This window comes from Lachnellula hyalina (assembly GCF_007821495.1).
Source record: "Lachnellula hyalina strain CBS 185.66 chromosome Unknown contig00003, whole genome shotgun sequence".
In the NCBI taxonomy this organism is placed as follows: domain Eukaryota; kingdom Fungi; phylum Ascomycota; class Leotiomycetes; order Helotiales; family Lachnaceae; genus Lachnellula; species Lachnellula hyalina.
Window position 1 is genome coordinate 229,121 of NW_022157117.1, and position 138,231 is coordinate 367,351.

Here is a 138,231-nt window from a genome sequence, read left to right on the forward strand (position 1 = left end):
ACCCCATTAACATTCCTCCTTCACACACCCATCAGCTCTAGCTCGGCTCATAGCCAATCTCTCCCGCACGCCATAATGTCGCTCCTTGAACTCCCGTATCCTCTCCCACCATTGAACATTGATAAACTTATGAACATCATAGCTCCATCTCCTCTGAGGCGCAAACCAGGTCTTTAGCGATAGGAACAACATTCCCTCGCATCTCTCGCCTGCTGGACGGACCATTAAGCAAGGGGGTATGCAGTGGCATTTAGCGTCGATATTCACCTTGCCGTGACAGGACCAGTGCAGGGGGTAGAAGGTTTTGCAGGTGAGACCCAGACAGGTTGAAGTGATTTTGTCGCGTGCGAGATGGTCGAGGATCAGGAGGTGGATTTCGGGGGGGAGGGAGTGAGGCGTAGAGGGGTGGAGGGAGCTGGGTGTTGTTAATGGCTTTTTGGCACGGATATGGAGAAGGAAGGAGGGTACGCACTTGGTTGGGAGGGTTCCATGGCTTCTGTGTTTGCGAAGACAGTGCTCGATTGCTTCGCGGCTTCAGGAAAGTTGTTGATTGCAAAGTTGGTATCGGAGTTCTCGAGCTGATGTGGGGGCTTCGAGTGTTGTTGTTTTGTGGGACATAATATCTAGGTAAGTTCTTGATTTATATACATGATATTAAGAAGATGCTCCCAGATGGCGGTCAACGTGAATGACTTTTATCAAGTGAATTGTGGTGAGCTCAATACAGCATTGAGCAAGCTCTGTCTACAGCAAGGTGAACAGACTAGATGCGCCTTCCTCTTTCAACGTCTCAAACTCTTGCCCTAAGGTCATTTCCCACTTGCGATGAGTCTCTCCGTCTGCAATCATCACATCAAGGTGCTCAAATATTCTCACATCACATTGTTACCGTTTAATCCAATTCAATTTCAATTCAGCTCCAACAATTATCTTTCCCGCCGACCAAAAATATCACAACCTTCCCAACCGACGGAACATACAAGCCGGATACGGATTCCAGCGACAACGCATCCATTCACGCAACCAACCATCCGCAAAGTCGATTGGTGGTGTAGATCCATATATAAGGAGACTCGGACGATCCATATTGTTTATCCATTCCTCAACAACAATCCGCATCAATAAGGCCAACCAACCTTGGGTCAGACTGCAACTCAACAACAGATAAACAGAACACTATCCGCAATGTCCATCCATAACAGAATTTGGTATCGGGAGCCCAAGATGGAGGTAGTCCACAACTGGCGCTGCTGCATGGAATCAGTGAGCGCCTCGACCCCAACGTGAGGACATAAAAGAAGCCGAATTAATGCGTTGTATTTAGTGCCAGAGGAGGCAATCGATAGACGAAAAGAAATGTGTCTGTGGACATGAACCTTGCAGACTATGTCCACACTTTTTCAGCCCACGTCTGAGCACTGTGGTAGAGGAGCCCTATCAAAGTCCATGGGAGGCGTTTCGCCAGAGCTGGATATGCGATCTCCTAGTCCGTACTTTCTATCCTGCACAACAAGATGCCGAGAAGCGCGACGTCACGCAGAGTGAGAAGGAACATGATTTGATGGAGAAGAAATGTTCTTGTGGGAATGAGAATTGCAGTGGCTGCGAGAAGATTGCTACGATGTTGGAGAACGAGAATGAGAAGGTGGCTTCAAAGAGAAAGACCGAATAGGGTCTTGTAAAGGACGGTCCTGTCGCCTGCAGCTCTGCGTTGGGGTTTCTGTGCTTATGATAAGGGTTATGAGTATTAGTTATGGACCTCTAGCGATTATTGTTTTATTCCAGTCTAGAACTAGCGTAGCATAATTATCTTCCCAAGAAAATAAACAGTCCCAAGGCCTCGAACATTCATAGAATGAATTAAGCAACCCAGGGAGGCTCTGCAAAGAGTGAGTGATTATTCCTGTAAATACAGCTACAAGTATGAATGATAAATGTATGAAGCATATTTTGCATTATTATATGAGGAAAAGAATTCTCTGGCAAATGCTTCTACCTGGATCATCACATGGATGTCTCCAGTTCAGGGGCTCGCTTAGGCGTTTGGACTGAAAGGCATCTGTTTTTAGGCTTATAGGTCTTAAATAGATATCGTGAAGCTAGAACTCGTGGCTGATCCCTTATATGTCTTCTCCAGAACCTACGCTTTAAATTCAAAAATCACAAAAAGGGACGTCTTGCCAAAAGTGTATCACATGATGTACCTCGTCCCAGCCAGTGGGACTGTAGGATCTACATTGCATGAATTGGTTCTTGGCAAAAAAATATTTTTTGCAATGTTTGCTTCTTTGATCTCACACCGAGGGGAAACAATAGTTGTTTCCCACAATCCATCTTATATACTTTCTACGGTTTGAGGCAACAGAGAAGTTCCGGGCATAAATTGTGGCTCTTATTGCCCAGCCTTCTGCTTTCAGCAAGCATCAATATCAAGCCTTGTCGGGGCTTATGCCTCTTCGGCTGGCCCCCACCTTCGCATTGGCCATCTGCTGCCTCACCAGAGCCGCAAGGCTCTGGTGAATTATGTCAAATACGGATAAGGCCCGAACAGCCGTTGTCAACCCCATTTTCCACGTTGCGAGTTGTCTTTCATTGCGGCGTTGTTACAGTGTGACCTGTAGTACAAGAATCATGGCAGCTCGACTTAGCACTGAGGAGCTCCTCAAGAGGCTCGATGAGCAACACCAGGCTTACTTACAAACATTCAAATTAGCGCACGAGGCTTTGTCACAGACCGCTGCCGCTACAACGGCGTCCCCCGCTGCCCTACCGCCTCTTCAATCGCCAGTAACTTCAGTTTCTGCCGCGAAACGAAGGAGACGGTCGACCGCCGAGCCTGAAATCGATCGACCTGGAGGTCTTCAGAAGCCATCCACGTATCACAGCTCTGTTCTGACGGGCGAGAGCGACGAGAGCGACGAGGATGATGAATTATATGTTCAGACTCCACTGGCGCGGTCTAAATACGAAGATGAGGATCTTCGGAAGCACTTGCAAACTCACAAATTCAATGAAGAAGGGCAATTGCTGCTAGATTCGATAGTTGATAGCGGCGTGCTTCTGCGTCCTACTCTTTTCCCAAAATACGACCCAGATGAAAAGTTCCACAATTCCCATTACACGATTTTTGACGTTGGCAAAGACGGTGCCCCGCTATCGAGATCTTTCGTGGTAAAACCGGGATCGTCAATTGATTCTTCTATTTGGCAAGCTATTAAAGTACGGAATTGCAGCCTCGTTTTCGATTTTGAGAATTGACGTTTAATGTAGGAGTTAAATGCCGACCCCGCAGCGCTCCGACCCGCAGTGGGTAGAATCAGCATCGTCCGGGAACCGTCCCCGATTATTTTTGGCGCGCTTCACCTGACTATGAACAGAGATTTCGATATGGATGAGATATTTGAACATCTTGTAGAACAAGACAATTCGGCTGTAAGAATCTTTCAACCGAGCCTGAGCGGTAAACTAACAAGAGTTCCAGGCTCACATGATCAACCGTGGCTTCAACGATGATCAACGGCAGCAACGGTCATTGATCTTCAAGTTTGATTACTTTACGGTCGTTGGAGAAGAAGTTGAGCCCATGCCATGGCAGACATCCGATGGTGCTGGAAAAGTACTGGACCCTCCTGAAGGCCATATCCCGATCTCGAGATGCAGCTCCGTAGTCGCTTTGTCCCACTCAGGGAATCACATAAAGAAATTGAAAAATGCTTCTCGAAGGGCTCAAACGCGGTATGAATATGTTTATGATCTATGGGCTCCGGTGAGACTGGCATGAGACACGTTCAATATCGACTGCTAATATATCCTAAATAGTGGCATGTGCTCAATATTCAGTGCTATCCGGATCATAAGCATAGTATGGATAGTCATGACTCGACGAAGCATTATGTCAATGGTCCTGAAGCATTCTTGCATACACTTTTGGCTGAGTTCAAAGATGCAGAGAAACGTTTCGAAGAGATATACAACAGAATCACCAAGCTCATCACTCCTCCGGTAGGTCAACACCTCTTCGCGACTGAATATTCTCTACATAAGCATGTATTGGATGTTGATAGAAACTGACAAGCCTAGGCCGACTTCATGTTCAACGGCCAACTGCGAGATAGACTTTTGTTTGAAGACGAAGAGTTCACTTATTCCCGACGCTACTTTTGGGCGTTTCAAACCCTCGGAATAATGAACAATGGTATAAAAGCCATAATAGACGCCTACGAAGACACCTTTACGGACGAAGTTTGGGAAGGAAAGCACAAGACACTCTGGCCCATGCTTGAACACGATTCCGGCCGCAACGTGTATTGGAAAAAGAAGATGGCTGGCTTACGAAAGGAGTTCCAGAGAGAGATTAGACATTTGGAAAAGCTGTACGAGGAGAATGATGATCGGAGGAAGGAGATCCGGACATTGCGCGACCAGCTTTTCTCGGGGACGAGTGTTTTGGAGAGCAGAAAGAGTGTGGAGCTGTCTACCGTGACGATTCTGCAGGGGCATAATATTAAACTTTTGACATTGGTAAGACATCTACATTATTTACCGACTACCTGCATTACTCACAAGAATTCTAGGTCTCGATTTTCTTCCTTCCTCTGACATTCGTCACCTCTGTCTTTGGCATGACCAACATGCCCACCGAGCACCAATTCAAATGGTTCGGGATTGTCATGGCCACAGTGTGCATTCCATTCTTTCTATTAATCGGCTCCCTGAACACGACGTCCGGGATGGAATTCTGGCGCTCAAAATGGCAGTATCTGCTCTCATACATCTCGCACGCCCTCTCGTCTTCCCCTACCAAGGAAACTGTTAGCCAAAGAGTGCAGCAGTACCAAAAAACCCAACAGCGTAAGCTTATTATCAAGAGGAAGAGGGAAGGGAAGGGGAGGGACAAATAACTAATAATGGTTGACGTTGAGCAGGAATCGATAAGATAAAAAAGCGCTCATTGTCCGCTGCTCAGGCAATGCAGATCCGCAACGCTCAAATCATACCCCTCGCAACCCAACCCACGTTATCCACATCCGTGAGCGTGAGTAAAGACACGCCTTCGAATTCAAACGGCGAAGAGGAACAGAAGGAGGAGAGGGATAGGGAAAGAGAAAGACCGCCTGCCATGTCTGCCAGCGAGTCGATGGGCAGCAAGAGCATAACGATTGCGGCGGCGAGTCTGCCTCGGCATGGCAGGAAGAGGGAAGCGTCGTCGTGGTGGGAGAAAGTGTGGGGGAGGAAGAGGCGGGCTAGGGGGTATGAAGTCTGAATGGAAGCTAAGAGGGTGATGTCTTAAGCCATTCACTCCACATACAGTATCAAGCTCTATATAAGCAGATTCGTGCATGTGCGTCTTCGGACCGCAGCTCTTGCTACCTTAGGTATGTTAGCCAGGCTGGACAAGTGAGCCTAACCGGGCTACGGATAACCTGAAGTGCTCAGAAAGCACTAATTGTTTGACGGTGCTCTCTGAAAGCCGACGAAGACCCACGTGACTATGCGACGAATAAATTACTTACATGGTGGAGGACAAATTTATACTTCAAAATAATCAACACCAATGGTAAAACGTTTTGATTATTTGGATCTCAAGATGATCAACCTTCCGCCAACTCTTTTGCCTATATTTTTGAACTTGAACTAATCTAGTGATGTTGTCAATTGAACTGCTGAACCGAAGCCTCGCTTAAACGAGAGCGCCTGCCCCTTTTGAGTAGACGCGGAACTCATTCCAGAGACTAGACAGGTACCAGTCCTAAGGAAACTTGCAGCGAGCCGTTTACTTGAGTACTGATCACGCGGGTAGACTTACGCGTAGCGTCGTACATAGACTCGTAGGATATGTATGCATCAAGCGGGTGGACTAAACACTACAGTACGCCAAGTGAACCCCATCCCATCCCATCCCATTTCCTTCCGCTAGCAGAGTAAAGAAAGACGACATTAAAAAACAAGAGAAAGCTAGTGTCTATTTCAGTAAAGATAATAGGAAAGATGTATGTATGTGATGCAACTTCTCCCCCAAAACAATGCTTGCTGCTTCCTTCCTCACCAACGTATTCACAGCCTTCAATCCTCCGTACCCCTCCTCTGATCCACCTCCCAACTTCCAAACACCCCTTATAAGTAAAGACCCCCTCCTTACTTACGCACAAATAAACAAATGGACATTTACTGGAACAGCCACAGCGCTTTCACCCACTCCAAAACACCCCAAAAGACATTCCCCTGCACAACCCCACTATCCGCGACAAAAATATGCTGGGGAATGGTTGCGGGTACAAAATTGCATGAGCCGCAGCGGAGGTGGATTGTGCCCGTGGTTAGGAGGGTGAGTTTTCCGTTGGGTTGTTTGGAGGCGGATGTGGATGTGGGGGGATTGATGCCGAAGCACTAGGTGGGTGTTAGTGAGGTTGGAACTTGGAGGGTAGATAGGGGAGGAGGGAGAGAACAGACTTTTGTGCAGAGTGAGGGAGGTGGTAAGGGGGGTATGGAGGTGGTTGAGGTCGGTGAGATAGGATGGGTTAGGGGGCGAGGGTTGGCATTTTGGTTGTTGTGGGGTATGATGGGGGATCTGGTGGATGGGGTGGAGTGGTAGCAGTCGAAGAGAAGACGAGGGCAAGGGAATTTATGTGATAATGAATATGGGTAAATAGATAATGCGATGAGTCGAAACGGTGAATGAATGAATGTTCTAGGGTTGGGAATCCCTCTAGAAAAGGAGGTTATTCATGACTGCTCTGCTGTTGGGAAGGTGCATATATATCTCTCCGTGATCCCACTCCCTTTGTCTTCCCAGGTCCATGGTAAATCTAAAATATACTAAAAAAATATAATGGAAACTCATCACCGCAAGAGCAATACACGAACCCGAACCATTCAACTACAGCGGCGACTGGACTTGTTGTCGCTGTCGCAAAGTAAATGGACCGCGGCAAGATCTGTGCGGGCATTGCAAGGAACACTTCCGCTGCGATACCTGTTACCTCAGGGAATTAGGCTATGGCAGGTTAGGCCATCGAGAGGCAAGCCTATGGATAGGAGGGAATGCAGAGAAGGAAGGATCTTGGAACCGTATCTTGACCGTGTTGGGTTTGCGGAAGAGCTGAGCTGAAGTAGGGATTGGATATTTGTATATCAACGTTGATGTCCTATGCTGTAAGGCTTGACTCCATCTAAGAGAAATCCATCGAAGAAGTTATATCGAAATTTGTATGGGTGTCGCCAGTGCTTCGTGCACACTCTCCGTGTTGACCTCGTAATCAGTTCGGCCTATGACAGATCAATGTTTTGCATTACAGTTCCCCATCCCCATCCCGTTTCCGGTTGCAGCTCTTTGTTCGCCTACTTGCTTTCTTAAGCTTCTTTTCTGTCCGAACCAGAATCCTGCAATGGTTGGTGCCCACGATAGCAATGACACCTCGACCAACACCAACTCTGACGCCGATTTTCGTTACTTTGGAGGAGTCCAGGCGTTGGGTGATAAAATGTAAGAAGTTGTAGAGCCAGTTGGGCCTCCTGAGGAGCTAGATTGGTAGTAGCATCAGCATGATCGAGCATAGTGACCAGTTTCTACTTGAGTGAAGCTATGCCCCCTTGGGCGCATATATGGTTATGGGCACCGCAGCACCGCTTGTTTTCTCCGCAGGACATCAATTAGGGCTGGGGCAGGGTTTTTCGTTTCCTCCTCATCCTGCAGCTTTCTGTACCAGTCGTCAGTCGAGGTTACGGAGAGATGCAAGACACGTACTCGTATCGTATGTATTCGGCAGGCAACTGGGGGTGAACCATGCTGACCGATACAGAAACCTCGATAATAACTCTCATCGTTGCTTCCACATAGTCCGTTGGGTAGACATTGATCTTGGATCTCTGCTGTGCGGTCTAGAGCACATGATTTATTGTCGATGCCGTCGTTCGCGATGCGTGGTGCACATTCTGTAGCTAGTGCAGCCTGGTATGAACTATCTGGATTCTAGCAAGTTTTGTCCACTACTTTAACGAACGTGAGTACGACCGCGAGCGCAAGATCCAGATACCTTTCATTGGACATTAAGGAAAAGATGAGCTCTCAAATAAGTATATAAGCAAGTAGAAGCCGAGAAACTTCTCAATTCAATCTGCCAAATTCAGATCTCTTCCATTGAAGCCATAACAGTCCTAGGTTTCACTACCTTGAGCAAAGCAGGGAGCATAAGCAATGATCATCTATTCTTATATTCATGTTCTCTCCTGCGTATAGTGTTATCGAAAAAACTCCATGCCAATAATAAATCTAGACAAAGTGTGTAATCACGGGGTATTCGTAAATCAATGAGCCATGACTGCATCAGCCACTGGGTGCTGGTGCTCAGCGGCGCCATTTGAACCATTAGGCTTCTCAACGCCATCCATATCCATATCCTCATTAGCGTCACCCTCAGCCTCTTCTTCCTCCTCAAGTTCTTCGTCCTCGCTGCCACTGCTCTCGGCCTCAAGATCTTCACTGCCAGCATCCTCATCCTCTTCTTCTGCAGCAGCGGGGTCGACTTCTGCTCCGGCCATCTCGGAGTCTTGGACCATGGCGTCGGGATCGGCTGCAGCTTCGGCACCTTCTGCGATCTCTTCCTCTTCATCCTCGACTTCCTCGGCACCATATTCTTCTCCATCGGCATTCAAGTCTGCCTCAGGCTGATCAGGTGGGAATTCAGCGGGACCGGAATCATCAGAGTCCCTAGGCAGCATTAGCAATTAGTCATATGTGACTTGCTCCGCATATGAACTCACCATTTGATAGCAAATCTGGTCACTCGTGGCTTCTCAGCAAGTATGTTCCTACGGACCTTGTCCAGGACCGGTTTTGCTGGGGGATCAGCATTGAGCTCGTCTGAATCGTATTCATTATTGACATAATATCCAACTCGCACAAACTCCCTGCTGTCGTAGGCACATGTAAGGAGAATGACGGTGACTCCGAGGATTTCAGCGTCAGGAATTTTCTTGGTATTGGGTGGATCCGCTTCGAAGATAAATTTGTTTACACCAACTGGAATTGGGCCAACAAGGAGGGAATCGAGCTCTTGGTCATGTTGGTCGCTGGAGACAATAAGCTTAGTTTTGCGATCTGGGCAAGGGGCACTTACGAAGTAGCAGATCCGACGTAGGTCAACTTCCATTCGAGATCTAGGAAGGAGTCAGCATATGCAATGCAATGTGTACGTGCAGCATAATCCACCTTTTTGTAGAGACTCCAAACACTCAAAGGTGATTTCGAATTGATAGGAATCACCGAACTTGGCTGGGTTGTTGAGGACGTTGACGCCCAAGAGAGATACAACAGACATCGTGAGGGTTATTGAGCGGATTCGAAGTTTTGATTTGGTGGACGAAAATGTACGTGTAAAGGCGTATATGTAAATTCCGTTTGAGCGGGAGCTGTTGTTTAATACGCGTAGAGGGGTTGAAGGTGAAGAGGAGGTCTTTAAGAGGACGCGCGAGGGTTCACCTCACCGCCAAGGAAGCGCGACTTTGCTGCAAGACAAACGCGCCCCGCGGTGAATTCTTGGCAAGATCTTGCTTACCTAATCAATCATTTTACCTTTCTTTGAAGGGACAAGAACTCATTCACAACACCACGGCATTATTGCGCATATCAACAACTCCACCCTATTTTGCACTGCGCTTTCCACCAGCGCATGTTGTGAGCTGCGCATGTACCCATCCTTTTAACAGACAGGTTTACACTCCTCTGACAACTTCCCTTCAGAGCTCCGCTGACAAACATAGATTCACTTCCATTTTTCGAACCATCCCCCTTATTCACGAAGACCTTCTTTGATACAACCTTTACAATGGCGGAGGAAGATGCTGAGATAGCTCTCTTGCATCAGATGCAGGCGGGGCAAGATAGTGTGGCGTGGGAGAATGATGGTACAAATGGGGACGCAGAGGGCGAACTACCTTCAAATACTGAGCATAACAACCATCAAGTCAAAAAAGAAGCTGTTGCAGATGATCAAGTTCTTCGTGCTTTATCTCCTTCAGACGTTGGTGTTGTTCTCGATGATGGCGAATATGACCCATCTTCTGTTACTTCACTTCCAGCAGTTGCGATTCCAGGAGAAGACGGTTCAAGATCCAGTTCGCGCGCATCAAACCGCAAGCGGAAAACAGTTGGGGGCTTCATTGCGGATGATTCTGATGAGGAGACCGACAGCTCTACAGGTTCAAACAGTCTCCTACAGCCACCGCCATCTAATACTAAACGCGCCCCTTCCCCATTGCAAACCTCTGTCAGCCAACAAGATTTGCAAGGTACTCCGGAGAATCGAGGTGATTCAACGGCCATCTCCCAATCTTCGCATGCTCTCTCTGTGAATCCAAGCCCTGCAGGTTTGCCTTCTGTGCAAGCTTCAGCAACTCAGGTACTCACTTCCGCAGGTACATCAGCGCAAGGGGTCTCTGTCCCGAAAGCCCGCCTCCCAAATGACCGAACAGGTATTCTCGAAGACAAGATCAAGGAGGACCCTCGAGGGGCTCTGGATTCATGGCTGGCACTCATCAGCGAATTCAAGAATCGGAACAAACTTGACGAGGCTCGGGCAGTATATGAGAGATTTTTCAAAGTCTTTCCTCAAGCAGTAAGTAACCCAGTCCTCTGAAGATAACATAGCTCTAATGCACTCTAGGCCGAAATATGGGTCGATTACGCTGATATGGAACTTGAGAACGACAACCGAAGTGCAGCTGAGCAGATATTCGGCAAGTCTTTGCTGACCGTACCCAATGTCCAGCTCTGGTCCGTTTACTTGAACTACATTCGACGAGTGAACGACCTCACAAATGATGTTACTGGAAGTGCTCGACAAACGATTTCCCAGTCATATGACTTCGTTCTCGCTAACATCGGCTCTGACCGGGATTCTGGCAAGATTTGGGCTGAGTACATACAATTCATCCGTAGTGCACCTGGTCAAATTGGAGGCAGCAGCTGGCAAGATCAACAGAAAATGGATCAACTTCGAAAGGCATATCAACGTGCCATTTGTGTCCCCATGTCAACCGTGAACAATTTATGGAAGGAGTATGATCAGTTCGAGATGAGTTTGAACAAGATGACTGTAAGTATTGTTCCCGGGTCTTTTTGCAGCAAGGCTAATGGATGGGTAGGGTCGGAAATTCCTTCAAGAAAAGTCGCCTGGATACATGTCGGCCAGAAGTGCCAATACAGCAATGGACAACATTACTCGAGGTTTGGTTAGAACTACTCTACCGGTGTTGCCACCTACACATGGTTTTGATGGCGACGTAGAATATACCCAGCAGGTTGAGTTGTGGAAAAAATGGTTGTCGTGGGAGCAGGATGATCCATTAGTCTTGAAGACAGATGAGCCCGAAGCCTATAAACAGCGAGTACTATACTTATACAAGCAGGCAGTGATGGCTTTGAGATTTTGGCCCGAAATATGGGTCGATGCTGCAGAGTGGTGCTTCAGCAATGGTCTCGACAAAGATGGGGACACCTTTCTGAATGACGGTATCACCGCTAATCCTGAAAGCTGTTTGCTTGCTTTCAAGAGAGCCGATCGCCTTGAAACTACCTTGACAACGGATGCGGCTAGTAAAGGCCCAGCTGAACAAGGTGCAGTTGTTCGAGCGCCTTTCGACAAGCTTCTCGATACCTTGTATGACTTTATCAAGCAGCTGAAGGTCCGAGAGGCTGCAGACCTCGTCAAGCTGGATGAGTCTATAGCTTTGGATGCGTCAATCAGTGCTATCGTTAGCAAAGCCGAGGATGACGATGAAGAGGATGAGACGGAGAAGAAGGCCCGGGAAGCCGATAAAGCAAAGAAGACAAAGGTCATTCAACTAGGCTATTCGAGCCAAGCTCAACTCATCTCTCGAACCATCTCATTTGCTTGGATTGCATTGATGCGAGCTATGCGTCGTGTCCAAGGCAAGGGTGCGGTTAAGGACACAATTGGCGGGTCCAGACAAATCTTTGCTGATGCACGTGCTCGCGGCAAGATCACTAGTGATGTCTATGTCGCCAGCGCTTTGATAGAACATCATGTCTACAAGGACCCTGCAGGTACCAAAATCTTCGAACGTGGTGCAAAGCTGTTTCCAGAGGATGAGGTATTCATTTTGGAGTATTTGAAGCACTTGCTATCAATTGGTGATACAACAAGTAAGTCAACTCACTATGCTAGTGCAGTTACACAGCTGACCTTTCGCAGATGCCCGTGTTGCTTTTGAGACAGCTGTTACTAAACTTACGAAGAAGCCGGAATCGGTGGTAAAGGCAAAGCCACTTTACTCTTACTTTCATAAATACGAATCGCAGTATGGAGAATTATCGCAGATTCGGAAACTAGAACAGCGGATGGCGGAGCTGTATCCCGAAGATCGAAAGCTGTTCCACTTCGCATCAAGATTTAGTGGGGAAGGCTTTGATCCCACTGCAGTTCGGCCGATTGTCTCGCCAACGACTCAGATGCGCCAAAAATCTACTACCGTCATGCCGTCAATTGAGCCATACGAAGCCCAGAACAGTCCACGCCCAAATTTCGTTCAAGAAGCTAGCCCAAGACCACAATACGTACAAACAACCAACACGACAAACTCTCCAAAGCGTCCCTTCCCCGTCGAGGACATGGATGACTTCAATCGCCCCCGAAAGCTTGCAAGAGGCGAGTCCCCGCTAAAGGGAGCTGCAGGTAGACGTTTAGATCAGCAGAAGCGATTACATGGTACTCCGAACTGGCAGTCTAGTGCACCTCCATTCGTAGTACCACGAGACATCACATTCCTTCTCAGCATCATTCCCCGAGCCGATCTATACCAATCAACAAAATTCAACGCTGATGCCTTGGTTCGCCTGTTGGGTGAGACACATGTGCCAGATCACAGCTCATGGAAAGCTTCGCAGAATCAGCCGCAGCGTTATGATGGTAGGACTGCCAGTCATACTCAACGTCCCCAGTCGCGGGATCAGAGTACCTCTTATACCTCGTATACCGGTCAAGATGACAGGCATACATACAATCCGCCTCCTGCGAACCCTCCTAGCAATGTTCCAGCTCCAGTTGCAACTTACTCTGGTTATGGTGGTGCTCCAGGCTATGCTGCGCCTCCTGCTGCAAGCTATGCTCCAGGTTACAATCCTCCTCAATCTCCCTGGCCAAACCAGGTTCCTCCGAATATGTATCAGCAACAGCCAGACTCCAGTAGATCATCTGGCTATTATGGTACAAGTGGTGGTGGTGGTGCTCCTGGTACGGAAAATCGAGACTGGCAGCCTTCCCAAGCCCCTTCTTTGTCGGGTGCGGCGAGCTGGTATTGGAATCCGAACGCTAATCAAACTGCGCCAGGCTACCCTCCTTACGGACGATAAATTATCTGCGAAGATAATTTTCCGCTTCATATTATGCCGAATCAGATCTAGATGTTCTTCAAGCCCTGGGTGGATTTGTTTTTGGGCGGCGATTGGACTTGCGATTTCTTGACGAGTGCGAATGGATTTTCCCGAATGTGATGTGGTAAAGGTTTGGATGCATGCATACGTGGATTACTGGATTACTGGACAGGGACTGGGCAGTGGAATGGTACGATATGGCTACGTTTTAAGAGATGCGCCCCTCATCACGTGTGGAATTCGCGGCTCGAGTCTTCATAGCATGGCGTTTCTGGCTGGTCGGTTTCGACCAAATTGGGATGGATGTATCATAAGCAAAAATGGAGGATGGATAATGCATGCAACTTTTGATGACTTCCTTGACAGTAATTGTTTGTTTTTGATTAAGTAAAGTTTGATTTGCTATTCCCTGCTTCGGTCTATATACGTGTCTTGCTGTTATTTTGCTCCATTGCCAACGAGCCCTTAGTTTTTGCTGCAATCGTACTTCCCTGTTTCGGGGAGGGATGATGTGGTGTGATGGGGTGTAATGGGCGTTAGGGATAGTTCCTAAAGATATGGCTTGCTCATGGATGTTAAGAGCGTTCGTTTCTTTCTAACTGATAAATGTCCTGCCTTGTATCTTCCTCGTTCAGCTCCCACGTATTGTATTCGCCCAATTGGCAGACCGAGTCTGGCTTTCTTCCTACTCTTGCAGATGCCGAGAACGTTTGTGGTTCGATTTAGATCTTCGATTTGAAAGGGTGTGCTGCCGTAGTGTTCTCTCTATTGGGTTGGTAGGCTGCTTTGCATGTGTAGTTTAGGATGTCGAGTCGAGCGTGGTTTGCTTGAGCCTAGGTATCTATCATTGCGAGTTCTTGTAGCTTTTTTCGATGAAGAAAGCTGCGTATATGTCTGTTGCTCTGATAGATGTTACTTATTTGCTTTGCTACCAAAACGGGGGATGGCTAGGGTACTGTACGTGCATCGCTGTTTCTTCTGCCCGCTGTCGCTATCGTAGGTTGAAACAGAGCACGGAAACATGTAAATCACGGCTCAAACAGACTCTCTAAAGGTACCTACCTAGACACAGTCACTGACATTCTCTGTGACTCGGCTTGGGTAATTCTACACATTTTCACCGCCTACCCCTTTCGGCACAATCACCTCTCTCTGCCTCGCCTGGCCTCCGCAAACGGCAAACTTCCAAAGCAAAAGTCCAACACTGTGAGAGACCGGCATCGGAGTCCCCTTCAGCCTTGCGACCGACCTGCCAACAGATTTGGACTTGTTTTAGCGCAAACTCTATTTGGAGGAGACATCAAACCTCCTGTCGCAAGGGAATTCAATTGAACTTCTCTTTTTACATCGATCCTGCTTCGATAACCTCTCTGTACCACAACCTCTCTGTACCATAACCTCTCGAAAATCCCTGTACAACATCGAGAACGCTTTCGTGAGTACTGTATTCCCATAATTGAGCTCCCAAGCGACTTTGTGCGCTTTTGCCGGGTGCGGGAGATGTTTGTTTACCTGTTCCTGTGGGAGGGAGAACCACAGATCAAGGGCCACCTCGAGCTTCAAGATACTACTGGGGCAAGATCGCTGACTGCTTGGATAGGCTTGTGCTCGTCGTCTGCTCCTGAAACAGTTCTCAAGTGTAAGCTTCTCCCTTCTCCCTTCTCCTTTCCCTGACTCCTATTGCGCCTTCCACTGCCAGCGTCGAGCGTCCCGTTTGCTGCCCCAGCTCTTTCCCACTTAATTCACCCCTTTCGGAGACCTCCCCAGTACAAACAGCTGCTAACAACACTATCCCATACAGCCATCATGCCGTCCAGATTTGGCCTCGAAAATGCCCGTGACCAGGTGCGCGGTGGCTACGACGGAAATGGTCCTGCTCCATACAGCCCGCAGCTACAGCATGACCAATCTGGTTACAATCGAACAGGCTTCAATGGATACCCCCAACAGCCTTCCCAGTACAATCAGGGTGGCCAGTCTCGACCACCGGCTGGAAAGTTCGATGGCCCTGCCGACAACCAGAATCGTGGTCCCGGTGGCCCTTCTGGTGCTAGACCTGGCGGCTTTGGCCCGAGTTTAGGGTATGATCCGGCACGTGGAGAAGATAGACCGAGAGTCATTACCAATACTCGGATGGAGCTCCCTGCTGATGCATATCGCTTGGAGGGTCAGACTGTGAGTACCTTGTTTTTTGTTTTGTTTTCTTCGTGAGCTGTTCGTTGGAAATGATGGTGTTATTGCTATGTTGTTTACGACTCCCCTTGCTCAAGCAAGCAGTCCTTGCTGTTCTTTCAGTCTCTCGGTCACTTCATCTTCGAGTCTCAATCACTCTTCAAGTGAATTGGAGTTACAATAGCCTTTCAGTCGTTCGTTCACTGCCCCACGTATAAGGTATCAAGGCAGCTTCTCCCCCTCGTTCCTTCTCTTTTTGGCACAAAACACCACGGAATGTCGGCGAATACACTCCGCGCCAAATCCTCATTTTCCTATAAGAGATGCCTCTTCTTCCCTCTCTCTCCAACCTTTCTTCCTCACACAACATCTCCAGACCTCAAGTCAACAACAATATCTTACCCATACACGCAATCAAACATCATCATCATCATCATCATCACTTGCACAAACCAAACAACTCAGGCCGATCAAGAGTGTCGATTCGTCAGCTCTCAGATTTGCTTGAGGTTCAAAACCATCTCACCTCCCACATCTTCTCTCAGTTTCTCTTTCAACTTCCAATATCTCATATTCTATCTCTCACTTCATCACTTCATCCTCAACATCTCGTCACTTATTCACCTCCTGAGCATTCATCATGGACGCCGGCGACTTCAGACTCGTCATTGAAAAGGCTGACACGTCGCACAAGTTTGAGAGTCCCCTTCCCGACCGTCCTGGTTTCAATACCGTCGGAAAGGCCATCCAAATCCGCGTCAATCAATTCAAAGTCACTGAATACCCGACTCGAAGTATCTACCAATATGACGTAAGTTCTCCCCCTCCCCCAAGTGAATTTAGGAATATGCCTTGACGCATGGAACAGATCCAGTTTGGCAATGGTTTGGAAGCCAAAGGCAAGGTCATGGCCGCTTGGAGATCCAAAGCTGTTCAGGGCGAATTGAAGAAAGTTCACGTTGGACCCTGGCTCTGGGATGGAAATAAGATTGCTTGGTAATATTTCAACTTCACATTTTCAGTTTGCACGATTTTGACTGCTGCAGGTCTTGTGCCAATGTTCAGGAGCTTCGCATCACGGTTGATTTCGACAAGGAGAAAGAACCCCCTCGCGCTCCACGTCCAATTCCTGACACATGTCGGGTTGTCATCAAACAAACTAAGCTTCTTAATCTGGCCGTCATTTCTGCGTATCTCGCGAAGAGGATGCCTTTTGACACTTCCGTCTTGGAGGGAATTAGTAAGTTGTCTTCGTCATGCCACCCGTAGTACATGACTGACGCTTCCCAGACTTCTTTGATCATCTTATTCGTGCTATGCCGTCTGAGCACTATCATACCCAGAAGCGCAGCTTTTTCAGCAAGGGTACCGCTCAAGTCCTCCTTGACAATGTCATCGTTGCCCAGAAGGGTGTGTACTCGTCCATTCGTCTTTGCAGTGTAAGTTGTCTCCTGCTTTAGTTTTGTGATTCCATGCTAATCATCTCTAGCCTGTCCCATCAAATGGAGGCGCTGGTACCGGTCTTGCTGTTAACGTTGATGTTGCCAATGGAACATTCTGGACCGTCCAGGATCTTCATCAAGCCGCCCGAAACTACTGCAAGTCCAAGAATCGCAGCCTTGACTGGCAAGTTTTCAGCAATCTTGTGAAGCCCGTCAATTCAGGAAATGGTCTCACCATGTCAGAGGAGTTCAAGGAGCTTCGCAAGATGTGCAAGCTGAAGTTCACCGTTAAGCACCGTACCAAGAATACTGGTAAGTGATTACAGTCGTTGTCTCTGGCAGCTTGACTAATATGACATAATAGCTCTTCAGAAGAAGGCTTACAGCATTAAGAGATTTGTCTTCAATGCAAGTTATGGTGCTGCTGGTGGCAATGCCAAGGCAGTCTCGTTTCCCTTGAAGCAAAAGAATGCGGCCGGTGTCGTTACAAATACCGTTGACATCTCAGTCTATGACTTCTTTAAGCAGCATTACGGGATCCACCTCCAGTACTGGTATCTCCCTCTCATTGAGACCGAGAGAGACGGCTACTTCCCTATGGAGGTCTGCACTCTTGTTGCCAATCAAAAATACGTGTATAAGCTTAGCCCTGACCAGGTACGTTCCTTCTCCATCCCACCTGACTTTCTTGACGCTGACTCTTGCATTAGACTGCTGCGATGATCAAGTTTGCAGTCACTCGACCAAAGCAGCGGATTGAGTCTATTCAGCATGGTGTTGGGATGCTCAAGTGGCACCAAGATCCATATCTCCAATACTTTGGCATGAAGGTCGATCCAAACATGACAGTTGTAAGTATTTGCCTTTGAACTAACTCTTCTGAGCAACCACTGATATACCTAAAGACCAATGCTCGCCTCCTCCAGAATCCCGAGATTGCATACCAAGGCGCCAAAGTCAACCCTGGCACTTCAGGCCGTTGGGATCTTCGTGGAAAGAAGTTCTTATTTGCCAACCCTCAACCTCTTGTATCTTGGGGCGTTATGATCGTAGGACATGATACTGTTGATGAGCCAACTGTCCGCAATTTCCTCAGCGTCTTTATGCAGACTTACACAGGCCATGGCGGTAAGATCCAGAACCGAAACCCTGCCATCTTCACCCAACCGCGCAATTCAGATATTGGTGAGGCAGTTGCGCAGGGCCGACAATTCATTGGAAATGCAGCTGGTGGTATGCCCCAAATCATGCTTTTCATCCTCCCTGGCCGCGACTCTTTTATGTACGAGCGCCTAAAGAGGAGTATGGAGTGTCGCTTTGCTATGGTCTCACAGATGATGAATATCGCTCATGTCAGAAAGGCTCAGCCTCAATACTGCTCCAACGTCTGCATGAAGCTCAACTCTAAGCTTGGAGGAACTACTTGCAAGATTATCAGTGGCCCTAGCCCAACTACACCAGCTTTCACTCGTCCAACCATGATTATTGGTAAGTTTCTCAGTCTGGAGTTCTTAAATTCAACTAACATATTTCAGGTGCCGATGTCTCTCACCCCTCCCCAGGCAGTCTGCAAGCTTCCATGGCTGCTATGACGATGTCTTTTGACAGTATTGCTTGTCGCTATGCTGCTGCTGTTGAGACTAATGGACATCGTGTGGAGATGATCAGTGAGACTAATATTAACAATTTCTTTGGCTTCTTATTCCCTGAATGGGTCAAGCAAGTTGGCAATGGTCGACTCCCCCAACACATCTACTACTTCCGTGATGGTGTTTCAGAGGGTCAGTATGCTCATGTCCTTGACCAGGAAGTCGCTATGATGAAGGCATTCATTGAGAAGAAATATCCTGGCTCAATGCAAAACGTAAGTATTTCCCCTAACATCCCTCAACAGTGATTAACATGCTATGTTGCAGATCCGCTTCACCATCACTGTTTGTTCGAAGCGCCACCATATCCGTTTCTTCCCTCGGGATGGCGATCGAAATGCTGCTGATAATAATGCCAACTCTCTTCCGGGTACATTAGTTGAGCGCGATGTCACCCATCCATTTGAGTACGACTTCTGTAAGTTTTCCCTCTTATGGAGCTCTGTTCAACACTAATTACCTTCAGATCTGTCCTCTCACTCTGCTATCCAGGGCACTGCCCGTCCAACCCATTACCACGTGCTCAAGGATGAGGCCAAGATGCCACCAAATGAGTTCCGGGCCATGATCTACAAGCACTGTTACCAGTACCAGAGATCTACTACCCCTGTCTCGCTTTGTAAGTCTCGAATTTGATTCTTATGAGCCGAGCTAACCATGAATAGTCCCTGCCGTCTACTATGCTCATTTGGCTAGCAACCGCGCTCGTGCTCATGAGGGTAAACCAGCCTCCGAGGGCCCTCGTGGTGGTCAAAAGTTCGAGGAGCTGCAACAAGATGATGCCGTACGTCGTGCTAAAGGCCAATCAACTATTGGTGGAAGCTCTCGTAGCGGCGACAAAGGATCTGAGGCTCGTCCTCTTCTTCCTATGGGAGAGCTTGAGGGTGCAGACCGTGATCGTGTCACTCGTCTCCGCACTGGCATGTGGTATATTTAAGTAGTCTCCACCGTTCCGATCTCTGGTACTTGCCTCTTTTCGATGATATATCTTCACTTCTCGGCTGTTTTACTATTACCACTTCCCCTGGATTGCCCCCAATCTTCCCCTTGCTCTGCGAATTCACATTCGATTATGGCGGGATGGACTTGGCGTGCTGGGCTCTTCTTGTACTTGCTTTCACTTCTTCAAAAAAAGGGGTTCAGGAAGTTGTATGGACTTGACGGAGGAAGATACTTATGACCTATGAATTATGACTTGCGTGGATTTCCAATAATGGATGGAGCGGGGTTAAGCGTTTACTTTCTTCTGGTTCTGGTTCTGATGCTGATGCGATGATGGCAATGGCAATGCTGGAGCTCAGGTAGATAGGAATGAGCGAAAATCACGAAATGCAATACATTACATACAGATAACCAACTTCTTTTGTGATGCTTAATATGCTGTGAGTAGTCTTGGGTTCTAGTGTTTGCGAGGTATTTTTCAATTTTGCAGAATTTCGGAATCAGCGAGAAGTTTCGGGTGTGAACAAAACTTGATTCTTACTTCTTGGTCTTGAATAGAATATGGAAGGAGTAATAAGCTACTGCTACTGCGTACTCTGGAACAATCAATTGATTAGTTTTTGAGTGAGGGAGGTGGCTGGCTGGATTCTTCTCTTGCGCTGTTCTTTATTTCTGCATTTTTGTGTTTTTGTGTTTTGGCACAGAGTTGTAAGGGAGAAAGTTAGAGGAGGGAATGTGGGGTGGTTGAGAAGGGTATGGAAGAGAAAAAGTATTGTTTTGAGACGGAGGGGTACTATAGGTAATAAGTGAGTTTAGGTGGAGAGAATTGGGCGATGAGGATGAGGATAGGAGGGGAGGGGAGGTTTGGGCGATAGATCGGAGGATGTAGGATGGGAGAAGAGAAGGCGTGATGAGATTTGTTGGGATGCTAGGGGTGAGGAAGAGGAATGAATACAAAGCGCAATTAAGGTCAAGAGCTTAGGTATTGTAGGTGTCGAGCTACGTCTTTCTTGAATCTACACGAGTAGGTAAGTTACTATAACTTTGGAAAAGAAATCTCGGACAGCGAGCGGAATGAGAATGGGTGGTACGGAAATATGGAGTATCATAATAATCTAACTCAAGCACCGATCTTCTCTACCTGGTTCGCACCTGTCCCGTATCCTTTCCCCTTGCCTGCTTTCGCCGCACCCGCACTACTACCACCAAGCTTAGTCGCAGCGAATTTCTCCCTCGCAAGCTGGATCGCACTCTTGCCCTGTGTCTTCTCGTCGCCCTTGCTGAACCTCCCTCCTTTCTTCCCCTTCCCCCTCTGTTTTCCACCCCCCTCTTCTTCAGCTTGTTCCTGGGGCACAGGTGATTCTTTAGGCAGGGATTCTAAGCCCAGAGCTTTAACCTTGTTGACCCATTCGCCACGCTTCCGCTTGAACAAGTCGAGCATCCAGTTCCGCCACACGATGCGGCCGGTCCAGGATTCGCGGAGCAAGTGCTCGTGGGTTGTGAGGGCGAGCGCGATGCGTTCGGTTTGGTTGAAGAGCGGGTTGCTGGAGGCTGTGCTTTTGAGGATGCTGTCGAGGGTGTGGGAGCCTGTTGGGGAGAGGGCGAGGGTTTGTATTGGATCTGTGGAGGGGCCTTGGTCTTGGGTTTCGGGTGGAGGGGGGAAGAGTAGGTTGAGGAATTTTCGACGGAATGTTACGTTGGCGGCTGAGGGGAGGAGGGCGGATTGGATTATGTGCGAGGTGGGGGGGGTAGAGGGATAGTGCTAGTAGGGCGGCTGGAGATTGCGCTAGGAGTGAGTTTTGGAGGATGGTTGTAGGCCGACCGGGGGGTGGAGAGGAGGGTTTGGGCGAGGAGAGAGCCGTGGGTTTGTTGGGGTGTTGGTTTGGGGGGCTGGCTTGTAGGTGTTGGTTTCTTTGGCTCGGCCTCTTCCTCGTTATGTTCATCTGAATGAAGCGGGACGGTGGTGAATTTGATAAGGGCTTCGACGTCGTCGATACAAGCCATCTTCAGTACCAATGTAGCAGGATCACAATCATAAGCCGCAGAAATGGCTTCCGTAAGCGCCTCTAACGACTTCATAGCCCCCCGTGCGTGACATCTTTCAATAAGTGTCTTGATGATCACGGTTCTCGATCTCTGCACAAGGCCTAGAATTTGGGGACTGATCTGTGCAACTGCTTCCTCGAGATCCTCTTTGCTGAGTCGTTGAAGGACGCGGATTACGACGTAGCTGGAAATCTCGTTTCTAGCGAGTCCTGCAATTCGGTCTTTGAATGTGCTGCGGTAGATTTGCTTGAATAGCTTGCCGGGAGCATATGTGCAGATTGTTTCAAGTAAACGAGAACCGATGGGGTCGTACAGGATGCCATTCATGAAGACGGAGGAGTCGCTGCCTTCTGTCGTGATGTCGTCTGGAAGGAGGGCAGAGATAATAGTTTTCTCGGTGCCTTTCTTAGATGTGGGGTTGGTGAGTTCGAGTTCGAGGAGAAGTTGTAGGGTAGGGTTTCCTGTGGGATGTGTAGCTAGGATGCGGATGAAGGATGTGTCCATTGTTGCTACAGTGTCTGAGATTATCTTCTCGACAGCGAATTGGAAGGATTCAGGAACAGAGCGCTTGTTGAGAGAGAGTTCGGTAGGTGTCAAGTCCATGTTTCCAACTGAAGTCTTTTCCTTTCTCTTGCTTTGGAGCAGAGATCTAGTCGATTCTTTCTCTAAGGGCCGACCCGAAAGGATAACCATCAGAACTCGTAGGGTATGGGAAGCAAATCTGTCTGTCAGAAGGAATGTCATATTCCCCTCCAACTCGTCGAGGGTTTGAAGAAACAAACTTTCCATGGAAACATCCTTCTTCTCATCCCCGTCCTCAACCTCTGGGTGCGAATCCGCAGTGAGCTCCTGTGTCACAACGGGCGCAGACTGAATAAACAACATCTCACAGCAGTGGCTTGCAAACCGATGCTGCACCAAATGCGAGAAGTTGTCCGCAAAGTTACCGAATAGTTTCTTCTTTTGCGCCGGCGAACTCAGCAATATTAACCGTTCCATCAGCCGTGAACACGATTGACTGCAAGCAATTTTGAGCTCTTTCCCTTCAGCTTCTCGATATACATTCGCTAGAAACATTGATTGTTCTTCCTCCGAGGGGAAATCGTTCAGTTCGAGAAGTTCGTCTGCACGGCGGAAATACTCCTGCTCTTCGTCCTCGAGCATGCCGTAGAATGGGCGCTCAGTAGCTGTTGTTTCTTCGGCATTCTGGATGGGCTCGCTGTTGTCTAGGCCTGTGAGTTTGAGGGGTTAGCATTCTGAGTCTCGAAATCATGAGAGATATAAAAGGCACCCAATCTCCTTGCATACCTGTGAACTCGACGTCCTCTGGCGCGGGGTCGGCATCTTGAGATTTCCTTCTTTTCGAGGGCTCGTCCTCCCCATTATCTCTCTTGCGTTTCTTCTCTTTCTTCTCGTCTCGGCGACCACGGCTATGTTTATTTTCTTTAGGCATCTTGCTGGATTGGGTGATTGTTGTGATTAATCTACTTGTTCTGGCAGATTCTTGTGGTGGTTGGAACTTTTTTCCATGCGGGTGGCAGAAAACATTTTGATGCCGGGCGGTGAGATGACTTGGCGCCAAGACTGAATAGGGGAGGGGAATAGGGGAGGGGTTTTGCAACGCTGCAATGCTTCTAATGTATTACAGTAATCATTCACGAATGCATTCTCAGCGCAAATCATTTAGGTTGATCTACAGATTTAGTTGTCCTCAAGGCCGATCATTTCTTCACTCGGCGTAAAATAAAATGCCGAATTTATCTCACCTCCAGCGATTCTTTGACACAGTCTCGCTAAAGGCTTTCTCAATAGCCTGAAACTATATCCTATATTTTATTTTTATATTAGTTTCTAATATTATGTAAAGAATCTGAGAAACTTCCATTTACAGCTATTGTAAACTTATGGTTCAGGGATTGCAAGTGCTGATCATTTAGGCAGGAAACCCATCCCGTCTAGGTAACCAAATGCGATGCTCTAGCATATGTCGGTTGCGGGGAGTGACAGGGTATGAAGTTCTCATTTAACTCTAGTCTAGCTATATGAACTAATCAGAATGCTCCCTCAGCGACTCTATAAGCAAAAATCTATTAAAAAATCATTCTGTTTGTAAATTCTTACATGAATTCCAAGAGTATCATTGCATATTATATCCTTGAGTTTCGCTAACTCACTCACCTCTTCTACCAATTTCGTTGTGCGGACTCCAAGATGCCAAATCCACTGGTCGTGACAGCCTTAGGAGGCATCGCTGTCACCTATGTCTTCCTTTGGGCGCTCTTATATCTCACCCAAGACGGCAAGGAGCCTCCAGTGGTTTCCAGCTCCATTCCCTTTATCAGTCCCATACTAGGCATGGTACGATGGAGCATGGATTTCTACCCACACATGAGGTAAGCATTCCCCCCCTGGGCCTTTCCATACAAGATTTTGATAACACCACAACTCAGAGAGCGACATCGAGACTTGCCTATATACACTCTCAGGATCCCCGGTGCCCGCCTGTACGTTATCAATTCATTGGATCTCATTCCCGTGGTTCAGCGTCAATGGCGGACGTTGTTGTTCCCACCCATCCAAGCCAAGGCAGCACAGGCAGCCATGGGCGCAAGCAAAGAAGCCCTTGCTATTTTGAAACACGACATGATCACGGAACATGGTTTTGTCCACGGCATGGTTAAGACTACTCTGCCTACCATGAGCGGTCCATCACTGAACGTCTTGAACGCGAAGACGTCTGAAGTCTTCGAGGAAGCCTTGAGACAGTTCGCTGCCCCAACAACAGTCAACCTTTTTGAGTGGATTGGCAAACAGATCATGTATGCTACTACGGATGCCATATATGGACCGTTTAATCCTATGCGAGATAATCAAAATATCGAGGCTTGGAAGTGAGTCCTCAACTATATCTCGATTCTACAAGACGCTATGCGCTGATATTTCCGTTAGCAAATATCACCCAGCGCTCATGTTCATCATGTTGGACATTCTACCCCAAAATATCTTCTTCGGAGCAGCTGTACAGGGCCGCGAACAACTCATCAAGAGCTTTGCAAAGTACTACGCCGATGGCAGCTACAAGCAAGGATCTGCTTACATCCAACAACTCATAGCGCACTGCATTGATCATAAAATCCCTGGAGATGACATCCCAAAATTCCTTGTCGGCACTGTTTTTAACAACGTTGCTAATACTGTCCCCACTGCCTTCTGGCTGGTATACCACATCTTCAGCGATGCGGTCGTCCGGGAGGAGTGCCGGAAAGAAGTAAGCCAAGCGGTCCAGAACCAAGACGGGACCTCGACCATCGATCTCAACTTCCTTCTCACCTCATGTCCCACCCTGCTCTCCACCTACCAAGAGGTATTCCGCTACCACGGCATGGCCAACTCAGTCCGCGTCGTCTCGGAAAACCACATGCTGGACAACAGATACCTACTCAAGAAAGGCGGCCTGGTCATGATATCCGCGCGCGCCCAGCACAGTAACCCGGCCATCTGGGGCGAGGACGTGCACCAATTCCAGCACAAGCGTTTCGTCAAGCAAGAAAGCAGTGAAGAACAGCGCCTAAACCCTGTGGCGTTCCGCGGCTTTGGAGGAGGCACAACGTTGTGTCCCGGTCGCCACTTCGCCACTGCTGAAATCTTGATGCTGGCCACTATGATACTATTGCGTTTCCATGTGCGGCCAGCGAAAGACGCCTCTTGGGCGCGACCGTCAACGGCCAAGTCTTCGCAGGCCGAGGCTATGGAGCAGCCTGATGTTGATATCGAGGTTGAATTCGTGCCCCGGTCTGAGGCAAGCGGCAAGACGTGGCAGAAGCAGAAGCTAGGTAGTATATAGCTTAGTAACTATCCTCTTATTCATATCTATATGAAGACTTTGCGGCGACAGATGTGGATATATAACTCAATAATGGGATGGCCATTCTTCACTAGCAGCTTCGTGAACCGCCCTCTCGCGTGTCTGACAGTAAGAGTAAGATGAGGAGGATAAGGACAAACACAAGCATCCATTATACCTACCAAGGTCGCTAATACCAAAGGACGAGGAGGCGAGGCTACCTTATGGCCCCGTACGGAGGTATAGAACGACCCTATTTCTAGTCGGCGTGCCCAAGGTGCCTTACCATATTGATATCTAGTAACGTGGCGTTTCAGCTAGCGTGCGTTGTTAAAATGCAGGGCTCCACCACATCTCCTATATATATAGCTTGGGGGAAAAAACGAGTAAAAGTACCCAAGGTAAGATGGAGATTCTTTTAAAGTACTACTGTATAAGAGAAAAATTTTCAGGAATGCATGCAAAACTTTTACCCGCATCACGTGAATGGGCTCCTAAGCACGTCATGGATGGACTACATCGCATTGTTTATTTTGGATTTCTAGAGTGAGATACAACCTTTTGATTTGGCTCTTTTTTTTTCTAGTAGAATAATTCTCATTCGGTTTATATATCTCTTTGGTGTTACGTTATTGTTAGAATATAATATGGCATCAAAAGCAACCGAGTTGCCACTTCGGAATGGCTCGGAGCCGGAGGAGAATGTAACGAAACCGTTAAACCGCGCTGATGAGGTTGATGATGTGAGTCCCTATCTAGTATTTCCGAATCAAGATTTTGGAAAATGTTTAGACATATATATATATACATTTCAGTAGATATCTCGATTACGATTACGTTACTGACAAAAATAAACATAGCTACTCAAAGCCGTGCAATCACTCATCATCCCATTCATCAGATCCGCTGATGAAGATGCGGCATCTAAACCCAGCGGTCACAGTGGTGGTCCCCGAACTGCTTTGGTGGAACAGCACAAGCCGGAACAACTCGTCAGGCTCATGGACCTCGATCTACCGGGCGATGGGAAGGGGAAGGAGGGGCTCTTGGAGACGGTGCAGCAGGTGCTGAAGTATAGTGTTAATACGTGGGATCAGGGCTTTTTGGATAAGCTGTATGCGTCGACGAATGCTGTAAGGGAATTCTGGATTTGAGAGCAAGAGAGGGAGAGAGAGAGAACAACTTACTGAGTGCATCACTTACAGGTTGGAGTGATATCCGAACTCCTCCTCTCAGTCCTAAACACCAACGTTCGTCCCCCTCCTCTCCTCTCCTTCCCCTTCCCCCCAACTAACACCACGCACCCTCAAGCTCCACGTCTACCAAGTATCCCCCGCCCTAACCGTAATCGAGAAAACCACCACCCGCGCCCTCGCCACCCTCTACGGCTTCACCGGCCCCCACGCCGGCGGCATCAGCACCCAAGGCGGCAGCGCCTCCAACACCACCTCGATAATCCTCGCGCGCAACACGCTCTACCCCAGCACCAAACGCAGCGGAAACGGCTCCCACAGATTCGTGCTCTTCACGTCAGCGCACGGTCACTACTCGCTGGAGAAAGCAGCGCAGATGTGCGGGCTCGGCAGCGATAACGTCTGCGCAGTCCCGGTGGACGCCCGCGGACGTATGGTGCCGAGTAAGTTGGAGGAGCTGGTGATGCAGGCGAAAGAGGAGGGCCAGACGCCCTTCTATGTCAATGCGACGGCGGGGACCACGGTGCTAGGCTCGTTTGATCCGTTTGTGGCTATTAGCGAAGTGTGCAAGAAACACGGGCTCTGGATGCACGTCGATGGCTCCTGGGGCGGGCCAGTGGTCTTCTCAGCGCGGCAGCGCGCCAAGTTGCTCGGTGTCGAGAGGGCGGATTCCGTGGCGGTCAATCCGCATAAGATGATGGGCGTCCCGCTTACATGTTCGTTCTTGCTGGGTCCTGACATGCGGATTTTCCACGCGGCGAATACGTTACCTGCAGGCTATCTTTTCCACGAGAGCGAGGGTGAGGGCAAGAGCGAAGAGGTGTGGGATCTGGCGGATCTGACGCTGCAGTGTGGGCGGCGAGGCGACTCCCTAAAACTCGCGCTCGCATGGATATATTACGGACACTCAGGCTTCTCTGCACTCATCGACCACGCCTTCTCCATCGCAGCTTATTTCGCGCACCAAGTAACCTCGAAGCCGAACTTCGTCCTGGTATCGGAGAACCCGCCGCCGTGTCTGCAAGTCTGCTTCTACTATGCTCGAGACGGGGTTCTGGCGCACGAGGAGCAGGAGAATACGAGGATCACGAGCACGATTGTACAGGCGCTCATCCCGAGGGGGTTCATGGTTGATTATGCGCCTGGGGAGCGGGGGGCTCTGTTTAGAGTGGTGGTTAATCAGCAGACGCTGGAGGGGACGGTTGATGGGCTGATTAGGGCGATTGAGGAGGTGGGGAGGGATGTTTGATCTTGCATAGAATAGACAGACAGATGAATGAAATAGACCGAGTCTCCTTTCCTCTCCTTTCCTCTCCTCTTCAAGTCTTTCAATCCACCAAGAAGTACTAGAAAATTGCAACAAGGCTTCCCGCAGTGTTTCTATATACGCACCATTCATTCAAACTCATCAATCGATTTCCATGCCCCAGCACTTCCAAGTCAGAGACTAGAAAATACACAAGCAACTGCAACTCGCCATCAGAAATCGCAATTGAAGCAAAGGAAATGAACGAATGAAAGTATACTTTTTACCGTTGAAGTGAAGTGAAGTGAAATGAGATGAGATGAGGTCACAGCATGTATGCGACGTGCATCAGAAAAGCAGGCGAGACAGGTAGTGAAACCCACCCCTGACGCTGATTAATCAGATCTCCCTCCCTCTCTTCTCGTTCCCCCGCCATCTCTGCACTCCTTTTTCACTCACAGGCAAGGGAATGGAGAATTAGAATTAAATGGGAAGATAGATGTATTTATATCCATTCCCATTTCTTAATCATCTTTCTCAATATATAGGACGATGCATTCATTTTATGGCCTCGTTCCAAGCTCCCCGTCCCAAACTACTGCGCAATCTGTAAACTCCATGTCCCGGTCATCAATTCTGTAATTACATATTTCCTTCGCTTCCCATGCTATTCCATTCTATGTTCTCGCTTGATGTGTGTGTGGGAAGCATTTATTGACCATTGGCGGTGGCGGCTATTGTTATGTTAGGAGGTGTTTCTTCCAAGGGACAGATGGTATGAGAGTTGAATAGGAAGAGGAAGGGGAGAATGATGGAAAGGAAGGAAAGTACCTTGGTAAACAGCAGTAGAATCAAAAGAAATCACGTCGCCGTTGGCGTCGGACATGGCAGCTGCTTCGGTTTCGACTTGTGGGGAGCGGGCAGTGATGTCTGTGGATGAATCAGCTTTGTTATTTTAGGTGTATTGTTTTGGGGTCTAAGGTGGGTCTGTTTGTCAAGTGGACAAGAAAACATCGTGGAGTCTTGTGGATATGGGGAAGACCCATATCCATTGCAATCCACAGTCTAGACCTTACAACAGACCGAGATGCAGGTGCATATAGGGTACAAGGACAGAGAATCGGGGGAATGAAGAACGTACCATCCAACCGATCAGGAAGAGCAATTGGGCTTGCAAAGGTAACAGCCACAAGGGACAGAAGAGCGACGAGTGTGAATTGCATGATTGCGGGTATGGATTTTCCTGACAACGTTCGTAAAGAGGGTATTGTATATGTAAATGGTCGTCCGGCGACAAACTGAGAAGCAAGAGAACTAAGAATGGAAATGGAAATATGGAGAAGAGAAACGAAAGTAACGTCTACTGGTATAAGTCGAATGATGAATGAAGAGATGAGAATATGGAAGGGGAGGAATATATGGGACAGCTGGTGTATTTGTATCTGCCAAGCTAAGGGAGGCTGATGCACAACCACGCCCTCCCCTGCCTCTTGTACATGTTTTCGCCGCACGGAACGAGGACGGAAAGGCTAAAAAGTGGTCAGTCTAGATCTAGATCAGGGAACAAGACTGTCATCTCAAAGAGGGGGATGGAGATGGAGCTGTGGGTGTAGCAGAGTGGAACGCTGCTTCTTGGGTGGTGACAGCACTGCGCTGGGGTACTGTGCTGCACTGCACCGTACAGTACAAACGCTGTGGCGGATGATCACGGGGTAGTGCGACTGGGCGTGTTCCATAGCCAGCCAGTTAAGCTCATGCAGCACGACCGCAAATAATGGCAATGGTAACCTGGGGCGATGCTCATTGGTACGGTACAGGAGTAGAGTCTATTGCTGGGCCTGGGGCGTCAAATGCTTATTTGCCTGCACATTCGGGATGATGGGTCTGAGACGAGGCTGAGACAGGGTGAGAGCTGTTGGGAGCGGGATATGGGTCTTTTGCGACGGAGACGGAAACCATGGAAAGGCAGGCTTCCGGTAAATCATTCATGCGTTCTCGCCTTGAAGCTGTGTTGATACTTCTTTTTAGATGAAAAAATGGAAAGTTCTGTATTGGATCCGATTCCGATGTCCGCATGATGGATGCTTGGCTTGGCTGGAGATGACAAGCTTTCCAGGGTCATGCATGGCAAAGCTTGATGGATGGAGTAATAGTGGGGCTACATATCCCATTTTGCGCGTAGTTTTAAGTCTGCGCTATAAAGTACGCATGTATTTTTAGTCCCGGGGTGTTCCAAACCTCATTATTGTTCCTCCGTAGATGATGCTTTGAAGCAATGCAATGCCTCGTATAAGGGACTTTGATCTGTTTAACATACAGTACACGTACAGTATATTATCTCGTCAAACTGACACACCCTTTTTTACATATACAAAAGGCAGTCCCTGTTTTACAACCGCAATCTCATCTCTTAGCAAATACAAAATCAATCTTCGAAAAGGCTTGGGGTAAAAGGGGAAATTGATTGCATTATGCTTCCAACTAACTCTTCAAAACGTTCTTCAAAGCCTTCCGTTCTAGGGAATTTGAACGTTGGATGCGGACTGCAGGCTATTTGCTTTGGTAAATGCACTCGATTCCTTGCAAGTTGAAGACATCAGAGCAGGCAGGTACTGTGCATCTTTCCCGAGCATTCATATGCACATATCAGCGTCGAGCTTAAGGCTTACCTTGAAAGTACCTAGGTAGGATGGGCTCTTTGCTGTTATATACCTTATACTCAGTACTGCACTGGAAATCAACAAATTCACAGAGAGCCTGGCAAGACTACATGGAGATTCCGTCTGGCCGACTGGCAAATTCGGATTGCATGTGACAACATACAATGGGAACATTCCTCAAGACGCCCGATAGACATACATCTGGGAAGAATGCTTTGCACATGGAACGAGACAGGATGTTGACACCGAGGCACAGGCTCGCGGCAAGTGTGACGAGTTGGAGACCCTCAGGATCCCTTTATCGTCCCCGATTATGTGGTCCTACCGAAGGAGATTGCTGGTTGCTGAGACTTTGGAGGGGTACTTTGTATCCTGAGAGCAACACTCGAAGCATCTATCCGGACAACCACAGCTACAGCTACATAGGAAACCTTCAACATTTCTGCTTCCAATTCTTCAATCCATCCTCCAAGCTGGCAACAAGACTCCTGCTTACGGCCAATTCTTCAAAACTCACTCTGCCAGTCCACCACTCCAACCAACTCTCCACCCTAGCTCCCTCTTCAGGATCAAGCAAGCCAACACTGATATCCATCAACCCCGGCCTCTCTGTACTATGCCAGAAGACCGTAGCTCCACAAACTGCGCAGAATTCCCGAAAGATGTTCTTGGAGCTGTCATACCTTTTCAAAGTCCCCATGTGGAAATCGAAAGGCTTGCCGTCCTCTTGGAAGATATTGCAGTCTGGCACAAACGCCCAAGGCTGAATCTCAAATCCAGAGGCAAGACGACAAGACGTGCAAGTGCAAGTCCCAGCAAGGTATTTCGTATCATTACTCCGTAGCCACCACGTCTTATTCTCCGGATTTGCAGGCGAATGGCTATGACGCGCAGCCATCAAATCCGGAAACGGAGCGCGAACGGCCTTGGAACCTTCATTTGGACGAGTGATGTAGAACTTGACACCACCGCAATGACACTGTGCCTTCAACTTATCCGAATTCCTCTTTTTGTTCGGTGGGAGAGTTTCCAATGTGCCATCAGGGACAAGTTCCCCATGCCCGCTTTCATCTTCATCAACCAATATCCACTTCTTCAAAGCCCTCTTCGTTCCATCCACCCCTCCAATTGCCCTGAGCCAAACACTCACCCCACCATCCAACGTACCTTGCACCCATTTACAGCCAGTCCACTCCACAACACCCTCCGTACGATCCCATGTACCTGTCGTAAGGAGCCAAGTCTTACTCTCAACGCGATAAACGAGCACATGCGCACCGCATGTTGAGCAGAAATAGTACGTAAGACGGTCGGATGTGTTGTAGGATGTGAGGTTGTAGTTTGCGGGGTCGATGGAGTGGGTTGCGGGGATGGTGATGTAGGAGGTGCCGCAGGAGCCAGTGAGACGGCGACAGCTGTTGCAGAGGCAGAGAGCGTGGGGGTATGGTAATGAGGAAGGAGGGAAGGTGGTGTCGTAGGTAAAGGCCTTGCAGGCGCAGGTTGCGGTGATTGTTGCTGCAGTCATTTTGGGATGAAGCAGTTGGGGAGGGGAGGGGAGGGGAGGGGAAGATGAGATGCGATGTTTGTTTCCTACCGTTCGTTATTCAGCTATGCGCATGCGCATGCGTCCATGCTCGTGATAAGAGTCATTGGTGTTCATGGAGAAGCGCATGTAGACCTGACATGCACAGGTATGCATGAGTACTGTACAAGGATACGAACGTCTGATTATCAGCTGAGGATTGCGAGTCTGACAAGGCTGCTGATTCCCTGGCGACATGTATTAGTATCACGTGCCACACATGACTTTCGGAAGATTCTCGCCTTCTTCTATCCTTTGATTTTTCTTCTCTGGAGCGAGAGCTTCCTCTCTTCTACTTTGAATCAAGATGCATCGATAATGTGCAGTAACCCATAGTATCCTAGCTGCAGCACAATGCCGTCATCCGGTACCATCTACCTTTGACCCGATCGTTGCCGAAGAGGCTCTCCGAACCGGCGGCATCGCTCTTCACCCAGACTCAGAAAGTTCCAAGGTTGCTACTACCTCGGAAGCGTCTTGGTGCATGAACCACTGCGGTACCGGATTCTTTTGTCTGCAATCGGCAATCGGCAATCGGCACCCTGTCCTGCAACCTGCACTGCAACCCTGCATTGCATCCCGATTGAAGCAGTCGAGTTGTTCTTCACCCTTTCCTACTCCGTAGGTACCTAGATAGGCATCTTTCTGTCTCTCACATGCCTTCATATCCATATTCTCTTCCACACAATTCTTCTGTAGTCTCTACTCTACTCTACTCTACTCTCCTCATTCACTCATTGGCGACTCATGACGAGTCGTAAAGAGCGTGCATGTCATGTCACGTCATACCGAATTATCTCCATATCCATGTATATCTTCTTTCATTGGCCTATCCTCCTTGAGCCTCAAGCCGTCTAACCGTGTGACCGTGGGGTGCTGTCAGAGGCGCGAGTCTAGACGCGCTTTTGCGTGCCTCTTATCTTAATTTTCGAGTTTTCTACTATATCTGCCCAACAGCGAGAAATCTCCGCCACGTGCCAAGACCTCAAAATACCTTCTGTATGGGCTGATCGCTCCGGTCCTCATTCGTTTGACGCTTTTGGCTCCCGTTTGGAAAGGAAGGATCTGTGCATGGGTCGGGAATGAGTACCGGGGTCTCTCTTCTTTTTCATATATATACATACCTTCGCCCCGTCTAATATGTATTCTGCTGTATCACATACCTTCATCTGTCTGTCTATTTACTTACTTGGCTATTTGCCTCCCAGATTAACTATCAATCAGATTTAGACATTTGAGATCATCAATCAATATGTCCGACTTACCTCAACAACCACCAGAAAGTCGAGGCAGAGACTTCGCACCCATCAGCAGTCCTGCAGTCACTAGAACACACACCAATGGCTCTAGAAGGATTCATCATACAGACACCCACCTCTCACATAAAGAGACCCGGGATCCAAACCTCGATGTCAACCTCCCCTATCGGACCCTGAGTAATGGTGCAAATTTGGACGAATACACATCCGAGAGACCTACAGGAGAGATTGATGGGAAGCTCGAACCAGATGGACAGCACCACTACAAGCTTGTCACCTTCACACCCAACGATCCCGAGAACCCCAAGAACTGGTCAAAAGCGTTTAAATGGTACTGCACAATGGTTGTCGCCACAACCTGCTTCGTAGTAGCCTTCTCGTCCTCAGTCGTTACAGCCGATATGGCTGGAGTAGAAAAGGAATTCGACGTGGTGGAAGAAATCGCCCTCATCAGCATATCCATCTTCGTTGTCGGATTTGGTCTTGGTATGTCTTCAATGAGAATATATAAGAGAACATGGCTAACAAGTACCCATTAGGCCCCATGGTCTTCGCCCCCCTTTCTGAAGTCCTCGGTCGCCGCATAATATACGCCACCACCCTCCTCCTTGCGGTAATCTTCATCATACCCTGCGCCGTAGCCCCCAACATCCAAACCCTCCTCGTCTGCCGTGCCATCGACGGCATTGCCTTCAGCGCCCCCATGACCCTCGTCGGCGGCACACTCGCCGATCTCTGGAAGACCGAAGAACGCGGCGTTCCCATGGCCGCCTTCTCAGCTGCGCCTTTTATCGGCCCTGCAATCGGTCCCTTGATCGGTGGGTTTTTGTCTGATGCTGCCGGCTGGCGCTGGTTGTACTGGATCCAGCTTATCTTCGCCGGCGTCGTGTATATCCTCATCACATTCACAGTTCCCGAGACCTACGCCCCGACCATCCTGGCGAAGCGTGCAAAGAAGCTCCGCGAAACAACCGGCGAGAGCGACCACGTTACAGAGCAGGATCTCGATATGCGGCCTTTCAGCGAGCGCCTGCGCATTTTCTTAATTAGACCGTTCCAGCTTCTGTTTGGGGAACCTATCGTGTTCTTGGTTTCGGTGTACATGAGTGTTCTATACGGACTGCTTTATATGTTCTTCGTTGCATTCCCCATTGTCTATCAAGGCGGTAAAGGCTATTCCGCCGGAATCACGGGCTTGATGTTCATTCCTCTCGCTCTGGGAGTTCTCGCATCGGCAGCCTGTGCTCCGATGGTCAACAAACATTACATGTCGCTAGTTAAGAAACACAACGGATCCCCGCCTGCCGAGGTTAGGTTGATTCCCATGATGATCAGCTGCTGGTGCATCCCCATTGGCCTCTTTATCTTCGCCTGGTCCTCGTACCCAGATCTCAACTGGGCCGGCCCTGCAATCGGCGGCTTCCCCGTCGGCTTCGGATTCATCTTCCTCTACAACAGCGCCAACAACTACCTCGTCGACTCGTACCAGCACCTGGCAGCTTCAGCGCTCGCGGCCAAGACATTCCTGCGGAGTTTCTGGGGTGCTGCTGTCGTGCTTTTTACGGCGCAGATGTACAAGAGACTGGGCTACCAATGGGCAAGTTCGTTGCTGGGCTTTATCAGTCTGGCGTGTTGTGGTATCCCGTACATCTTTTACTTCTACGGAGCGCGCATCAGACAACGCTCGAAATTTGCCTTCAGCGAACCTACCAAAGATATCGAGACGGGCGGGAGTAGTGGGGAGGGGAGGGCTAGCGAGTCGGAACTTGAGAGGGCGAGAAGTTACGTCAGTGTGCCCTGAGCGAGAGAGAAATCGACAAACGTCGACATACTCACCCATTTGGCGACGGAGGAGATGTTCCTTACATTTCAGTCAGTCAGTCTATATTTAGATTGTACGATATAGCAAGAGAGCTGGCGGTTGGATAGACGGGGTCGGGAGTTTGGCGTATGGGATTTTAGGATTGAAGTTGTTAAGACTGTATACCATATTAGATGCGTAGATAATTAGACCTTAATACCCAATAAAGCCATCAGATAGAAATTTATACTCATACCATACCGTGTCTACACATACCCGGAGTACTCTAAACCACTGTCCGGTAGAAAAGCATCATTGTAGTAATGTAGTGTAAATAATTACTTCTACGCCTCCTATAGATACATATAACTGGAACATTGTGTCGATTAATAGAGAAGGGTTTTATGAACTGAGATATAGTAAGATAACTATAAATAGACAATCTACTCCGTACCGTATGGAGGTACAAGGAAGAATGACCTTGGAGGCACGGACCAAGACTAAGTCCCTAAGCGAATGCTTGATCCATACCATAACTCCGTACCTTAGCAAGTCATGACACTCTACTCCTTTTCCTTGCATTCTCACTTACTAAGCCGCAGGTGAAAGGTATAGATAGGTTTGTGATGGGATAAGAGTCGTAAGTACTCTATATCGCAGCTGCTAGCCCAGTCTCCCTATTGCCGTCGTTCTGAAATTAGATATCTTTACCTCTCTGTACGGAGGGAGTACTTGTAATTCCCTTTCGTTGATCCCTGTTGGGATAATGGGGCTGTATCCCGACCTTTCTAGTCATGTGATCTAGCGTAGCTTAGTCAGCAAAGAAACATAACCTCTTTTCACGTCAACAACATGAATGCTAAGCAACATCAACCAGAATCAAGTCTATATATACTACGTAGTAGAGAAGTGATCACGATAACAACACCTGTGATACCAACAATCCCTCTAATAATACCTACTTTGTTAAATAAAAGCTTAGGTAAGGATTACTGTACGCAGGCAGTGTCCACACACCCATATTTCGGTAATTTAATCTACTTCTACTTCGTACAGTATGGAGCAAAGCACAAAGCGATGTCACGATTGTACGAAATATCAAAAAACAAAACAAAACAAAAACACAGCCCCCTATCTGCAAGTGCAGGCAAGTGTACTCGCTTACCCGGCCCGCGCTGCACGGCGCCACTACGGATCTAGTGATCCACACTAGGATCAAAGTGGGTTTGGGTCTCCACTCAATCTCTTGGAAGGAATCAAGCATTTGTACCGTACGCCGAGGAAGGATAGGATGCATCTGCCAAGAGAAGGGAAGGGTTATTTATATATTTTGATGTTTTATACCGGTATATATCTACCGCTCATAAGGTAAGGTAAGGTAAGGTAAGGTATACCTTGAGGATGAATACTGCACGGTATACGAGGTCAAGATAGCTACGCTCCTGTCTGTGATTACTGTGATCAGTTTGGAATCAAAATCCCAAGGTGGATACCAGTACACGACACGATGACGAACCAAGAGGCTCAGAATTTCAGAAACACGTAAGCTCCACCTTTCCTCGTAAACCTCACCGTAACGCTAAGCAGGTACCCTACGCGTCTCCCTCATCTCTGAAATTTGGTCCTCTTTTTGGAGGGTTTTGCTGGCCCGTTTTTTCATATGGGTCAGCCCGACAATGCGCCCGCCCATTAATTATTCCCACTCAACAGTCAAGACCCATTATTCTTTCCTAATGCCATCGACTGGAACGCATTTAGGATGGGCATGTGTTGCCGTATCCGTTACGGAATCGTTGCACTAGTTAGTGTATTACGGTACGGTACTGTACTGCACGCCTTATGTGAGATGGAATGGCTGTCATGTCTTTCTTTCTCTTGGAAAAAGCTTCTTTCATTATCATAATCACTCGTTACCTTACCTTATCGTTGGATGTGCTGCTGGGTTGTTTCTTGGCTGTTTCTTTTGTCAAAACCACCCTTCCACTCGTTTCTTCTTCTTCTTCTTAACACATTACACCACCGATCGTTTGTTTGCACATAGGGAAGAAAGATGAGGGTTGGTTCAATATTGGGATATGGGGCGGCGATATGGCAGGTCGCAGAGGCCATTGATATAGATATCACTTCGGACGGTAAGTTTCCATCTACATGGCTTCGAGATGGTTGCAAGTACGTATGTATGGTTGCTAATCTGATACAACAGCATCCATCAAAAAAGCAGCCAGCACCGCCGCCTACGGCATGATGAAATACTACACCGGCAACAACACAGGCGACAACCCTGGAAACCTCCCCGCCCCCTACTACTGGTGGGAAGCTGGCGCCATGTTTGGCATTATGGTTGACTACTGGTACCTGACAGGCGACACCACCTACAACACGGTGGTGCAACAAGGCCTGCTCTCGCAAATCGGCGACGATGACAATTACATGCCGCAGAACCAGACCAAGACCGAAGGAAATGACGACCAGGCCTTTTGGGGCATGGCCGCCATGACAGCCGCAGAGGAGAAGTTTATGGACCCCCCGAGCCCGCAGCCGGGGTGGGTGGCGCTGGCGCAGGCAGTCTTCAACACCATGGTTGCGCGCTGGGACACGACAACATGTGGCGGGGGCTTGAGGTGGCAGATCTTCACGTTCAATAACGGCTATGACTACAAGAACAGTATTGCGAATGGGGGCCTATTCAATATCGGCGCGCGGCTAGCGCGGTATACGGGAAATTCGACATATGCGGATTGGGCAGAGAAGGTGTTTGAGTGGGAGATGAGCGTAGGACTTATCACTGATGATTTCCGGGTTCTGGATGGGTCGAGTGATACGACGAATTGCTCGACAGTCGATCAGGTGCGGTATTCGTATAATCAGGGGATTTATCTTTTCGGTGCTGCTATTATGTATAACCATGTATGTTCTCCCCTCCCAGAACCCTTAATTCCCATTCAACACCCCATGCTTCGGCTATGCATCCCTCATAATTTGGATCATACACATTCTGACGTTCCCAGACAAACGGCTCTGCAGTCTGGGCAAACCGCGTGAGCGGTCTCTTAAACGGAACCGCCATCTTCTTCAAAGACGACGTCATGACCGAATCCGCCTGCGAAGACAACGTATCAACAGCCAACCCGCACGGAACCTGCGACAACGACCAGCTGTCCTTCAAAGCCCATCTCTCGCGCTGGATGGCCGCTACCGCACAATTAGTACCTAGTACACATTCAACTATCATGTCGTTGCTGAAAACCAGTGCTGTAGCAGCTGGTAAGTCTCCGATTCTCACTCACATCAGCCTGCCTTCCCTTCCCTTCCCTCCCCTCAAATACCCACCCCTTCTTCCTAAAACAAACCCAGCTAACCCCCACCCCCAGCCGCCCAATGCGACGGCGGCACCGACGGCGTAACGTGCGGGCAACACTGGACCGCCAACAGCACCTGGGACTCAACGTACGGCGTGGGCCAGCAAATGTCCGCCGTGTCCGTCATCCAGAACCTGCTCATCGACAGCGCGCCCGGGCTCGTCACGAACACCACGGGCGGCACCAGTGCAGGGAACGCGGCGGCCGGGACGGAGAGCAGCAGTGCGGATGGCTCGGATCTGGTGATCACGCCGGCGACGGGCGCGGACAAGGCGGGGGCGGGCATCTTGACGGCTGTTGTGCTTTGTGGGGTTGTGGCGGGGATTGGGTTTATGGTCACGGGGTGATTGATGACTGAGTGGAGGGGGGCTGTATAGTTCGCAGGGTGTGTATGAGAGGGGATTCTTCGACTTCTGGCTTTTCTATGTTGCGGTTTGGGTGTATATTGACAACTTGAGTTTAGCGGGCGTTTCATTGGGACATTTACCTACATAGGGGTTCATCAACAGCATAGCATACCTAGGGAAACTCTAGATGACAAAAATCTAGACGGAAAGAAAGAAACTTGACAACAAATAAATAAATAAATTACATATTCTAATTCTGCAGTATGTGTGTTTCTTTCTTTCTTTCTTTCTTTTGTTTGTAAGATTACGCACCTCAGCTTTGTCTCTCGTTATATCTCTCTACCCAGTATCACACACACACATATCCCGGAAGCACTTCATTCATACCGTTGCTGTCAATATAGTCTATGCATTTTCAATGCGTATAGGTAGGTAATGCAAGAGACGTGTGGGCCTGAGGTGCAGGCAGTCTATGTAGAGAATTGGAACACTCTCTGTCTGCTCGCTCTTCACTTTGTCCCTACCTCTGTCTCTACCTCTACCTCTACCTCTACCTCTACCTCTACCGCACCATGTAAGATTATGCCCTTGCAACAATCCGCGGCGTGGTTTACTTGCGCCTGTGCCTGCGTTGTATAGTAGGGGTAGCTACTAGGTAGGTAGGTGGGTAGGTATCGGTCTTCTGTCGAGGATTGTACATGTACGGGATAGGTTAAGACCGGCGCTCTGACTTTACGCTGCCATGCCATGCCATGGTGTGGTAATTATGGTATGATTACGAGAGCATTGCTGGAAGGGAGAGGAAGGTGACAGAGGCTTGCCCATGGTAGGTGAGATTACATACTTAGCCATGTATGTATGTATGTATGTGAGATACTGTAGTTGGCAAAGCCAGGGGATGGACTACTGGTAAGATACGCATGACTAGTTAAGCGCTTATATCAAGACCAGCCATTTTAACAACCGGAATTGAATTAATGGGAAAACATAAGATATAGCGTAAGTCACGCGATATCAACACAAGATACGCTGGTAAGTAGCACGTATGAAAGAAGCTATGTAATTTCATTCAGAGCAGAAAGAAAGAAAGAAAGAAAGCTTCGTCCAGGAATACCTATCTATCAAACCTTAACAAACTCCCACACCACACCATCAGACCTCCCCTCCCAACCTTAGCCAGAACCTCCACTCCACGCACCATCTTCATTCCTACATGCCAGAGCCTATCCCAGTGCGTCACCAACAAAACATAGCCGCCGTCCGGCCTCAACCTGACGCAGAAATTCTCCCAATCGCCCTGTCGACCCGCAGCGCATCTGAGGTCCCCACCGATCCCGTAGCCCAGGAACTTGCCAGAGCTGTAGTTGTGGAAGCCCAGCCATCCTTTGGTTTCGACGCACGTCCAGTGGATGGACGCATGGCCGCTGCCAGGAGGCGCAAGCAGGACCTTGCCGTCGAGTAGTGTGAGGACGTGGCTAGATGAGAGGCTGCGGATTATGAAGGTGCGGTTGGGCCAGGGGACGGAGGAGTTGGACGGTGCGAAGTCGTCGCGGGCATCGAGAGGGTCGTAGGCGACGCTCGAGGGAGGCGTGTTGGCTGTGGAGCTGTCGGTTTCGGAGAAGGGTGCAGCGTTATCGAGGCCCATGGCGGCCATGACTGATGAAGGGCATGTGCCTTTTTAGTCTCGGTCGAGATGGTTGCTGCAGGTACAGTACAGTAGCGCTAGGTAGATCTAGATTTACCTCAATGCGAAGCGGAGGATCCTAAGAGAAGATCTAGAAAGAGGTTGTAGAAGTTTGAGATCAAAGATGGGTGGTTAGTAGAAAGCCAAAAGAGCCTGTACTCAAATAGATTGGTGATTGCTATCTACAGCACTCTTCTTTTAGGACTGAGAGTTGCAATGGAAGTGGTTTAATTATTTGTTTGCCTTGGATGAGGTACATGGGACCTTTGGATTAGTTGGCTCGCGAGGTTACATATTGATGTTGGGTGAATATAGGCTTGATTAAGAGGGCGTCGGCGTCTTGTGGATTAAGGTGTGGCTGCATTATAAGGTGTGGCTGCATTGTAAGAGGCTGTGGAAAGAGCCAACTACCTAGGGACTTATATACCCATGCAAGCCTCTAGTTGCCAGTCAGCTGTGGTGGGCAGTGAGCACGGTTCTGAAAATAGTAAAAAGGCGCGCAAAGCATCATCAGGAACATCGTGTTATGGGTTCAATCAAGTTCTAGCTAATACATCATGTCATAAGCTCATAAAATTTGTAGCAAAAATGCCCTCCCTTACTCTTTCAAGTCCGTATATGATAGTTATACTCATAATGGGTGGCCCCTTTTCTCTTCCAACCCGAAGTAATCACAGTTATAGCCTCTCGGGCATTTCATAGCCCCTCATAATTGTAGGAGTTTCGGGCTGGCCAGGTATGAAGCATCTGGCTTATCAATACATGTTAATTGCACAACGCTCAAATCTACCTCAGCGGCGAATATCCATGCTGGAACTCCTAACAGAATCAATACTTGGTCGAACGGAACTACTAGAACTTCGTCGTCTTCGGTCTCGCTGATCACTGGGACTCAATGGGTTCAATCCGGATTGGCGTCCAAAGAGATTCAGGATGTCTGTTAGAGAAACAACGCCAGTTAGTCGGCCGGAGATCCTAGCCCCTGGCAAAGCGGCTGCGGAAACAGGGAAAGATCCTGAAAGCGATGGAGAGGTTGGGGTAGATGAGTTCGGTGAATGTAGACTGGCAAAGCCCATGGAAGGCGTTGCACCGGGAGATGGGGAAGGGGAGGATGATTCAACGACCCACATTCGGTGGGATCTTGTTGCTAGCATTTTGGCAATCGTGTGGCCGAGTGTGGAATAGGGGCTAACATGGAAAACTATCTTTTGTAAGCACATGTTCTACAATTTGCTTCCAGCTGCTTACCTGGAAACGAATCCTTTCCGTCGATCATCCCTCGCTCAGAGAGTATCACCGATACAAAATGAATGCAAGATCTCTTCAACAGAGGAAGATTGGTTGAGTTGGTAAGAAGCTTAACGTCTGCGCTGGAGATATTTCCAACTACATTGAAGCCGTTGTCGACGACGGGGATACTCGTGAGGCCTTGACTGTGCATCAATCGAAGAGCATCTTTCAAAGGCTCGTCACCACTGGAGACTGTCAGTTTCTTTCTGTGATCATAATGGTAATAATAGGGTGTTAGAATCGGAGGTAGATCCGAGAAGTCAGGGAATAGTAAACCTCCTCAGTCACCCAATTTTGGAATAATTTAGAGTATGTCACAAGATGTCAAATGGTGGGTATTCACTTACTTGATTCCGATCGTGGAAGGTGTCCCGATACCCAAATCCTTCAAAAGCATTGGATTGAGCGCATCGATGGCCGCAAAGCTAGTAGCATTTTCCGACATGAATCTGACCAGTCTCAACTGACTCAGAACACCCACGACCTCGGTTGTGCCATCTTTACAGACGAGTATTCGATGAACGCCACTCCCAAAGTGTTCCATAGCCTTTGCAAGATCATCGGAAGCGGATAAGGTTATGAGAGATTCTGGCTTTCCTAGTGTAGAAGTCTCTCGAACGGGGATAAATTTGCCTTCACTGGCTCTCTTCGCGATCGAGTCGTAGCTTTCCATTTGGATTTCCTCGGGGCTTTATAAACTTTTAGTACATATGAAGATTTTGAGGGACGTTCACTCACCTTCCCAGCCCAACCACGGCAAGAAGATAGGCATTGAGATCACTGTAATCAAACGTTCCAACAGCAGTTGTGTCATCTGGCTTCTCCCGCAAAAGGATTACATTCGGCGGTCCGGCTTCAATCAACATCTGCAAAGGTTAGCATACCCAATGTCCTAAAGTTTCTCTGCGGAACACCTACCGTGGTAGCATCCTGTATACTGGTATCGATTTCGGCCCACTTAACATCACTGCTGTTCACCAATTCCCCAACGTGTATAGTCCTCCAGTCCCTTCCAACGAATTTCGGATCTGCGGTCTTATTAACTGGATGGTTGAGTAGTTCCTGTACCGCCGCTTGTGTGAATGAAGGATGTCGTTGAGACCTTGGAGAGTGCCGTAAGTTCTCTGCGAAACTGGATCTGTGGCTGATGGTGCCTCCGATCTTAGGACTGCCGGTGCTATTTCGCGCGGGCGCGTCGATTGGCAAAGCCGGATGATCTGCCATGTTCTGGTATGGCGGGGGACTAGGCGGATGATTGCTCATATGTTTGTTCGAATGTCTCGGAGGGTTGAGCAGGTTGAGTAGTTCTCATAAAGCTATGCGGCATAAACAGTGGCGATGAGAAGTTGTCTGCGGACGGGATGGGATGGGAAGGGATGGAATGGAATGGGGTGGGAGGCAATAGAATACTTCAACACAAGACAAGAATCCGAATCGCGTTTGCTCTTGCTTGTTGCGGGGTTACATGACACGTGATCAATATATATATGTCATAATGGGTTATTGGCCGTAAAGTAGGTCGGATATGATTTTATTCGGGAAATGTTGTAGGTAAATATGAATTACCTTATGATGGCTAATAGATTATAGAGGAGCTTTCTTCTCTTGTGTCCTCCGCAATGACTCGGAATGATGTGCGGCAAGGAAGGGGTACCATCTACCGGTATACCTAGCTAGCTATGCCTATGTACAGTACAGAGTAAACAAAGTCGGTGTTTGCGTTTCCCCACTTAATACGCATTGTTTATACTATTTTTCAAGAGGTCAGGTACTAATGCCACCCTAAATAATACACAATATCAAGTTAAAAATGGTGTGAGTAGGTAGGTGATTACCTAGGTAGGTAGAGTAAGAGTAGTGGTACTTGACCTCGACCTTGTATAGATCGACTTCAACTTGAACTCGAGTATATTTACGGAGACCCACTTGACCACAACCACGGGATTTTATCCATTTAGCGAGAATAAAAATTATTAGAACAAGTGCTGGCAAAACAACATCGCACGCTCCGGACACACGCGTGTGGAAACAACTCTTTCAAACCATACAAGCAATCGCCTTCCCTTCCTTACCCTGCGTAAAAACAACACTCGTCTTTCTCTCTTCGTCTCCGTTCCGTCCACCTACACCGCGGCCTCACTCTGAACAAAGGGCAAAACATTTCCGCAAGGGGCGCTTCGCGCTACAACAACTACCCCTCCATCCCAGACAACTTCCAAGCAGAACACTTTTCCCAAGCAAACACCACTTAAACCACCGGAACGATGTCGGTCCTGCCACCAGATGTGCATGCAGCGCTCGCACAGCTGCTGGATGCGCTGCAGTCTTCCGACAATAGCGTGCGAACACAGGCGGAGGCACATCTCCAAGACAGCTGGACCGTGCAAAAGCCCGATGTGCTGTTGATGGGCTTGGTAGAGCAGATTCAAGGCTCCAACGATCCTACGGTAGGCGCTTCCCCTATTTTGGAACCCACCAAGAAGACTATGGTCTGACGTCCTATTGCAATAGACACGAGCGTATGCTGCGGTGATCTTCCGTCGAATTGCCTCCAAGGCGCGCAAATTACCAAATGGCGAGAGCCTGGAGCTCTTCCTGTCATTACCTCAGGAACAGGCCTATGTCATTAGACAAAAACTCATTGAAGCGCTTGGAGCCGAAGCGACGAACAGCGTGAGGAATAAGATTGGTGATGCGGTTGCTGAGATAGCAAGAGAATACTCTGATGGAAGTGTGTGCTCCAGAGTCGATCCCAACCTTACATCCATTTTCTCGTCAAGATCCCGAAACTGACAATATATAGAGCAACAATGGCCGGAGATCCTCGGTGTTTTGTTCACTCTTAGCACGTCGAAGGAGGTTGGACAACGAGAAATTGCCTATAGAATATTCTCAACCACCCCTGGGATTATCGAAAAGCAACACGAGGATACAGTTTTGTCAGCTTTTACCAAGGGTTTCAAGGATGAAGACGTTGGCGTAGGTGCTCGTCTGCAAGAAGCAAGGCTACGGTGCTAATGGTTGATAGGTTCGCCTCTCAGCAATGGAAGCATTTGCTTCATTCTTTCGCAGCATCCCTAAGAAATCCCAAACAAAATATTACGCCCTCATACCCGAAGTTCTGAACATCTTACCTCCAATCAAGCAATCACAAGATTCAGAAGAGCTCACAAGGGGATTAGTCTCCCTGATTGACCTTGCTGAAGTTGCACCAAAAATGTTCAAGCCTCTCTTTCACAACTTGGTCGAATTTAGCATCTCTGTCATTCAAGACAAGGAGCTTACAGACCAAGCTCGTCAAAATGCCTTGGAACTCATGGCGACATTTGCAGACTATGCGCCAGCTATGTGCAAGAAGGATTCCTCATATACAAACGATATGATTACTCAATGCTTGAGTCTCATGACTGATATTGGTGTTGATGACGATGATGCTGCTGAGTGGAACTCCTCTGATGATGTACGTTACTGCTCGAAGGATTTCCTGCTATCTTATCTACCGTTTAAAAACTTGTACTGACCATGCACAGATGGATCCTGATGAAAGCGATCTTAACCATGTTGCAGGCGAGCAGTGCATGGACAGATTGGCAAACAAGCTTGGAGGTCAGGCTATTCTAGCACCTACTTTCAACTGGCTTCCTAGAATGATGAATTCCGACGCCTGGAGAGACCGACACGCAGCACTCATGGCTATTTCCGCCATTTCCGAGGGCTGCAGAGACTTGATGGAAGGCGAACTTAACCAGGTCTTGGATTTGGTGGTTCCGGCACTTCGAGACCCACATTCCCGTGTTCGATGGGCTGGCTGTAACGCGCTTGGTCAAATGAGCACAGATTTCGCAGGCGTTATGCAACCGAAATACCACCAAATTGTGGTCCCCGCCATAATCCCGGTTCTCGACTCCCCTGAACCGCGGGTTCAGGCTCACGCAGCTGCGGCACTCGTCAATTTCTGTGAAGAGGCCGAGAAAGACGTTCTTGAGCCATATCTTGACGACCTTCTAACCCATCTCTTCCATCTTCTCCAGAGCCCGAAACGATATGTCCAAGAGCAAGCGCTCTCAACTATTGCTACTATCGCCGATTCCGCCGAAGCTGCGTTTTCCAAGTACTATGATACTCTCATGCCTATTCTCTTCCAAGTCTTGCAACAGGAGAGCACGAAAGAACTTCGACTTCTTAGAGCAAAGGCTATGGAGTGCGCTACACTTATTGCCTTGGCTGTTGGAAAAGACAGACTAGGCAATGATGCGTTGAACTTAGTCCAGGTCTTGGGTAGCATTCAGTCAGGTATCACAGATGCAGACGACCCTCAAGCGCAGTATCTCATGCACTGCTGGGGCCGGATGTGTAGAGTCCTCGGTCAAGACTTCTTGCCATATTTACCTAGCGTGATGCCTCCGCTTATAGAGCTTGCTAGCGCAAAAGCTGATATTCAACTTTTGGAAGACGAGGATCAGGTTGACCAGGTTCAGGCAGATGAAGGATGGGAGCTTGTGCCTCTGAAGGGAAAAGTTATCGGCATTAAGACAAGTACTCTTGATGACAAGCATATGGCAATTGAGCTTCTAGTCGTCTATGCGCAGGTTCTTGAGGCTGCTTTCGCACCTTTTGTCGCTGAAATTATGGAGAAGATCGCACTTCCTGGTTTGGCATTTTTCTTTCACGACCCAGTTCGAGTCGTATCGGCAAAGTGCGTTCCGCAGCTCCTAAACTCCTACAAGAAAGCGTTTGGCAGCCCTTCGAACGAACTGCAGGCTCTTTGGAATGGAACAATTGAAAAATTATTGGAGGTTTTAAGTGCCGAGCCAGCCGTCGATACCCTCGCGGAGATGTACCAATGCTTCTACGAGTCCGTTGAGGTCATGGGTAAGGGCTGCCTCACCCCTCAGAACATGGAGACTTTCATCGATTCGGCACACTCTGCATTAGAGGACTACAAGGATCGCGTTGCCGCAAGACAGGAAGAGAAGGATGAGGTCAGCCGCGAAGAAGGCGAGGAGGAGTCTGAGGACACCTTATTTGCCATCGAAGATGACCAGACTCTTCTTTCCGACATGAACAAAGCTTATCACTGCATTTTTAAGAACCATGGTACTGCTTTCCTTCCTGCGTGGGAACGCCTCCACGCCACCTACGAGGCATTCCTCAAGAGCCCAGATGCCACACAACGCCAATGGGGCCTTTGCATCATGGACGATGTTTTGGAATTCTGTGGTGAACAGAGCTGGAAGTACAACGAGTCTATAATCACTCCCCTTGTGGCAGGCTGCCAGGACCCAGCTCCTGCAAACCGACAAGCAGCTGCGTATGGTATTGGTGTTGCCGCACACAAGGGAGGGCCTCAGTGGTCCCAATTCTTCGTCCCCGCGATAGATTTGCTCTTCTCCGTAACCAGAATCCCACGTGCCCGAGGGGACGATGATGTATTTGCAACCGAGAACGCATGTGCAGCCATCGCTAAGATCTTGCAATTTAATGCTTCCTCTATTCCAAATGTCCAGGAAGTCATTGTTCAATGGATTGAGACTTTGCCAATTACCAACGATGAAGAGGCTGCGCCATATGCATATGCTTTCCTCGCCCAACTAATCGATCAGTAAGTTTCATGAATTAAAACAGTGTCGACTTTTCTAACACCTCTACAGACAAAATCCAGCAGTAATGTCGCAGCCCACAAAAGTGTTCGAGTTTATCGTACAGGCACTAGAGGCGGAGACACTGCAAAATCAAATCGCAAGCAGGATAGTTGATGCGTCAAAGCTATTGCTCGGCAACTCTGGCCTGGATCTCGCCCAACTCATACAACAACTCGCACCCGAGAGACAGCAAGCACTGCGTCCTTACTTTGCATAAGAAACAGAAAAACCATTGGGTCGGAATCATTGGACAACAAGGATGGGTTGGCAGGGCTGGGTTGGGATGGAATGCGGTTGATGACAGAATGATTGATACCACATTGAGCACCTTTGATTTTTCTTTTGTCGTTTTGGGGACGCCTTGGGGGGGTATGGGGCCTGATTTAGCATAGCGAGAGATTGACAAATGAGGTCGTCAGAGTCCTCGGAGGGCGTTCTGCAGTTTCAGACTATAGCAATGGAGCTCTACTTGACATAGACTAATAGTCTTTTCTTAACGCCTATTGCACTATTGTTGAATTCACCGGCTTATGGGTGTTACGAAGGAGAGATATATTATCAACCTGGAAAGTATAAATAGGGCTAAGAGATGAGAATGAGATGAAATGCAACGAAGCCAATTTTCTGCAATCTCGGGAATAATCAACGCAGAACGCCACTAAAGACCATGCGCCGTGGACCCTTAAAACCACCAGTCATCGTTGGTCTAGGATTTTCAGGGTCCAAAACAATGCAATGTCCACCTATAACCTCACCTCGACCTTTCCCTTCCGCGTTTACAGCCCTTTTCATCCTTTCTTTGATATTGTAAATCTAGACTTACGGTCATATGGTATGGTATGATTTTATGGGGCGAATGATGGGATTCTACAATTCGATACCTACTCCGTATGTACCTCTGGAATAAGAGTGGGTGGGCCTTGACTAGGTATATAGCGTTACGGAATACACCGTCCGTACCGAGCAACTAAACCCACCCGTCCATGCCTGCAGCTGCTCCGTGCTCCAACGTCCGTCCCGCCATTAATTCCGTGCGTGTCTGTACGATTAAAAAACAATCAATATTCAAGTTGATATCCTATCCTGTTCTTGAGGAACACATACACCTACACATACACATACACATACACATAGTCGTACACAGAGCTACCTATATACCTTACTTGACCAGCTGTGGCACGTACCGTACTGTAATACGCAGCGCATCTTCTCTCCCCCTCTCCTCCCCCTCCCTCCTCTTCCATTGTCGCGCCGTGTTCGGAGACCATCTGATGAACTGCAACTACAACGATACCCATTCCAGAAACCTCAATACCTCCCTCACCTTGCGACCAGAGAAACCTTAGGGCAAGCACAGTGGACGAAGCGTAGGAGATATTTACAATTGTGTGACACGGATAGAGCTATCCGCAAACTCCCCAGCGAGCTTTTTGCTTAAGCAGCACCTCGCTACTGAGGCGCAGATACTACCTAGGTACACATCTGCACGCAGCTTTTACTACTACGGTGGACAGATATCCTATCAGGCATATAAGTTCGACCGAGATTCTACGCGGTCCGTAGCAGCAAACCAGGCCCGCCACCCTCAAAATATCAATTCCAATACACACTACCGAGTCGATGGATATACGCCCATGATTGGTCGTTTGCGATCATCCTCTACCTCTACCTCTACCGACAATCGACGACGTAGGACAAGGCAGATGCGGTCACCATGAATGAGTTCTTTGGGACTAATATTTCCCAGCAGGACCTACAAGGTCGGCTTGCGGAGCGTCGACAGCGAAATGCATCTGATCGAGCTATGAGCTTGTCCATGGCTCCTCCCATGCCGCCGCAGGGCAATGAGGATAATATGAATATGACGGGCATGGTTGGCGATTCGCTGGACGATATAATATTGCAGAACAACAAGGAGATACAACGGCGGCATAGCCTATCGCGGGGTTATTCAAACCAGTCGCTTGATCGCAGATCTTCAATGCTTGAGTTTGGTTCGAGTGATAGCAATCTCAATGGCTTTCAATTCGGTTCACCAGCGCCAGGATCAGGAGATCCGCATCTTCGACGACAATCAGCCGGCGAGGTAGAGATGAATGGGGGGTTTGAAGATATGTCTTCAAACATGACTATGTCAGCCCAGCAGATGGGGTATACTGCCTCCATGCACCCGCCAGATCTAAACATTGATACGAGTGGAGGCTATCCAGGAATGCCTCACGATATGGTACAGGGAATGATGGGGTATGGACCTATGACTACGGAGGGAATGATGGACGAGGATTCTGGTCTGATATTTGCGTCCCCATCATTCTCACAGACGTTTGGTAATGGGGGTATCGAAGCTATGTCAAACAATGATTTCATGATGCCGACAGGATTACAGGAGACCCTGTCGTCACAGAGCCGCGATGAAAACGACAATATGCTACCATCGATACCCGGGCTCGGAATCGCCGATAGTCCTGGAATTGCTTCACCAAGAGGGATGAGCGCTTATCATTCCCCACTGACGCCTAAAATGCCGTCCCTCCCACACCATGATTCCTCTTACGATGAACCAACACCAAAGGCAACCACCCCAGTGCCTCCTGCAAAGTCGGAGTCTGTGGTGAAGTCCGAAAAGAAACCAAATTATGCAGGAATCTATTCATCCAGTGGATTCGACATGCTGGGCGCGTTAATGAAAGTGGCCACGAGAGCGAATCCTGAGGTCGATATTGGAAAGGTTGATCTGTCATGTGCATTTGTGGTTTGCGATATCACACTTGCCGATTGTCCCATCATCTACATATCTGAAGTTTTCGAGCGATTGACGGGATATAATAAGCACGAGGTTCTTGGCCAGAACTGCCGCTTTCTGCAATCACCAGAAGGAAAAGTCCAGGAGGGGGTTCATAGAGACTTTACGGATAACAATTCGGTGTACTATCTTAAGAATCAGATTTTGGCAAAGAAGGAGGCTCAGCGCAGTTTGATCAATTACCGAAAAGGGGGCCAGCCATTTATGAATCTGCTTACCATGGTACCCATTAGTGGTGACACGGGCGATGAGATCAGATATATTGTTGGATTCCAAGTTGACTTGGTGGAAAAACCATCATCTTTGGAGAACAAAAACGCCAGTGGGATGTACACAGTTGACTACTCGCAAGGCCAGTTACCAAAATATGTCTGGAACCCTCCCCAGAATGTACAGCCACAGCTGGATGGACAGACGATTAGTCGGGACGATGTGTCCACTGTTTTGGGTTCTATCAACAATCACACCGAGTCCGAATTGACGAAGCGAATGTGGGACAAGGTACTGCTTGAAAACACTGATGATGTGGTTCATGTTTTGTCTCTGAAAGGTCTCTTTCTCTACTTATCGCCATCTTGTCGGAAGGTCTTGGAATACGATTCTTCGGAGCTTGTCGGTACGGCTTTATCCTCCGTTTGCCATCCCAGTGATATTGTACCTGTCACCCGGGAGTTGAAGGACACATCTACCGGAGTAGCTGTCAATGTTGTATTCAGAATACGACGGAAGAAGAGCGGCTATACATGGTTTGAAAGCCACGGCTCGCTATGCGTGGAACAAGGCAAGGGCAGAAAGTGCATCATCTTGGTTGGTCGAGAAAGACCGGTATATGCACTATCTCGCCATGATATTGAAGAAGCAGGAGGAATTGGCGAGAACGAAATGTGGACCAAGATCTCGACTTCTGGCATGTTCTTGTTCGTTCCATCTAATGTGCGAACATTACTGGACCGGGCACCAGAGGACTTAGTTGGGACAAGTATTCAGGTTCTCATGCGGCCCGAATCCAAGGTTGAATTCGGTCGCTCTCTTGAGAAAGCGAGGAGGGGAAGGAGAGTCACGCACAAGCATGAGGTTTTGAACAAGCGAGGTGTGGTCTTGCAAGCCCAGACAACATTATATCCCGGAGATGCGTCTGAAGGCCAAAAACCAACGTTCCTTGTCGCCCAAACACGTCTGCTCAAAACATCTTCGAGGTCAGCCACTCCAGCTTCCCAAGGTGGCGGTACAAAATCTATGAACTCCATACAGCATGGTCTGAATGATTCGGCTCTTAGTCACCCCTCCGGCTTCGTTTCGCAAGCTAGTTCGGATAGGTCCAGTACATCCCCCAACACTGTTGTACCTGGTCCCATCACACAAGCAGGAGGCGGCGGTCTTGCTATTGGAAGTCAAGATCTTGCGCTGGCATCAGAAGCCAACATATTTGAAGAACTAAAGACGACACGCTGCACAAGTTGGCAGTTTGAGCTGCGACAAATGGAGAAGAGTAACCGATTACTAGCCGAGGAGTTGAGTATTCTACTAGCAAATAAGAAGAAGCGAAAGCGGCGCAAAGGGGCCGGTCATCTGCAACGAGATTGCGCAAATTGCCACACACGACAAACACCCGAATGGCGACGAGGACCTAGCGGACAGAGAGACTTATGCAACAGTTGTGGATTGCGGTGGGCTAAACAGGTGAGTCGCAGTAATTCTGGCTCCCAAAGCACCGTCCGACAAACTGCAAAGGGCTGGTCCCAGTCAGACTCGTCCACATCTCGAAGTTAATATATCGACGATACCCCTACGCCTTCGCGGTTGCTTTAAGATATATACTTCGCATGTTGTGTTTGTCTTGGACCATATCGTTCTTCGACGCGCAAGTTCTTCTTCACGAAAGATAATATGGGCAAGATGCCGTATTTCGCTCACTACATTTAAGGGCTACGCCCTGTCACTGCTATCCATAACATCTTATTCTGTCTATGTCGATATATATTACCGCAAAACTTACATCACCCAGTAACCTGTCTTCCCACCCAATGTTCTGTCCGTTGTATCGCCTCGTCCTGCTTTGATGTTAGCCTACCCTCTCAGCTGTCCCTATCAATCTGGCATTACCATCTTTCTTGCTTCCGATCTTCCTGTCGCCTAACGACCTTTCTCCCATCGCTTTACTGACGCCAATCCCTAGACCGGTCGCGTATCTCCCCGCACCTCGACCCGCGGTGACGGCTCGAGATCCCAACATAGCACGTCTCCTGTGAGCTCGTCCCCCTTACAACAAGAAGTACCGCAATCATCACTATCCAACACGCCAAACCTCAACCCGAACCCGAATTCCTCGGCTGCTCCCCAGAGCCTAGGAGGCAGAAGCACGGCGGATAGTCAGCCGGTACGCGATCAGAGTAAGGGCTTTCGGGAAGGTGGAGATAGGGGCATTACGAGGATTGAGGAGGAGAGTGGGAAAAGATGATATGATATGATATGGATTTCGTGGTGTGTGTGTGTGTGTGTATTGCACATTTGAAATCAATGTATAAATGGATGGATAGGATGACATGGCGTTTCATTATCTTTTCATTATTATTATCCCCCTGAAATTGGGTAGCTCGGCGTCGGGGACGCTGGGAATATTAGATGCATATTTGTCTGTTTGTATGTATGGCGTATCTGGATTGGAATGGGATGGGATGGGATGGATTTAAGCGCGTTAACAGGCAAATTTACCTATCTATCTATGAAGGAATGAAAGGGTTCACTTCAAACGGACCTTTCTTTCCCGTGCTTAGCTTTTAACTTGAGATATTGTGCACGTGCCTTCGTCATCATATCATATAGGCACTGTTCCTAGGTACTCGTATTTATTTATTTAGGAAGGGGAGGTGGAAGAGGGAAGGGGGAAGGTGGAAGAGGTGGTTGGAGGTGAGAGCAAGGAGTGCGCTATGAGATGCATACTGTAGTGAGTGAGTGAATAAGTGTATGCTATCATCTTAACTAATACCGGATGATAACGACTCAAGAAGATGCAAGAAAGAAGGCCCTTAGGTTAGAGCTATGTAAGTATGTACCATGCAGCTAGCTAGCGACACGGGCCAAGATAGGAGCTTGGAAGTTACCTAGGTAGGTACAAGATGATTGTCACCTACTAGTGGAATGAAGTGCGACGATTTATCTTGCTTCAAGCCGCCAAAGCGCCGTTTATAGAGCTCCAAATACATACCCAAGAATCCACTCTTAGAACTCGTCGCTAGAATAAATACAGAGTTTCAAGTTGACGTAAAGATAGCAAAGCAATGGCGGGTTCTAGGAACGGAAGGACGACTAAATAACTGCAAGTAAGGAATCGGTATAGCATCTGCAATAACGACCCAACGCCTTAGACGTGCATATTGTTCCTGTACCGAGTAAGCTGCGCATGAAGCTCTACGCTTTGTTGTCGTGATATCGCTCGCATTCCATCGCGTGCAGGATGCAAGATGGAGGGGGAGAGATACAGCACGGTACGGTACTGTAGCGAAGTGTTAGGAGGATGCGAGACGGGAATGAATGCGCAGCCAACCAAACCACCACTGTCTTCCTCGCCTCACTTCACGTCACCTCACCTCACCTTGGCTCTAATGCAAAACATTAACTAGAGATCACAAAAGCAACGAGGCTCGAGCGAGCCTCCTACAGTAAAGCCTTACCTGCACTTTGAAGTTCTGCTAAAACATCTCGCTATATATATAGAGGCCGACCGAGGAACGCTTGCTGTCAGCTGGCCGTTATTAATTAGCTTAAACGTTAGAATCTTCTCGATCGTGATCTTAATTTGAGAGAATGTGTCAGGTATAGGACATGTTAGTATTACAAGTGATCACTTTACTATAATTATAGGTCCGTAGGTTATAGTCTTAGTAGTTATATCTTTACTATCTATAGCTATATATGCAGATCTAGATGCTGGATCTGCAACGAAGAGGTTATCAGATAGCGCCAAGTCATATGACTAGAAAGACTCGGTCATAAATCCCCTATACAGAATATAATAGAAATGCTGTATCTAAAGGGAGCGAATAACCTCACATATGACCCCGATTCGGCACAAACGAAGCCCCTTTTCTAAGCGGGAGGGAGGAAAAATCTGACGAGGTTGAGGTGCATACAGTATCTGTAGCCAAGTACAAGTGCCGGTTCTCAAGACGAGCCGTGCCTTTGACACTAATGCAGGAGCTTCGTCGTGGTCGACACACCGTAACTCAGACTTGACAGGAAACCAGACTGGATGAGGGAATAGATGGGCGAGAGTATACCGCAAAACTGTACGAAGGTGTACTTGCCGAGTGTCTAGTTCTCTGTAAGGCTACCTAGGCTAGGTAGATGAGGCTGCAACGGTTCTAGATCTGCGGAGTTTGAGGCTTTTGGCGTTGTAGCTTCCTTACCTACTTTACTTCACCCTCACTTATATTTTGTAATAGTATTGTGCTACCGTACCGATATATCTATATCACCGCCAACACACCGCGGCATATAATAAAGCAGCACATCTCACCTAAATCAGACTTCACTGCATCCATCAACGCCAATTGGATGTTCCTCGCCTCGCTCCTTCCTTCCATATCCCTGCCCTGCCCCTCTGAACGCATTACTCTGTAGTATCGTACTGTACCGTGCCCGAAAAAGCGCGAACAGCTCACGGACCTCCAAATCCAAGGACGTGCATATCAACATTATCAGATCCACCACCTCACCCCAACCTCAATTCCCTCGCCCTTCCCCTCCTCTCGTATACACACACAAACGATCATTGTGGAATTGATAATATAAAATTACTACGAGCCTTTTTCCTCAAAGGCAGGAACGAATTGCATCCAGGTAGATCATACGAGCAAGAGGTGTACTGGCGAGGAGGGGTCAATCAAGGGTTACAGAAAACCACACGGACGCCAGCAGGACGCCAGAGGTTGCGCGCGACACAACGAAGAGCGTACACGGTCGTACGCACAAAAGACGACATCAACTTCACATCAATCAAGAAGACACCTATCCCCTCCATATCCTCCTTCTTTTTCCCCTCCACAACTACAGACGCGACGGCTTCACCTCTCACAACACTACCCACTCCTTCTCCCTTGCTTTACGGGGAGAGAATTCCTAGAGGAAGATAAACACAATGGATTCGCCCCAAAAAATAACCATCACCATCTGCGGCGACGGCGGCTGCGGGAAATCCAGCATAACCCTGCGCCTAGTGCGCTCGCAATGGACACACGAATACGACCCCACCATCGAAGACTCCTACACCCTAACACGGCGCATAGATGGGCAAACCTACCACCTATCTTTGACCGACACAGCCGGGCAGGAAGAGTACCGCGGCATGTGGGCATCGTCGAACCTGCGCTCTGACGCCTTCCTGCTGGTCTACGACATCACAAATGGGAACAGTCTAGGCGTGCTGGAGGAGTTTAACGGGCTGATTGATATCGAGGCCGAGACGCGCGCTGATGCGTGGGATGGGCGCGGCGGCGGGATTGGAGGGAACGGCAAGGGCAGGGAGAAGGAGAAGGGCCCTGTCAAGCCGGTTAAGATTGTCGCGGGCAATAAATGCGATTTGCAGGAGTCGAGGCAGGTGTCGGCGCAGGTGGGCTTGGAGTGGGCTAGGAGGCGGGGGTGTGGGTTTATGGAGACGAGTGCCAGGAATACGGTTAATATCGAAGAGACGTTTGCGTTGATTGTTAGGAGGGTGGTGGAGGCGAGACGGCTGGCTAATGGGGGTGCGAGTGCGAGTGCGGAGATGGCTGAGAGGGGTATGGGGAGGGGGGGATTGCCACGCTTGGGGTTGGCGGGGAAGAGTCCTGGGACTGAGCGCTTGGGGAGTAGTAGGGCTGTCACGGCGCCGTTGAGTCCCTTGCCTGGAGGGCCGGAGAAGAATCCAAGTACGGGGCGTGAGTACGAGACACAGCACTCGAGCAGCAGCAAGAACTTGGGAACGTGGTTCAGGTCGACATGGAAGAAACTGAGATGTTGGCAATGACGTTCATTTACTCTTGGTATAGGGGCTCGGTATTGATTGGCTTAGTTCGTTTATGAGGTGGATTGGGTTGGATGGATGGATGGGAGCGGAGGAGTTTCGGATTCGGAAATATAGGTTTTGTGGTCAAGTGGGTTGGTTGGTTCATGCCTGCGTGCCTTGTATAATCATCCCATCCTGGCAGGTATGATGGGTTTTGGGATTGATTTGGTTTGGTTCGGATCAAGGTTTTATGAGTATGAGTATGAGTATGAGATGAGGGCATCCGGTTCGGTTCAAGGGGAATACCATACCTATCCATCTATCTGTGTAGGGTATCGACTTGATATATCACTACCTACTCTAGAGTAACGCATGCATGCATTGCTAGCTAGCAGGTAGATAGACGCTTCACGAGATGAGATGAAATATACGGCCGTGGAAGGCAGGCGGGATGGCATATCTTGATAGAAAAGTTTTTTTATGCATTCATGCGTGCATGCCATGCATTTATTTGATATGCATGAGTGAATGAGTGATAGTTGTCTATCTAGTAGGTACGTTGTAGATGGTAAGAGTAGATGAGATGGAAAACTTGATGTGGAGATGTGGAATGTGGATGGAAGAGAGGTAGGTGGGTGAATAGGAATAGGTGGATAGGGGTATATTATAGTATAGTACGGAAATGTTACTGATTTCCTTTAAAATCTCAGACGACATATTTGGACAACCAAAGTCCACTTTTGTCTTTGGACTTGAGCAGTTGAGCCCTGAGTCCTGAGCCCGCTAATGAGTCAGCTGGATTTTGCTTAGGGGGGCCCTCAAGAATCGTTTACGTTCCATGTTGTGTATACATAGAATTCTCACTTCCTATTATCTGTAACACAAGCTACCTCTTTGATCCTATCAAGATATCGTAACAGTGGCCGTTCTTGCTCCCCTATCATGTCCATTATTAAGGAGCCGAGTCCGGAGCAGAGTTGGGTTGGGTTGGGTACCCTTTTAAGCCGTGGCTTGAAGACGCCTTGTTTGAATCAATCGCCCTTCAGACCTCCTCGACTCTCCCTCAATAACCCAATTTGTATACTTAAAAAATAAAACACGGTACTAAAATCCTGGCATCTGTCAACGTCTAGGCTCCCGGCTCCAACTACTACATGCAAGACAAGGCAGAGCGAAATTGTATTCGTAATATGGTTTATACTAAGTTTTGGCGCCCGAGATTCTAAGGTTGTCGAGGGAAGGCAAGGCAAACTTCTACTGTGCTTGTGCTTGTGCTTGCTAACTGTCGTGAGTCTAGTAGCTTCGAGAGATTCATGCAAATCTCAACAAGGCATAACTGTATTGGTGTTGATACTGAAAATATAACAGTGAAAGAGAAGGGAAAGATCAGCTGAGTATGGGAGATATGTAACGGCGATACTGCATTAATAAGGAGCCACGGCCCAGTGGCTTTGGGAGATTTAAGCAGCTCTTAGCAAGGCAGTTGTATCGGTATTGAATAGCACCTACTGCTAAACTCGTCCGATCCTAGAAAGCACGGGAAGGCGTAGCTTCTCTGCTGCAGGTGTGCAAGTGACACGTGATAAATAACCCCTGTTTTCAATTCGTATTTCGTTGTGGTCACTTACACTTAACAAAGCCTTGCAGGCATCCTTGCAGGAGGCGCATTCAGCTTCGGTCTGGTGAGGAACGTCCTTCTGTCAATGAGGCTGTCAATATTTGTCTACTTAGCTGTATTCAATGAAATAATTATCGGCGTTCTCCTTCAACAACTGCCTTCCGACCTCACAGCAATGATTGACCCCGTTACCGCGATCGGTCTCGTCTCCGGGATTCTCACATTTGTCGGCGCTGCGGAGAAGATTCTGAAACTATCGTGGACTCTCTACAACTCGGCTGAAGGGTATTCAGAAGAGACACAGATACGATTGGAGTTGGCTGATAGTCTGAACTCTATATCGAACCGCATAGTTCTCGCCCATCAGCCTCCGCAGAGTGAAGAGGACAGAGCTCTTCTCACCTTGGCTCAACAGTGCGATAAGCTAACAAACGATATCAAAAATGTGCTGCAGACCCTTAAGCCCAAACGGCGTAAATCCAAGGCCCAGAGCAGCCTTGCAGCATTGAAAACATTGGTGCTTGAACCGAAGATTAAAGACCTGGAGAAGCAACTTCAACGCTGCCGCGATCAGCTCCACTTCCACATTGCTGCCTTGTCCCGGTAAGCGTGAGACTGGCGGATCGGAAAACGTGGAAAGATTGAGATCTCAACAACAGAATGACTAACACATTGGTAGAGAAAATCTCAAAGCCCTACTAGCGCTTTCCAAAGAGGACGGGGGTAAGATGACTCAACTTGAGCTCTCTATCACTCAATTAAGGCAGACTATGAAGGATATGACGACTATGAAGGTTAACTACATCAGCGACCAAGCCCTAACTCAGTTAAGAAATCTGTTACGTGACGGACAGGACACTTTAAATGAGTTTGCACAAGACAGGATCCTGAGAGGAATCAAGGCAGGATTCGAAGATATGTCATACCGTTATCAGGACATCCATAGTCCCTTTCAGGATACATTCGAATGGGTTTTGGACCTTAATGGGGAATATGTAGAGGCCACCAAGTTCACTCAGTGGCTATCATCTGGAGACGGCACCTTCCACATATGTGGCAAACTTGGCTCGGGCAAGTCTACGCTAAGTGACAACGTTTCCTTTTCCCCGGCATGCTTTTTGTTTCTCAGAGCCTTTTTCGGTTTCTCTATTCCTGCCAAGGAGACACGGGAAATGACTGGGAAAGACTATCGATACTGGAGACTAACGTGTACTAGTGAAGAAGCTGTGTAGATATGAGAAGACCAGAGCTGAGCTGATCAAGTGGATGCGTAGGTCAAATTCACCTAAGAAGCTTCTCGTGGTCTTTTTCTTTTCTTTAGCTAACGGCCAATTAGAGGTCAAAGGAGGGCGAAAGCTCATTATAGCCGATTTTTTCTTCTATGCCCTTGGCTCAGATTCTCGACAGAAGTCTTTGATGGGCCTGTATAGAACCTTCCTGCATCAGATCCTGACAGCAAGCCCAGATCTTATGCAAAATCTCCTCCCAGACCAATGGACCAAGGCCCTTTCACAGCCAAATCTCCATGCAGCCCTGGAAATTCTTGACGATGACATCAAGCAGGCCTTCAAACGCCTGTCAACGCAGCACGAGGACAGTTCCTTTGATGGGTGCTGCTTTAGCTTCTTCATCGACGGCCTTGACGAGTACCAGGCCACCATTGCAGTTGATCGGCGCGAGATGGTTGAGGCCTTGATGGATTTAGCCAACAGCACCTCAGGCCGCTTCAAAATATGTGTCTCGAGTCGCATGGAGAATCCGTTCATGGACATGTTCTCTGAGGATACCAGGTTCTATCTTCACGAGTTGACCAAGTCAGACATGAAGAAATACGTCCAGGGAAGTCTGCAGTCCGTAGGAACCCAGTTAGAACGCCGGCAGCTCGCCTTATCCATCACCCAAAAGGCTGAAGGCGTATTCCTCTGGGTTGTCTTAGTTGTTCAGAAGATCCGCAAGCTATCAGATGATGGGGTTAAATTTTCCGGATTGATTGGCGAGGTTGAGTCACTCCCGATTGAACTGGACCAACTATTTCAGAGAATTCTGGATACTCTCGGATCGGAAGATCGCCGACTAGTGGGCCATACGGCGTCTCTTCTCCAATATTTGGGCATGACTCCCGCGGCCAAATCTATGCAATTATGGCTCAACTTGGGTGATTTCTACTTCCTTGAGGACTACGTGGCCGATCCACGGTTTGCCGAGGATGTACAGTTCCCACATCCGGAAACTGAGACGGTCAGAGAGAGTGAGGCTCATGCCAGGCGGCGACTGAGGGGGGCCTGCAGAGGGCTTTTGGAACCGGACAGGGCAAAAGACATTATTTTCATCCATCGCTCCGTAGGAGACTTTCTCAAACAGGACAAGGTTCGTGCTGAACTGTGCGAGAAGTCCTTTAACAACGTGGTGGCGCTGTCCCAACTAAAACTCGCGAGTATGAAACATTATTGGTGGGATGTGGAACGACCAAGTGGCAGCAAAGATGATAAAGGAAGGGAAATAGAAGGAAAAACTCTACGCCGTCACTCGCTATTGGCAGCATTCCTGGTTGAACAACGACGGAAACAGCAGCTCGATGCACCACCTTTTGTTTTTCTTACACGTCTTGATACTATTCCGCAGCTATCAGTGAGCACCATGATGGACCGTGCCTTGACATACAACAAAACCGCATTTCACATCCACCTCTCCCAGCCAGACCACGCGGAAAGCGAGTCATGCGGTAATTATGAAATCTGTCACACCTCGCGAATCCGACACCAGTCGACGTATGTCAAACCTGGGGGCATATACTGGAACGAGTTTAAGGATGAAAAATTTGATCGCAGCGACTCTTCGGTGCAATGGAGGTGGACTGGCGAGGTTGTCGATGCAATAGAGAATTACTCAATACCTGTGATTTCGCCCATGTTCAGTGAGCTATGTTTGGGGCGATTGGAGTATCCCCTTTGGAGAATCGCTCACAACCCCGAGATGCCCCTGGAATCGGATAAGCTTATCATGCTCGTGTACTGTGCCATAGGAACTAGTATCGGCAGAATTATCTGGAAACAATGGTCTACAGGTGCCGATGATGAAGGTAATTCTGAGGTGGCTTTGCAGACTGCTGGACTTTTTTTTCTTCAACATCTTTTCGAACAGAAGATCGCGTCTCCAAACTTATTGACGAATCTAGCGTTCGGTGGCGAATTCGGCTTCATTCGTATTGCTGCCAGAAGCCAGCAATTGTCTATCTGGCAGCATTTTCTATGTTGGTGGGTAACCGCGGCCGCAGCATCCGGCGATTTTATATCAGAGAAGGAAACCAGTTTTGATGGTATACCCTTGAATAACTCCAGTAAGCCAGCCGGTGTTTTTGAATCAGAAACAGATTCTGCTACAGAGAACGAGCCTTTCAACAGCACCGATGAACAAAACGCCACAAGGTTCCTACTGGAAGTCTTTATAAGAAACGGCGCAGATCTGCAGCTAGCTCTCAAAATCGAAGATTCAGGAAGGGTTCGACACGATGCGGAGGATATATTGTATTCATATGACTTGAAGATAGTCCCGGATGGTGGGGAAGCATTGGTGCTGGACGTGGTATTAGATACCCTTCATAGAGTAAACATTGGTAACTATCCGTACAGAGTACCAAGGCTAAGAAATCAAGGAGGATGGCACAAAAGAGCGTCGGAGGCATTACCGAATTCACCCATTTCTGTGAGTGATTGGATCGCTCGCTCTCGGCTACCGAATAAAGATGCCTTGTTGAAGTTGATAGATGAGAAGTTGGAGGTCGCTGAACGGGATGGTTCTGGTTCTAACCTAATCCAAGACCGTTACGGCAAACTGCCTGAGGACGCCTAGGTCAGTTGGGCACAAAGCTAGGATTTCAGGTATGGGCGTTGGGCACATATCTTCCTACACGTGGAAAAGTTAAAACTCGGAGGATCTTGGAAACTATATATAGGGAGATCACAAGATGAGGATTCGACTGTAAACGTGAGATTTTACATATTGGAATGGCCTGGGCAACCTGAGGAGAGGGTGATGCGAGGATGAGTACCGCCTGAGCAGAGCGGCGACGCTGACTAACCGTGTTGGAAGTGAATGTGAAGAAACGTCGTCTGAGACTTCAAGAAGGAAACGAGGAGAAGAGAGGGGAAGGAGAAGTAGAAAGAGATACTAGAGTAAGTGAGAACGGATTCCGACTTGCTGTGACTAGGAGATGGGTAGGTAGATAGACAGGCTATCGAGTCAAGAAAAGAGAAAGGGGAACGAACCATTTACATATATATATACCTAGATACATACATACCCATACCCATAAGATGAATGAAAGAAGTTCCTTCGCTTCGCTTAGCAGTTAATTTAGCAATTCTTTCTCTATTCTATTAGTGATTGAAAAAGAAAAAGAAAAAGGGGGAGGAGAACATCTCTTCTATATTATAACATCTCTCTATCTCAACCAATACAGTGAACTCGAAATACGCCTCCGTAAAAATCCCTCCCTGGAAAACTCCAGCCTAACTCCAATCCCGATGCCCATTCAAATACCCAACTCCCACCTATCCATCCATCTATCCATACGTGTATCTGAGACATAGCTGCATCATACCATATTCTCACTTCTTCCCAACCCAAGTCTTCCACGCCTTGAACTCCTCCCACCCCACGCTTTCTGCCGCGCCCTGGAAACGCGTCACGGTCATATCCCCCACCTCGGCCCACTTCTCCTTCTTCCCTCCCCAGCCCGCTTTGCGCATCAAGCTGACCATCGTCTCTTCTTTATCCCAGCCCTGTTCGACGGCTACGTCGGGGAGGTAACAAGCTCCGAAGCTAAATGAAAAATCCTTCATCAGTATAATAAAACATTCCTAAACCTCTTGAAAAGGTTTCTTTTGGAATCGTTTGCGCTGAACGGATCGCAAAAAAAAAAAAAAGGAACAAACAAACCGTCGATTCTTAGCATAAAAGCTAATCCTAATTCCATGCACCCCCAACTCCCAATCTAGAGCCCCCTTGCACGTCTCGAAATCCGTCAACAACGTAACACTAACCTCCAAACTCGGCAACTCCCCCTTTGTAATCGGCGAGAAGCGATGATCCTGTAGCGCAGAATGCAGGGCGTACGAAGAGAGCCCCGTAGATAGAGGTTGTGTCTCGAAAGTGCCGATGCAGCCGCGGAGATGTCTGGAATGCGAGGTGGGCGAGACGGTGTTCCACGTTACCTGTGCAAAAAAGACAAAATTGATATGTTAGAATTGAGATTGGTAAAACATATATTGGGATAGCGGAAGAGGGGAGAGACATACGAATAAAGGCGATTCCGTAATAGTACTCCTCTGCTTACTCCCGCGGGTCTGCATTCCCACCGGCACGAAACTCGGCGTACTACCGTTACTACTCGGCGTTGTAACATCACTCTCCTGACGCAACGAACTCGCTCCGCTTCCACTACCACCACTACTGCTACTCCCCGGCGTCGAGCGTCCGCTCTCAGATACTCGCTGTAGGGTCGGATTGCGGGGCGCAGCGTGTATAGATGTAGAAGGCTCTTCGGATTCCGAGGCAATAGATACGCTATCCTCTTCGAGGCCCTTGGGGTATTCGGCCCAGGAGGTTTGGACTTGGGAGAGGGTCATTGGGGTGCGCTTTTCGAGTGAGGCGGAGAGGACTTCGAAGCAGTAGAGGCAGTGTTCTACGGTTGCCATGTTTGCGGATGGTGGGGGGTTTGTTTAGGAACGGGGAGCTTTTTTTGTCTGGCGTGGAGTGTAGATGTTTAGGTAGACGAATCCGGTTTGTTGAGGAGGTAAGGAGAAGTGAGGTGAGGTGAGGTGAGAGCACGTTGTTGTAGGTGCGGGGTGTTATTCAGCTGGGCGATAAGCAAGTGGGGTCGGGGTCTATCTTGCTTACATAATCACCCTGTTGTACAACCGTTTCTCACGAATTACTTACTTACTTCACCTAGGCTACATCCATTCTCTTCCTGTGTATTTTCCATGTTTCATCAATCGTTCTCTCTGTCTCAATCACGTTTTCAATCCCCTCAACTCTCCCGTCCGAGGTCGTGCACATTACATTACATTGTATCGTCTGTCATATAGCGAAAGCAAGATCACCGTCGTTGTTTCTGCTGTTTGTTCTCTTAGCCTTGTTTGTGATTCCTGGAAATATTTCATGGCTTCTTATTATTCACTTTCTTTCCTATAGTACGTACATCTATATTCTCTTCGCACCTATTACAAACCCATACCCCGCTCTGTCACCTTCCTCTCCTTAGGCACTCGAAGAATGGAGCTGAAAGACTGCACGCAATGTAAGAACATATTTTCAATGCGCTTCGTGTATTCTCTCGCAGTCGTCGTTGGATTTGCGGCACTGCTCAATGAGCCGTTTGAAGCTGGGGAGGGAGGGGGGTGGGGTGGGGTTGGTATATGGTTCCTTGCTGTTTTCTACCTCATTTCTAAGCATCCCTCACATAACCGCCTACTTCAGCGTCTACTTCCTCCCCCCCGCCACCATCTCGTACGCAAATATGAATCCCGCTCAACCTTCATGCTCAGCTAGGTCCTGACCATCGGCTGTCTGCTCGCATGCCCAACAGTGCACAATTAACCCTCGTTCGACGCTTTCTACGATAGATGGTATGTAACACTTCGTCGTTGGTACCAGGCCCGGCTGTCGACGCTGTGAACTACTACCGATCCATCCTTTCCTATCTACACCCCGCCGCGCGCGGTACACCGCGGTACGCTTGATTGAATTTCGCACAGGTGTTTCAGGCGATTAGGTCGCTGTTAGCTCGTACAGGTTTGCGCAGACGTTGGGTACGGATGGCGTAAGGGTATGGGTTGAAGAATGTGCATGCAGTTCCACTCACTTACTTATCTGGGTATCGCGTGCGGGGTTCGTGTGTCGCGTCTGTAAACTTGGAAAGATTGGATAAATCTACTGCTTGTACTATACCGAGTAGGTCTCCTTCCCCTACCTGTGTCCCATCTATACGCATCGCATCACAGCAGCCGTTCTCCGTACAGTAGTAAAGCTGTACTGTACTGTATAGTAAGGGCAATACAATATTCGCCGATTCTGGTTGGTGGGATTAAAGTTGCCGCGCCGCCGGCGTGGCCGATCAAGAAAGAGGGAAGAGGTACGGTAGGATGGCCGAATAATGAAGCTTGTATAAAGAGGAAGGAAACAACTGAGCGGAGCAAGCGGGGTAAAGGGGGAGATAGTGAATGGACTTCTCGTGCTTTGTTGGAAAGGATAGGTGATAGGAAAGGAGCAAGCGAGCAAGCGATGGAGTCGCGAGATCTTGGAGGAACGTTTGCGGTATAGTAATTTGAGGTACGCGTGTAAAGTTTTATGGTATTTATCAATACGTACGATCTCTATTCCACCATCCTTTTCTCGCCTAAGTTTCCAGATACATGCAGGAAGGCTTGCCGTCGAGTTATTAACTCGTATAGATTAGGAGACGTCTATTACTTGAACCATTCAATACCCGATTATCACATACTATGTCTAGTATGAGAAACGCAGACGCGCTTCGGTAAGGCCATAACGCTACTGTGAATTATGAACTTAGCGTGCGTATATTTTTGGTTCAAGAGATGCATATGATCCTTCGTGGGGTTTAGCTCGAATACTTAAATATAGATATGGGGTATTATCGAGTACGGAGTAACGATAAGTTGGGTCTCACATTTTAGTTATATTGATCACGGTTATCCTATCACGTCGATATTACTTTACAGGTATCTTCTTACTTGGTCTATGCATTATGGCGACTTTGCCTATCCCTGTCCTTGATGCTTCTCTATTTACTCAGGGCACTGAGGCCCAAAAACTTCACTTTGCTAATGACTTGATGGCTGGTTTTAAACGATATGGCTTTGTCAAGTTGATCAATCATGAAATCCCTGAAGAAACGGTTGCGGAGGTTTTCAATTGGGTCTGTAGTTTTTTGTCCTGGTCAAAAAGTCATTGCTAACCCCACAAACATATAGAGCAAGAAGTTTTTCAAGCTGTCTGCAGAATCCAAAAAAGCAATTCTCCATCCTCCTGGTCCAGACCCTCAGCGTGGTTACAGTGCGCTAGGTACCGAAAAATCAGCCCCAAGACCAGATTTCAAAGATTCAAGGGTAAGTTTATATTCCGGACCATGACACACGTTTATAGCCCTACATTTAACGTCCTCATATTCTATCCGATCTGTGTTCTAATTTCATGGACAGGAAAACTTTGACCAAGGACCCGCCAGCGACCTACAATATCCGAACCGATGGCCATCCGAAGAAGAACTACCCGGATTTCGAACCTTCATGGAATCGTATTTCACCACCTGTGAAAGCATCGCGCTCTACATCATGTCCGCACTCGAGCTCGCCATGGGTCTCCCCGCAGGCTGTTTCCACGACCGCATGCTAGCTGTTCATGGGAGTGAGCTTCGCCTCAACAGATATCCCGAGATCGATATCGCGGACCTGAATAGCGGCACCGTCAGCCGCATCTGGCCTCATACCGATATAGGCATCATCACGCTGCTGTTCCAAGACGGCGTGGGCGGATTGGAAATCGAGGACCCTGATAACCTTGGGCATTTTGAACCGGTTGTTCGCCAGGGCCCGACGGAGATGGTGGTGAATATCTCTGCGACGCTGCAGCGTTGGTCCAATGATACGTTGCATGCTGGTGTGCATCAAGTTACCATCCCGCAGGGCTGGAAAGGAAAGTCTGAGGGGGTGGTGGCGGAGAGGTATTCGGTGGCTTATTTGGCGAAAGCTGATCGTAAAGTGTCGGTTGGTACTTTGCCTGAATTTGTCACGGCGGATGGGATTGCTAAATATAAACCCATTTCGGCATTGGAGTTTCAGCAAGAGCGATTGAGTACTGCATACTAGAAGTAGAAGGTTTATGAAGGTTCTATCACTCTTTGAATACAAACTTTTGATTCGAAATCTTTTGCACTAATTAGGCTAGAATGCCACTTGCCTCCAAAGACACCACAGGATCCTGCCGTGCATCTATACCCTTCATTCTCCTAATCATAATATCTTAACATCGTTTTATTAACAGCAAGCGCGACCTTTGTGTGTCCAAGTATTTCTATTTCATCTACGACAAAACTTATTCCCGGTCGAACATCTCTGCCGCCATTTCCTTTGCATTGGCACAAGGAATACAGGATCATTCTAGTATTCTTTGCTGTAAACCTGGAAGGCTAATTCCAGGCGCTTCAAAGGCCAGCCTAGATGATACTTTCCATCCGATTTCTCAAAACCAATCTTCATTGCCATGCTGACTGATCAATCTCCCACTCACCCCCAACGTCAACCCCTTAATCGTCTCTAATTGATCCCTCACACTCTCCTCCATTGTAGTGCGTCCATTAACCTTAGGATCATACTTGTGGAACAAGCGAGCCATTTCTTCAACCCCAGCTCTCTTTTCAGGAGTTACTATATATTCCCACAGAATTAGCTTTCTCCTTCCCAAATTCTTCTTTCATTTCACAGCGAGTGATTAACAAGTAAAGAGACTTACCTTCACCATCATCAGTATCCACCCACCTAGAAGTTCATAGAGTCAGTATTGCTCAATGAAAGAGGATTTTGGAGATCGGGGACCTTTCAACGTCTCAGAAATTCCGAGATATTAACTCCCGAACATGTCCAAAGAAAGAAACAAAATGCCCAGAGAAGTTGCATACCCCGGACTTAACGCCACAACAAGAACCTCTTGCTCCGCCAACTCAACCGCATACTTCGCCACCATAAGATTCAGCATCGCCTTGCTTGCACTATAACTTAACGTATCCACCACCCTCGCCTCGCGCACAAACCTAGGTTCACCCATCACGCTGCTTACATGGACGATCTTCTTCTGCCCGCCTTTGCGGATAAGAGGGAGGAAGGTATTAGTTACATTAATGGCGCCTAGGACATTAGTATCAACGCTGTTTCGAAACGACGCCGTTATCATTTCCACATTCTCTGGATCCGAGAGCGTGGTGGGGAGGAAGCCTTTAGTTTTGGATGCAAGATAGGCCCCGTTATTGATCAAGATATCTAATCCTGCTCCTCCCGCCACGGCTTCTATTCTCTTCGCGGCTTCTTGTAGTTGGGAGAGAGATGTTAGGTCGCCTTGAATGATATGTACATTATGGTTTGAGGCGGCGATAGCTGTGAGTTTGGGCGATGATGTGGTGTTACGGACGAGTGCGAAGATGATGTTGGATGGTGTTTGGGAGAGTTGATTGATAAGTTCAAGCTGGGGTTATTAGCAATTTGCAAGTGAGAAAAGAAAGAATGGAGATGTACCCCGAGACCTCGGGAGGCGCCCGTTACTGCGTAGGAGACCATTTTGGTTCGTTTTCTATTCTTTCGAAGTTTCAAAGAATAATATTTGATACGATTTGGTGTTTTCAAGATGGGTAATTTGAAGCTGATTCTGTGAATAGATAAATTTGAGATTTGATGAGCTGGGTGCGTCTGCGCCTTAGTCCCTGTCGAAGGATTGAACTTTAATAGTAGGACTTGATATTGCTCCTAAAGTGGCCCTTCCCGCCCCGAAAGGATCTTGCCATCCTTAGATCCGGGATCACCGAGATGAAGATATATATTTATAACCATGTGGTCAGAAATGAGATAAGATGCTAGATAGTCTAATAATAATAAAAATTCATATCTCTAGCTGAAACAAGTTGGAGAGTTTCGAAGGTAGATGGAGAAGCAAGGAAGTATACATATAATTTGGTATATCTGCGGCACGCGAAAAGATAAATAAATACTGAAATAAAATATCGTCTAGCGAGGACGTGTTATTGTTTGCCTCGACGGCACTAAAATAATAGCCTCTTTCTAGAGTTCCCTTTCAACTCCCTTTTCTTAGCTGCAGGAAACGTGCATATAGCAACGGTGACATCGCGCTTGCCGACCGGCTACACTGACCCTCACTTTGATCTTTAGACGCCGTTGCCTTGAGGATCTTGATTACCTACTTGTACTAGATAAGTATATACAAGCCGTAATAAAAGACAACGAATGCCTTTGCCCTTGACCAAGTTCTGAATGGCACTGAAAACCGCGATGATAGATCCTTCAATACTGCTATTCCAGAAAACCAAAGCCTGTTGGACAAGCGATGGTACCAAGTTCTCACAAAATCAGTAGACAATTATCGAGAATTCAAGGGCTGGAATCACTGCTAATAAGAAACCGAGTGACGACAGTACCTCAGAAGGTTTATATGTTTCGTGCGAGGCCCAAACAACATTACTTCAAGTGACAGGAGCTCACTAGCTAAGATACCAAGCTCTAGATATAAACTTCATCGCAGCCCCTTTTCACTGGAGAAGAAGAACAATGGATCAATGAAAAGACGCCGATGGTAGGGTAATATGAAAGGGAAAGGAAGCCAAGTCGCGCGAAAGGAAACACGACCGCCACAATCGAGCTTGAAGATAGCAGGTTGAACAAAAACCGACAGGTGAGGTGAGGTGTGGTGTTCGATACACTTTACGCCGCTCGACGCATGAAATATAAATATGAGTTGATGCATACTCGTTTCGGGTGCAAGTTTTGTCCGTGAATAACCATCGTATATTATGCTACAACAATTGTAAATGGGTAGGAGCCTAGGAGGGCATTGCGGACAAGATAGAGACTCACCACGTCATGGTTTGGATTTCCTTGACGCCGCTAGTCAGATGCGAATATTGCTGTACTCCTTTGAGGGTGTGAAACTGGAACCTAAAAATGTTGCGACATTACAAATGCCTCAGCATAGTACGAAACCGAATGCTCGGAGGAAACAGACAAAGTGGAACCTAGTAAATGAAGAATATTCGGGAAGGGAAAAGCACATGTCATATTGAAAAGATTTTATTTGTAAAGTAACACGCAGGCTCTCGCTGATTTCAAGTTTTGTCCTGAGATTTCCTCATTTATGACTTGAGTTTATTATATGTATTCTTCGAGACTCCCGAATAACCATTACTTAGATTATGTACGGCACGCTAAAGTTACAGCTCATGCCGGGTCCGCAGCGTCTCTATAAAATCTAACCTTAGTGTAGACTTATGTCGAGTTGACCCAAATATAAGCTAGTATTTTTTACCCCCTTTTTACTTTTGCTCTTACTCCACCTCTCATTTTCCTCCCCCCTAGTCTACTCTATCGGCCTCTGACGTGAGACTTAATCCAAGTTAAACATATACCCAGACTAAACTTGACTTAATTCATTTCACACGCTGCGCTGGGGGCAGTAAGCTAATACGGGTCGGGTCATCAGCTTGTAAGCTAATATCTGTATGATATTCAGTTATATGATACTCTCTAACCATTTGCCAAACTTCTAGCTCCCCGGAACTATAGCTAACACTAGCTAGTATGTACTTCGTAACTTGAAACCCCACGTCCCCGAGTATCATGCGTTGGTGATCGCAATCAATGATTATTCATCCCTTATTATTACAAGGTGGTGTCACCAGATTTGCAACTTTCCACATAAAATCAATATATGACCATAGTAATATAGGGAGGGTATCTACTAGCTAAGAAAGACCCCTAGATAGATTATTCATGCCTTAGATATGGATTAAACAATTAAAATCTCTATTTTATAGCGAAATAAGGATATTTCCAGCTACTAAAATCCATATAAGCCTGTTATAGCATATAATCTTTCAATTGCAGATTTGGTGATAACACCCTATAACTAATAGCTAACTTGCATATATTATTTTCTGCGTATAACACTTTCGTACCTCTTCGATAGTTGGGGTCAATCTCTCAGATCGCGTAAGTCAAGCGGTGTCAACACTTGCTGACTTTAAGGGAGTTAGCCGATCAGAATATCGTGATTAGTGCTAGATGGGCTAAAGATATGCATTAGTTAGGGGAAGGACATTACGAGAGCCCTTAGATAAATACACTAATAGCGGGCAAGACCGTTGACATGTCCTAGCGTATTTCTGACATGAGTGACTAGTCTGGGATGGCATTGTTGCGGGTAACTATCGAACTCTAGCAGTATTCTCTAGCCCTGGAAGCTCAGCTGTATTGCGCTCTTTCACTTACAATGTGGAGACTAAGACATCTGGTGATTTCGGGGACAATAATACTCATACGACTCGCGTCGGCAGAGCTTATCGAAACGCATACCTGTATTGGGTTAATAGATATGTACAACTGACAACTGCCGCGTCCACGTCCGCGGGATTCGAATTTTATTGACATCGGACCATGGCTCATGGGTATCCTTGGCAGGTTTATTTCTGCTTGTAAAAAGTTAAAATCCCAGCCTGATCGGACTTTAAGAACCCCACCTCTGCGAAGTTGCTAGCGTCTTGAGAATGGATGCTCTCTACGGTAGTTAAGGGGTATCTTCAATCTACAGTTAGGCTGATGAGTATTCTTCGGCACATGCCGCACATCCTTCTAGAAGGTCTGAGCGTACGAAACTGACTGAGATCATAATATGTTGGAGATCCCGAGGCTCGAGCCCGGCTGCCCGGAAAAGAATCACTTTCATACGAAGTATTTGGTCGATAATCTTGGCAATTGGTGGGCAGCGTACTCGCATTCTTTTAAGTCTGAATGTCTCACTATTTCTACTCATTTTTCTATGCTCTGCGCCATTTAATGAGCTCAGATCTGATAACTATAAGGCTCCTAAGAGGCTTGAGCTTAGAATTCTCACTCTTGAAACCTACAAATTTCGAGACCTATGCTAGGGTAAAGAGCTAGTTAGATTTATAGGATTCTATATATCTACGCTAAGTAGTGGATTTAGAGTAGGATAGTCAGACTTAAAAAATCCCAGTGGACAAATTTTAGGTTACCTGCAGTACCAGGCTAGGATTACTCGCGGACGTAGACGACTTGGAAAGGTTATTTGGTGTTACAGATTTCCTAAAGTAATTTAGAAAATGTGAATCTAGGCTAATAGGAAAGAACAATGATTGGGTTATCACATACTCATTTTTGGAGAGAATGGAGAATCGTCTTGAGCTTTCAAACCGTGCCAAGCTTCATTGTATATTCTATAGTAGTTCTAAACCTCTAGGCTTTGTTTCCCGCGCCTTGCCTTCACCGTTCTCTACCCATATGTAAAATACACTATTATACAGTCCTGGTCGTTGCCTAGGTGAAATTCTTCTCGGTCTTTTGGTCTACTTCATACTCTTGATCGATATGAGTCGTCACCATGATATTGTCACCCTTGCTACCCTTGGAGGCTCCTTGGTTCTTTAGAGGTTGCATCTCCAAACTGACTGAATCCACACTGCGCCCAAGACGTTCGAACTGCCCGTGGGTAACCAGGGTATTGGTTCCGTAGATCTCTGGGCGGAGGCTGGGCATGGCCTTCCCCTGTGTCCGTTTCCCCGTGCCTTTTCCCATGTTGCTCTGACTCTGAGGGTCAGAGTTGGTCGACTGGTGGCGGGAGAATATTTTGTTGTAAATGGGTCGCAAAACGGGGAGATTTCCACAGACAAGGGCAATAGCTAACTCGATTCCTGACCAGAGTGATCCTTGTACATCAGACCCTGTGAAGTTTAGCTGCAATACTATGTTCCAAGGCTGCTTTGAACGCATCTGGGAGGGGAGACATACATGAGGGATCTGAGTAGTTGACTTGTAATACAAGTACATTTCGATATACCGACACAAAACAAACGCTGGTATAATGTTAGCACAGGAAAAATAAAACGGAAGGAGATTCTCACAATCCACCACACAAGAATATCACTATCAATTGGAGCCTTCGAGTTAAAGAAATTTGTAGCTTCCAGAGAAATGGTACTGGCAGAGAGATAATAACGAAATCCGTAACGGTATTGATGATACCGCATGTGAACACAGCAGCGGCGAGATCGATACATTTTCCCCCTTTAATTGTTTTGTCCCAGCTGTAGGCAAAGGGCACACACTCGAAGATTTCGGCGATCATAAGCGCCATGCTGTAACAGAACACAATGACCCAGAGTACCCAGGAAAATATCTTCAGTTTGCGACTCGCGAAAAGTCGATTATAGAGGATCAAAATCGATGCTTTGATGCAAATGATGGGTGGATTATAGAAGATCTCGAGTACAATTAAACTCTTCGGTAGTGATTAGTCTTTTAATACTATAGTATAACAATGAACGAATTAAAAACTTACTTTAGTAAAGCCTTCGAGATCTTTGACAAAAACGGTATGTTTCCCATATCCGAATCTAAGGCAATTGAGTTGTAGAGCTTCGTAAACGAGAAAAAGACCCTATTAGACAATAAGCCAACAACTTATTTATGCGTCATGCAAGTACTTACCCATCCTGCCAACATGAGGTAATCTTCCCAATCGAAACTCAAAGACCTCATCTTCCTCGCTATGAGTCTCAGGCCCATCGTAACCGTCCCAACTGGCGACGTTTGGTGGTTAGCCAAGGGACATTCACAGAACGGTGGGGGAAAAGAAAGTTCCTATCCAATGACCTACTAATAATCATGACAATGGTCACCCATTTGATCATCGGCCCCCTATCATCGTGCGGGCGCGCGAGCTGCTCTTCTGTACTTGACATCTTGAAAGTTGAAACGGCGTTGTTGAAAAAAAGAGGGGCTCAGAAAGATTGTGAAGTGGAAAATAAGCAACGAATGGACGATAACAATGACTGACAACCGACAAGTCAACAACTCCGGTCGTGAGGGGATCCCGAACTTTTATCCAGCAACTCTAACTCGATGGCCAACCTTCGCCATAGATATACAAAGCAACGCTCAGGGACTGAAGGTCGGAAGAGGTATACTGCAAGAAATTAAGAAAATCTGTAAGAAAAGGTCACAGATCTACATCGTGGAACCGGGTTAAAAGCCGCCCACAGGGTAGAAATTGGCTCAATGGTACGCTGGGTTTGGGGTCCGTAACCTAGCACGTTCTATGCGTCCACTCGCTTATGGAAGGCTGTAACCTAGCATGGTAAGGTACGAGACGTCTTCCCGTTTGGTCACGTAACGGCCCTTGGTCTATAGCTGCTTTAAGTCTGGAGCTAGTGAAGTGTTAGTTAGTGGATAGCTATGGAGCATAACTTCTCTCTGCAAGCGAAGTGATTAGATGCGCCCCACCACCAACTAACTCCCCTATTGGCGGTGAGTACAAGCTCCCTCTAAGGGGTAACATTAGGGCCTTAATATGCGGGCATTCCCCTTGCCGGCACTTTAAGAGGTGGGGAAAGTGGAAGAGGCAGAAACGAAGTAAATCAGTAAATCCACTATACGCACAGACTGTCTTCCTTGTCAAAGGCCCACCGGCAACACGTACAAACACCGGCCTACCCCAGTACTGTATAACGCCTGCCGGGACTGGCCTGCCCGGTCTTCCTTTCCACCAGCCTGGCGAGCCTGGAAACAATCACTTGATGGATTTTGCAGACACAACGACCCTATTGACTTTTGCAGTCGTGTGGTTCCAATCAAATATCTTAATTTCTACTAGTGGCTTTCTGATCTAGAGTTTGAATGTTTTATAGATTAGAATCAAAAGAGTATGTATTTTCTGTATAAAATACGTGCGGTGGTCGCCGTCTACTTCAACTTCGTCTATGTTGATCGGAAGTTATTTCCAAGGTGGAGCCCACCCCCATATAAATAGTCCGGGACGGGCCCATACCTGCCGGAGGCTATCAATAGCTTCAAAACTTCGATTGGGCAAAAACTTGCACACTGCATAAGGAGTTGACCAGAATGGCAGAGATCGTCATCATTCTATACGTTATGGCGACGGGTCGCGTATGTTTAGGTTAGTGTAAGTGAAGAAATAGTCTGGAATTGCATGTGCCGTGCGAGTTTTAGTGCCTTTATTATTCCGACACATTTTGACTTTCCTCGGCCGCTGCCAGAATGGTGCCCAATGCGGTGTCAAAAGTGAGGTTTACCAGATACTTGAAGTTTTGGAGGTACTTCGGGGACTTTTCAAACAGCCTAGAAGATGCTCTAATGACTCGAGATGTCACGTGCCTTACATGTGACCTTTAGCTAGCTTCTCGCCTTTCTAATCGTGTCTCCGTACCTCATGCTCTCCACCGAAGAAAAAAGTGGCGGAATAGATGCACCAAAACTCGCTTGTCTATTCCGACACTTTTTTCTTACATGGAGAGCTCATGTTCATCGTACGGTGGTCCTAGCTCTTTACTGTATTACGGACATACTGTAACTGTACGACTTAATTGTAAATCTCTAGACTAAACCAGCAAAGTAGTCTGGGGTGTTGTCGCTCAAATTGCGTGTTTCCACAGATGTCGATACAGTTCTTAGGCGCATGGACTTTGAGTATATAGTTGGGAATGTTTATCTTCTTGCCAAGCATGAGAGACGTAACTCTCTCTGATTAGGGGTGTAATCGACGATTATAGGAGTGGTGGTTAGGCCTAGATGCCTAGTGTGAGGGGAATGCTACTGTAGTTCGAGAGGGGTCTTTAAGGCTCTGGCCGAGTCGCCGACAAGTGTCAAACTTAAGATTTGGCTTATCTTTTGAAAAATACTCCGTACTAAAGTAAAGGGCCAATTATGTATGCACGATTCCATCAATGCACGCTAAGATGTGGAGAGTATCAGAACTGAGAAAGGTGCGGGCAAGTTCTATCTACACCGCTGGAGTGGACTATGAAATGATTTCCCGTGCAAGTGTACACTGCAGGAACAGCAAGCCAAATTACTACGGGTAGCAGATGTCAGTTGACTAGGATGGAACATATGCATAGCCGAAGGATTTTCTGATGGGGAATCTCAAACTGATCAACAATGCAAGTGTGGTGCGTTCCTTAGGATGGGCAGACCACCTCCGATTCGTGGTGGATTGGTTTGGATTGTGGGGGGGGGATCGGCAGGTCTTTTGCTACGTTTGGAGTGCTTAAAGAGGGGGATTTGCTGTAAATATGGAAAGGGGAATTTTCGCACATTGTTTCTTTCCTTTAAACTTTACTTTCCACCGAATTCCATATTCAAATAACAAGATGGCCGCTACCCCTGCAACCTTGCCCGTTCTGAAGTCAATTGAAGACTTTATAGAGGGTTCTTATGATTACATTGTTGTTGGAGGTGGAAATGCTGGTTCGCTTTCTCAATACGCAAATCTTAATAAAGCTGTCACTAATACTGTCCAGGACTTACTCTTGCTGGCCGTCTATCAGAGGACCCAAGCATCAGCATTGCTGTAATCGAGGCAGGTGGCGCTAAGATTGGAGATCCTGGAGTGCTGACGCCAGGTGAGTCTCTGATGCGAATCCCCGCTAGAATATTTGCAAGGCAAAATATTCCACTAAGCTTGAGAGTTCGAGGCTTCAGAGCTCTGGCACCTCTACTCCGTAAGATTTTTGAAGACGGTACTAATCCTAATTCCCCGACTATCAGCCGCTTTCCCAAGTCTGTTCGGGAAGCCGGAATATGACTGGGATTTCCACACCTTGCCGCAGGTAAATCCCCTTGGCGTCCATTTTACGGAGTAGCACAGCTCTAATCCTAGCAGGCAGGTACCAATGGGACTAAACATAGTTGGGCGAGGGGAAAGCTCCTTGGGGGGACTAGCGCTATAAACTATATGATGTACGCACGGGGACAGGTTGAAGAGTTCAACGACTGGAACAGAATTGCAGGTGTTAAGAACTGGGGCTGGGACGGCATTAAACCATACTTTTCAAAGTGTGAGTCTTTTGACAAAAGAATATCTCCGGAAGATAAAGACAGCAAGGACTATTCCCACTTGGAAGAGCACCACAACTATGATGGTCCTATCAAGACAAGTTATGCAAGCTTCCGATCAAGTTCTGAGAGAGCTTACCATGAAGCCGCCATCAACTGTGGTTTCAAAGTCCCTGTAGATGCTTGGAGTGGTGTTAACCATGGCATTGTAAGTAGTCGTGCACATTTGCTACTTCTCTTGCTCTTATCTTGAGGCTTTTCTAACTTCGATTGTCAATAGGGCGCCAATTTATCAACCATCGACCGTAGCGGGCCCGGAACTCGAAGCTACGCAGTGACAGGCTATTTGGTTCCCAATGGCCAACGACCAAACCTCGCTGTCTTGACTGATGCTCATGTGGAGAAAGTCATCTTTGAGAAAGGCACCGATGGAACTCAAGTCGCTAAAGGGGTTGCTTTCTCCCATGGTGGAAAGTCCTACACACTACTCCACAAAGGCGCAACTATCCTCTCCGCAGGTGCAGTAATGACGCCCCAGATCCTCGAGCTTTCCGGTATTGGATCGAAGTCAGTCCTGGACAAGGCAGGTGTTGAATGCCTAATCGACAATCCAAGAGTTGGCGATGTTGAAGATCACATTATGAGTGGCATTACTTACAATCTGGTCGACGGAGAATTTTCGCTTGATCATGTCAACACTCCTGAAGTCTTTACCAAATTAGCCAAGCAATATGCAGCTGGCGAAGGCGGTCCCTTGGCTCACGGTGTTTCAAACAGCGGGTTTCTCTCTCTTTTCGATGTCAGCACCGAGGAGGAAAGAAAGAACATTTACGAACTGGTCGAAACGCACAAGAAGACACTCACAAACGACTTCGACCGCAAGCGCGAAGATATGCTCTTGGCTCGGTTGAAAGATCCCAAAGCTGCCATATTGCAATTTATTTCCCTCAACGTAAACATCGACTTTGGTGCTAGACACGACATGAGTATTTTCCTGGGACAATCTGTCGGCACAACCCGATGGTCGACATGTGTTGGTCTGCACCACTGCTTTTCTCGTGGGTCGATTCACATCACATCCTCGGACCCGAAAAGCCCTCCAGCCATCGATGCTGCAATCCTTGACCACCCTGTCGACGAGTTGCTCATGTCATTTGGCGTACGTCTCATAGATAAAATACTCAATACGTCCCCGATGAAGGAGAAGCTCGCGAGCCGTGTCCGTCCTACCCCAGAGGTTGATTTGAGCGATACCGAACAAGCTGTCAAGTATATCAAGGGCCATACAGGCACCGAATTCCACCCAATTGCAGGTGCAAGTCTGGGATTGGTGGTAGATGATGAACTGAATGTTAAGGGGGTGAAGGGTTTGAAGGTTTGCGATTCTAGTATCATTCCATTGCATATAAGTGGAAACACTCAGGGGATATGTTATGCCATGGGAGAGAAAGCTGCGGATATGCTCAAAGAGGACAGAAGAGCGGCGGCTACCACTAAGAAATTGGGAGAATTGACTTTGTAGGCTGGATCTACGGGCATGGCTTACTATTGAAATGGTCCTTCATGGAGGGGTTTTGACATGAAGATCAGCCTTTTCTTGTACGGAGCCTCATCTGCAAAAGAAAGGGGGTGAATTTGTTCCCAAGCGAAGGGGATTCGTTCATGTAGAATCCAATTCTCAGAAGTGTTTACGAATCAACCCTTGCTCTACACTATTGAATGGAGGCTGACTTAATGCCGAGTCTCGGATGAAAGGGTATGTCTGTGTCACCTAACCATGTCGCCGGGGAAGTCTTGAAGGTAAGAAAAGCAGCTGATGTGTTTGAATTCGATCATCTAATCTTCCCACGACCAGAGAAGTCGTCGTGAATATGCGGGTACCGGTATCTTGTGAGTTTCGTAACATTCCCCCGTGACAAAAACATGGCGGGTATTAACTTTTGCGGGGTGATTAATGCCGTACACCGTTGAAGGGTGTCAAAGCGATGATTGAAATAACCGTTTTTGACGTACCCGGCGCCCTAGTCTGAGTAAATATAGCTTGAAGATGTTTTACTTCGTTCCAGAAAAATCCGAAGTAAAACCCATGCATACTCTAGTAGGTACGAGTACGAAGGTACTATACTTTGTAGGTAGATATAGACTAGCTGCTGTTTGAAACTTTGTTACCAGGGGGTTTTGCAGACATTTGTCTGATTGGCTAAAGGCCTGTTACCAACAAGCCCCTGTTACCAACAAACCCTGTTGACAATGAACCCTGTTAACAATGAACCCTGTTAACAATGAGCCCACTACCAAGGTTATCCCCTGACGTGTACGTTAGTGATAAATTTTTGAGTCAGCATCTCCGTACGAGTACGGCGACGTCCGTATACGGGGGGTAGGGGGACGAGGTAAAGCTTAAGTCCCACATATGCGCTTCAAATTGAGGATTCCGAGAAGTCCGAGGTATCTATGATAACGCAATTTATTTCGCAGCATCTGTATGCAGAGGTGTAGATCTGTGATCTTCTGAATCATGGTATCTGGAACAATTATTCATAGGATCCGAATTGAAGAGGTGGAAAGACACTCTACGGTCTATCCCTTGGCCTAAGGCCTGTGCCCACTTTAAACACCCAAATTCGACTATTCGACACTAAAGAGGGTCTGACACTTTATGCTACAGTATAGTATGCTAAAATCTTATTTATGGACTGATCCTGTGCTGTAGACTATAAGTAAGGATCTGGCCTTATAGAAACAGCCGACTTCATTATGAAAATTATACAAATAAGGTAACTACATGCTATTTCCAAGGCAGTTAGAGCTAAACAGCCCCTCTAATATTCTATAGCTAGTTTTAGTACTTGAGATTTTCTATTTTCTACCCTTATTTAAACTATATCTATATCATATATAGCTATATATATAGCCTTTGTTATATTATATAGGAAATAATTTAGGTACATATGTAACATTGCAGACATAATTATCTAACATTATAAACCCGGATTCATAACATAGGGATTCTATAGCAGCCTAATTTCAGTAAAATCTTTTAGGAAGTGGGCCAATCCTGCTCCTTCTTTAAATCGTTCGGCAGTTAAGATTTTTTGAGGTGGCGGAGGTGCAGCCTCGAAGGATTATATAGTACGTCGTAGTCTCCTTTCACTCCTTGTCCCTACTTAGTGACCCACAATAAATGTTAAATCATGTACGAAGCTTGGTCTTCTTGAAAACTCCTTATACAGCCGATTCCCCTCTCCTGAATCAATGTTAAACCTCCTCAGGTCTACATGAAGTGTAGGATCATATACAACCGAAAAGCTGAATGCCGGCCTTTAAATCTTCCGTAAGCCATATCTTATATTTATAGTCAGGTTTAGGGTAAATATTAGTCTCCATATGGCCCTCAGTGTAGCGAATCACTTATTAACTCCCCATATGTTTACTGTGGCGTAAAGGATAATTAACATTTATCAAGCGTTAGGGGGAAAGGTTAACTCCTTGCACTTGCTCAATTACCTTCCAGAAACATCTGTTAGGCCCGGCAAGAGCTGCAATAATAATCACTCGAGGCTGCGCCTCCGTCTCCGTGCTTAAGAAAATTGGGCTTGAATCCAAGAAATGGGTTTCGCATTCGGAGGTTGGTTTGCCTCAGCCACGTTATCGTATCCATCGTAACTGTCAAGTGAGGGGTTTAGTCCCCTACTCCCTACGCCGCCTACGGGAGCTTCGGGTGGTAGTGGGAAGGGCAAAGGGGGAAGGGCAAAGGGCGGAAAACCGTGCTTGGACTACTTCCCGAGGCAGAGCGGGGAGGGCACGTTTATTGCATAATTGAGATTTTCGAACGTGCGACGATTTGTCTGACCTGTGGCATCATCTACCACCAGGAGGTCAATTCAGAGACTATTGATTGCTTGATGGAAAGGTAGGAGCTCTGAACCCCTATCTTTACTCCTATAATGACGAATTAATGCTCGTTTGACGCGGTAAGCTCTTCAAAGCACTTGGCCTCTTTAGTTAGCTTATTTGTTGTGGGACACAAGTTAGTTTGTCGGGATCTGGTGTAGGCCAACTAGCAATATTGCTGCATCTTGCTTAATTTTTCATGGATATTCATTATTACACTAATGCGGATATTGGGAAAGGAGATCTCCATCCGAAAACGTGGAAAACTAGGTTTATGCCATGTGGAAATTGATTTAACAACCCTGCTGACATGCTTATCATTTTGATAAGCAAGCCACTTACCGCCCCTCACCCATACAGGCCTTCGGATCTGGAATGATATATATATCAAAGGGACCTTCTCCTCAGTCCCCAAGTCATTCACTCATTCATGATTTCGATCCTCTGACCTTATACACTCTTTATTATACTAATATAATTCAAGATGGTTTCCCGAACTATCTGCAACGCCCTCCTGGCGACCACATTTGTTGGAATCCAAGCCGTAACTGCCTCTCCATTGGCAGTCGAAATTGACCTTGACCTTGGCCTCTTGGAAATCGACATTGCTATTAATACCGCCACAATTGGTACTCCTGATGTACCAGGGGAATACGATTATGTCGTTGTTGGAGGCGGTACCGCTGGTCTTGCCATAGCAGCTCGTCTCTCAGAATCGTACAACGTTGCAGTCATCGAAGCAGGAACCTACTACGAGACTATCAACAACCAGAGCACAGTTCCGGAATACTTCGAGAAATTCATCTCTATGAAACTAGACAATTCGACATGGGCTCCAACAGATTGGGGTTTCACTACCACCAACCAGACAGCTCTTGGTGGCCAGGAATACCACTACAGTAGAGCAAAGACTCTTGGTGGCTGGTTGGTTAACTCTCAATAATCTTTTGGCTAGATGCTGACTCAATCCTAGTTCAGCTTACAATGCCATGCTTTACCAACGTGGTAGTGCGGGATCTTATGATAAGTGGGCTGATATCCTTGACGATGAAGACTACAAATGGGACAACTTTGAACCATACTTCGCTAAGAGTGTCAACTTCTCAATCCAAGCCCGTCCCGACAATTCAACTATCCCTGCACAAGAAGAGGGCGCCTTCATTGCGACTGGTGGACCCCTCCACGTTGCATACCCGGAATATGCCACACCCTTTGGGTCGTGGACGTAAGTCACATCCGCCGTCTTGACTTCTATGTTTCCCGAGGTTTTCGTGAGACACTTGCTAACTCATCTCTAAAGTAAATTGGCCATGGCTGAAGCTGGACTGGAAGAGCAACTTGGATTCTCAGGCGGTGTTCTCAATGGGTCTCAATTCTGTCCCCAAACAGCCAATCCATACACTGGTGAACGTGACTCTTCCCAGACCTCTTTCTTGAACGCCGCCGTCGAGGCTGGACAGACTATCACGGTCTACAACGGCACCCTGGCCCAAAAGATCAACTTTGACTCGGACAAGAAAGCTACCAGCGTCACGGTATCTACCAGCGGCGGCTGCTCGTACGAAATCTCGGCCAAGCAAGAAATTATTGTATCCGCCGGTGCATTCCAATCCCCTCAGCTTCTGATGGTCTCCGGTGTTGGCCCAGCTGCCACCCTTGAGGAGTTCGATATTGATGTCGTTTCTGATCTCGCTGGTGTCGGACAAAACATGTGGGACCACATCTTTTACGGAATGGTCTGGCCAGTTGCGATGGAGACCCGTCAACGACTTCTTGAACCAGCGTACCTGGAAGAAGCAGTTGCCAGTTACCATGAATCGCCAACCAACATTTTGTCCTCCAACGTCTTTGATTACCTAGCGTGGGAGAAGCTTGTAAACCGCACCGGGCTCAGCGCAGCGACTGAGGCGGAGTTGGCCTATTTCCCAGCCGACTGGCCCGAACTCGAGTTCATCTCTGGATCTCTGGACAACGCGGCTCTCCCATCCACTTACAGAGATTATACTACCATGATCCCTGCCTTGGCTGCCCCGACGTCTCGCGGAAACATCACTATTTCCTCAGCATCCATGGAAGACCAACCGCTGATCAACCCTAACTGGTTTGGCACTGAAACAGATCGCGAAATGGCTGTTGCATCTCTCAAGCGTGTCCGTGAATTCATGGCCACCGATGCTGTTCAGGGAGCCCTTCTTGGTCCGGAAATCGCGCCTGGCGCTGATGTCCAAAGTGATGAGGACATCCTCGCATTCATCATGGGCTCTTTCTCCACTGTTTTCCACGCTGCTTGCACTTGTAAGTCCTTACGTCTACCTTTCTCTATTGTAGAAAACTAACATTTTCAGGCGCAATGGGACTATCATCCGACCCTATGGCCGTGCTTGACAGCAAGGCTAGAGTGTATGGTGTCTCCGGTCTCCGTGTTGTTGACTCCTCTGCCTTCCCCATCCTTCCACCAGGACACCCAATGTCGACAATTTGTAAGCACACACCCACGCCCCAATCATAATTCAAAACGTACTAATCTCTCGATTTTAGATGCCCTTGCTGAGAAGATCGCCGATGATATCAAGAACGGCAACTAAGGAGATGTACCATCTACCCAGACGACCTCCGAAGCCACTTCGCACCTACGTTTTCAACGAAGTGTGTTGGAAATTCCCTCATAATAATAGATGTTTCCTTCTCTCCAATCCTGTACAGACAGTCACCAAGATATCAACGTTGTATTCCTTTAGTTGATATATCAAGCCGTATTCACTGCTGTCAAAACTCCCATCAGCAACCCTTTGTCGATTCTTGTTCAGTGTCTAGCATAGCGACGGTATAAAAAGTATAATGTAATTCATAATCAAATAATCTTCTCAAGTTATTAACCTGTCCTACTGCCTACTCATTAAGGTATTAGACCCTTTTCTCTGCCTTTTCCGTGTGGTTTTGTAGAGATATTTTAAACTCTACTGGTCTAACAAGGTCTTGAAATTTATGAATAAATGACACTTATTAGTACAGTAGGGATCTGGTGTAATAATTTCGAACTTGCTAGTATGACTTGATCTTAGTTCTAGCCAGTATTGCTTGATTATTTTAGGTAGAGGGGGAAGACGTAAAGAGGGAACGCTTGTTTACTTAACTATGCTAAGCTAAGTCATAGGAAATATGAAGTTCTATTTTATGACCACTATATATCCTAATACTACCAACATCTCTTTTAGGCTTCAAGTTGCCTCCGTTAGGATATAGGATATAGCATAATTTACTACTAGAAGACTAAAGACTCAAGTGTAGTCTTCATCATTTATAACTTTACGGGTGCGGGTGTAATAGTTTGTCATATTTACATGCGCTGGAGTTTCTTTCGCCTTATAGAAGCAGGATGTCAATTCCCATCTTACCCAATACTGCCCTCCAATTAACAACCATATCTCCTTCTCCATTATCCCTAGCTTCTTCCTTTCGTTTTGACCATACAGCCTCAACTAACTCTCGGACATCCCCACGACTCCTTACACCCATCATATCCGCTCTATCCATCCATGCCCTGGCACTCCATTTATGTTCTTCCAGATATACTTCAACAGCAACAATGAATACTGGCCATAGTGTTATATATCTGCCTCCCATTTGCCGATACATAGCAACATAATGAAATAACGCATCGAGATGTGGAATCAATATGCGAGGTGTGGAGTCGATGATGCGTCGGTGGGAATGGACCAGAACAGCGACCTTGAAAATTTTGTGGTGCAGCTGGACTAGGCCATGGTTGGGAGTTCGCGCGCTTCAGGCAAGGTGTACATCCGGGGAGGGCTTCATTACACTGCCAGAAAATATGTCAAAAGAGACAATGAGGGGCATTACTGATGGGATGATGAGCTACCTACTTTTACTTTCCGAGAACGGCAGCTCCAGCAGCCCTGGAATAGTAAAGTGTCAGTCCATCAGGTTCGTTATTTATATATAAAATCAAATTGTAGCGAAATGTGATATGTACCGGGAGCTTACTTACCGTAAACGACTTCCCACGCCGAATCTTGCTAGCTAATGCAGAGTTATTCGAACGCTGGGCACAGGATGGGAGTCTTTCATAGTATTCCACAAACATGGTATCTGTCTGATAGAAACGAGGGGTGATTCAAGATAAGTACTAAAGCAGTGAAGTGTCAGAAGATACAATGATAAGTAAGTAGGAGGGGTTTAATAGAGAGGTATCAAATACAGAATAAGGATATGACAGCGAGAGTGTCGCCAATCCCTGCAGCCACGAGGTACTGACCAGCCAATCGAAAGAGTAGAAGACAAGAATACTGAATAGAAGCCGAAGCAGCAGCAAGAAATTAGAATGAGCATATCACAGCAAAACTAGACACTAAATATGTATTGATTTGTAAGATAAAGACTTTTTCAGCAATCGGAAATTTTTTAATCATACATTTCCACTATAAAAGAAGAGAACTTCCTCATCCCAAGTCATGACAGCTTTCACAGCCGGGAACAAACATCAATTCAACTTTCCACTTTTGCAAAATTTCGGAGTATCAAGGTCATCATGAGTATATAACTAAGTAACGATGAGCTCTAAGCCTCTGCAAAGAAGAATTTCTTCCCTTTCGGTGGTGACTTCATGACGGATGTAATAGTCAGAACGGAAGTAATATATCTCTGCACGGCTTCAGGAGAGAAGGTCTTGGACTGGACGTCTGGTCAAATGTATGTCGACACCTTTACGGTATTCTGGAAAACCAACATATGACTCCTCTCCACTCCACTCCAAGGAAATGGCTGACTCCAAACCCTCGGCTTCAGGTCCTCCCTAATAGGCCATGGTCACCCAGATGTGGAGCCCACCATTGCCGACTCCGCAGCCAACCTCGACCACTTGTACAGCGGCATGCTCTCGCCACCAGTCATCAGACTAGCCGAGACACTCACCAATATCTCGCCCACCGGCCTCGATAAAGCAATGTTCCTCAGCACCGGAGGCGAGAGCAACGAGTGCGCTATAAAGCTTGCGAAGATGTATACTGGCAAGTATGAGATTGTGGGCCGGGTGCCAGCTGGCATGGCTCGACGAGTGGTGCGAGGGGGGCACAGTATTATGCCGGGAGGAAGGGGTATGGTCCTGTGGTATGTCACGTCCTCAAGCTCACTCCAATTCCAATTCCACTTCCACCTCCACACATTTCCCCTTTCCAAATTGGAGTCGTACAACAGCTGACAGATACCAAACAGATGCCGGGAATGCACATGCTGCCATCGCCCGACTCCTACCGCTCCATATTCCGCATCTAAGACGGGACCTACGAGAGCTTACCTACGGCTGGACGCTAATTGACAAAGCATCCGCCGTGATCATGTAGCCGATCCTCAGCTCAGGCGGCATGATCCATATTCTAGCCGGGTATATGAGCGCCATGAAAGCAAGCTGTCACGCGCGCAATATGCTCCTCATCGTCGACGAAGCGCAGACAGCACTCGGTCGCGCCGGCGATCTGTTCGCGGTGCAGTACGAGGATGTCGTGCCGGATGTCTTGACGCTGAGCAAGACGCTGGGCAATGGCTTGCCGCTCAGTGCTGTGATTACGAGTCGTGAGATTGCGGATGTGGTGGGAGAGAGGGGGTTTATGTTCTATACTACGCATGCCTCCTCTGACAGCCGCTGTCGGCTCAGTCTTACAAATTGTTCCCAAGAACATCTAGCCGAGCGCTCTCGCGCTGCAGGTGCAAAACTGCGTGCTGGACTCCAACAGCTGATGGAGCGATATGGGTGTATCGGCGCCATCCGGGAAAGAGCATTGATGGCTGGAATCGAGATTGTGAAAGACTGGGAGACGAAGGAACTAGCCTTTGAATTTGAGAAGAATCTGAGTGCTAGGATGATGGAACTGGGGCTTTCGGCAACTATTTCGACGAGAACGTCTTTGGTAATATCAGGATAGCGCCTCCCCTGATAATCTCGGACGAGGAGATGGAGATTAGGTTAGCTATTTTTGAGGAGGCGTTGAGGACAACCGAGGGTTCGATGCCACTATACTGAGTGAGGGATCAAGGATGTTGGTGCAGCATCTGAATTAAGAAGCTCTGGGAAGGACATCAGGGAGTAGAAGATGGTGAATTGATCATTGTATTCTGCAAAAAGAAAACAAACTTGTGCTTCAGCGTATGTGAATAAATAATAGACAATTGTCAGAAAGTTCGTAGACGTGTTTTGCCTACGAAGCGCTGAAATTGACACGTGCGCAGCCGTTAAACGCGTTTTGCTGAGTTGAGTTTACCTAGATGGAACTGAAAATTGTCAGTATCATCTGAAATCAGAACAAATTTTGTATAATACAATGTTCAATTTTACATCCCTACTATAGAATTTACAACTCCCCATCGACATCATCCATCTCCTGCTTGCTACTCTTCCCCCTCGACTGCTCTGCCGCAATTTCATCTGCGGTCGGAGGTCCTCTTCTGACCTTGTTGGCGGCGGCTTTTTTGTCTTCCGCAGTCTCTGGGCTCCCAAGTCCGGGGGGTGGGAGCCAGGTTATGTGCCCGGTTTTGGCGGCCTCGAGACGTCTTCCCTGGCCTTCTTGACCGGCGCGTCCGAGGACACCGGCTATGACTTGTATGCAGCGTAAACTTTGACAGGATTGTTAGTATATAGGAAATGAATTATACGAGATACGAGGACGTACCTGTCATCGTTTGCCGGAATAGGATACGTGACCCAAGTAGGATCGGCGTCCGTATCTATGACTCCAATCGTAGGAATATTGTTGAGCCCACACTCATGCAACATGATATAGTTCTCCAATGGATTCATACAGACCACCAAATCCGGCTTCAACGCCTTCCAATCCCCAATTTTATCCTCAAACCCAGACGTGATGTCAACATCATCCTTATCCACAACCTTGATATCGCACCTTGCAAGAATCTGGTCCCCATTCGTGATACTCCCTGGAATCCACTTTTCAAATAAGTGACAACCCTTACTTAACCGTGCCGCCTTCACAATAGCAGGACCTTGTCCAGCCCTCGTGCCAACAAACAAGATCAGACCACCATGATAGGCTACACCTTCGACGACTTTCGCAGCACGACGTAAATGCGCGGCGGTTTCTTCAAGACTGATTATGTGAATACCCTGCCGGATACCAAAGATATATCTCTGATTTGCTGGATTCCATAAGCTGGTACTATGACCCAAGTGGCTCTGGCTGGCCATCAACAGCTCCAGCGTCACATCCGCGGGCTTCGGCGGATTGCGCACAAGCGCGTCTGGCACATATCCTTTCTCAACAGCAGAGCCTAGTTTCCCGGTGCGTTTATTGAGTCGTTGCTGGGAATCGTAGTCTGTTTTGATGCTGTCTAAGGACTCGCCGGCGTCGGAGGGCGGCACAAAAGTTTTAGTGAGGTTGAGTTGGTTGATACTGGCTTCGATAGAGTGCGTTTCTTTGAGGTGGTTATGGACTGAGTGGGATAGGGCATCGGTTTCGTGGGTGAGGGTGTCAGTGGTCATGGAGCGTAGGAAGGATCTTCGTAAAGGGGCAGCAAGGGCGCTCCGGCCTTGGGAGTATCAATTAGCAAGGGATATAATAGACATAAGGTGGAGAGTATGCTTACCATGCCGTATAGCTACATTTCGTAATATCATCGTTGTTGGGGAGCTGGCATGTCGTCCGTTCTTTGCATCAACTTTTTTGAAGCTTCCCGAGTTGATATTACGCTAGAGTACACGCTAATCCATTTTAGGGACTGGGGTACATCTTCAAAAGTATACAAGCTACACAGCGATACTGCTATCATGAGCTAATTTTATATTAAATATTGGTTTAATCGAGTGAAGTTAAATTAAAACATCAATATCAATAATGCACCACTGCAGAATGAATCAGATGCTGCAAGTATCACTGTACAGACATATATTTACAAGAACAAATGTACCAAAACACGCTTTGCAGCCACTCTATCTTCATCCCGTGGTATTATCGGCTCGTAGCACGAGTCAAAGCAAAAACGCCAACAATGACAACAGCAAGGGTCACAATCGCGCCGGGCAATAACAACTCGTTCGGAACACCAGCAATCACTTGCTCTTCCGGTGACGGTTTGGGGGCAGTCTTTCTTGATTTCGACCTAATGGGCGCTTCCTCTTCGCTCTCATCATCCTCATCAGATATAACTCTTCTTCTCTCCCGGATGGTAGATACAGTTGGTGGCGTTGGTGCTTGGGAGATGACGGGCTGGGGGTCGAGAGTAGCGGAGATCGGTGGCTTTTCAGGATCGTGGACGAACAGGTCGACCTTCTCTCGGTGCCCCTGTCTTGCGATTACAATAGCTTCTAAGAGATCTTGGTCCGTGGTGATAGACACGGTATCACCCTCATCGTCCAAATAGCTGAGAGCAAAGCCAGAGCTACCCAGCTTGCCGTCTTCAAAGGTTGCAGCGCCTCCAACAGCATCAATCTCAGATCCGAGCTTCGCGATGACAGCAGTGATCAGCTCCGCCATACCGTGCTTCGCAATGACCTGCAGTCTATGCACTCGGCCACTGGGAGCCTTAAATTTGAATGGGAACGGAATTTCCTCTGACGGGATGTCCGCTGGTCGGCTCACTACCGAGTGCTGCGGAGAATCACCTCCTACATGTGATGCAGAGTCACCTGGAGCAACACTTGCATCGAGTATCCGTTCATGACCTCGGGACATGTCGGGCGACATCATCGACCTGTGAGTCGTATGGTGGTGACTACCTTCCCCAGATATCATTGACTCCGTTTCGTTGTCCAGGGACAGCCAAAACTTGTTCCACGCGGGGCCTTCACTGTCACCTGTTGACATGGTGTTAATTTGCTCCAAAGTGGCATACGTTAGTTTGAGAACATCCACCATTCCCACAATCTCCCCCCCCTCGTTCATCACAGGAAGGTTCAAGTAATGACCATCTGCGCCCAGTCAGCTAGGGATCAATAGAAACAGTTTTTGTGACTTACCATGCATCTTTCGCAGTGCTGACTGAATGCTCATATCCATAGGGGCAAAGTCTGGGTGTGGGGTCATAACACGAACAACACTGCAATTTGCGGGATCTAATCCGGGAGCAATGACACGCAAGACAACATCTTTACTGGTAAAGATACCCGTAATGGATCCTTGATCCTGGACAAGAAGAGCAGTTGTGTGGTGCTCTTTCATCATAGCAGCGGCCTCCTTCACGGAGGTCCGTACAGTGACAGTGACTGGTGGTTTTCCGTCCAGAACAGATTCCAAAGTAGGCCCAGACATCTTGGATCGTAGAGCCTCGACGTACTGGATGATCTGCTGCGGCTGACTCGATCCCAGTTCTGATTGAACACCCTCTAAAGCGTCGTAGAGCTTCCTTGAAGAACTATAAGCCCTTTCCAGCTTTTCCATAGCATCGTAAAAGCATTTGGTGATATCAAGAATACCCGAGATATCTTGGTTCTCGTCCATGACTGGCAAATGCCGAAACCCCTTCCTGACCATCAAGTCTAATGCATCGGTTGCACTTGTATCTGTCCTGGCGCACAAAGGATTCTTGGTCATGATTTCTGAGATCATGACACTGCTGGCCTTGATTCCTGCTCCAACTACTCGAAAAGCAAGATCTTTAGCAGTAAATATACCAGCAATACGGTCATCGTCATCGGTAACTAGTACGCAGTCCTCCCTCTTTGCTGCCATCAGTTGTGCAGCCTCCGCAACCGTTGTATTGGGCTTGATTTGGAGAGCCTGGCTAGGCCTTAGGGCGAGAACCGTTCCTGGGGGAGCCTTTCTTGTCTGTCGCGCTCGACCAGTGGCGTGCTTCTTCTTGCTCAGGTCCGTCTCTATTTTCTTTCGGATGGCCTGACGACCGATTAGCAAAGTCTCGGGACATTGATAAGAAGCATTAATGATATACCTCATCTCTTTTGGTTTGCTTCTGTCTGCTGGCGCTCATCGTAGATCCTCCGGCTTCACTCGGGGGTGTAGCAGCACTGCTGGTATGGGATTCCAAAGCTGGACGAGGGATGTTGGAGGCAGGACTGTTGGTGAACGCGGGTACTGTTCCGCGGGTCTGCCCACGAGTGGGAGTACCTCTCATAGTACCACTCATAGAAGCATTAGAAGCCATGGTATGCAAAAGGGAAGTAGGAGGTATGAAGACTCGAGAGCTGGAATGCTAAGCGCTGATTGAGGTTGTCTATTTCCAGAATTCCTTGAAGGAGCAGGGAAAGAGGGAGCTTTCTCGGTTCAAGCGCGTTGATTGGGGAACGTGCTATGTTTTCTTCGGCCTGTGCCGAGCATTGTATGGTGAAAAAAGCGGATTGTGGTGTGAAAAGCCGGTTGCTGGGCGGTTGCTATGCGTCGCGAGTTGTTGACTTTTGCAGCAATCGAGCGAGCTCTATCAGATCCAGATCACCAAACTCCAAACCGCAACTTCACAATTCCACAAAACATCTCCAGCTCTACAAGAACACAAAACACATCTACTCCCCTCTTTTGGCCTTGAAAACAATTACCAAGTAACACCTTTTTGTCTTCCAAAGCCCGAAGAGGGCCCCCAACTCTCTCGACCAAAGGCTCTGCACGAGTCAATAACTGCTGAGAGAGGTTCTAAAATCTCAACGCCCGGCCTAACGGCTTGCACTGCGTGAGGTGGGTTATTATACTTCTTTGAGACAGACTTCGAAAAAGTCTATATGCGACTGTATTTGCACGACTTCCCGCAAAATGAGTTCCGATATTGTCCAAAAAGAATGTCCTACTGATACTGCGACTTTCAATCACTTTTCTTCTACTTCATCTCATAATATCTTCAGCTAACTTTCTTCCAGTCTCGGAACCATAGGTTTGCTTAATTGCAATACTTTCAAACGACGAACGACTATTCCGAACTCTTCGAGCATTCATAATGCTGTCAAACCCACTTCACACTCGACAACGACAACACCGACGACAAAATTCGACACCAACGGCATTCGAGCCAGTGAAGGCAAGCAACCTGCCTAATATCCAAAGACATGGTCATAAACGTGGCATGAGCCTGGATCAACGACGACGACAAACACCCCCGCAGGAGCGTACGGTAAGTAACACTAACCAAGGATATCAAACGACACAACAGCATATATTGCGAGAAACGCAGCAGCAGAGACTGGTACGCCCGGGCCAGCAATTCAACTTTGACAATGACGAGAACTACCTAAGTTCACCAGCCGTCACTCCACAACGACAATTATTTGATGCTGGATGTATGAATTACGGGGAACGTGGAGCCAATTCCCCGTATTCCTCCTACTCCGGACCACTCAATACGATAATAAACGTCGACCCTAGCAACTTCAATGGGACCAACGACTTCAGTCTATTCTCACCTGGAGCTTTAACTCCTTCAGCCTTTTTAGACTTTTCTACTAGCTTGGAAAATCTCAATGACACTTCCAACGGCCAAGATGAAAGCAGAAGATCTTCGAACGCGAGAAGGATAAGTGGTGGTATCGTTGGTAGAGTTGCTCAATTTGAGAACCTAGCTATGCAGTCACTACAACGACCAATTACACCACCAAACCAGAATTTATCCAGTAAGTTAAATGTTCTTCTATCGCAGATATGCATACTTATTCAATTATCCAGACTATTTTCCACCTACTCCGATGGACACACCTCATGAACGGATGATCAAGCAAGAGCAAATGAACCATAGATTTCTGGATTCTTATGATACATCTATGGAGGAGACATTAAAACCTAAAGGCAACCGAAGAGCTCGAGCCGTATTCGAGGATATGAGAAAGGAAACAGAGACAAACCCCATTCCGAGCCCGCCTCGTACTGAACCAATGCCGACAGCAAACACCTTCGACTCTGCTCCCATGCCGACTGCTAACTTCATGAGCATGTCAAATCTCAATGTGGAATTCTTGAAGAACGAACAACAGCTTGACGATATCCAATTTTCACCAACCTCCGCGGATCTGTCTCCCACTATGTCGTACCCTTCGTCTCCAGAAGTTTCTCACATGCCACTGTTACATGACCCATTTCAGAACAAACCTAGATTAGATTGCTCTTCAGTGTACCCAGAGCCGCCAGAAGCACATGGTCCTCTGGCCAGTTCCCCTGCTTCAAGTTCGCCGCATCGACGATCAGAATCCGTTTCCAGCATGAACATTGAAGAGACTATCACCGATACCGGCATAACCATCGACCACATCGCAACTTACATTCAAGGGCCAGACCCGAGGGATGGGAAATGGGTTTGTCTTTTTCCGCAATGCAAAAAGCGATTCGGCCGGAAAGAGAATATCAAGTCACATGTCCAAACTCATCTTGGAGACAGACAATTCCAATGCCCACATTGCAGAAAGTGCTTTGTTCGTCAGCACGACCTCAAACGACATGCGAAAATTCACAGCGGCGTAAAGCCATATCCCTGCCAATGTGGAAACAGTTTTGCCCGTCATGATGCTCTTACTCGCCATCGACAACGTGGGATGTGCATTGGTGCGTTCGAAGGAGTAGTCAAGAAGACTGTTAAGCGTGGAAGACCTCGCAAGAATCGCCCAGACAACGAAGAACGAGTCAAGAAATCATCTCGCACTCGAAGCAAGAACAAAGCCATGTCCTCTGCGTCATCCACCACCGAATACTCGGACAGCAACGGTGGCAACTCCCCGCGTAGTGATAATGATATTCTCGACGACAAGCCATTTTCCGATTACGAATACACTCAAAGCTCTTCAGTCATGCCAACCAGCAGTTTTGATTACTCTCAAGTACAATCCCCCGTAGGAGATTGTGTTTCCCCTCAGGCAATGCAGAACACACCTTCTCCAGCCGCATTTAGTAGCCACTCACAATTCTCCCACCGAGGCCCGATATCTGAGAATATTTCTTCGCCGCCTCATTCTCCTGCAAAGAGCATTCACAGCGTGCACAGCTATCACTCTCCCCCTGGTCTCTGCGAGTCGTCATCTTCCCCCGCTCCCAGCAACCATTATTATGACCTCGACAACGTTTCCAATCATGGTGACGGGTTGACTGACGGGATGAGTCTGGCTAACATTTCTGAGCATGACGACGAGATGTTCCTCCAGGCATTCGCAGCATCAAGTGCAAACGGGATGACACAGCTTGAGAGGGATCCAGATTTGCTGATGGGAAAGCTCGAGGATGCGTTTGGCGGTGCAGTGAATGAGGACCTCTTCAAAGATGACGGGGACCTGTTCTCCTTTGGGAGTCCCTGAATTTACGCACCTTTCTCACTCTTTCCTCTTAGGTTTCTGGGCATCTGAAACACCTGGAGAATTATCACGGCAAGGGCTAAAGGAAGGAAAATGGATGGAGTCATGTGGAGTTTTCATGGTATTGGTTTAGGCTGTATGAATATGGATTCTGGCAAAATGAACGGACCGGGATGGTATGGGCATTGTGCACGCGTTTGATTCCTCAGGCGTTGTTTATATGAGCGTTCTCTCTTAGGATGCACTGGCAGGACTGGTATCTATTATGATGATGAAGGATGTATGATGCGGGAGATGAATCTTAAGTAGTTGTCGCGAATACGAAAAGGCACCAGACGCTCTTTACCTGCGATGATTAGGCGGTCTAAGATATGCAAGTGACTTAACCTTTCTTTTCATTTCCCTTGACACGATATTCCTTGTATTCGTTTCCCGTCTGTTCTGGAGTTGGAAGACTGGCATTTGACTGGTATCCTTGCTTTGTGAATTGATCTAGGTCTAAATTCCAGAAGTCAATAGAGCCAAGTCGTGTCGTTCTTTGACAGATTCAATGTTCCATTTTGGAATAGCATCATCTCGTCCCGCCTCGCTAAACTCCTTTACCTTCCAAGGTTCTACCTATATAAAGCCATTCCATTTCCTCAATTCGCTTCATCTTCAACATCTCCCCAAAGCATCACCGAAATCTGAGAAAATACAGCACCCATTCATCAACATGTCTTCCAAACCCCTCGATAGCGCTCTGAATGTGAACCTCCGCCAACCTCACGACACTGCTCCCGGCGCATACAACACCATCGAAGCCCACGATGCAGACGGCCGAACCCTCACCATCTCCCTCCGTCGAACCATCCGCGTTCCCGACAATGGCAGTACATACAGCCTTCCACCTGATCTCGGCGCCTTCCCCATCTACAATGTCCTCGACCACCGGATCAAGCTTCCGTCTCATCTCGTTAAGAAGGGTGGCGCATTCATTCCCATCTACAGTTCGTCCTATCCATCGCACCCCAATTCTGTTCTTCGATTCAAGCAGCTAACAGGTGCAGAGCGTGAGGCAATGTGGATTCACTTCACTGCCACAAAGCCCTTCGCTGTCAAGGTTTATGTTGGGGGTGTCAATGCCATCTCGGGTGAATCGAAGGTTGTTACGGAAGTCACTGGGCAGCGCCGCAAGGAGGTAAGAAGCGATGGGAACTCTTCAAACATTTGTTCTACATAAATCAGAATATATCAAACTACTTTCCAATCGCTCATGGATTCCTGGTTTTGTTGGAAACACTGCTGACCTCCTCTTCAAAGCTATTGTCACAGAATAAATCTATTCAGGATTATGTTGTACCTCCTATGCAACAGTGGCTCGATGGAATCGCAAGCACCGATGGGAAAGTCCTACAGTTCGTTGCAGCTCCAGTCGGTAGTGGCTACAGGTAAGATTTCCTATCCCATTGACGGTTCCTCTCCTGGTGTGCTGGATTTCTTACAGCTCCTGAATTATTGCTGTCTCATCACCTTTTGTTTTGGAAGAAGTGACCCTAATCTGTTCTGTCCACAGTGTTGAAGCACAGGTCACTGGACAAGAATCCATCACCGGAATGCAGTTCGAGATTGTTCCTTCGAAATTGATCCCGCCACCACAACCCGAACGGGCCATCCTTTCCAAGCCCTTCAGAGCTCAGGTCCCAGTACCAGATATGCAAATCTTTGTGAAGACTCTCACAGGGTACATTATCACCATTACGTGTTCTCGCAACAACTATATCGATGAAATTAAGTCGCTCGTACAAGACCAAGAAGGTATTCCTACGGACCAGCAAAGACTCATATACGCGGGTAAACAGCTGGAGGACGGTGAGTGACTCTTCATATTCTATATGGCCCGATAATTTACTAACAGCACGTAGATCGGTTTCTATCGGACTATAGTATCTATCATGTAAGTATCTCTTATTCTGGACAAAAAGTGATCCCATCTTCAATATACCCAGCCGTTTGACACGGTCACAATCCACAAGAAATCCATAACAATGCTCACCTGATCACTGACCAGGCTTAGGAGGCCACGATTCGTCTTGTTCTTCGTCTTCGTGGAGGTGGGGAAGATCCTCAAAAGGTAATGGAACGGGAAACTGCAAAGGCGATGGAAATGGCAGTTGCGGCGGGCGGCTCCATCAAGCAAGTAATTGTTCAAGACCGATACTACGATGGCGATTGGGAAGCTGACAAAATGGTCATGTTTAACCTCCAACTTTTCAACGCGGCCACATTCGAGTCTCTAGGCATCCCAGTCCCTTCAACGCCAATCACGGCCAACACATATGCTCAGCACGGCTATCCATTTTTCAACCTCGAAGAAGAGTCAAGCGGCATCGCAGGTAGTTTCAAGCTCGATACCGTTGGTCAACTGGACAAGGCAGCGAATAAGAATCAAGCTTTGCATAAGGCGGAGGAAGGACTCAAGTTCCCGAATGTCAAGATAGGCGACCAGGTCTCCAGCAAGGACGACGATATTGAATTTGAAGACTCAAACGACAAGGAAGGCATCAATATAGAAGACTCTACGGATGGAGCAGAATTGTTCGATGATGACGAGGAAGAAGACGAAGATCCCGATCTCGATCTCACCCCGCAAACTTCATCTCAGAACTCTACACCAAGCCGCGTCAAACTTAATCTCGTCGACCAGAAGAGCATCTTCCTCCCCATCCGCTTGTTGAAGGTTGATTGCCAGAAGGCTGGAAACGGCGGGAAGGGCGAGAAAAAGCGCTCTTTCTATGAGAATTAGGAATGTTCTAATTGCTATGAGGATACGGAATTTGCTTGTGGAATTGGGCGTTTGGCTTCGATTACAGGGGAAATGAACAGGGGTTAGCTTAGAGGTCAGACTTCTCTGCTCCGCCTTCTCTAGTAGATATTTTATCGCAAATGAGAAATAGCTTTGCAAGTATTTTAGAAATCCAAAGATGATTGTGACTAGTAAGACTTGTAGTTTATATGGTTTGTGAGTCGCTGAATGATTATAAAGTTCTGCTAGATCAGATGGGGAGCCTCCTTCTACAGTTATCTGGAGCAAAGGAAACTTGGATTTGACGAAGTTATGAGAGCAAAGTGAGGTTATTTGGAGAATATCTCGCTTTGGGGAAGTGGGTCCGGGGAAGTGGCGCAAGTCCTATTGCGGCAAAAGACCCTCCATTTGTCGCTACCCCTTTAAGTAAAGCCTCGCTTAAAATATAGATGATTTGCAGTAGAAATAGAAGGACTGGGGTCTCGTACGTATATAGGCTTCAAGCTCTCCACATTCTTTTGAATTATCTGTAAGCTCTTTCTTCGAAGAGAATCGACATGTCTTTTGGTGCGCCAGAACTCAGCAAAAATGACAGTCTTGTCTTGTCCCAAATCTTCGACCCTCTTCTCCCTAGCTCTCTTTCCACCACGCCTCTCATCGATACCGATCTAATTACAACCCTGCCATGCATTCCACACGACCTCTTGCCCGTACTTCAATCGGTTGAGATTTCTGCCCTCGCGCCTCTCGATATTCCATCTCCATCTCTGCATCTTCTTCAACGTACCATCGATGAATTGACGGAGCTTATCGTTTTATGCCCAGATTATCCAAGTGCGTACAACAACCGGGCACAAGCGCTACGTTTGCTACACGGGGATAATATCTATAGTGCTTGCGTGAGAGGCAGCACTATGTGGCACGATCTTTGCACAGCCATTAAGCTTGCATCACCCCGTGAGCAGGGTGAGAGTGTTTGTGTACTCCAAGGGCAGATACTGGGGTCTGCGTACGCGCAGAGGGGTTATTTGACATGGAAAGCTGCGAATACCGGAGAGAAACGAGCAGAGGATGCGGAATTTCTGCTGCGAGAATTGAGCATGTCGATGAGCGGGCCGCTTGGAACTTTGATGGAGAGTGCACGGAGTGATTTAGAGATGGCGGGCAGGTATGGGTATGAGGAGGCTAGGAAACTGGCTGTGAGTGCGAATCCGTATGCAAGGCTTTGTGGAAATGTTGTGGAAGAAGCTTTGAGGGCGGAGATTAAAAAGATGAGTAGATAAACGTTCGGATGGCCGACGAAGCATGCTCTATATTGGTCATCAAAAAGGAACAGAAATAAGTAAGAACTTCATTTCTATTCTTCTCTACAGATTTCCTCGCTTGGATTGCTCCCGCTCGACAGCTTCAAAGAGAGCCTTGAAGTTTCCCGCTCCAAAACCATCGAAATTATTCCTTTGGATGATCTCTAAAAACACTGTCGGTCGGTCCATGAGAGGCTTAGTAAAAATCTGAAGGAGATATCCCCCCTCGTCAAAATCAACAAGAATCCCCAACTCCTGCAGTGCCTGTAGACTTTCATTAACCTCGACGCCTGAACTCTTCAGCCGAGTCCCGAGGTCGACATAGTATGCCGCGGGAACGGTGATGAACTGTACCCCACGCTCCTTTAAGCTTCCGACAATGCGCACAATATCTGTTGTTCGAAAGGCTAGGTGCTGGATACCGGCTCCATCAAAAAATTGCACGAACTCCTCGATTTGTGATTTTTTCTTGCCCGCAGCAGGTTCATTTATGGGCATTTTAACGACTCCGCTACCTGGGGATGCCATGACAATCGAGTTCATGGTTGAGTACTCTGTCATTAGGTTGCGGTCATCCACTGTCCAAAACCGACGAAAGCCCAGACATCGTTCATAACTGTAGCCTGGTCAGTAAGAGCCAGTAGATAGTCGGCAGGTCTCCTCACAAGTTACAAGTAGCTTCGAGGTTGCCCCAATCTTGATTGCCAACACAATGATCAATCTCTTCAAATTGAATTGTTGGGAGGAACTTCTCAATAGGATCATCCTCCGTCACGGTTTGAAAGCCAGGTAGAAACTTCCCGGAATAGCCTCGACGAGAGATAAAAGTATGTGTCGTATCTCCAAAAGCCTGGATGATAGCAGTTATTAGAATTCCATCGTCTGTTTCCACAGTTTTCGGGTCTTGAACGCTCTTTGCACCGGAAGATAAAGCCCTACTAAATAGAGCATGGACATCGTCGACCTCGAAAGCGACATCTTTGACAGCATCTCCGTGTCTTTCCAAGTGCGAGTGAATATCGCTCACGAGCTTCCTCTCAGCAGATGACACTGATGCATCATCCACAAGAGCAGAATTGCTTCGAATAGTGGACGTTAAAACGAACTTCACACGGTTGTTGCTTACAACATAGGAGGCAGTACAGCGGTAACCGGTCTCCAAGCCTTGATATGCGACTATTTTGAAGCCCATGCGGGTCACATACCACGAAGCGGCTTGTTTAGCATTGCCGACATACCAAGTTGCGTGGTCGTACCCTCGATAATTGTCCTGGTTTTCAAGTGAAGAGGCCGGCATATTTTCTAGCGTAGCTTTTGGTGCTATGAGTGATGATCGAGAGTAATATGAGCGTAATAGCCCAGGAAACTTCAATTTAGAATCAAAGGGGACACAAATACCAGTGCTCTTCTGAGAGGTAAGTGTACGTATTATCAAACCTTTTGCCTGATATGAGAACTTCTACACAGGTGCGAGATTGGTTCAAAGTAGTGAAGTTATGATACGTAGGGTGAGAACATCCCAGTCTTTTTATTTTGGAAACAGAAAACCCTCCTCTCAGATGGTAATTCAACATCCGTTATCTTAGGGCCTGCTTTCTGCCACTCCATCCAAGAATCACGACCAGGCAAAGCGAGTCTGACACTTGCAGACTGGAAAAACAAGGTTTGTGAATTATTCGCAGGCCCCAGGACATGCATCCAAGTAAAGGCATGTAGAGACTTATCAAGGAGCGAGTTTTTTAATCCTGAACCTTATTTATACAGTTAATTACCTCAAACTGCTTCTATTGCACTACTCAGAAATTGATATCCAAGGAGCATGTTCTCCTAAACTCCTCAACGCAAGGATGAAATCCTATGATACTAATAATATATGGAGCTAGCAATACGAAAAGTTCGTCGAAAACACAACCGTTACATGCTGTTAGTATAGTCAGAATGCTAGTTTCATTGGATCAATTTCAGGACTTTTACAATACCGGTAAAACCAATTGCATAATATGCATTGAAGCTGAGCACATTGCATATAATTTTAAACCAAACAAGTAAGGTTGTGACCATGACTGCTTACACCTCGGCGACACTCATCAACTTAGATTTACATCTTCAAATTTGATTGGGAGCATAGCAGATACTGTAGATACTAAACAGTGATTGCTGCAAGTCATATACATGAAGTAGCATGTGAAGGATTGCATAGCGCCGAATCTCAGGGGTGAGTTTACGGAGGTATGCAGATACAGAACGAGGTAACATCGGCAGAGCCGCCGATCAGTTTGAAAGATCGGTGGATGGCTACATACGGAGCACATTTGCGCCATAAGCGAGCGTCACTTTCCTCTTTAAGTTCCTGTAGGTATCGATCAACCATTTGCATATCTGTAGACCTTGCTGCCATACTACGGCAAATGTTCTTACCGTACGGCGTTGCGTCTGTCTCAAAGTATGCTGCTCTTGAGTGCGGCGTAGCCAAAAGTATGCTGATGGTTATAAAACAAATATCAAGCTAATAACGCTAGTCCACGAAGTAGGATGACTTTAGCAGCTTAGTGCTGATGGTTTTTTAGTAAGTTACAGGTTTTATTGGTAGTTATTTTAGCCCAAAGCTCCGTACTGAATTTTATGGTAACTTCAAATTGCATGCAGCTGTTAAGGGGGAAAGGGAAAAATCAGATGGAGGATCAAGGGCCGCCTGCGGCTTATGGGCTACTTGTCCAGGTCACCGATTTCGTCTGCACCCACTCCTCCAATCCAATATTGCCATTGAATCTACCGTAGCCACTTTCCATAACTCCACCATGCGGCAAACTGGGATCATCATGGACAGTCATCTTGTTGATGTGCACAGCCCTAGATATGTCAGCTATACAGCTTCCAGAATAACACTCACTACTTGTGGGACTGCACTTACCCAGATTGAATGCTCTTTGCAACGCGCAGGCCTCTCTCCAGGGATCGAGTAAATACTGCTGCTGAGAGACCGTACTTCGTGTCATTTGCAACCTTAATGGCCTCTTCTTCACTTCCAACCGTAATCAAAGAAACCGAAGGGCCAAATGACTCTTCATGGAACAAGTCCATGTCATTATTTACTCCTGTAACGACAATTGGGCGCATGCGAGTTGCCGACTCCTCCTTAGCATTGACATCACCTAAGAGAATCTTTGCTCCTTGCTTCACGGCATCAGAAATGAGTCTATGGTTCTTTGCGATAGCTGCCGAGGCTACCAGCACCGGAGCTGGCTTGCTAGGAGGAAAGACTTGATTAACGGTTGCGGCAAACGCCTCTGAAAAAGCCGCGGCGATGGACTCGTGGATAATGATCCTTTCTGTGGTCATGCAAATCTGGCCGCTCTATTCAAAGATTAACAGGAAAATTCGCACAGCACACCAGTATTTCATTTTCATATGACTTACGTGGAGAAAAGCCCCAATTGCGCACTGCAATGCAGCATTTTCTATGTCAGCGTCCTCGAGAACAATGGCGCCCGCCTTTCCCCCGAGCTCAAGAACACATGGCTTGATGTTTTGCCCGCACAACGTGGCAATGATTTTCCCTACGCTTGTGCTTCCTGTAAAGTTGACCTTTTTCACGGCAGGATGCTCAATCAACGCTTTCGTGGTAGAAGCAGCGTCTGGACGGGCAGAAGTCAAGAAATTGAGAGCGCCTGCAGGGAGACCAGCTTCTTGAAAGACCGAGACAATAGACCACATACAGCGAGGGGACAGCTCGGATCCTTTCAGAACGACAGTGTTGCCAGTGGCAAGGGCATAGATGATCGCTCGTACACCAAGATGGTAAGGGGCATTCCTTAAATCCAAAAATCAGTAAATTGTATGTGTGGAAAAGGCAGGGTGTAATGACCATGGAGCAAATCCAACCACAACACCGTACGGCTCTTTGTAAATGATGGCATGCGCGTTTTCGTCCCTAAGAGCCGGTACAACTGAAGTGACAGTAATAATTCGTCCGGCAACATCTCGAATCATCTCCCAGGCTGATGGTACAGTGCCATTATCAGCCCAATCCTCAAGAGAACCAGTCTCACTCCTCATATAAGTCGAGAATTCGTCCGTTCTCTTCTCGAATATTTCGGCTGCTTTAAGGAGTATATCTCGTCTCTGAGCGGCCTTTAGGCTGGACCAGGCGGGAAAAGCTGCCTGTGCAGCGTCGCAGGCCTCATTGGCTTCCTTGACTGTTGCCGTAGAGCTTTGCCAGAGAATGTTTCCTGTGGACGGGTCCTGCACGTCGAAAGTAGTTGTTGTTCGGACCTCACGTCCATTGATTATTAAAGGCACAGTATAGCCCATTATCTCGTCTGTATAGGATAAATATAACGATAGCAAGTTATTCTGTGGTGATTGTCTTCCAAGTCAACGTGAGGTTCAACGATCAAGGAGGAAATTATCAGAGCCAACCGTGGTCCGTGGATCGAGACCTTTACTGCATGTGAAATCGGGCTAGCTCAATAAAAGTTAGGGAATGGAGTGCGAGCCCTAACCTTTCATACTACCTACGTAGATTTTACTACTAACCCAACATATAGGGTGGTACTGCATCGCTTGTCCCCCCTGAACGACTTCCAGGCTAGCGCTATAACTGGTAAATCCTTTCCCCTCTAGGCTATTATTGCGCTGTTTGAACATCACAGCCCCTAGAAATCAAGAACCTAGGAGTATTTAAGATTGGAAAAAGTAGATATCAAATGTAATATACGATTATTTCTAATTCCAGGTATTATATCTTACTTCTAACCTTTGTAATAATACTCTTTTCTAAAAAGAATTATCTCTTTTTATTACTTTAAAGTTATACTAGAAGCTTTCAAGCACCACGTACTACCGAAGGACGCGTATAGTGGGCAAACATTCTCCTATAGCGGGTAAAATGGCATGTATTAATACAGTAAGGGATCCCAAGATGTTGGGGAATTTCAGTCGCCCAGGCTGGTGGAAGACGGAATGAATATCGTGCGTTCATTCGAGCAATTACGGAGTACCATGCAGAAGACTATGCGAGATAAGAGGGCTTCATAGGCAGGTGGAGCATATTCAGTCGACATAAAGAGGGGGGTGAAGGTAGAGAAAAGTCCGGGGGAGCGACAAGGTTCATGATCAACTACGGAGTACCAACATAAACATCGGGCAGGGGCTATTCACCCCTGCTCACACCCCGTTTTGGGTATATCACCCGTACGAGGTAGCTTCGTAGATTGCTGTAAGGGAAAGGCGTAGCAGAGTTGGATTTTACTATACCTTCGTACGAAATGTAGTTGGATCAAGGTTTAATAAACCGTTGGCCTTTCCCTCATCTGATGTGCGGCCTGCATGCTGACACGGAACGCATGCATCAGACTGCAAGGAAGTATTATTTCCATCGTGGACGGCGACGGCCCCGGGAGTAGGGATTCCACCCTCCGGTCAATGCGTGGGGAACTATAATAGGGGCCCATTGTTCTTTATTCCCGGCGTGGGGAAACCTAGCACGTTCAGAACCTCAGAGTCCAGACTCCAGACAGACACTTGCCACACTTACATATTCCCGACGGCGCAGTACAGAAATATTACTCATACAGAATAGCAGTTCAGCTCACGGCTAGACCTTCAATTGATATTCCAGATTGCGTACTGCCGAACCCTACCTAGGTAGCACTGACACAATCTGTGTCACACAGGCACTTATCAAAACTCCCTAAGGGATGTTCAGACTTTCTTCCATTGTAATGCTGCACGAAAGAGGCGGATATCGCTGGATCTATTACGTCTAGCAAGGGATTGGTCCTGAGGAGAGCTCGAGGTTTGAGAACAGTCCATATTCGGCTGCGACTGTTGGACTCTTCTTGCTCGTATAAACCACATCAATAATGCAGCTCCGACATACAGAATACCAGTAAAGATCTGCGTTGGCCGATAGGTATTTTGGCCACCTTTACGACGAAGTCCAAGGGCAATAAGTTCAGCAACTATTCATTTGTTACAATTCGTTGAGATTTCGAGCACTAGCGACAAAACAGAGGGGACTTGGAACGTACAAGTGCCTGGCAAAGTTTGCAGGAGCCAAAGAGTGGAGAGAATGGAAGGTAGCAGTTGAATTCCGAACATCTCTGCAGAAACCGGTGCTGTTGCCTATTCGCGTTGAGCAAAGCGTCTTGTGTTCAGTTATGGGAAGACGTACAGCCCAGTTGTTCCCCACAAAGAGTCCAGAAAATATCGCAAAGAGAACCACAACTGCGAAACCCCTTGCAGGAATCCAAATGCAAAGACAAGCCAACCCACAGGCAAGACTTGCAATAGCCGTCATGTTGATTCTCCCTACACGATCACTGAAATAACCTACACAAGGTCTTCCAACAGCCTGTGCCAGATTCAACATTGATCCAATGATCGCACCTTGTTGAGTTGTCAGTCCGATGCTAAGTGCATATGCTGGCAGAGAAAACGACAAAATCACATAACCTATAATGCTGAAAACAGACCACGCAGAAAGAGCTAAGAACTCTGCATCGCTGAATAGCTTGTAGTCAAAGACCTTCTGTACAGCACCAATCCTCTGGTTCCTATCTTTTATGAAGAAGGCACAAGTCGAGTTGATGGTAAAGGCAATGATTGCTAGAATCCTGTATGCCCATCTCAATGAGATATTGCGGATGATAGCATTTGCAGCAAGATTGTAGACTAATCCGCCGGTCCCAGCGCCTGCGGATGCGAGGCCCGCTGCCAGAGAGCGTCTCTTAGTGAACCATTGAGGAACAATACCTATGGTCCCCAGGAAAAGAAACCCCATTCCCCATCCCGAGCAAACGCCTTGGCTGAGGAACAGGTGCCATATTGATGTCGAGAAGGAAGCCCCAATCAGTGCTGAAGCTTCTAGAAAACTGCCGATAAGCAGAGTTGTCCGAGTGCCATAGAGTCGCGTGGTGTAGGTGACCAACGGGGAGACGAATAATGCTTGGGATATGGAAAGACCGTTTACTAAAGCGTAATCGATGTATGTGGCCCCAGGAAACGTATTCGATGAGAGATAGTAGGACAGAAAAATGCCATAACACTAGCTCAAAGTTAGAGTCTAAAATCGTTTCAAGACAGATGGTGGTACGCCATTGATGCCAAACGTATGCATATTCAGAAGGAAAACACAGGCAACACAGATCCAGCTGTAAAGTCCATCTTGAGACGGGTCTAACTCCACCTCATTGCTTGTCGGGACTGAGAGCTCATTGCTGCCTTTGGCAACGGGCTCCAAGTCACTTGAGGCTTCCGGTGGAATTTCTCCGCTTGGGAGTGGTTGTTGCATGATACTTTTTAAGTTCAATGAGAAACCAAAGCGACGATGTAGGGGGCCACTTGAAAATTCGCGATAGAAAGGATCTTGCCCGAGATGAAGATACAGTACAAGGAAATTTTCACTTTGCTCATCGGAAGAGAATAGTTTATTCAGGACTATGCCCGAAATGCAAAAAGCGCTCGAAGTAATTCTGCAGCCAGCTTGCCATGCCGTACCAAACCCCAGACTTTACTAATGCATGTGAAATAGTACGTACTGGGATATGGAGTACCATCGACATAATCAAGGGTGCTTAGACTGGGATTGGAAAAGTCGGTCTTATTCTTGGATCCTATTGAAGGATCAACATCACTACTTCGGGTGGCGTGCAGCCTCGCGTTATGCCCAATAAATCTTGTTTCCATGAATCCATGATGTGCATACTATAGTATGGGGTCCAATCGAGCTTTCTACGCTTATATTATAAAGTGGGCTTTTCATACTTAATAGAGCCTACACTTATACATAATATGTGTACTTCAATTTGTCAACGAGTATATTTTTACTTGAAATTTAAGTGAGTATAATCTTATAGTAAGATTCTAATAAGTTGCTAGTACGTATAGTTATGATTTCCTTTTTAAAAGGAGATATACTAATATCATTTGCCCTTTTTGCTTTACGGCCTTTTGAAAGAAATCTTAAGTAGTTAAACCTATTATGGAAACCATAAGTGTAAGTGCGAATCATACGATTCGACTAAGAAAAATTCGTTGCCCCTTGCGCAGCAGGGAAGTGGAAACTTGGAAGTGTCATCCGTTGGGGTGCCCATGTAATTCTAGGGATTGCTTTGGCAAATCAATACAACGCTACGGCATTAGAAATATGAAATTTGAGAGAGTAAATGCGGCGTAGAGAGCTCATAAGTTGATTGGCTGCGGCATTTATACCACCTCACGTCTAACGTCCCCGAAAAAAAAATAAGCATGTAGGTAAGATCTTACATAGTACGGCGGCGTCCACTTTCAGTATTTCACAGATTTTAGTTAACTTCGGACTCCATGCGTGGAATGCTTCATAGCTGCCACTTTGCGCTACTATTTTGAACAATATAAATCCTCTCAGCTGTATTTATTTGATCTGCTATTTCTACAGTTCTACTTAATGGTGTGAGCAACATTTCGATCTACCGACTTCTAGCAGCAATGACTGTCAATCTTGCAGATAATTATCAGCCTTTAATACTGAGAACGACCATTGCGATTTCGTGTCTCGCAACTGTCGCAGTTGTTCTTAGACTTATTTCTAGGAGAATCAAAGGGAACAATTATGCATTGGATGACTTGCTGGTAGTGATGGGACTGGTAAGATAAAAGAATCATTCACCAAATTTGTTCTAACATCATTCAGGTTGTATCTTGGGGTTGTCTGGGGCTCGGAATCTTCAGTAACCGCTTATTCTCCAAGAATCATATAGATTATTTCGGCTGATGGGAAACAAGTGGTAAATAACGGCGTCGGAAAACACACAGAGCTCGCTTCCAAAGAGAACTTAACAAATTTCTTGAAGGTATGCTCTTTTCAAAGCGAAACGGAGCGAATCTCTCAGTTGACTTAGTGGCACAAGGCTCTCTTTGCTTACGAAATCGTATACTTCGTCACTCTCGCATTTACGAAACTCTCGATACTTGCGTTCTATACACGGATATTCCGAACACCAAAATTCCTGATTGTCGCAAAAATCATGGTGGGTGTGGTGATAGCATGGCTCTTTGCAACAATCATGGTAGCCATCTTCTCGTGCAACCCGGTAGATGCTTTCTGGACTCGTGCTCCTGGTTCGAAATGCATTGTTTCGGAGCATTTCTATATTGGCAATGCCGTTCCCAATATTATAACAGATCTCATCATCCTTGCGCTTCCAGTCAAGATGATTTGGCAACTCCACACATCAAAGGCGGATCGAATTGCTCTTACGTTCATATTCCTGCTTGGTAGCTTGTGAGTACTACTGTGACTGTAAATGACTGACTTGATCTGGGCTGACATCAGGTTTCTAATGATAGTGTTGTTATTGCCAGTGTTATTCGTTTGTCGCAACTTCATCAAGTAAATAATCCGGATATTCTTTGTGAGTTGGCCCCAAAAGGCCCTTCCGGGTTCCACAAACCGTAGTGCAAGTTCATCTAAACTAAGTCTTTTTTAGGGGGCTTCAACCTTACAGTTATTTGGTCATCGATCGAGCCCTCAGTTGCAGTTATCAGCGCTTGTCTTCCCACTCTGCGACCTCTGGCAGAATTCATTTTACCAAGTCAATTCAGGTCTCGGAGTTTCAAGGAAGCTTCTGGTAATCGCCGAGGCACTGAGCTTATATCCAAATCTGCAATGAATCCACGACCTGACCAGATGGATCCAGCAAGGAGAGGAGAGAATGGCTACTGGGTCCACACGAATGGTGAGCCGACACAACTCACGTCAGTTGGTGCTGATCGTGCAAGTAGAGGCCATTTGATGGATTATGAAAATGGATCTTCTAAATCGCAAAACATTCGTGTGAATACCGACATCAAGGTTTCTACCTCGTCAATAGTCTAGAGCAAAAGACTGATGCTGTTCTTGTTTTCTATGCGTTGTAAAATTGCTCGATGTACTATAGTTAGGTTAACTAGATAAAATGTATAATAGAGACTCACGTATCTAAGATTAATTTCAATACACTGCCTAATATACAAGTTCAAAATATTAAAGCCTTTATACTATAAAAGACTGGACCACCGCATAACACCCTTCACTTAGATTCTTTACTTCACCTTCAAAGCAATAGGATCTCTGCCCTTGTAAAGTCTGCAGTATTTGATAGATGTTAATCGCCCCTAGAGTCGCGATATAAGAGGCCAGCAAAAGTGCCGAACGTCGGGGATCTTTTATTAATAGAAAACAGATAGTTTATGCTACCACTTGCATTGTGATATCTGCATCTGAGCGGCGAGCGTAGCTGCAGGCTTCACCAAACATCCCTTTCTAGAAAGAAAGCCGCGAGACTCCCCTTGCCGAGGAGTAGTAGGGTAGCATCAGGCCGGGAATAATACAGTTTCATAGTCTGACACTAGTTCGCTCATTACCAAACTTTGAAAAGCTTAACATTGTAGATAAGAGTGAGGAGTAGTATATGTTCTTTAGGTATCAAAAGCAGCTAGGTAAGTAAAAGCCAAATAGGGTAGTGGAGCTTGGTGGCCAGGGTCTAGGGAGGGTGTGGGTGTTTCAACTTTTTGCACCCAACTATAGAAGACTTTCGCATCCTACCCCGCCTGATGAAGACTGAAAAGTAACGAGGGTTTGCCAATGCTCCTTTGCGTCTTTCGGTTTCTTTTATCAAGTGACTAAGCATGCTTCCAAAAGATATGACTAGAATCGCTGAGTTGGCATCAATTATCTCGGAACAGACGAGAAACATCGACCAGTATTTGAATTCCAATGGCATCCCAACTCCGTCGTTTGACCTCGATAGAGCGTTGGAGCCCGAGTTCCCGGAACAAATCATCGCTGCTAGAGATGTGGTCCTCGATGCTAACATGGAGCTCAGCGAGCTGCTTCTAGGCCCTAGGCAAACCTTTGTTGAATATCAGGTTTGACTCCCTCTGCAGGCCTCAAGGAATGGAATATTACTTAATGAACAAAATCTAACAGATGTCTAGTACAACTACTTCGTTAGCATGCGGGCGTTGTACCGATATAAAGTAGCTAGCGCTTTTCCCGTTGGAGAAGAGGCAACTTTCGCTGAAGTTGCAAAGAATTGCAAGTGTAGCCAGGATAACATTGCTCGTATCCTCCGACATGCTATCACGAATCGAATATTTAAAGAGGTCAGGAAAGGTGTTATTGCGCATACAGCTACGTCGAGAATTCTAGCCGAAGATCCTTTATTCCAAGATTATATTGGCATGAGATGCGAAGAAATGTGGCCTGCAGAATTACACGTATGTTATATTTCCACCCACTAACTATTTAGGATAGGAAGCTGACCCGAATAGACACTGCCTGCAATAATGAAATGGCCCGATTCACAAGATCCAGCGGAAACGGTGAGTTCTGACTCAAAATGCGACCAGCATTGAGAGGCTTGAACTAAGCTAACTCCTGAGCTAGGGATTCTCTCTAGCAAATAATAGCCTAGATACGATGTATAACATAATGGCGAAGGACCCGACAAGGGCAAAGCGCTTCTCTGGTGGGATGGCCTTCCGCCTCACCGGCCCTACCTTGAAACTCAGTTTTCTCGTTGACCACGGGCCGTGGGGGAGTCTTCCTGCCGGAGGAACAGTCGTGGATATTGGAGGATCTCACGGCCAGGCCGTGCTTGCCATCGCGAAGAAATTCCCATCCCTCCATTTCGTGGTACAGGATCTTCCCTCAACAATCGCTGCCCGTCGACCCATTCCTGAAGGATCCACCACCGCTGATATATCCTTTTTGGCCCACGACTTCTTCACGCCACAACCAGTGGTGAATGCCGAAGTTTATCTCTTTCGCTGGATCTTTCATAACTGGCCTGATAAATATTGTCTGCTTATCTTGGAAAATCTAGTGCCGGCGCTTAAGCCGGGGGCACGCATTATTATCAACGAGATATGTTTGCCGGAACCTAACACCATGTCTACCCGGCAGGAAAGGAGGCTTCGGTTTGTAATTCCCAGTTCTATTTTAACTCCCTTTTAGCTAATAATGATTTTCGCAGGAGTATGGATATAGGCATGTTGACGTTGCAAAACGCTCGGGAACGGAGTAGGGATGATTGGATCAGCCTGTTTAAGCGCGCCGACGAGAGATACAACTTCGTGGGTGTTACTGAACCTAAAGGGTCGGATCTTGCTATTATAGAGTTTGCTTGGCAAGTGGATATAGATTAGTGGGATAGAAAGATGGATAGATGATACTAGTCGGCGCAGAATCAATAGTAACGACGGAACATCTCATATTTGTTCGATCCTCGATACGCTTTTTTGGTGATTGTTTTTTCCTTTCCCTTTAAGTAAGCAGTATATGATACATCGCATCGATGAATGCACCTTTTCTTATTTCCAATCAATAATGAACAAATCAAAATTTGATATAACGGACTCCCAGCAATGAAAACAGCGGCTGCAGAAGATAAAAAGCTTCATAGATAGCATAGTATGATAGCGCGGCAAGTTAGTTAACACCTTACTCTGAAAAGACACAAATACGAATATTATAACGTGACCTTAACACCAATGACTAAGCAGCGATAAGGCCTACTTTATCGTCGTCGCAACCTTAGCTAGAACCTCTTCTACACGTAGAAATGCAACCACGTAACCACGATTCCAGGCCAGCACTACTGCACCTTGTGAAACCAACAATTGCAAAATAGTCGCCATTTCAACCGTACATCAGATCATAGATACGCAGGATTACCCCCGGTCCGGAATACTCGGGACTGGAAAGAGCATCGGTCTCGGGAAGTCGGCGAAGGATGCGGCGAGGACACGGTAAGTTTAAGCATATTGCTCACTTATCTCATCCATGATCCTACAGTACCTATACGTTCATACATCGTATCTGGTATTCTATTGAACCGGAGGGGGAGAGGAGAGAGGTGGTGAAGGTGGTTATGAGAGCCCCAGTCGTAGTAGTAGCAGCATGTTTTGAGATACGAGGTTTTCGGGGCAAATGGAGAGGGGGATCTGAAGGTTAAATATATGAGACCATACTTCGTAACTTCGTACATCGGCAAGCCGGAATGAGGCTGATGGCTGACGGGTGGCTGGCTTATGCCTTGGCTTACTTCAGGGCAATAAACGCTGGAGTGAACCAATCAAATAAAGGCTATAACATTCTGGTAATACAAAATACTCCGGTACTCCGTACTCCGTAGATTGATATCCTCATACTATGATCTGTAAAAAGGCAAGACGGGGAGCGGAATACTTGCTAATTGTCGGAGCAGAACCCCTCCAACAATCCGGGACGAAACGTGGCCCTAGTAGTCGCGCGCCTGAATCCTGACTTGTAGTTGGATAAAGTTACGACCATTTATGTCTTTCGTACCTTAATAGGGGGGTGATCGTCCAACCCCACCCACTTCGATTACGGAGTACCAGGGGAATGGTTGAAGCGCCAAGAAAACCTTTTTTGATACATTTGTACCGAGTATACGGAGGTATGTCGTTCATCTTTTCTACTTGTCCATATCTAACCCTACTATGATTACATAACCACCCTAGCGTCCGTGTCGAGCGACGTAATTTGTGTACGCGCGGCCTATTATATACTACGAAGTATGATAAAGGCATTTCTGGCGGCGGAAAGCCACACAAGCCCCGTGAAATGGTATATTGTGGGAAGATGTCGTTAGCGTCTTGGCATCATTTACACTATGCAAAGGTTGGGCCATTTCAGCCGTACCCGTATAATTAACTTTCCGTTGCAGGGGGACATCACCAACACACCAGCCTGTCCTGTTCTGTAATGGACAAATCTAAACGTGGATGAAGGCAAGGTACTTATTGGCTGAGAGCTTCTTTTCTATTAGTATCTATGCCTTATTCAGATATTGAATTGCTGGGAAGCTTTTTATATACTAGAAGAAGACTATTTAGCCTAGCCGAAGTCTACGCTCCGTATATCAATCTATTTCATTAGAACATGCAGACTTGGCAACAATAGCACTAAATAGACGCCTGTTAGTTTTCATCAGGCGTAAGGCTGCCCTAGTCTGCCCTCCCTTTTTTCGAAAACACTCGCGTTCATTCCTTAAATCATTTATCCCTTCGCTCACCGTCAGCAGCGAACGTGACGCAATGGCTGTCGGTAGCCTTAAGAGACCAAATGTCCTTTGGGCTGTCTCTCTTTTTCTTCTCTTCTTTATTTGGTTTCTCTGGGGCTTAAAAGCACATTTCGGTGGTACTTCCGGGGAGTGGTACAGTTCGATAAAAAATGGGGTAGACCACATAAAAACGCACGTCAGTAACAGCACAGAAGAAGTGTATAGTGGACCGAACGATGGCTCCGACGACATCACGAATACTGGAGATCGTCCCCTAATCCTTTACGCATATCACGAAACCGAGAATGCGCGGAGAAACCTCGAGTTCTTCATAGCACATGGCCTACACCATGCTGCGGACTTTATCTTCGTCATGAACGGCAAGACGGATGCCACGAATCTCCTGCCACAACTTCCCAACATTAAATACATACAACGAGGGAACGACTGCTATGATATGGGCGCTTTTGCGGAGGTTTTGGTGAAGGATGATCTGTACAAGAAATACAGCAGATTCATCACGATGAATGCGAGCATTCGAGGGCCTTTTCTTCCCTACTGGGCGACAGGATGCTGGAGTGATATGTTTTTGAGCAAAGTCACCGACGAAGTCAAGGTACGTAGTCCTCGCCCCCATACTCCCGTATATCAATCTGACTGTTGCGATCAAGCTGGTTGGTATCACGATGAATTGTCGCCCTCTGCCCCACGTCCAATCGATGATATGGGCCACCGACCGTATCGGCATTGAAACCCTCTTATTCCCGACCGAATCCCAAGTCAAACGCCTCAAAGAAACACTGCCGACATTCTCCCCAAACGAACCCGTACTCCCGCTCCAACATGCTGGCATCAATTGGTGTCCTCACGAATACTGGGCTGCTACATCGGTCGAAGTACACGCCACGCCACTGATAGAGGCAGCCGGTTACAAAGTCGACGCGATGATGGCGGCGTTCCACCAAAAAGCAGGATATGAAGAAAGTTGTGCGGATCCTAAATTCGCGCAGGATCCGCTTTATGATGGGCAATACTTTGGTACAACTTTGCATCCGTTTGATACAGTTTATGCGAAAGCAAATCGGGGGACAAATGCTTTGATTTTGGAGAGGCTCACGGATTGGACGGATAAAGGTAATTATAGCAGTTATGAACACTGTCATTGATGTTGGAGTTTGGAAGAGCTGGCGTTGGAGTTGTGTATCTACGGTAGAATAGATGGCTCAAAATATTAGCCAAATGAAGATTTGTACAGTAACATGGTTTTGGAAGTCGAGTGCAGCGCCAGCGCCATAGCTTATCGTAGCTGATAAGGAATTAAAAATGCCAAGAAGAACCGGTACAGGGTAAGTAAAACATAGACAGGGATTGCTAAACGGGAGACATGAGTTACATGAGACCCTGACTCCATGAGGCAACTTTACCCCCTTTCTGTCTCAAGTCTGTCACTCCTCACTATCTAGCAAAGATATATAGAACCCTAAACATACCTTTTTTTTTTTAAAGTCTGACACTGGAGACTATTTAGCATGGCAAGCATAGATCCCGCGTATATGATTAGTTCTTTACCCTAGTGTAAACCCGCAGAACAATAAGAAAAGCTAATAGCTGAAGCAATCTTAAGCTTTCCAAGCGGCGGGGAGTATAAAGTTGTGGCGTAAAAATAGTCTCCACTATCAGACTTCCAAAAAAAAAAAAGCGAGGCTAACTAGTCTATAACCGTAATATGAAGCCTCCTCTCCCCTTGCTTCACGGGAGTAAAATTAGATTTTTAAGTGATATAATTATGCGGAGTAAAATACAGTGGGCTCGGGAGTGTCAAAAAAAGACACGGGTCGGGGATCCCTAAAAGACGCGTCCTCGGAGACGCCACGCAATGAAAGTTTCACTCAAAAACGTGATTTGACCCCTATCCCATCGAATTTATTGGAAGTAATTATAGATATTGCAAAGGTTCTAGACCATGATGTTTATTGCTTAAGTAGGTACTTCTTCTCGAGTCTAATAGCCCCTTTATGAATCCACTAATTAGTATAGATAGCTAGAATCCGATAGATCTACGTAGCTCCTTACCCTGGTATAGATCTTTAAAACCATAGAATAAACCAATCTTAACGTGAGTTTAGACCTCTTAGGAGCTCTATAATACTTAGATCTAAGTTCTCTGAGTAATGCAGAGTATATAATTGTAGGTATCATTCAGGTCAGGCTATTAGACTTAAGATAAACGCGAGGATAGTTTACTGTATAAAAGACATTTTGAAGAAGTACGCAAGGACCAGAAGTTCTTGAAAAGCCACTTGTAGGGATTTCATCCTGTGATTCGTGGCCCCACACTTACCGGGTCCCGCTAAGCTTCTCTGCCCACGCGTCTGCTCGCTTGTGGAAAGGGGCCAGGCCACGCCACATGTGATGATATAGCTGAACACAAGTTCAAATCTATACCTGGGCTATCAGTCTAGGACCGAGGAACGCAGAGACGTAATCTGCATCTAAGCACATTAGATGATGTGAAGGAGCAAGCGGGATACTGAGGAGGTAATTAACACGATGATAGAAACGTAAAATGAAGAGACATTGAAAGCTCGAAAGATATGGAAGAAAACTAAGACTTTAGAGAAATGTAACTTCAAAAGGACATCTGCGAGAATCTGAAACTTGTAGGTTGATCTTGGAATGTTCTCAGACGTCTTTAAAGCTGTTATAATCACATCACTACCCTACTTCACCCACCGCTCCCAACAACGCCTCTCGCAATTCTCCAAATCGTGCCCCAACTCTCCACAACCGGCCAAATCACACAGATGATCATACTACACCAAACCCACATGAAACTCACCACGCACCACCCCACGAACATCTTCCTGGGGAAAATCCACTCGCCCCCAAAAAGCAGGAACGGCACAAACAGAATCGCGACGACGAGGAATAGGCTATTGAATCCTACGGCAAGACGCGTGGCGCGTTTTACTTCAGCTGGATCCATGGGCTCGATGTGTGACGCCTCGAGGAAATCAACAACCTCATTGCCTGTTTTGACGAGCGTGTCTGGGAGCACGTCACTTGGCGGCTCAATTGCCTGAATCTCCTTATCAGCGCCCGCCTCTGCATTTTCCTTTTCCCCCACAGGCAACACAGGCGTCGCCGTTCCCGTCCCCGACACACCATTGATCTTATTCGCGCGCGCAACATGTTCCTCGTCCACACATTCGAACTTCCAGGGGACGCAAAAGCTCAAGAGCACAGCTGTCACGAGCCCTGTGCCCCAACTCGTGACATTTCCTGCTACGGCGTTCGTGGCATCGCCTGTTGTTTCCACGTTGATGACTCCGGAGCGTAGATGCGTGACGACGAACCAGGCGATGAGGCCAGAGAAAAAGCCGATCCAGGGAGAAAGAAGCACGGCTATCGTGGACATGCGACTCCAAAGCAGGATGAACCCGACGGGCATGCTGGCACCGCCTACAATGATGCCGAGGACGGTGAGGAGCCAAGTTAGGTTGATAGAGGCTGCGTTGAGGATGCAGCAGAAACTGGTATATATACATTAGTATAAAGAGAAAGTGGAAAGCGGAAAGTAGACATACGCCGCAAGGACAAGAGCATAGAGAATGATGCCGTAATGGGAGACTCGTACGAGCTCACTAGAGGTAGCTCTCGGCTTGATATATGTTTTATACACGTCGAAAGTGAGGAGAGAAGAGACGGCTATCAATTCCGCGCTCGTACTAGACGTAACGGCCATAAACAGTAACAACAGCATCAACCCAGCTCCCCCTTTCCCCAGCAAGGCAATGGCTGTTGCGGGCGAGCTCAACCCCGCGCCAACCTGTGCGGGGCTGAGAGCGTTCGGGTACGTGGGAAAACTGTCTGCAGAGGTGAGCGCAGCGCAGCCCAATCCCATGGCTGTAGCGAAACCGAACGGGATCCCATACCATGCTATGCCACCGAAGATATATGCCTTGACGCTTGTCTCTGGGCGCGAGGCGATGGCGCGCTGCCAGTATGCTTGATCGAGCCACACAGTACTAAAGCCTGCTACAAAAAGATCAACCGCAAACACCAGGCCGCCATTGCTCTTGAAAGTAAGATAGCTTCCTTCATGGTTGCCATCTATGGGCATATTGGCCGACGCCTTGATCAGTAGATCGTAGAACCTGGACGGAGATCCAACGCTGGGATTCGTCGAGTAGATGCTGAACCCGAAAACAAAAATCGATATGAAGAGAATGACTGTATGCGTGTAATCTGCAATAAAAGTGCTCCGCAACCCACCTACAATCACATACGCCGCGACGACCAACGGGATGAGAAAACACGCCGCGTACACATTAACTCCACTCAACGCTCCTACAACCTGACTACCCCCAAGGACGAGACATGCTCCGACGAGCATGTTCGTGGCCCAGCCGTAGAATAGGTATGTGAGATGTGCGATCTTGCCATGGCGGGCAAGAACGATTTCAGGAAAGGTGTGAGCGCCGGGAGCAGAAGACTTGATCTTTATTGCAATCAATGCAAAGAGGAGGATCTGCCAGGTCCCCATGGCGCCGTACCACATGGGCCCACTGATGCCATAGGTATAGGCGAATGTTGAGGAAGTGAGGAGCGTCGCGGACCAGGTCCAGGAAGAGACAATGCCAGCAGCAATGAGACCTGGCTTGACGGACCGCGAGGCAGTGTTGAACTCTTCGGCTTGGTGCGTGGAATAGCTCGTGTAGCAATTTTGCAGGTAGGTTATTGCTAGCCTGCGTGCAGGTAAGCTGCTGGCTGGCAGATATGAAAGAAACCGAGGGATGATTACATGAGTAGAGCAAAGAAAGCCCCGATACCCACAACTATGCCATAGCCAACACCGTTGGAGAGAACCAGAACTCCATCTGTCGCCATTGTTCAGAGCAGAATGAGTGCCTTGTACAAGTTTCTTGAAAAGTAGGCTCCACAGAGACCGTTAGACAATATGCTGTGCACAGCTTTGGAATGCTGTACGCTGTACTTCAGCTTCGTCTTTCTACAACGGACAGTTTCTAGGGATGTGTAGTAAAGAGGGGAAATACAAGAGAAAATCATTAGATAAACCAAGATAGCACATCCCAGACGAATCTGTTTTACCCCAGCACTGGCAGAGCCAGAGGCAGCCTGCGGGGGACATGAAGATAGGGAAACGACTGATAATAAACAATACCACCGAGTAATACAGGGAAACCCGATGGGTCGCTGCATCCCCTTGTATCACCCGACAAGGTTACTGACCGGTAGTCCAATAGAAGAGTACAATTGCAGATCTCACGGCCAAGTACAATTGGGTGTCAAAAGTGGGATGCAGTATGCTGTTGAAGCGACAGCGAACTCTAAATATTTGAACAAATGGTGAAAAGTAAGTATATGCACTCCGTTATAAACCCAGGGGTATCTCGTAGCCAAACATAAATCCGTAACTCCATACACCCAAACCTGCTTCCCATCAACTCATTATCCCCGCGACAATAAGCATAAGGCTTCCATAGATCCCTGCACACATCAGACCCTCACTCCTCAACACCATACCCATATCAGCAACACCTCCTTGAATTGTAGCTCCCAATACGCCACCAGCAGCAATACTCGTTACCGCTATCCTGCCGATAAAGTTGGGGATGACGGTAAAGGCCAATATAGGAATCAGAATGGCGGCTGCGAGTGCAGCCGCATAAGCAAGCATAGTCGATTGTAGCTCTGCATGTGAATTGAATTCAGAGACTTCCGAGACCTCAGAGCGTTCTGAGGTCTTCGATGGAGATACAAGGCTTGAAGGTGGGTAAGAAGAGGTAGCGGATTCAGAGGTTGAATAGAAGGATGAAGACGGAGGGATATGATCGGAAGAAATCGATACGAGATCATCGGCTGGATCTAGAAAATGGGTTTCCACCTCAGCAATGGGGTGCGCGGTTTGCAGGTAATCGCGGTAGGTTGATATATCATCTGGGTCAGGAGATGAAAGAGATTGCGTTGTGTTGAATGAAGCAAGTGCCTGATCTAGGAATGATGTTAGCAGAGAATCAAGGATGTACATGGGTGGGGCGTACTGTATTGAGCAAGCTTGTATCCAATCCTCCCCAAAATGTCTGTTTTATGCCACTGCAATTCCCCGCCAGCCGCCGCGGCAGCTCTTCTTGAAGCGGGCATGATTTGTCTCTCTGTCCTGCGCGTTTGGGTGTCGGCAGTATCCAGACGGTGCAGCTGCTCCTCCAACTCGCTAATCTCGTCTTGTAAGTGTAATAGCAGGCGATGATTCAACGCTTCGAATTTCCTGTACATGGGCTTGATTTTCTTTCCATCCGTATGGGACGACAGCTGGGACGCAAGAAGTTCGTATCCAGTGACTGGTAACTTCTCTGCTCTTGGAAGTGGTCGATGTTGGCCTTGGTACTGGTACCTGGAGCTTAGAGCATTTGATGGTACATGAGGAAGGTTTGCCGGCCCTCGTTGCATGTTGGGTGTCCCGAACGAATGCACTGCACCATGCAGATTCTGCCTCTGATGGGCAGCCGCGATTTGCGCCGCAACCTTGGCTGACGTCTCATCGGCAGGAGGAGTCTCCTGCTCGTCTCTAGCATCTTCATCTTCTTCGTCTTCTTCGCCGTGGACGCTTCTTTCGGGACTTGTGCTTCGGTCCGTGTCATTGCCATGATCGGCCTCAGCTGGGGGTTCAGAGAAGTTGTCCTCGCCATGAAAACTGCTGGATACTGACGAAGACGTGCTGGCATCTTGTGACATGTGTCGTGGAAGTGAGGATCCTACGTAATCGTCTTTGAAATGCCCTGGAGGAGCCCACCGAGGGGTAGCATCGGCGTCATCTTCCTCCTCGATTTCCGTTCGGTCCTGGTCCTCCCCTTCACCGTCTTTGGCGTCCTCCCTCGAGGGTTCCTCCTCCAAGAAGGCGAATACATCTGGGGCATCAGGAACCGCAGGAGACATGGGTGCTTCTGGTGTCTCTTCCTCTGATATCTCTGGTTTCTTGACTAGGCTTGACCGTTTTGAAATCGAGGCCTGCGTGATGGTAGAATTGCTCCCGCTTGATCCGCCCGACTTATTTGTAGACGTAGTGAGGAAGGTGGATGTTGATAGAGTTGACGGTGAAGTCAGTCTAGACCGTGCTGCCAGTATTGCCCTGTGATCTTGGATTGGTTCCTCCTCTTCAGATGAAGATGAGCTTGGGCTCCTATCGCGATCTCGACTGGAATGCGATTTCCGATGGCGGGGTCGTGAGCCATCAGGGCCACTATCTCTCGTACTGCTCCTCCTCCTGACACTGATATTCTTCGGTTTCGGTTTCGGGTCGTGTTTGCTGGCACCTGAAGAGGACTTGTGCAATCTTTTAGTTCTCTCCCTCTCTTTCCCAGTGTTGGCTTTTGTCGGAGACATCATTGAGTCGTGGGAGGAGCGGTATTGGTGGTGCAGGGTCTCGCTCGTAGGCTCGGCGTCTCTTCTCCTTGGTTTTAATGCCGCCCCCTTTAATTCATCCTCCTCCGACGAGTGCTCTTGGATAGGCGCAACTGTTGGAGCCCTGTAGTTTGAAGACATTTCGCACAAATGGCTATCGTACCAGGGCCAGTCAGCCTAACGTCATTCCCATAGCGATAACATTTCGGGCATAAATGGACTCGATGGGATGTCTGGCAGGGAAGTACCTTGGGGCTCTCAACTTAACAGTCTGTGGATATCGGTGTGGTGAGTGGTTTCCAGGCTAATGCGCAGCGAGCATGTCCTGTTAAAAGGGAATTTGGAGAGAGAATGAAGGCGACGACAAACATGATGAATGTATAGGTACTCTTGCAGTACTCGGTGTATGGAGGGGGATGGGATGGGCTGGAATGTGACACTCCCCCTTCCCCCTCCCCTATCCCTCCATCCCGCTTGCCTCCTTCATCTGTGACTCGCATTCCTTCGGTCGCCGTTCCAGTTGTGTTTCGCCCTATTTCAGGCTACGGGAACGGGTGTTGGGGGAGTGGTGAGCCAGTAAAAGACGCTGATTTTCCAGTGGTCGGCCAGTAAAAGACGCTGGATTTCTAGTGATTACGGAGGTAACGGCCGGGGGCGAGAGAGCTGGGCTGGGGGCAGGGGTCGTGGGGCAATGTTTACAGTAGCAGGGGGGCATCTTCAGCAAACGCTAAAACACCAAAGAAAGCACGAAATGAGTACAGAACAAGTTATTTGAGATGAAAAACAACGCGTGATGAGTACCGTATCTTGTATTGACTCAAGTACAGCAACAAGAGAACAAATTCTCCTGATGTTCTCTCTACTTGGCCATACCATACCCTCCGTACCATCCATACACAGCTTCAGCCAGCTTCAGCTTCACTCTACCGACGTGCCTTCTTCCTACTCGACAAGTCACGACCAAGTTGCCTCCAGCGCAATCCCTAACAACCAATACGTACCCAACACATACTCCAGCGCCCCCCTTCGCGAGAGAATTCTGATCTGCAAAACGCTGTCATCGTCTGCGCATCTCCTGCACGCTGCCTCGAATTGGGAATAGAGTCAGTAGCCATTGCGACCTCACAATCAATCAATCAATCAATCACTCTGCCTGGTCTATATGCATGCGCCCAACTATCGCAGCCATTATTCGACCTTCTGTTTACACACAAACCTATCCAATTGTTGTCATAATACACTGTTATATTATAACCTCGCCAATTGCCTTTGCATAAGGTAGTTAATTACATTACGCGTGTTCTGTCCGTGTCTGTCCAATGGCGCGAATTGCCCCCCGCGTTCTTCGCAGCTACCTGTTTGGCGGCCAAGTCCCAGCAAGAGGATGTCTTCGTCGCAGTCCGGTCAGGTCTCCAGCTCTACAGAGATATCACGGCACGCAAGCTCCTCTCGCCGAAACAAATTCTGCTCCCTCCATCTCGATCCCGTTCCGCAAACAACTCAAGGATGAGGCAAAGAGGCGCAAGGTCGAGGGTTTTGGAAAAAAGGCAAAGAAGGATAACCAGAAGTTGGAGGACTGGGAGTTGACCGTAGGCATTGAGATACACGCCCAACTGAATACAGCCCGAAAACTCTTCTCGTCTGCCGCGTCTACTATTAACGATGTACCCAATACTCATGTTGCGCTCTTCGATGTCGCTATGCCAGGCTCGCAGCCTGCTTTCCAAAAAGAAACCCTGATACCCGCCCTCCGAGCAGCTCTGGCTCTCAACTGCACTATCCAGAAGACGAGCAAATTCGATCGCAAACACTACATGCATTGGGATCAACCCTCCGGGTACCAGATTACACAATACTACGAGCCCTTTGCGAAGGACGGACACATCACACTATATGCACATGATGGCATTGCAAAGGAGGATGGAGACCGGATAGACATTGGCATCAAGCAGATACAGATGGAGCAGGATACGGCCAAGACCATTTCACAGCCTGGAGACATACATCTGTTGGATTTCAACCGGGTTGGCCTACCGTTGATCGAAATCATCACCCTGCCACAGATCCATCACCCGAGTACCGCAGCTGCAATGGTTAGGAAGATCCAGATCATTCTCAACTCGGTAGATGCGTGTGTTCTTGGGTTGCAATCTGGTGGACTACGTGCCGACGTCAACGTGTCTGTGCGAAGAAGGGATGGCGAAGAGGGTGAGAATGAATACTCCGGAGTCAAGGGATTGGGCAAGAGAACGGAGATAAAGAATTTGAGCAGCTTCAAGGCCGTCGAAGATGCCATCATTGCTGAACGCGATCGCCAAATCGGAGTTCTTGACGCTGGGGGTAAGATTGAAGGGGAGACTCGAGGCTGGACCATTGGGAGCACGGAGACAAGAAGACTTCGAGGGAAAGAAGGGGAAGTTGATTACAGGTACATGCCTGATCCAGATCTCGGCCCAGTCATCATCGGACAAGATCTTATTGACCACTTGCACGAGTCCCTCGGTGTTCTCCCGGACCATGAAATCAACATCCTGGTGGACGACTATGGTCTGACGACAAAGGATGCGATGTCTCTAGTCTCACTGAACGAAGGGGGCCGTCACGAATATTTCCGTAACGTAGTGGACGAGCTCCAGCGTTTGGCCCCAAAACAGGATCTCAAGGAAGCCGGCAGACTTGCTGGCAATTGGGTCTTACATGAAATGGGAGGTTTGAGTAACGTTGAGGTCGACGAGGAGGACCCATTGCGAATGACCAGCGATGGAGACTGCATAATTCCCTCTACGGAACTAGCTCAGCTCGTCCACTACCTCGACACTTCCAAAATCACTGGCAAATCTGCAAAGAAAGTCCTCTCCGAACTCTTTTCGTCTGGCAGGTCGAAATCAACCAAAGACCTGATCGATGAAGCGGGCTTATGGTTCACTCCGCTTTCTGTTGCAGAGTATGAGGAGCTGGCCAGAAGTATCCTGGACATGAAGGTTGTGGAACAGATTTTGGCTGGCAAGGACGGGAAGATCAACTTCTTGGTTGGACAAATGATGAGGAAAGATGGAGATGGCAGGGTGGACCCCCAAAAGGCTACGGTGGTATTGAAGAAGCTGATTGAAGAGTTCAGAGAGTGACGATGCAGAATACAACCCTATCTTCTTACCCTTGCAGTTTTCGACAAGTGTCTATCTTGTCTTACGCTGCGCAGTCGTTCTTCCTCAAAGTCATCCGCTGTTTGCAATCAGGTAGGCGTGTTTTGTTCTAGGCCCTACCTCTCCTCGAGTCCTGCTTACGGCAGAAATTTTTCTTAATTCTTATGTAAGTGGAACGAATATCACATCAGCTCAACGCATCCTTTGTTTGCAGTTGTACAAGCGTTGCTGTTGCATCTGTATCTCACCGCCGCGCCCACTATTGACGGTAGCTTCTCTCATCCTTCCCTTTGCGTTTGAGAAGGTATTCCGTCTAGGTAACTGATTATGCAAAGCATATCGCTTGTCAATCCGTACATAATTTCAGATAAATATCAAAGTATCAGTAAATGTAGTATTTGCAGCCTCGCACAATGGGCAAGGGTCATTATTGCGTTGAAACTGCATTGGCGCCATTATCATTCATAGTCGGCTATCCTTCCTTCTCCACCGAAGGGAGTGAAGAAGGATAGCGACTACTATTAGGGGAATTTCCTCTCTCAATGCTTATGTAAGTCACTACGGCCAACACTCACCCTCACAATCTTCGCATGTACTTGCATTAGGTGCGGACAGGTCAGAGGTCCGGGGTCTTCCCGGGGCCCCATTCATGGTTCATGATAGAGTTTTCAGCGGGAGCTTATCGCGAAACCTGCAGCTAGAGAGAGATACGTCCCACTTTTTCTCTTGCGGCCTCAACAGATAGATAAAAGATTTCTTGTCGAAATTATTATATTGGAAGAATCACTTTCAAATTATAAACACAAGCAGGAATCAACATCATGGCTTTACGGTTACCACCTAGATATGTCCTGGCGAGTATACTATGCTCCTTTGGAGGTTTCCTTTTTGGGTATGCACACTCTTCGAGTGGATGAGTTCTCACTGACAGAATTACAGGATGGATACAGGTATCATTGGACCCGTCACCGTCATGAAAGAGTTTACATCGCAGTTTGGAACGCACTCACCTACAATTCATGGCCTCATCGTCTCAGCAATCTTGATCCCAGCCGCTCTATCGTCATTCTTCGCCGGCAAAGTAGCTGATGTCCTGGGACGTCCCATCGCTATTTCTATAGGTGCTTTTGTATTTGGCCTCGGAGCAGCGCTCGAGTGTGGCGCTGTTCAAATCTCCATGTTTGTTGTAGGACGAATTGTCGAGGGACTTGGAGAGGGCTTGTATCTTGGGACTCTGGTCGTGTAAGCTGAACATTGGCAGTCAAGAGAGAGCACAACTAACAAGAATATCAGGTATATATGTGAAATTTCCCCACCATCCCAAAGAGGGCCCCTGACATCAGCCCCCCAACTCTTCATCACCTTCGGCGTCATGACAGGTTTCTTCACTTGCTACGGAAGCAACAATGTCGAGTCTTCTTTTGCATGGAGAGCACCTTTTCTCATCTTAGCTTGCCTGTCGTTCGTTTTTTCTGCTGTGAGCTTCGTATGGCTTGTCGCTTCTCCGCGCTGGCTCACACTGCACGGCCGTCACGAAGAGGCACTTGCCATGTGGGAACATCTAGGTGTCGACCTCGCCGATCGGGAGAAAGTTGAGGACAACCCGACTCCCCTCGTAACCCCTTTCCAGAGTACGGAATCTCTTGTCAAACATAAACATAGCTTTGCCGATGTGTTCAAAAAGGATGTACGGAAGCGAACGTTCTTGGCTGTGTTTTTGATGGGTATGCAGCAATTGAGTGGTATTGATGGTGTGCTATATGTGAGTAGACGAAAGACAATGGAGGAATATAGCTAACAGACAAAAAGTATGCACCTCTGCTTTTCCAACAAGCAGGTCTCGCTTCATCCCAGGCATCCTTCCTCGCCTCCGGCGTATCAGCAATCCTCATCTTCACATCCACCATCCCCGGCCTCATCTTCTCCGACCGCTGGGGCCGTCGCACATCCATCATATTCGGCGGCCTAGGCTTAACGATCTGTATGTTCATCATCGGCTCCCTCTACGCGTCCTCCTCCGTGCACTCGCACGCCGGTGCCGGCCGCTGGGTCGTCATCGTCTGCATCTACATCTTCGCCGTCATATTCTCCATCAGCTGGGCCGTAGCCGTCAAAGTGTACGCGGCGGAAATCCAGCCCCAGCGCACGCGCGCGTCCGCTACCAGTCTAGCGCACGGCAGCAACTGGATCACCAACTTCCTCGTCGCGCTCACGACGCCGATCTTGCTGGCAAAAAGCAGTTATGCGGCGTATTTTCTGTGGGGGGATGCACGTTGTGCACGGTTGTCGTTTGTGCGCTTTGGATGCCGGAGACGAGGGGGAGGGATTTGGGGGAGATTGAGCAGGCGTTCAATGAGAAGAAGATCTCGAGGGTTATTAGTAGGATTTCGCAAAGTGCTGCTTGAGCTTAATCACGTCCATGACTGGCTCAAGATCGATGCGAGCAATTATGAATGCGTCTCGCATGTTCGGAATGATGCAACCGAAACTGTCGAGTATGAGGAGAAGATGCCTCTGCTCCTATGGAAGTGGATAGTCCGCGGACGGCACCAATAGTCCGGTGGAACTCGGTTGTCAAGATCTCGTCACCGAGCCCAACACGCCATTACAGCCCCAACGCTGATATACCAATGTCTCTTTCATCAAAAGTCTGACCAGACTAGGATTCCAGCCGAAAGCAGGATTGATTCAAATTGTGTTCCTTTAGAGGATTATACGTATGAGCGGTTCTTAGCTGTGAAAGGTTTCTTACAGACCTGCCGTGAATAGAAAGCTGCATAGTCCTTTTACCTTACCACGTTACCTTTTTCACGAAAAATAAAGGGGGTTCTTTCAATTATATCATATCATATATATCCTAGATTCTACTCCATGCATTACCTGAGCCTCGTCCAAGTGGCGCTTGAGAAAAGAAATCGCTTTTGTCAACTCTAGTATATGCGCTGTCTGTTCGTGTAAGCGCTGGGGGGTTAGGGGGGTTTGCGGAAAATGACTGTTTACTGCACTGCACTGCAACGTCGAACCAGCTTAGTCTTTTCGATTTGGAAATCTTGAAGTTGTCTTCTACAGCGAGAAAACACTGCCCTGCCGTAGAAGGCATTCGCTATGGCGGGTTTCAAGCACGGGCGGAAGCTGTTCAAAGCTTGGGCCAGAGCTGTGGTAATGTGTGCAAAGTACTCGAGGACATTTTTGGCGTTAGTTACGTCTGCTTCGCTTCTTAGAGAGGTATAAATTCCTTCTTTTAACATTTCAGGAGTTGCTGGATGCGGATAGATTTCCAGAGCTGATGATGAAGTTGTAGGAGCCAACTACATTGGCCATGCAGCTTTCAGCAAATGCGACTTTTTTGTCTGCCGAGCCACGGAAAGTTGGAAATTCTTCTGGATTATGTTTCCCGCCAAATTCGAACTGAGGAATCAGTACACGGGTGCTGCTGGGTGGGAGGCTCGGTGAGGGCTTCGACGTCCAAGTTGGTTGGGAGGGCAGTTTTGAGGACTTTTTCTCTGCTGTCAACGCTTATTGAAGCAGTGTTCACTTTTTTCCAAGATTTGACGATGAGAGATATCTGGAATGGTATTTGCGATGTTTTGGAAGCCGTATTCGTGGCATTTCCCCGCTTGGCATGGTCATGGAGTGCGGCATTTGGGAAAGGCTCTTATAATATAATGCAGGTGTTGCTTGGTGGTATTGGAGAGCTCATCTGGTACACGGGATATGGAGTGGGATGGTCAGCCTTGTATTTGCCGAGACAGGTGTGGAAGATCCTGGAGGGTATTTGGGCGAGTCTTTCTAAAGTTACACATGAGGTGAAAGTGTGGGTGAATCCAAAGGCTGGTTGATTTTACCTGAATACGAATATCACAACCCATGGACCTCTTTCAACACGGTTCGTTGGGACTGCGCCTTTCAATGGATCTGGAGATTGGCAGGATACTGTGCTGTTTTTATCAGTGGCAGGCAGTGGTTGACCGTGTAATCCAGCTGGCCATATGGAAAGAAGATGGTAATGTTTCCGTAGACACTTCCAAACGCTTCCTGCTACGGCCTTGCTTGTAATAATGGGAATACATGTACGTAGTGAGAGATTGCACGGCCTGGGCTTCATTGCCCCCATTCATGATGACCCCGTCTCTGCCGCGCCCGGGGTTGTCTTTACACCCGGATTCGACGTCGGTACGTTTCCGGGGTATATAACTTCGGTGGATTTCGTTCTCGGAAATAATCAAGGTACTCCGCACCCCACAGACTCACTCTCTTGGAAAGGCAGCCAACTTTTTCCCCGCCTGTTAGTCCTTTTTATCTCTAGTTTGTCCCGCGGATTTAACGGATTATCCGATTTAACAGTCAATTAATTCAAAGTCAGCCTTTTCTTACTTCTGAAAAATGTAGCGCATACTTCTACCTCATGCTGAAGCGAAGGGTTGGATACCAAAGTCCTCCGAGGTTTTCATAACAAATATGTCTCGACGAGTGGTATTCAGAAGCCAAATAAAACAATGTACATTGCTGTATCGCAGACATAATGTTCGGTACGCGAAAGACTTCTGTTTTTCTGGCCTCCGCAGCTTGGCCACACAGACAGTGAGCGAGCTCTTAGAAACTGATATTATTACGACAAGCTAACATTAGTTCAGACGGTGTCCTTTCAAGAAAGCTACGATGCTGTAATTGTTGGCTCGGGTTGCTCTGGTCTCACAGCAGCTGCTGTGATTGCCAAGAAGGGACTCAAGGTTCTCGTCGTAGAGAAGACGGGGTATTTTGGAGGGACTACAGCCTACTCTGGAGGCGGAGCCTGGATCCCAAATAACAAGCACCAAGCCGCTTTGAAAGTGCAGGACTCGAGAGAAAAGAGCGAATTATATCTACGAAAGGTTCTCGGCGATTTATATGACCCGGTATCGATGAACGCGTTTCTTGAGAGTGGACCGCAGATGGTGGATTGGATGGAGAAAAACACCACAGTCAAGTTCAAACCCGTACCGCTGCCAGATTACCACATTACGAAGGAAGGCGCTGCGGTTGGGCGCACGATTCTCACAGAGGAGTTTAATGGTAGACTACTAGGCAAACAGGTCAAAGACATTCGGTATCCAATTCAAGGTTACTCGGCATTTGGTACAATGCAGGCAGATGCAGGAGATTTAGGTAAGCTATCAAGTCCGTTTAGCAGTCTTGGAAACCTTGCATTTTCTGCTGGAAGAGTTGCTCGCTATGTCCTCGATTTGGTCATTTATGGGAAAGGAGCGTATTTAGCAAATGGCAATGCTCTCGTTGGCCGCCTAGTCTATTCCTGTCTCCAAGAGAACGTTACAATGTGGAAGAACACACCTGCTATCCGCGCCATCACTGAAGGAAACCGCGTGATTGGCCTTGTAGTATCGAGAGACGGCCAGGAGATTACCATTGGAGCCACGCGGGGCGTGATTCTTGCAAGTGGTGGATTTGGGAGATCCGAGGAGGCAAAAAAATATGTCCCACATGACTGGTGCGCTCAACCAAGAGGTAACGTTGGCGATGGCAAGAGAATGGCTATTCAGAGTGGTGGTGTGCTTGCGGAACCAAACCACGACAATGCTATATTCGCGCCCATTTCTTTACTGAAAGTGAAAAACGGTCCAGTTCGCCGCTATCCTCATTTTGCTCTGGATAGATCGAAACCCGGCTCGATCATCGTGGGGGAGAACGGCCGCCGCTTCGCAAACGAGTCAGAACCATACCAGGAATTCGTCGGTGCAATGCACAAGAAAAAGATTAGCAAGGCTTATTTCATTGCTGACCGGAAGTTTCTGCGGAAGTATGGCATGGGAATGGCTCTCCCAGCCCCATATCCGATCTTCCGTCTGCTTCAGCAAGGCTATCTCATCGAAGCACCGACAATCGCAACACTAGCTAAGAAGATCGGAGTAGCTGCAGAGATGCTACAGGAGACAGTGAAGACGTGTAACCAGAATGCGGAAACGGGGATTGATGCAGAGTTCCACCGCGGTGAGAACATATACGACAATTTCTACGGCGATGCATCGGTGACCCCCAATCCGAACCTCGGCCGGTGTTCCGATGGCCCCTTCTATGCGCTACCCCTATATCCTGGCAATGTGAGTATAACTTTTGGCTTGAAAACCGACAGAGATGCAAGAGTTGTCGATAAGGATGGGAAGCCTGTGTCTGGATTGTTGGCCGTTGGATGCGACCAGAACTCTGTAATGCGAGGTGCGTATCCTGGAGGGGGTTCTAGTATTGGGCCAAGCATGACATTTGGTTACCGAGCAGGGAATTATATTGTAAATAACTAGATGTGGGATTGTAGAATAAAACGTAGTGGGCTAACCGGTGGAATTTCTGACTTGTATATATGCACTTTTTGAGGCGTATAGTTTTACCAAGGTGGTAGCTGCCAACTATGATTTACTTCATTCTTTAAGGTAACGAATTATTCGGCAGATATTGTGTGTTGATCTTGGGTTAGTATCCGCAGAGCGAATTTGGAGGCTCTAAATTAAGTGTAATCTTCTAGCAAGCTGGCAAAAATTAACACTATAAAGTCACGTATATATATCATGTTGCCAATATATTAGAAGGTGGAAATTGATCATAATGCATTACATAGACTAGTATAAGTAGCACCTCGGTCGAATAGTGATCTAATATTATTTCTGTCTATGGAGAGCATCGTATGGCTATGCTAGAAATCTGAGAATTTACGCAGACACCTGCTAATAATCCAGAAAGTGGATGATTTACGCTGCTAAGCCATTACACTGCATAATCCACATGCTTCACAGTAATGTTTTCCTTCTCGGCACTTGTATCCGAGATTTCGTTCATTTCCATTGCAATTTTGTCGCCGAAGACGCCGTTGACTTCCTCGAGGGTCAAACCCTTGGTCTGAAATATTTTAGTTATTGCAATGTAAATAAGAGGTAAAACTGGATATAAACATACCTCCGGGAAAAAGAAGTAGACAATAGGGAAGAAAAACAGATTGCATCCAACGAATATAAAGCTGAACCTCCATGTAATGGCTTCTAGTGCTAGCGGCGCTGTCTGGCTGAACATCACAGTCAACCCATTAGCAACGAAAAGGCCGATGGACATCCCGTTGGCGCGTATTTTGGTAGGAAGCACCTCAGCTGCGTACGCGTATGGGGACGCATTGAAGGTTAGACCGAAAAAGAAGATGAAGATCATAACCATTGCGACGCCAGCTTTTCCCCAGCCTGCATTCTGAATGTTAGGGGTATTTCTACTAATAGAACGGACTTGATTTCTTACTACTGCTGCCGGTCTCTCCAAACTTTGCTGAAAACCCAGCAAACAATCCGAGACAGACTGAGAGGGTGATAAGTCCGGAAAGGAAAAGGATGCGTCTACCAACGCGATCGATGAGGAGCAGGTTCCCAATTCCACCAATAACTAGGCAGATTTGAAATATACCGGCCATCAACAAGGTGTTTCGCAGTGTGAACCCAAGGCCAGCATATAGTGTCGACTATTGACGTGTGTTAGGATAGTATTGAGACATCAAACTTGACACATCTCACCTGATAAGCTTGAATAGTCTGAGCGCCATTTGTCTGGACACAAGTCAAGGCAATGACGGCAATTACGACACGATGTAGTTCACTTTTGTTGCTGAGCATATGAGTCCATGAAGCTGTTTTTTTCTCCTCGGCTTCCGCGGCAGCTTGGGCTGAGATCTGAAGATATTCTTTCTCCCAGAATAGAGTATCATCATGATCATCATGAAGACGCTGCAGAACTACTCGGGCTTCCTCGTGTCTTTCTTTGGAGATTACTAATAATGTGTCAATACAGCGTCCCATTAGAAAGCTCGGGGTACTTACACCAACGTGGCGAAAATGGAATGTAAAAGCAACCCAAAATAAGTCCGAGAGCTGGCAAGCATTGAATACTAATTGGAAAGCGCCTTTAGAGATTAGTTTATGTTGTATGATCTTTGCTCCATTTACTTTACCATGAAAAAGCAAGATTGCTGGAATAATTGCTGGCGTATCCAACCCAGGACGCAAGGCCACCAGCTGAAGTCAAAGTGACAATCTGGAAAGAGACCATAGTACCACGCATTGATGGTGGTGCAATTTCGGATTGATAGACATTGACGGTAGTCAACATAATCCCCGCAGCCATACCACCTATAACGCGGCCGACGAAAAAGGTAGCTATGTTCGTAGAGGCCGCTTGTAAGATTGCACCGATGAGGCCAACGCAGCCGCCGAGTTGAATAGTTCTCTTTCGACCAAATCTGTCGGCGAGGAGACTGACAAAGACTAGGCCAAGCATAACACCTCCATAGTAGCTCGAGACGATGGCACTGATCACTTGGGTTAATACACCGAAAAGCTTGAAGTTGGTGGGAGTCAACATACCCAATGACTGTTGCACTTGGCTTGAAATAAGAGATGAAGCCTTCCTGGCCAAAACTGAAGTGATTATCCATAATCAGTCTTCACTGCAAAAGCATAACGTATACGGGGTTCATATTCAACTTACGTAGAGGCAATGATGGCAGAATCGTAGCCGTAGAGCATACTACCAGAGCCAGCAATGCCAGCACATACCCAATTGTACACTTTCCCCATTATGTAAATCGTTTATTAGATATATCCAAGAACGAAGAAAGGTCTGATAGCAGATGTTTAGGCAGGACCAGAATGTATGGCAAAACTAACATGGGGGACTGCTGTGATATACTACATTTGCTGGGGCTAGGCCATCCGCTAGTAGGACCTGGGGCACTAACATTGGGGACCCCAGTATTCCATCTAATCTCATACATCCGCATTTCGGTCATTACCAAGTAGTAGAATCCGAGTTAGCCTCAGACCGCGAAGGACTTCCGTTTACAAAAAAGAAGCGAGTTCTATTTTCGGCATATTTTTTGGATTATATCTCTGTTTTCGGGAAGACATCGGGCTTTGCATGAGCTTGCTAGTATACATTGTGGTGCTGATAATACTGAATATGTAAGTATTCTAGTATTAAGCTTAATTGATTTAGGGCGGTGTAGTAACACTTCTTGATACCTAGTTATAATTGCCAAATATGATAAGGAATAGTATTCAGCGTTGTATGGAGTGATGGCTAACCTGCTTCGCAAGACAGACCGTTGCGTTTATCAGAGCTTGTTCACTATCCTCCGAACAGCTATTGGGAGGCCAGGGGGGTTCCCTGCATGGAGTCAGGATTTGTCTCTGGGGTTTGCAAAGGTGGGATGAATGTCTGGTTCGCAAAGATGGGATTGACCTGAGGAATGCGCTCGGTCTATCTTAAGTCATGGCTGAAGAACAAGATGTGATTCATGGGTACCTCAGCGTGCCTAGGTGCATAAAGCCACAAATGCTGTCCGTCTTCGCGTCAAACTCGGGTCGATCATTGCTTAAATTGTACGGTGTAAAAGTCTGCCAATGTTTCCCTAGTCAGCAAGCGCCTTTGTTCGGGCGAATTATGAGTAAGACTGGAGTGAAGCTCGTTAACATACGCATTACCCCACGTTACCCCATATACCACGGGCTTGGGAATGCCACGAGGTATAGTGCATTAGTGTACTTGTAGCAAGGTTTGCATTGACCTTCACCAGCGTCATTCATAGGCTAGCTTCTGACCCTAAAGCAAACCCCAATGCGGGGTAACATCGGATACAAGGACAGGACCTAGGAATATGAAAACTCCGTCCTAGTTTAGAGTCTGTACATATCGCAAAACTGAGAGATGTTACGATCTGGAAATAGACGAACGAAGAGTTTCGGCCTCCTAGACGGGTGAACGTGAACCTTTGAAGTGATTATACAGTTAACCAACCACGTATGTTACTATGTTATAACCCTCAGAGAGTGACTAATAGCAGTCACTGACTTATATAGATTTGATAATAGAGTCTTGATTCTTAGATAGAAAAAGTATGATCATAATTTAGATAAAGGGTATTCTTATTTGGCTATATAAGTGCCAACCCTTTCAAGTTCACCTCTTGATGCATATACATTCTCCAATAAATACATATCACTGCGCACTAAAACCGCCATCGACCTAAGGCTCATCAGAAACTCGGAATTGCAGAACCCAATAGGTGACGGAGAGATCCATGCTTACCATCATTGTAGTACCTGTGATATAACTTGCGCGGTCACTCGCCAGAAATGTTACCGCGTCAGCAACTTCTTGAGGATGAGCCAGACGGCCCATGGGTGTTTTTTTAATACTTGGATCCAGCTGCAGCGAATGTTAGTCTTTCGAGATAGTTTCAGTGTTTCCTATAATAGTTAATCTATTAGATACTAACTAGGGTACTTACCAGTTCTCTGATTGCGGGCGTGACCAGCGGAGTGTTCACAAATCTATGTTGATTTTCAGCGTGGCGAAAGCTTCCGGAGTAATATTCTTACCCAGGACAGACAGCATTAACGCGAATTCCTTTCTTGGCATAATCTATGCCATCTGTTTTGACTAGGCCGACAACAGCTTTTGGAACAGTAGTCAGTTAACATGCCTGAGAGCAAAGCATTTTGGAAATAAATATTGGTTACCATGCTTTGATATTGTATATAGCCCATCTTCAGCCAAGCCCCTAACCCCAAGAAGTGAGTCTACCATGATTATTGAGCCACGAGAGCTGACCCTTCCAGGCCTGCCACCTGATGTGAGCACATAGAATACTACCAGGGGAAAATGATACTGCTTACAGTTGCCCGGGTGTTTGCAAAGGCTCCTGCTTTAGCATTTGGCGCAATTCAGCCCGCTCACAAAACCACGTGCCTCTAAGATTGATCCCAAGTACTTTATCGAAATCCGCAGTTGTCGACTCGTGAGTCAACTTGAAGGGGGATGCGATTGCCGCATTGTTGACTGCATAATCCAGCCGACCAAATGTCGCTACCGTCTTTTGAATTGCCTCTTCTACCTGCTCTTCGCTCGAGAGATCGCTGACCAATTTCAAGAACTGGACTCCTGGGAACTGTTGATGTAGCTCGATTTCTGTGGCATCTAGTCCCTTTGCTGATATATCCAGGCCTGCAATCTTCGTAGCGCCGTCCCGGGCAAATTGGAGCACGCAGGCGCAGCCAATGCTCCCACCAGCGCCGGTTATAAACGCAACTCTGTTGTTGTACTTAGAAACCATCTTTCAGATGGATGTGTGGAATTGAGACTACTAACCCGGATAATTCCAAGGCCATGGTGGATGAAACTGCGAGTATTTATGGTATATTTGTCGGATAATTACTTTACAGGTAGAGTTTAAATAAGTAACCATATAAATAATTTATTTAAAATCTATTATCTCGTACCTTATATTGAGACTGTTATGCTTTCGCTAGGTAATTTGGTAATTTCCTCTAATTATTCCCGAAGAAGAAGCGAATTTAGGCCGTAGCGAATTATATATTACATTTATTATCAACCAATGATTACTATTACTATCGCTATCATCATCATAATCATCTTCGTGCAGCATCCACTGTTCCATCCCTTCATTAGGATACTTATCTTTCCCACCTGCTCTCTTGACTAGCATCTTGACAAGTCTTATCAACTCCTCCTCATCTTCCTCGTTTTTGCTCCATAAGTTCTCACAATCCTCCCAAGGACGAGGTGGGAGTCCATGAAATCAGAAGATTCGCCATCCCTAGTATAAGAAAGGGGTTCAGGGCCGAGGTAGGATAACCTAGAACACAGCGAGAGATGTTCAAAAACAGATGCCCAGGTCCCAGCTGTCAAATCAACGCGGTAGAGAAGAACTTTCGAAAGTAACGACGATTGAAGAACCATTCCTTCGCCAGGAGATAGAAGTTTGATGAGGTTTTCGGAGCTAATCTTGATGCGAAAGAGCTCAACAGTCTGCAAACTGAACGATGCTGGTGTCCAGTGCAAAAGATTGCCGTCCAAGAATTGTGTTCCAGCAATGCGGAGGTGTTGCAGATTGCCACACTTCTCCACGATAGTGAAAAGGATGTGTGCGTGCACAACATTTGGATACTGCTGTTGAAGACTGGAGAGAGGAAATCCACCCTGATTATCATCATCCTCGTCAGCCCATACAACATATTTTTCTTTGGATCCTCCTGGTCCTGTAGCGTCTGTGATTTGCATATCTAAATACCGAAGTCCCGAAAAGACTGCCACAGGAACTATGTTGAAGATTTTAACAAAATCGTGTGTACATGGAAGTGCGAGCTGGAGGCTGGTCAAGAGTGAGAGAGCCGATATTCCGGTCGCAATGTTGTGTATAGTCGATGCCAATAGCTGGAGGTCAATCTCAGGAGTTGGTCCTGGTCCGAAACCATCGTACTTATTCTCCAACCAGGCGAGATTGAAACCAAAATGCTCTAGCTTCAACAAGTTTCCCAGCGCGACGGGAAGTTTCCCTAAGATCTCTCGATATTCTTGACGTTCTTTCTCTTCGCTTCCTGCTGGCCCTCCCGAAACAGTTAAAAGCTCGCTGCCATAACGAGAAAAGGAGACCTGAAGATTTTTGATTGACGGAAGCAAGCCGTATGTTGGTGTAGTAAAATCGGGGCCAATCGCTTTGTTCAAGTCCCAAAAATGCGACGAGGGCACTGGTTCATAGATTTGACAAGGCCATTGAATAATACCAGACTTGAAAAGGCCTCGAGTTGCTGCCTCACTGAAGAGCTTTGAAGTCAATCGAAGATTTCGTAAATCCGCAATATCACTGGTTACACCCGAGGAAGAATTGAGCGGGCGGTTCCCAAAACCTGTGCTTTGACGACTGTCTGGTAATCGGAAGTGAGATACAATCTGGTCATCAATGTCAGCTCAGGCCGTTGAGGATGCTGCTTATAGAGAAGCACATAGAAGTAATTACCTCTGCATACACTTCTGGGGGTATCTCGATCATCTTTGGGTCTCTCGTGTTTGTCGATTGCTTGGTGTTGCAAACCTCTGGGTTACTTTGCAGATAATAAGTAGCAAGGAAATTCTTTTCTCAAATGCGCCAGAGGGGGGCTAATCTGTTCCGGTTCATTTGTGAATATAATAGATTCATAAATATCCTAATTCATGAGTGAATCTTAGCGCATTCATGAGTGAATATTAGTGTCATTCACGAATAAACTGGCTAGATTCATGAATGAACCAGAACAAATCTAAGCCTGGATATTCGGCACTAGGGCATGTGAATATGGCCTATCCGTTTGCACCAATACTGAAATATCTTCATCGATTCCATTAGGTGGCGATTCCATATTACAAGTATGTACATTCACATGTTCTATGTCGCAGTAGACAAAACCTACTAGGTAGTAGGTAAATTAGTTCGCAGGTGATCTTCAAGTTTCCAGATCCGTGACCATAAATCAGTTAAAATCATAGGGGAATAGGGGTATAGTAAATCTAGATTCTAGCCATCAGTGCCATTTATCCTTCTAACAATTCAATAATTTCTTTGTAACCCTTTTCCTCCGCTACATCTAATGCAATGTCCCCAAACTTGTTTGCGAGCATCTTGTCAGCCTTATTATCCAGCAAGACCTTTACAACTTTATCCTGCTTCTTCCCAGCAGCCAAGATTAAAGGCGTATCTTCATTCACTCCACTCTTAATGTTAGGATCTCCTCCAGCGCGAATGAGTCCACGAACAACACTATCGTACCCCCTTTCAGCCGCAGTTGGCAATGGAAGCCGTCCCATCTCATCTCCAAGATCTATCTTGGCTCCTCGCCGGACCAGCAACTGAGCAGCTTGGACGTGACCATTCAGAATTGTCAGGAGCAGTGGTGTGGCACCTTTTGGCGACCCAGTCAGCTCGGCAGAGTTGATATCGGCTCCTCCTGCGAGAACTTGAACAATCGCCTCGCGATCTCCGGTTCTACAAGCATACCGTAATCCACTGTTGAGCCAGTCACTGCGTGCCTTTGTGTCTTCCATTTTAACCTCGAGGAGCAAGGTCATTGCTTTGGGACTCTTGTATTTGATGGAATTCGTTAATGGGCACCAGCCAGCACAGTCTTTAGTTGGATCTGCACCATGCGTGATGAGCAGACTGACCATGTTGATATGATCACACGTAGAAGCTTTATGCAGAGGCCCGTCAGACCCAGTAATATTTGGATCTGCTCCTGAAGCGAGAAGAAGCTCTGCGATTCCAACTCCGCTCTCTTTATGGTCTGCGCCTTTTAAACCGGCCGCATGGCAGAGGGGTGTCAAACCTTGCGTATCCTGAAAGTTTACGTCTACCCCTGCAGAGCAGAGACGCTTGACGATGTCGAGGTGTCCGGAAGAAGATGCTTGAATAAGAGCTTCTTGCCCTTCTGCGGGATCCTCCTTGATAACACCGTGTTCAAGAAGAAAGTTCACCATATCCAAATATCCTTTCATGGCTGAGTTATGTAGCGGTGTCCGACCGTATCCATTTTTGCTATTCAGTTTTGGCTCACGTCTATTCAATAACAGATGCATTATATCCAGGCTTCCCTTCTCACCTGCAGCATCATAGGCCGCCTGAATATCGACTGGTTTGAATATTTGGCTGTTCTGGTCTTCGTGGTCTAGCAGTAGGCGACATATTGATGTGTGACCACCACTAGCCGCCCAATATATTGGCTTGCGAACTTGCAAGGGTGGATTCGGGTTTGCACCTCTTTCTAGGAGAAATTCAACAGCTTCATCGAGTCCAAAAAGTGCACACCTGTGCAGACATGGCCATTCATTCCAGATTAGACTGTCGACATCAGCTCCTTGGTTCACTAGATCTTTTATTCGCTCGACACTTTGGTCTTGAACCGCTTTGGTAAGAAGAGAGTTCAGGTGGAGTTGGTCCTCAATGGTTAAGAACAGTGGAACTCGGATGATATCGCCTAGGCCACTCTTGTCCTCACTGCGAGTGATGAACATTATACCACCGTATCCACGAGTCGGTAGCACTTCCATGATATCATTGTATAGAGCAGTTGGTTCATAGTTGTCGAGTACAAGCAGCCATGGATGCCATAGGTCGTCAAGAAATGCTCTGACAAAGCTGACTTTATGCTTTCGTGTCCCGGACGTCGATCGTTGAATGGTGGCATAAATGCTCTCAAACCCCAGCAGGAGACTCTCCAATGTAGAGGCATCCAGCCAGAATACGGTTCGAAATTCATCCCTTGCTTTCGTAGCATGGCAATAAGCAACTGCAAGCTGCGTCTTCCCAACTCCTTCTGGGCCTGAAAGGGTGACAATGGTGGGCTCTTTGACCTGAGATCTTGATGCATCGTAAAGACAGCCTTCTATTTCTTTTGTCAAACGACTACGCTCGGAGAATGTAGCCACCAGTTGCTCTCGCACATCGAAAAACGAATCCTCAGCGGTCACAGGAGGCATATCGGTAGAATCGACCACGTGGTGTAAGATCAACACAGAGATATACGTGTTGAGGTTCCGTTCGACTGCCCATATCTTCTCATCGTATTTGAGACCATTGAAAACTTTCTTAATCTTGGTTTTAAAGTTTTCACCGGGAGAACGAGAGAGCTCATTGATCATCGTTTCTATCTCAGCAACCTGGCCATGGCAGCCAGAAACGACCCCTCGTAAGATGCACTTAGTGTCCACATCCAAAGTTTTGACTTCCGAATCGGTCTTGATTCTTTTGAGAGCATCGAGGAGAAGTGGCAATTGAGTACTAATAGCTTGCAGTGACCTAGGAACTTCGCCGGGATGTGCTTTGTTCAACTCGTCAAGACGTTTGACGACTAGGAAACCGAATTGGACAAATTGCACAACAGCTGATGCGATACCAATGGCACTGACCGGATCCATGGTGAAG

General features: G+C 47.4%; 34 protein-coding genes across 34 annotated transcripts; 20 read left to right on the plus strand and 14 right to left on the minus strand.

Moving 5' to 3' along the window:
• Positions 1–2,631: 2,631 nt before the first annotated feature.
• LHYA1_G000813 (uncharacterized protein) lies at positions 2,632–5,263 on the plus strand (the record flags this gene model as incomplete). The annotated part of the gene is made up of 7 exons (XM_031145802.1): positions 2,632–3,219; positions 3,271–3,432; positions 3,482–3,766; positions 3,820–4,002; positions 4,081–4,521; positions 4,575–4,851; positions 4,926–5,263. 7 exons carry the CDS (start codon positions 2,632–2,634, stop codon positions 5,261–5,263), a joined length of 2,274 nt encoding a protein of 757 aa, XP_031009666.1.
• Positions 5,264–8,304: 3,041 nt separating this feature from the next.
• Positions 8,305–9,317, minus strand: ASF1 (Histone chaperone; the record flags this gene model as incomplete). Its single annotated transcript, XM_031145803.1, has 4 exons — positions 8,305–8,707; positions 8,761–9,069; positions 9,117–9,156; positions 9,209–9,317. The coding sequence occupies 4 exons, from the start codon at positions 9,315–9,317 to the stop codon at positions 8,305–8,307; spliced, it is 861 nt and encodes a 286-aa protein (XP_031009635.1).
• Positions 9,318–9,824: 507 nt separating this feature from the next.
• On the plus strand, positions 9,825–13,369 carry rna14 (mRNA 3'-end-processing protein; the record flags this gene model as incomplete). Its single annotated transcript, XM_031145804.1, has 4 exons — positions 9,825–10,613; positions 10,662–11,093; positions 11,143–12,163; positions 12,213–13,369. The coding sequence occupies 4 exons, from the start codon at positions 9,825–9,827 to the stop codon at positions 13,367–13,369; spliced, it is 3,399 nt and encodes a 1,132-aa protein (XP_031009634.1).
• A 2,833-nt stretch (positions 13,370–16,202) lies between these two features.
• Positions 16,203–19,590, plus strand: ago1 (Protein argonaute; the record flags this gene model as incomplete). The annotated part of the gene is made up of 12 exons (XM_031145805.1): positions 16,203–16,373; positions 16,431–16,558; positions 16,609–16,802; positions 16,853–17,001; positions 17,052–17,316; positions 17,369–17,661; positions 17,715–17,855; positions 17,910–18,492; positions 18,540–18,868; positions 18,921–19,071; positions 19,120–19,272; positions 19,319–19,590. 12 exons carry the CDS (start codon positions 16,203–16,205, stop codon positions 19,588–19,590), a joined length of 2,829 nt encoding a protein of 942 aa, XP_031009633.1.
• A 1,125-nt stretch (positions 19,591–20,715) lies between these two features.
• On the minus strand, positions 20,716–23,094 carry NOP9 (Nucleolar protein; the record flags this gene model as incomplete). The annotated part of the gene is made up of 3 exons (XM_031145806.1): positions 20,716–21,357; positions 21,555–22,873; positions 22,950–23,094. The coding sequence occupies 3 exons, from the start codon at positions 23,092–23,094 to the stop codon at positions 20,716–20,718; spliced, it is 2,106 nt and encodes a 701-aa protein (XP_031009632.1).
• A 758-nt stretch (positions 23,095–23,852) lies between these two features.
• CYP7B1_0 (25-hydroxycholesterol 7-alpha-hydroxylase) lies at positions 23,853–25,485 on the plus strand (the record flags this gene model as incomplete). The annotated part of the gene is made up of 3 exons (XM_031145807.1): positions 23,853–24,034; positions 24,092–24,460; positions 24,534–25,485. 3 exons carry the CDS (start codon positions 23,853–23,855, stop codon positions 25,483–25,485), a joined length of 1,503 nt encoding a protein of 500 aa, XP_031009631.1.
• A 647-nt stretch (positions 25,486–26,132) lies between these two features.
• dtxS4 (L-aspartate decarboxylase) lies at positions 26,133–27,927 on the plus strand (the record flags this gene model as incomplete). The annotated part of the gene is made up of 4 exons (XM_031145808.1): positions 26,133–26,228; positions 26,346–26,618; positions 26,691–26,735; positions 26,797–27,927. 4 exons carry the CDS (start codon positions 26,133–26,135, stop codon positions 27,925–27,927), a joined length of 1,545 nt encoding a protein of 514 aa, XP_031009630.1.
• A 3,090-nt stretch (positions 27,928–31,017) lies between these two features.
• LHYA1_G000820 (uncharacterized protein) lies at positions 31,018–32,109 on the minus strand (the record flags this gene model as incomplete). The annotated part of the gene is made up of 1 exon (XM_031145809.1): positions 31,018–32,109. One exon carries the CDS (start codon positions 32,107–32,109, stop codon positions 31,018–31,020), a length of 1,092 nt encoding a protein of 363 aa, XP_031009677.1.
• Positions 32,110–33,418: 1,309 nt separating this feature from the next.
• Positions 33,419–35,226, plus strand: SPBC409.08 (putative MFS-type transporter protein; the record flags this gene model as incomplete). The annotated part of the gene is made up of 2 exons (XM_031145810.1): positions 33,419–33,911; positions 33,965–35,226. 2 exons carry the CDS (start codon positions 33,419–33,421, stop codon positions 35,224–35,226), a joined length of 1,755 nt encoding a protein of 584 aa, XP_031009678.1.
• A 2,050-nt stretch (positions 35,227–37,276) lies between these two features.
• Positions 37,277–38,932, plus strand: DCW1_1 (Mannan endo-1,6-alpha-mannosidase; the record flags this gene model as incomplete). Its single annotated transcript, XM_031145811.1, has 4 exons — positions 37,277–37,358; positions 37,430–38,133; positions 38,235–38,490; positions 38,598–38,932. 4 exons carry the CDS (start codon positions 37,277–37,279, stop codon positions 38,930–38,932), a joined length of 1,377 nt encoding a protein of 458 aa, XP_031009675.1.
• A 1,152-nt stretch (positions 38,933–40,084) lies between these two features.
• LHYA1_G000823 (uncharacterized protein) lies at positions 40,085–40,586 on the minus strand (the record flags this gene model as incomplete). Its single annotated transcript, XM_031145812.1, has 2 exons — positions 40,085–40,090; positions 40,146–40,586. 2 exons carry the CDS (start codon positions 40,584–40,586, stop codon positions 40,085–40,087), a joined length of 447 nt encoding a protein of 148 aa, XP_031009676.1.
• Positions 40,587–41,407: 821 nt separating this feature from the next.
• Positions 41,408–43,130, minus strand: sds23 (the record flags this gene model as incomplete). Its single annotated transcript, XM_031145813.1, has 5 exons — positions 41,408–41,817; positions 41,865–42,091; positions 42,254–42,595; positions 42,645–42,772; positions 42,825–43,130. 5 exons carry the CDS (start codon positions 43,128–43,130, stop codon positions 41,408–41,410), a joined length of 1,413 nt encoding a protein of 470 aa, XP_031009681.1.
• A 1,040-nt stretch (positions 43,131–44,170) lies between these two features.
• Positions 44,171–47,765, plus strand: sal3 (Importin subunit beta-3; the record flags this gene model as incomplete). The annotated part of the gene is made up of 6 exons (XM_031145814.1): positions 44,171–44,395; positions 44,418–44,637; positions 44,710–44,885; positions 44,935–45,366; positions 45,437–47,508; positions 47,558–47,765. The coding sequence occupies 6 exons, from the start codon at positions 44,171–44,173 to the stop codon at positions 47,763–47,765; spliced, it is 3,333 nt and encodes a 1,110-aa protein (XP_031009682.1).
• A 1,497-nt stretch (positions 47,766–49,262) lies between these two features.
• On the plus strand, positions 49,263–52,809 carry wc-1_1 (White collar 1 protein; the record flags this gene model as incomplete). The annotated part of the gene is made up of 2 exons (XM_031145815.1): positions 49,263–52,031; positions 52,528–52,809. 2 exons carry the CDS (start codon positions 49,263–49,265, stop codon positions 52,807–52,809), a joined length of 3,051 nt encoding a protein of 1,016 aa, XP_031009679.1.
• Positions 52,810–55,488: 2,679 nt separating this feature from the next.
• RAS1 (Ras-like protein) lies at positions 55,489–56,352 on the plus strand (the record flags this gene model as incomplete). Its single annotated transcript, XM_031145816.1, has 1 exon — positions 55,489–56,352. The coding sequence occupies one exon, from the start codon at positions 55,489–55,491 to the stop codon at positions 56,350–56,352; it is 864 nt and encodes a 287-aa protein (XP_031009680.1).
• A 6,204-nt stretch (positions 56,353–62,556) lies between these two features.
• Positions 62,557–63,645, minus strand: LHYA1_G000828 (Uncharacterized protein; the record flags this gene model as incomplete). The annotated part of the gene is made up of 3 exons (XM_031145817.1): positions 62,557–62,770; positions 62,888–63,162; positions 63,247–63,645. 3 exons carry the CDS (start codon positions 63,643–63,645, stop codon positions 62,557–62,559), a joined length of 888 nt encoding a protein of 295 aa, XP_031009683.1.
• Positions 63,646–65,717: 2,072 nt separating this feature from the next.
• On the plus strand, positions 65,718–66,837 carry ANS (putative 2-oxoglutarate-dependent dioxygenase; the record flags this gene model as incomplete). The annotated part of the gene is made up of 3 exons (XM_031145818.1): positions 65,718–65,888; positions 65,944–66,078; positions 66,172–66,837. The coding sequence occupies 3 exons, from the start codon at positions 65,718–65,720 to the stop codon at positions 66,835–66,837; spliced, it is 972 nt and encodes a 323-aa protein (XP_031009684.1).
• A 9,095-nt stretch (positions 66,838–75,932) lies between these two features.
• citC_0 (Dehydrogenase) lies at positions 75,933–78,139 on the plus strand (the record flags this gene model as incomplete). Its single annotated transcript, XM_031145819.1, has 5 exons — positions 75,933–76,029; positions 76,083–76,184; positions 76,330–76,391; positions 76,445–76,825; positions 76,898–78,139. 5 exons carry the CDS (start codon positions 75,933–75,935, stop codon positions 78,137–78,139), a joined length of 1,884 nt encoding a protein of 627 aa, XP_031009624.1.
• Positions 78,140–85,135: 6,996 nt separating this feature from the next.
• On the plus strand, positions 85,136–86,450 carry dgdA (2,2-dialkylglycine decarboxylase; the record flags this gene model as incomplete). The annotated part of the gene is given in 4 exon segments (XM_031145820.1): positions 85,136–85,221; positions 85,318–85,625; positions 85,744–85,859; positions 85,872–86,450. The coding sequence occupies 4 exon segments, from the start codon at positions 85,136–85,138 to the stop codon at positions 86,448–86,450; spliced, it is 1,089 nt and encodes a 362-aa protein (XP_031009623.1).
• Positions 86,451–86,876: 426 nt separating this feature from the next.
• Positions 86,877–88,156, minus strand: MRP4 (37S ribosomal protein, mitochondrial; the record flags this gene model as incomplete). Its single annotated transcript, XM_031145821.1, has 3 exons — positions 86,877–87,138; positions 87,195–88,068; positions 88,126–88,156. The coding sequence occupies 3 exons, from the start codon at positions 88,154–88,156 to the stop codon at positions 86,877–86,879; spliced, it is 1,167 nt and encodes a 388-aa protein (XP_031009653.1).
• A 331-nt stretch (positions 88,157–88,487) lies between these two features.
• Positions 88,488–90,636, minus strand: mug70 (Meiotically up-regulated protein; the record flags this gene model as incomplete). Its single annotated transcript, XM_031145822.1, has 3 exons — positions 88,488–89,446; positions 89,495–90,368; positions 90,424–90,636. 3 exons carry the CDS (start codon positions 90,634–90,636, stop codon positions 88,488–88,490), a joined length of 2,046 nt encoding a protein of 681 aa, XP_031009625.1.
• A 780-nt stretch (positions 90,637–91,416) lies between these two features.
• Positions 91,417–93,751, plus strand: ace2 (Metallothionein expression activator; the record flags this gene model as incomplete). Its single annotated transcript, XM_031145823.1, has 2 exons — positions 91,417–92,086; positions 92,139–93,751. 2 exons carry the CDS (start codon positions 91,417–91,419, stop codon positions 93,749–93,751), a joined length of 2,283 nt encoding a protein of 760 aa, XP_031009627.1.
• A 712-nt stretch (positions 93,752–94,463) lies between these two features.
• RPL40 (Ubiquitin-60S ribosomal protein L40) lies at positions 94,464–96,533 on the plus strand (the record flags this gene model as incomplete). The annotated part of the gene is made up of 6 exons (XM_031145824.1): positions 94,464–94,737; positions 94,798–94,928; positions 95,063–95,178; positions 95,304–95,599; positions 95,653–95,684; positions 95,805–96,533. 6 exons carry the CDS (start codon positions 94,464–94,466, stop codon positions 96,531–96,533), a joined length of 1,578 nt encoding a protein of 525 aa, XP_031009626.1.
• A 1,367-nt stretch (positions 96,534–97,900) lies between these two features.
• Positions 97,901–99,134, minus strand: HPPD (4-hydroxyphenylpyruvate dioxygenase; the record flags this gene model as incomplete). The annotated part of the gene is made up of 2 exons (XM_031145825.1): positions 97,901–98,460; positions 98,510–99,134. 2 exons carry the CDS (start codon positions 99,132–99,134, stop codon positions 97,901–97,903), a joined length of 1,185 nt encoding a protein of 394 aa, XP_031009655.1.
• A 1,402-nt stretch (positions 99,135–100,536) lies between these two features.
• vdh_0 (Vanillin dehydrogenase) lies at positions 100,537–102,202 on the minus strand (the record flags this gene model as incomplete). Its single annotated transcript, XM_031145826.1, has 4 exons — positions 100,537–100,687; positions 100,749–101,191; positions 101,255–101,648; positions 101,703–102,202. Coding segments are annotated over 4 exons (1,488 nt in total), but the record flags the coding sequence as incomplete, so codon positions are not given.
• Positions 102,203–103,540: 1,338 nt separating this feature from the next.
• On the minus strand, positions 103,541–105,131 carry MCH2_1 (putative transporter; the record flags this gene model as incomplete). Its single annotated transcript, XM_031145827.1, has 4 exons — positions 103,541–103,800; positions 103,870–103,963; positions 104,013–104,885; positions 104,934–105,131. The coding sequence occupies 4 exons, from the start codon at positions 105,129–105,131 to the stop codon at positions 103,541–103,543; spliced, it is 1,425 nt and encodes a 474-aa protein (XP_031009629.1).
• A 1,175-nt stretch (positions 105,132–106,306) lies between these two features.
• SAT4_1 (Satratoxin biosynthesis SC1 cluster protein) lies at positions 106,307–107,696 on the plus strand (the record flags this gene model as incomplete). The annotated part of the gene is made up of 6 exons (XM_031145828.1): positions 106,307–106,465; positions 106,512–106,548; positions 106,604–106,671; positions 106,720–107,102; positions 107,168–107,232; positions 107,308–107,696. The coding sequence occupies 6 exons, from the start codon at positions 106,307–106,309 to the stop codon at positions 107,694–107,696; spliced, it is 1,101 nt and encodes a 366-aa protein (XP_031009628.1).
• Positions 107,697–108,502: 806 nt separating this feature from the next.
• On the plus strand, positions 108,503–110,008 carry gsfB_2 (O-methyltransferase; the record flags this gene model as incomplete). The annotated part of the gene is made up of 5 exons (XM_031145829.1): positions 108,503–108,727; positions 108,797–109,078; positions 109,133–109,183; positions 109,248–109,780; positions 109,837–110,008. 5 exons carry the CDS (start codon positions 108,503–108,505, stop codon positions 110,006–110,008), a joined length of 1,263 nt encoding a protein of 420 aa, XP_031009650.1.
• A 1,914-nt stretch (positions 110,009–111,922) lies between these two features.
• LHYA1_G000841 (uncharacterized protein) lies at positions 111,923–113,054 on the plus strand (the record flags this gene model as incomplete). Its single annotated transcript, XM_031145830.1, has 2 exons — positions 111,923–112,504; positions 112,560–113,054. The coding sequence occupies 2 exons, from the start codon at positions 111,923–111,925 to the stop codon at positions 113,052–113,054; spliced, it is 1,077 nt and encodes a 358-aa protein (XP_031009651.1).
• A 1,559-nt stretch (positions 113,055–114,613) lies between these two features.
• DUR3_2 (Urea active transporter) lies at positions 114,614–116,778 on the minus strand (the record flags this gene model as incomplete). Its single annotated transcript, XM_031145831.1, has 3 exons — positions 114,614–115,421; positions 115,476–116,636; positions 116,693–116,778. The coding sequence occupies 3 exons, from the start codon at positions 116,776–116,778 to the stop codon at positions 114,614–114,616; spliced, it is 2,055 nt and encodes a 684-aa protein (XP_031009652.1).
• A 574-nt stretch (positions 116,779–117,352) lies between these two features.
• Positions 117,353–119,451, minus strand: LHYA1_G000843 (uncharacterized protein; the record flags this gene model as incomplete). Its single annotated transcript, XM_031145832.1, has 2 exons — positions 117,353–117,903; positions 117,954–119,451. 2 exons carry the CDS (start codon positions 119,449–119,451, stop codon positions 117,353–117,355), a joined length of 2,049 nt encoding a protein of 682 aa, XP_031009672.1.
• A 1,178-nt stretch (positions 119,452–120,629) lies between these two features.
• LHYA1_G000844 (Glutamyl-tRNA(Gln) amidotransferase subunit B, mitochondrial) lies at positions 120,630–122,435 on the plus strand (the record flags this gene model as incomplete). Its single annotated transcript, XM_031145833.1, has 1 exon — positions 120,630–122,435. One exon carries the CDS (start codon positions 120,630–120,632, stop codon positions 122,433–122,435), a length of 1,806 nt encoding a protein of 601 aa, XP_031009669.1.
• Positions 122,436–123,274: 839 nt separating this feature from the next.
• Positions 123,275–125,009, plus strand: ght2_1 (High-affinity glucose transporter; the record flags this gene model as incomplete). The annotated part of the gene is made up of 4 exons (XM_031145834.1): positions 123,275–123,345; positions 123,393–123,695; positions 123,747–124,215; positions 124,263–125,009. The coding sequence occupies 4 exons, from the start codon at positions 123,275–123,277 to the stop codon at positions 125,007–125,009; spliced, it is 1,590 nt and encodes a 529-aa protein (XP_031009670.1).
• A 10,836-nt stretch (positions 125,010–135,845) lies between these two features.
• On the minus strand, positions 135,846–138,224 carry ANK1_4 (Ankyrin-1; the record flags this gene model as incomplete). The annotated part of the gene is made up of 1 exon (XM_031145835.1): positions 135,846–138,224. The coding sequence occupies one exon, from the start codon at positions 138,222–138,224 to the stop codon at positions 135,846–135,848; it is 2,379 nt and encodes a 792-aa protein (XP_031009649.1).
• Between the last annotated feature and the right edge of the window lie 7 nt (positions 138,225–138,231).